At 39.7% G+C, this 143,022-nt stretch overlaps 9 protein-coding genes and 1 long non-coding RNA gene across 28 annotated transcripts in view; 5 read left to right on the top strand and 5 right to left on the bottom strand.

Moving 5' to 3' along the window:
• The window catches only part of LOC127452603 (uncharacterized), a 13,316-nt gene extending 10,214 nt beyond the window's left edge, over positions 1-3,102 (top strand). For 2 of the 4 annotated variants that reach the window (XM_051718201.1, XM_051718199.1), the window contains 6 exons: positions 1,770-1,808; positions 1,902-2,039; positions 2,183-2,256; positions 2,461-2,490; positions 2,730-2,776; positions 2,910-3,102. In XM_051718201.1, coding sequence (XP_051574161.1) covers positions 1,770-1,808; positions 1,902-2,039; positions 2,183-2,256; positions 2,461-2,490; positions 2,730-2,776; positions 2,910-2,931 — 350 coding nt within the window. In that variant the 3' untranslated portion in view covers positions 2,932-3,102. The remainder of the gene's footprint in view (positions 1-1,769; positions 1,809-1,901; positions 2,040-2,182; positions 2,257-2,460; positions 2,491-2,729; positions 2,777-2,909) is intronic. The other 2 variants (XM_051718200.1, XM_051718202.1) reach the window with 2 other exon arrangements.
• Positions 3,103-11,845: 8,743 nt separating this feature from the next.
• LOC127452605 (phosphatidylserine lipase ABHD16A-like) lies at positions 11,846-27,151 on the top strand. Its single transcript, XM_051718203.1, has 20 exons — positions 11,846-11,975; positions 14,016-14,072; positions 14,603-14,669; positions 16,635-16,721; positions 16,849-16,934; positions 17,033-17,106; positions 18,417-18,524; positions 19,407-19,521; positions 20,228-20,329; positions 20,796-20,859; positions 21,381-21,430; positions 21,649-21,772; positions 21,940-22,044; positions 22,142-22,205; positions 23,875-23,931; positions 24,019-24,081; positions 24,166-24,242; positions 24,821-24,919; positions 25,057-25,103; positions 26,619-27,151. The coding sequence occupies exons 1-20, from the start codon at positions 11,886-11,888 to the stop codon at positions 26,700-26,702; spliced, it is 1,620 nt and encodes a 539-aa protein (XP_051574163.1). The 5' UTR covers positions 11,846-11,885; the 3' UTR covers positions 26,703-27,151.
• A 140-nt stretch (positions 27,152-27,291) lies between these two features.
• On the bottom strand, positions 27,292-50,011 carry LOC127452602 (valine--tRNA ligase-like). 2 transcript variants are annotated; one of them, XM_051718197.1, is made up of 31 exons: positions 49,920-50,011; positions 48,589-48,927; positions 48,003-48,146; positions 47,634-47,841; positions 46,350-46,465; positions 46,138-46,213; positions 45,944-46,044; positions 45,707-45,834; positions 44,488-44,652; positions 43,877-43,958; positions 42,017-42,136; positions 41,478-41,586; positions 41,288-41,376; positions 40,306-40,396; positions 39,932-40,056; positions 39,646-39,749; positions 39,340-39,498; positions 39,160-39,250; positions 38,964-39,069; positions 38,602-38,672; positions 38,255-38,380; positions 37,989-38,093; positions 37,249-37,317; positions 35,637-35,715; positions 35,332-35,459; positions 34,999-35,154; positions 34,211-34,429; positions 31,897-32,008; positions 31,251-31,429; positions 30,751-30,918; positions 27,292-28,944 (listed from the first exon to the last, which is right to left on the bottom strand). In XM_051718197.1, the coding sequence occupies exons 2-31, from the start codon at positions 48,925-48,927 to the stop codon at positions 28,876-28,878; spliced, it is 3,834 nt and encodes a 1,277-aa protein (XP_051574157.1). In that variant the 5' UTR covers positions 49,920-50,011; the 3' UTR covers positions 27,292-28,875. The 2 variants fall into 2 exon arrangements, with proteins under 2 accessions (XP_051574157.1, XP_051574158.1); XM_051718198.1 differs by having other exon boundaries at positions 30,751-30,900.
• Positions 50,012-52,706: 2,695 nt separating this feature from the next.
• Positions 52,707-62,596, bottom strand: LOC127452747 (uncharacterized). Of its 8 annotated transcripts, none has more exons than XM_051718424.1 (8): positions 62,474-62,596; positions 61,776-61,868; positions 61,612-61,664; positions 61,449-61,518; positions 61,009-61,122; positions 60,636-60,734; positions 55,830-57,486; positions 52,707-54,344 (listed from the first exon to the last, which is right to left on the bottom strand). In XM_051718424.1, exons 7-8 carry the CDS (start codon positions 56,124-56,126, stop codon positions 53,073-53,075), a joined length of 1,569 nt encoding a protein of 522 aa, XP_051574384.1. In that variant the 5' UTR covers positions 56,127-57,486; positions 60,636-60,734; positions 61,009-61,122; positions 61,449-61,518; positions 61,612-61,664; positions 61,776-61,868; positions 62,474-62,596; the 3' UTR covers positions 52,707-53,072. The 8 variants fall into 8 exon arrangements, with proteins under 8 accessions (XP_051574384.1, XP_051574380.1, XP_051574386.1 ...); XM_051718420.1 differs by having other exon boundaries at positions 62,332-62,591; XM_051718426.1 differs by having other exon boundaries at positions 62,466-62,580.
• LOC127452749 (zinc-binding protein A33-like) lies at positions 62,324-81,269 on the top strand. Of its 3 annotated transcripts, none has more exons than XM_051718434.1 (8): positions 62,324-62,447; positions 64,470-64,623; positions 64,856-64,951; positions 65,923-66,156; positions 66,640-66,662; positions 66,819-66,934; positions 68,373-70,779; positions 81,164-81,269. In XM_051718434.1, exons 2-7 carry the CDS (start codon positions 64,558-64,560, stop codon positions 68,933-68,935), a joined length of 1,098 nt encoding a protein of 365 aa, XP_051574394.1. In that variant the 5' UTR covers positions 62,324-62,447; positions 64,470-64,557; the 3' UTR covers positions 68,936-70,779; positions 81,164-81,269. The 3 variants fall into 3 exon arrangements, with proteins under 3 accessions (XP_051574394.1, XP_051574391.1, XP_051574392.1); XM_051718431.1 differs by lacking the exon at positions 81,164-81,269 and adding an exon at positions 71,763-76,175; XM_051718432.1 differs by lacking the exons at positions 62,324-62,447; positions 81,164-81,269 and adding exons at positions 64,257-64,290; positions 71,763-76,175.
• LOC127452746 (cell surface glycoprotein 1-like) lies at positions 73,933-89,224 on the bottom strand. 2 transcript variants are annotated; one of them, XM_051718417.1, is made up of 9 exons: positions 88,843-89,224; positions 83,322-83,374; positions 82,107-82,127; positions 81,128-81,400; positions 80,055-80,351; positions 78,933-79,223; positions 78,659-78,837; positions 77,513-77,614; positions 73,933-77,411 (listed from the first exon to the last, which is right to left on the bottom strand). In XM_051718417.1, the coding sequence occupies exons 2-9, from the start codon at positions 83,365-83,367 to the stop codon at positions 76,176-76,178; spliced, it is 2,445 nt and encodes an 814-aa protein (XP_051574377.1). In that variant the 5' UTR covers positions 83,368-83,374; positions 88,843-89,224; the 3' UTR covers positions 73,933-76,175. The 2 variants fall into 2 exon arrangements, with proteins under 2 accessions (XP_051574377.1, XP_051574378.1); XM_051718418.1 differs by lacking the exons at positions 82,107-82,127; positions 83,322-83,374.
• A 110-nt stretch (positions 89,225-89,334) lies between these two features.
• LOC127452745 (mediator of DNA damage checkpoint protein 1-like) lies at positions 89,335-103,110 on the bottom strand. Of its 4 annotated transcripts, none has more exons than XM_051718413.1 (10): positions 103,073-103,110; positions 102,473-102,611; positions 100,560-101,168; positions 100,397-100,481; positions 97,094-98,175; positions 92,874-95,494; positions 92,611-92,793; positions 90,698-90,823; positions 90,474-90,584; positions 89,335-89,855 (listed from the first exon to the last, which is right to left on the bottom strand). In XM_051718413.1, the coding sequence occupies exons 2-10, from the start codon at positions 102,597-102,599 to the stop codon at positions 89,646-89,648; spliced, it is 5,154 nt and encodes a 1,717-aa protein (XP_051574373.1). In that variant the 5' UTR covers positions 102,600-102,611; positions 103,073-103,110; the 3' UTR covers positions 89,335-89,645. The 4 variants fall into 4 exon arrangements, with proteins under 4 accessions (XP_051574373.1, XP_051574374.1, XP_051574375.1 ...); XM_051718414.1 differs by lacking the exon at positions 103,073-103,110 and adding an exon at positions 102,804-102,983; XM_051718415.1 differs by lacking the exons at positions 90,474-90,584; positions 90,698-90,823.
• Positions 102,573-109,748, top strand: LOC127452750 (uncharacterized). Its single transcript, XR_007899307.1, has 3 exons — positions 102,573-102,623; positions 107,551-108,234; positions 108,362-109,748. It is a non-coding gene; the product is annotated as an uncharacterized LOC127452750 (long non-coding RNA).
• LOC127452748 (tubulin beta chain) lies at positions 104,029-109,911 on the bottom strand. 2 transcript variants are annotated; one of them, XM_051718429.1, is made up of 4 exons: positions 109,768-109,911; positions 106,713-106,821; positions 106,453-106,563; positions 104,029-106,196 (listed from the first exon to the last, which is right to left on the bottom strand). In XM_051718429.1, exons 1-4 carry the CDS (start codon positions 109,822-109,824, stop codon positions 105,139-105,141), a joined length of 1,335 nt encoding a protein of 444 aa, XP_051574389.1. In that variant the 5' UTR covers positions 109,825-109,911; the 3' UTR covers positions 104,029-105,138. The 2 variants fall into 2 exon arrangements, with proteins under 2 accessions (XP_051574389.1, XP_051574390.1); XM_051718430.1 differs by having other exon boundaries at positions 106,453-106,560.
• Positions 109,912-111,189: 1,278 nt separating this feature from the next.
• Positions 111,190-125,296, top strand: LOC127452988 (flotillin-1-like). Its single transcript, XM_051718936.1, has 13 exons — positions 111,190-111,307; positions 112,069-112,123; positions 113,389-113,464; positions 115,731-115,821; positions 115,918-116,061; positions 117,418-117,537; positions 119,852-119,947; positions 120,029-120,181; positions 121,001-121,182; positions 122,468-122,513; positions 122,651-122,788; positions 122,986-123,150; positions 123,579-125,296. The coding sequence occupies exons 2-13, from the start codon at positions 112,081-112,083 to the stop codon at positions 123,600-123,602; spliced, it is 1,278 nt and encodes a 425-aa protein (XP_051574896.1). The 5' UTR covers positions 111,190-111,307; positions 112,069-112,080; the 3' UTR covers positions 123,603-125,296.
• Positions 125,297-143,022: the final 17,726 nt, after the last annotated feature.

Raw genomic sequence — 143,022 nt, 5'->3', positions numbered from 1 at the left:
AAGCAGGCTCGAATAACCCCATTGCTTAAAAAACCAACACATAACCCCACAGTAGTAGACAACTACAAACTACAAACATTTCTCTCATACCCATCATGTTTAAAACTCTTGAGAGGGTCGTATTCAACCAGTTGTCTGCTTTTCTCTCACAGAACAACCTACTCGACAGACATAGGTCTAGCTTCAAAAAAGGGCACTCAACAGAGACTACCCTCGTGTCAGTAGCTGAAACCCTGCGACTGGCGAGAGCTAACTCCAAATCATTCGTCCTCATCCTCCTTGACTTGTCTGCTACCTTTGACACAGTGAACCACAAGATCCTCCTGTCCACACTCTCTGACCTGGGCATCACAGGAACTGCTCTTGGATGGTTTGAGTCATATCTCACTGGCAGATCGTTCAAGGTCTCCTGGAGAGGAGAGGTGTCCAAGACACACCAGCTGACCACTGGGGTTCCTCAAGGATCCGTGCTTGGACTCCTCCTCTTCTTGATGTACACAACATCACTCGGATCGGTCACTAAGGCACATGGCTTTTCCTATCACTGCTACGCAGATGATATGTAGCTCTACCTGTCATTCCAGCCTGATGATCCTTCTGTCTCTGCTCATATCTCTGCCTGCCTCTCAGACATTTAGGCCTGGATGAAGGAACGACACCTTCAGTTCAACCTTGTCAAGACCGAACACCTCTTGATCCCAGCTAACCCATCTGTTGACCACAATCTCACAAACACCAAGCACAACAGCCCAGTGGTGGTAGATGACTAGCTTAATTTCACTGCACACATCTCATCAACTGCCCAGTCTTGCAGATTCATGCTTTACAACATCAGGAAAACCAGACTTTTCCTGTCTGAATATGCTACACAGCTCCTGGCCCAAGTTCTGGTAATTACAAGACTGGACTACTGCAATGCTCTGTTGACTGGTCTTCCAGCTAACACAATTAAGCCACTGTAGATGCTCCAGAATGCAGCAGCGCATGGTCTTCAATCAGCAAAAAAGGGCTCAAGTCACCCCACTCTTGATTTCACTCCACTAGCTACCTGTAGCTGCCCACATCAAGTTTAAGGCTTTGACTCTGGCTTTCAGGACAGCCAATGGAACCGTACCCTCTTCAATTCACTTCTTCAGGTCTATGCTCCAACTCGCTCTCTGCGGTCTATGAATGAGCGAGGCCTGGTGGTCCCATCACAAAGAGGCTCAAAGTCTATTTCACGATCATTCACTTTTCTGCTCCTCTGTGGTGGAATAAACTTCCAACCTCCACACAATCTGTTCCGCGAGCACTTAACCAACCCACACTAACTGCACTTACTACTGCACTTAACCTGCACTTAATGTAAAAAAAAAAAAAAAATCCTTTTGTCTCTTTCTTCTGTGCTAGCATCTTTACTACTCCAGCCACTGTGAGAACTTGGCAGTCCTATACTGCAGATGTTGTTAAACTTTGTTTGACAAATTGCTTGCTATGTGTCGCTTTGGAATAAAGCGTCTGCTAAAAGACTAAATGTAAATGTAGAATGTAATAAGGACTTGAAAATTTACATTTTTGACTTGGGTCAGAACGTAACCACCCAGGACACCCTAGCAACCACCTAGCAACTACCAAACACCCAAGCAACCACATAGCTACATGCTAAAACTACCCCCAACTCCCTAGCATCATGGTGGCGACTCTTGCATGTTCAAGAACCATTACATCTTCATAAAAACTGTAAATGTTTCTAACAATTACTTCCTATTTATGCCTTCCCTATTGTATAGGAACAACAGTTTCTCCAGGCTCTACACTGCCACCTGCAGGTGAGTTTTGCATTACAGCTCAAAATCACACACTACTTCTCAGTCACTGATGTGTAACCTAACTTAGCTTTTCTTTTTCTGTCTGTCTCACAGTCACACTCCTCCCTGCAGAAGATGTTTCAAAAGCATCCCATGTTTCCACCCTCTCATTCCTCCTATTTCTGATACCCATGATTGCCATAGCTGTTGGGGTGTTGTTATGGAGACAGGGATATTGCATCACTCGTGGAGGTAAGCCCCCCCCCCATTTTACCCCTCAGTCTGTCCATCAAAGATCTGAATGCTGTCTGTTCAGCCTGGAGGATTGTGATGGACAGGGCAAAACAATTGATTCAGTGTGATGTGAAACCGTGTGTCTGTGTTTGTGTATGTAGGTGTGCAGCAATCACTGTCTCACCACTCTGGAGAGGTGGAGAACATCTATGAAAACCCTGACGATCTTAGACAGGTGAATGAAATGCAGAGCACCTCCTTCACATGCAGTTTCTCTTCCTCTCCCTCTGCTGTATTATTAAATAATTGTTTTGCTATCTCTTCTTGCTTTCTCTCACTATCTATCCATGTCTTTCTCTCCCATGTATATACATCTGTGCTCTATTATTACATCTATTTCTTCCTTCCTTTCTCTCTTTCTCTTCCTCTCTCCTCCCAGCAGACACCTCCCCAAGGCTCAGTCTACATGGTGAGTTATTATAGTCCTTCTCAGCCAGAGCAATGAGTAATTGTGTGTGTGTGTGTGTGTGTGTGTGTGTGTGTGTGTGTGTGTGTGTGTGTGTGTGTGCGCGCGCGCGCGCGTGTGTGCGTGCCCTCTCTGTACTGCCATGACTGCATTAGTGATATTAGCAGATGAACCAAATCAAACCTCTGCCAAACTATATATCTGAGACATCTCTGGCCTTCCATGATTCTCTCTCTCTCTAGGATCTAAAGCCAACGAGTGAGATGGATGTATATAAAGAATTAGATAGGTGAGAAATGATTGGCTTCAGGTCAAGCAGGGCACATGGTGCACTCATGTCATTGTTCATATGCTCTCTGTGCATTAACCATCCAGCTAATGTTTTCCTCAACTATGTGTGTGTTTTTTTTTTTTCATTTCAGATACAACAAGTTATGTGGCTAAGTTTATTCAACATATTCAATGGATGCTAAAAATAAACAACGGTGTATGAAATAAAACAACTTTATTGGTCTATACAAAATCTGTGAGATGGTGTTTTTATTTATATATACAAAAATGAAATAATGAAACTCTGTCTCTCTGGTTATTTGAGTCCTGTAAGATACTCTGTATTATCTAATCACAGACAGTTAATGGTGTTTTCAACTTACACATCCAATTAATAAAAAATGTATTAATGTGTTATAGCGTATGAAGACAAATGAAAAAGACTGAATATAAACAGTCTCCCTATTGAAACAGTCTCAGAACAATATTTTTTTTCTGACATTATTGATTCTAATACTAAGAGACCAGAGGTTTACTGTAGTGGGGAAAAGGCACTTTTGATTTTATTTACTCCCTGTAAGGAAGTTCGTAGACAGGGAACAGGAGGACATGGGAAATGTGGGGTTGAAACTCAAGGTAAGACTTTAATTTCAAAAACTCAAAATGGCTCTACAGCTTAACACTTAGGCACAGCACTTTTCAGTCTGTCAGTCTGGAACTCTCTCCCCCCGGTCTCTGGTGTGGTCGCTCTTTATCGTTCTCCCCACTGCTTACTGCAACTAGAAACAGGTGTTAGACATTATCAAACTCAGGTGTGTGCACCCTTACCGCTTTCTCTCTCTCCGGACAGACGCTCGACCATGTCCCCGCTGCCACACTCCCAAAACACGAAATAGTCAAAAACTACCACAGCACTCTCCTGTTTGACACTATGCACTGCAAAATTTTCTTGATCCACGAGATCATCACATGCATTGCCTAAAGGTTGATTTTCAGGTAATTTATCTAACATTTAAGATCTTTGAAAATGTTGCAAATGTATGGAGCTAATGTGAATCCCTGAAATGATCTCATTTATTTGTCAATGACTTATTTGTCATTCTTAGGTGGGGGAAATAGACACTGGCTGATCCAATCATTATAGAGATTCATTTGTTAAAAGAATACTTGAGATGTTATGCAATGCTACATGTGTGAAATTAAAACGAAATGCTGCACCCTTTTCTTTAGTGGTTATTTAAATGTGCATTCAGTAATTTGGAAAAAGCTAATTTAAAAAGTTTTACACATTAACAAATGAACTGTGTTTTTGTGAAGAGTAATCTGAATGGTGAACACACATGAGATGAAGACTGTACTCATATTTTTCTATAAAAAGTGTTTTATTATACATGGTACAGGTCTCCCCCCTCAATGTCTGTCACCATGTTGAAATCACATGACCCGCGGTGTTTCAATAAACGTCGAAGATGAGAATCCTCATTGGCTGCCGCCTATGTAGATATGCTTGGCTATGCTTAGAGCAGTGTTGTTTGGTGATGCAAAGAGCGAAAAGAACTCAAAGAAAAACACACATTTATCATGGTTTAACAGCGGAGACAAGGGAGATCCAGTAGCTGTACTGCTCAGTGGCGTATCCAGGACATGTTTACTGGGGTGGCTAAGACGGGGCACAGACCTAGTGTGGGGTGGCGATACCGGGAGAACCTTTATGAATGGCACATGATCAAAATGTGTAAATATCGCATTGCTTTGCTTCAACATCTACACATGTAGAATAAATGAATTCTTAAACTCATGTTAGCATTCACTGAAATGTTTGTATTCAATATCAGACTGTTGTTTTGACATTTGACAGTTTTCTATTCCTGTTCTATTTCAACCTGTTACAGTTTCTGGGAATCTCTGGTTATTTTAACATAACATCCATTTTTAAATCAGTAATTGTTTAGGAAAAGTCAGTTACACATTTTTAAGAGCTAATTTATGCATTTCTAAGAGCAATTTGCCCTGCCTCTGCATATTTAAAATGTCAAATAAGGTATAAAAACTTTGAAGATTTTATTGATCTGACTGACCAATAATACACATAAAGAGCTAATAAATAACTCATGTAAAGATTTAAAGTACAGTCACAGCACAAACCCTTCCATTTCACACACAGGTTGGCCATATATATATATCACTTTAGCTATTGAACATATACATCTGTAAAACGCTTTACACACCTCCGTCATTAAATCAGAAAACATGGCATTTCATATTTCATGTCAATATAAAGATAACATGCTGAATGTGCTGTAGGGTCTAGCTTACTCTTTAACCTAGCTACTGTAACAATGAAAAAATATTTTCACATTCACATGGAAATTGGGATAAATTAAACGATAGATTAGATGAACATACCTCTCAAATAACAGCTTTCTTTTTGACCACAAATCGACGTCGTCAACTCATTGGAAGTTGGAGGAAGACGCTAGCTCGTGTCAGCTTCGTGCTTCTGACCGACCATTATACTCCAGACCTGGCGCCCGCTGCCGGCGACCTGCGGCACCTGCCTGGCCACCCGCGGCCTGCCCCTCCCCCCGCTGATCAAAAATCAGCTCACACAGCTTCAGTCCCACCACTACTATAATGGTCAGAAATATAAGACTGACCCTGGGTCAGTGTGGCTCTAAATCAACAAATGACCTGAGATGTCATCTTTGATTGACAGGTGTTTCTATTGGTTCTTCGTTCTTGTGTTGATGAACATGATGAACTACCAATCAGTTCTGGGGTGGCCACAGAGTGGCAAATGATATTTCAGGGGTGGCCCAGGCCACCACAGGCCACCCCCTAAAATCGCCACTGGTACTGCTGAAGAAGCAAAAAAGGTCTGAAGCAAGAAGACAGAAAGACCAGCAAAGGCAAAAAACTAGAGTAAACATCTGTATGGCATACACAAGGTGCAAAGATTTGATGATGGAGAAAAACCTTAGTGATACCCACGTTGCTTCTTTTTTGTTGGACAGGTAAGAAATTATTATTAGTTTAGACTACTCTCTAAAATAATATCATTGAAATTTACAGAAAACTCATACAAGTTTCCCTCAAACTTTTTAAAATGACGAGTGTAGTCAACATATGTTAGTAATGGACAGTTTTCAGCTGTGTTTACAAACGCAACCAGAAAGCAACGTACACAGCTATAGTAAGAGGGACCCATCTACCTCCATCTCAATGAAACAGCATACATCTTCATTCGTTTAGTGCAAGTAAACCATGACTTTGGTAGCTTGGAAACATAAAACGTTTGTTAAACACAGTATTCATGGACATGCTAAATTTGATCATCAAAAACAATTCTAATCTTTCCTTTACCATGACATTCTGTATCGCTAGATAATGAGGTTCATTTTATACTAAGCAATTCTCTAATAAAGGTAATAACTGCCTTTAGAAATATGTGAAAAGTCTTCAAAGTTTATTAATATGAGGAACAATAATAATCTGTCCTTAACTGTAGAAGCATGTTCGCTTGATCTCTGGCGTTTGTTTTTAGGCAAAGCAATTATATTATAGTAGTAATAAATAACTTTAGAAATTACCTCAAACTCTGACATTTTCCAGATGCAAATTATATTCCAGAGCTGGCGGGGGCAGCAGAGATGATCATGCTGATCCACGTCGAAAGATGGCAGTACAGCTTCTAACACAGTCACATCAGTACTTAAAGTACACGAAGAAGAGCAATGCTAACGTTAGCTAGAGAACTACTGAATGCCCCTTTAAAAAAAAAAAAAACTTTATCCTAATTTATTACTCAAAAATCATCTTGCTGTCTTCAAAGATATTTGCATAAGTTGACAAATATTGTGCAATAACTACTGCCCCTGCATACACACCAAAACGTAGTTCCCAGATCATACCAGGAACCAAAATTGTTAGCTATTGTAATAATTTGTATAATTGTTTAAAATTGAATTCTTCACATCTATCCGTATTATATACTATGTTCACAACAGGAGGCACAACTTGCTTTCATTGAAAAAAATAAAAATAAATTACTCGGTATGATGAGCTATCAGGTAAGGGAATACATACCACCACCATTAAGATGCTACAAATGCCAAAGAATAGGGCATGTAGCAGCAGTCTTTAGAGGGAATCAAAGATGTGTAAAATGTGGAGATGAGAATGAATACAAACAATGTAAGGCAATGACTAGGAAATGCTGCAATTGCAGTGGAGAACACAGTGCAGCATACAGAGTATGTGAAGTACAAAAACAAGTGCAAGAAATACAAAAATACAAGACTGGAAACAAAACTACATACGCAGAAGCTGTGAAAGCATGTAACAAAATGAAAGAAGGTAGAAGAACCCTCGAGAGAATCATATACAGGTATAGCAAAAGAACATAACATCAAAGAACAGACAAAATGTTCATATAAATGTGTAGTACCTGAAAATACACTGGTAGTCGACAAGGCTAAATTTGTGACATTTATGGATAAAGTTGTTAACATTACTGCTAATCAGAAGAGATGATCAGATAGAGTAAAGACCATAGTTGAAACAGCGGCTGGATTTCTGATTATTAAGGATGTGTCAGAAGAAAGCATTTATAACCTACTGATGCATTCTGCTAATGAGGAAGCATCTCAGATGTCTAATTAGTATAATGGTGCTAAACATCTTACAGTGGACCATTAGAAGTATCTCTGCAAATGGACAAGAACTTAAAAAGCACATTAATTATGTAATTAGTAAATCAAATATAATATTTCTGCAAGAAACATGGTTGCAACCACAATATGATTTCATAATTAATTAATATAGTACTGTCAGAAAGGATAGAAGTCAAGGAAGAGGAGGAGTGATTACATTTATCAGAAATAATTTGACTTATAGAGAAGAAAGAGTATCTAAGGAAATAGAGTGTGTTGCTGTGGAGATGTATAGGGAAGAAGGACATATTATGGTATTCAACCTATATAATCCATGTAAGTCTTTGTCAATGAATTATTTTGAGAAAATCAATAAATCTAAAGGGCTGGAAATATGGTGTTGGGATTTTAATGCACACAACACACTATGGGGTAGTATAAACTGACACAAATGGGGAAGTAGTTGAGGACTTTATGGAACATCGAACATTAGTATGTCTGAATGATGGAACTGGCACAAGAATAAATATAACGACAGGTACGATGTCAAGTCTAGATCTAACACTAGTGTCTGCCTCCCTAGCAAACAGAAGTGAATGGAGTACACTAGTAAATCCCATGGGTAGTGATCACTTACTTGTGTGTTGTACAATAGATGTAAGGGTATTACAATTTAAGCAAATATATGAGGGAAAATTGTGCTTTAATAAAGAGTTATTTAAATCATTATGTATAACAAATAGTAATATAAATGAAAATGAATCTATAGATGAACAGGCTGAAAGTACAGTAGCATGTACACTACCAGTCAAATGTTTTGAAACACTTACTCATTCTTTATTATTATTAATTTTTTTTTACATTTTAGAATAATAATAAAGTCATCAAAACTATGGAATAACATAAATGGAACTATGGGAATTATGTTGTGACTAAACAAAATCCAAAATAAATCAAAACTGTGTTATATTTTAGCATCTTCAAAGTAGTCACCCTTTGCCTAGAATTTGCAGAAATGTAATCTTGACATTTTCTCAACCAACTTCTTGAGGTATCACCCTGGGATGCTTTTTAAACAGTACTGAAGGAATTCCCATCTATGTTGGGCACTTATTGGCTGCTTTTCTATATTATTTGGTCCAAGTCATCAATTTCAAAAATGTTTTTTTTTAATTAATTTGTTTATTACATTTTAGTTTTATAATGAAATAAATTAATATGGTGGCACAATTATATTTTTGTCTACAAAACTAATTTCAAACATTTAAGCATACACCTTCAGATCAAAAGATTTTTAAGATCGTGAGAAACATTTCAGTCAAGTGTTTCAAAACGTTTGACCGGTAGTGTATATATAATGCTGCTGAAAATAGCATCCACAGAAGCACAGGCAAAAGAAAAAGGAAAATAGTACCATGGTGGTCTGAAGAGTGTACTAAGGCAATCCGAGTGAGAAATCATGCATTTAAAACACTAAGGAAAAATCTTAGTTTAGACATTTTATTGGAATATCAGAAATTAAAAGCAAGTTGTCGCAGAACAATTAAAACAAATAAAAGAGAATATTGGAGAAAATTTTGTTCAACCATTGGGAAAGAGACCAGTATAAACAAAGTATGGAACATGCTAAAGAGAATGGGTGGTAAAGGAAAGTACACCTATACCAGTAATGACAGAAAATGGATCTGTATATGCATATGATTAGGACAAAGCTAATTTAATTGGAAAGAAGTTTGCTGAAGTATACACACTGAATAAGGACAGTGAAAATAGTAATAAAAGAGAAGAAATATTAAAAAGCTATCCAGATGTTAATATATCAAGGAAACCATCAGAGGATACATTAGATGTTGATTTTAGTTTGGATGAACTAAACCTGGCAATTAATGGATGCAAAAATACAGCACCATGAGAAGACCATGCTATATCATGTTCAAACATATGCTAACAGAAACACTTAAAAGTATACTAAAGCTATTTAATAGAATATGGAAAAAAGGTAAAATACCAACAAACTGGAAAAGGGCACTTGTGCTTCCATTTGCAAAGCCCCAATAGATACAGACCGATAGCCCTAACATCCAGTTTGTGTAAGTTGATGGAAAAATGACTGTATATAGAATATCATTTTATCTAGAATATAATAGAAAGATTAGACAATATCAGTGTGGCTTTAGGAAAGGAAGGTCAACACTGGATGCACTAACGGAATTTAGTAGTGAAATAGAAAAAGCATTTATCCTAAAGGAAAATGTAGTAACAGTGTATTTTGAAGTTGAAACGGCACATGACACAGTGTGGAAAGAAGGATTATTAATCAAACTACAGAAAATGGGGATACATGGGAGGATGTATAACTGGATACAGCAGTTTTTAACTAATAGATCATTCAGGGTAAAGGTGGGTCACGCAGTGTCAGAAACATATAATATAGAGTGTGGAGTACCACAGGGAAGTGTGATTAGTCCAATAGTATTTAACAGTATGATAAATTACATTTTTTATGAAACAGAATTAGGAATTGGAGCTGTTTTACAGTATATGCTGATGACAGCACTTTATGGAAAAGAGCAATACTAGTGGTGGAAAGGTGGTCAATAACATGAGGATTTACTAAAGTTATCAGTTAGTAAATCATGTTGTATGTACTTTTCAAGGAAATCTATCCCTGAAAATAATAAACTTTATCTGTATGGGCATTCACTAGAGAGAGTGTCAGTTTTTAAGTATCTGAAATTATGGTTTGATAACAATTATATATGGAGAACACATATAAATATGATAGAGAAAAGGTAAGAAAGTTATAAATTTCAGGTTGTGGATCAAAAATCAATGATGAGTATATACAGAGGTATGTTAAGACCCATTATTGATTATGGATGTCCAATATATAGATCAGCGGCAAAATCAAACCTCAGTAAACTGGATAAAATACAGACTAAGGCCTTGAGATTATGTACTGGGGCACTTCGTCATACCCCAAATAATACTTTACTGGAAGCAACAAAAGAACTCCCATTAGACTTAAGAAGAAGCAAACTATCTTTAGCATATTGGAGTAGACTTAAGAGCAGTAAGCAAGAACATCAAACTATGAAAGTACTGGAAGATTATTGGGAATATCAGAGGAATCAGGGAAGAGGTTTTGGGTGGGCAGTCAACAATGAAGTAGTTATATATGACTTATCACGAGTAGAATTAGGACCGTCAGTTATAATATGAGCAATCCCACTGTGGTTATTTCCTATGACAAAGGAAGATGTTAACCTAGGAGAGAATAAAGAAGTGTATGAAAACAACAGTAATATATATATATAGAGAGAGAGAGAGAGAGAAATATATTAAAGTTAATTAATTCTCGTATTTACAGATATACACTGATGGATCAAAAGCACCAGATACTACAAAATCTGATACAGTATATGTATTTTTATTCCAGAATTCAAGTTATACATCTTCAAGAGACTATCGAACAGATTAGCAGTATATACAGTAGAATTAGTTGCACTTTTGTTTGCACTCCAGTGAATTGAAGATGCAAGACCAGATAAAGTAATCATCTGTTCAGATTCCATGTCAGCACTTAATAGTCTAGTATCACATCAATCTACTAGAGAAGATATATTAAATGATATGTATATGATAACTTCACTAGAAAACATGAAAATAGATGTAAAAAGTTTGTTGGGTACCGGCACACACAGGAGTTTACGGAAATGAAATGGCAGATCTGATGGCAAAAAAGGCATTAAGGAGAAACATTATCGACATTGAGGTTCCATTAGACAGAGGAGAAATTAAATCAATAATTAAATCAAGTATTCAAAAAGAGTGGCAGATGAAATGGGATTTATGCAGTACAGGAAGATTTTATTATAGGATACATACATCAGTTAAAGAGGCGATATAGCAAAGAGGAGGTGATTCTATCTAGATTGCAATTTGGACATACAGGGCTTAATACATCATTACATTTAATGGGTAAACACTAAACAAAATACAGGCAGATGTGATTTTTGTGGGGAAATGGAAACAGTAGAACACGTAATATTGAAATGTAGAAAATATTATATAGAAAGAATATGATTGAGAATTTAAAAGGTAATACAAAAGATACAAGTATAATTTATTGCGGTAATTATGACTTTCTTGATAGACACAGGTTTAGACAACCGTATTTGATAGGGAAGATAAGAGGACCTTTATATGTTATTAACGTAAATCTACTTACACACTGATATAGAGGGAACTCACATGGTGAGATTTAGGCATGGGAGCTGAACACGCAGCAGAATGAGCCCACCATTTTTGGAACACAAAACAAACATAAGAAGAAAGGTAGAAAGATCACCAATGTTGGTTGCAAAAAAAAAAAAAAAAAAAAACAGTTGGTGGCGGTATGTGCCTAAGGTGCGGAATACGCCAAAAGAAGAAGAAGAACCTCTCAGGCCGCCGTAGTTCCTGACCGAGGTGAGAATGGCCGTCTGGATGTGGCTCCGGTGCCTTTTCGGGCCCAATCTGCAGCGGATCCACCGCTCACCGGACCAGACCAGAGCGGCACGGAGGGTATGCACTCTTCCTTTTCCTTCACCCAGAGCCTTATCCTTTAAAATGACGGCAAGATCATTCTTGCACGAACGTGCGGAAGTGCATCGTTGTGTTATTGGCGGAGTCTCAAAACTTTGTAAGCTGTCTACCTAGCAGTGGCGTATCCAGGACATGTTTACTGGGGTGGCTAAGATGAGGCACAGACCTAGTGTGGTGTGGCGATACCGGGAGAACCTTTATGAATGGCACATGATCAAAATGTGTAAATATCGCATTGCTTTGCTTCAGCATCTACACGTAGAATAAATGAATTCTTAAACTCATGTTAGCATTCACTGAAATGTTTGTATTCAATATCAGACTGTTGTTTTGACATTTGACAATTTTCTATTCCTGTTCTGTTTCAACCTATTACAGTTTCTGGGAATCTCTGGTTATTTTAACATAACATCCATTTTTAAATTAGTAATTGTTTAGGAAAAGTCAGTTACACATTTTTAAGAGCTATTCTCATTGTAGAGAATTAATCTGCGTATAACATCAGGTATAGTGTATAATCATATAAAGATACAAGTACAGGTGATAACTGATTGAGGCGCAATTCAGCCAATCATTCAATCAATTATTCATTCATTTATTAGCTATAACTGCACTGTCCAGCAGAAATATTGTTAAATTGGGTACAAATCAGTGTGTGAAATTGGCTACGAGGGCTTATAGGTGTCTGTCTGGAAACCCCAAAATTGCAGATTGAACTCTGAATACAGTAAAAAACAAAACTCTATTTACAGTGTCTACTCAGGTTTATTTCCCACATGTTCTGATAGTTTCAATTACTTTGAATATTACCAGATAAAATAGTTAGTCAAATCATTTGCGGCATTTAAGTGCAATTTGCCCTGCCTCTGCATATTTAAAATGTCAAATAAGGTATAAAAACTTTGAAGATTTTATTGGTCTGACTGACCAATAATACACATAAAGAGCTCATAAATAACTCATGTAAAGATTTAAAGTACAGTCACAGCACAAACCCTTCCATTTCACACACAGGTTGGCCATATATATATATATAACTTTAGCTATTGAACATATACATCTGTAAAACGCTTTACACACCTCCGTCATTAAATCAGAAAACATGGCATTTCATATTTCATGTCAATATAAAGATAACATGCTGAATGTGGTGTATGGTCTAGCTTACTCTTTAACCTAGCTACTGTAACAATGAAAAAATATTTTCACATTCACATGGAAATTGGGATAAATTAAACGATAGATTAGATGAACATACCTCTCAAATAACAGCTTTCTTTTTGACCATAAATCGACGTCATCAACTCATTGGATGTTGGAGGTAGACGCTAGCTCGTGTCAGCTTCGTGCTTCTGACCGACCATTATACTCCAGACCTGGCGCCCGCTGCCTGGCCACCCACGGCCTGCCCCTCCCCCCACTGATCAAAGATCAGCTCACACAGCTTCAGTCCCACCACTATTACAATGGTCAGAAATATAAAACTGACCCTGGGTCAGTGTGGCTCTAAATCAACAAATGACCTGAGATGTCATCTTTGATTGAGAGGTGTTTCTATTGGTTCTTCGTTCTTGTGTTGATGAACATGACGAACTACCAATCAGTTCTGGGGTGGCCAATGAGATTTCAGGGGTGGCCCAGGCCACCACAGGCCACCCCCTAAAATCGCCACTGCTACCTAGACAACATTTTTGGGCATCATAGGCTTCGATTAGATTCGGACATTCAGAACGCGCATTTGAAGCCCCAAAACACTGTCATGGTAGACAGACACATCCATTGACAGTGTGCTGCTCGCTGCCTCAGTAATGGTCAAATGACAGGTGAGTTTAACTATCCGTCATTAAAGGCAAGAGAGGAAGTAGCACTGTTCCCAGATTGATGTTTTATTCACGTTTGATTTTGCTTCCGTTGCGATTCTGTTGACAGATATGCAACATTGTTGTGGATCATTCTTGATGTGTTGCAGTAATGATTGAATGACTAATACAATAATTTACATGTCTTACTTTTGTGCAGGGTTGGAATTATCAGCCCAGAGGTTTGGAGAGGCACACAGACAGCATCCTCGGTTGGGTATGTGATCACTGTAATGTTTCATTGACACAGACCTAGTAGCTTATGGATGCTCGCTTCTCTTTTATGGATATGCTTGTCCCTGCAGTTAGTGACCAAGTGATCACACTAAATATGAAAGAGATCGTTCATCCTGTTATCATTTACTCAACCTCGTGTTGTTCCAAACTTGTATGACATTATTCCAGGCAACACAAAAGGAAATGTTTGGCAGAATCATGACAGCATCAGTCATCAGTCACCATTCACTTTTATTGTTGGGAAAGAAGTTGCTATGAAAGTGAATGGTGACTGAGGCTGTCATTATTCCTGACACCTGCTTTGTGTTCCATATAAGAAAGAAAGTCTTATAGAATGGCATGATGGTGAGTAAATGATGACAGGGTGAAATATCCCTCATATTTAGTCAGACATTATTGCCATTTTTGGGTGAACTATCCCTTTAATGCAGACTAGTTTTCACATTATTGACAGGATTGTTTTGTAACGTACAGTCAGTGTAATCGCAGGCCCTTATTGTTGTCCTTCAGGCCTCTGTGCTGTGGTCTCTGTCGTACTACAGTTCCCCACTGCTCCTCGGCTATCTCTACAGAAAAGGTAAAATACACAAACACATGGAGTCATACACTATAGCTATTTTTATGGGAGAAAATGCTGTCAAAGTCCCTTTCAAGGCAAGTCAGTCCACTCGGCGGCCATCTTTGGAAAGCTCTCGTGCAGCTATTTGTAATGTAAACAAGCGGCATACAAGTGCAGCTACTATCTACTTGAATGGGGAAAGACAGAAATCTCCAAAACGGTTGGTCAAGATTACGATCGATGACCATATTTCAAATCGGCAGTAAAATCTGACAACACTGGTTTCATAAAGTGTGCTTCTTTACCTCAGATCACGGCAAAAAAAAAAAAAAAAAACATTCCCGGCTTGTCTAGTTGTGCATGCGCGTTCTTGAGTTGTCTGACAGGCGATGTCTGGATCTAAAAGGTGATTGGCTCTTTTACCTGTAAGGCGGGGCTTCCTTTTCTACATCCGTTGGCCATACCAATTTTTCTCATTCATTTAAATAGATGTGACCCATCTCTGCTGAATAGTCTCTGATGCAGGACACTTCCAGTAAGACATTTTACTTCTGGATAATCAAAATATGAAATTTTGTCAAGATTGTATGTGCACATGTGATCATCAGAGAGAGGTAGGGACTTGTCTTGCCTTGAACAAGCATTAAACTGATTGTATTGCAAATACATTAAAAGGCAAGGGAACTAATACTGCATTTAGTCATACATATTTACACAGCTACATGCAGCTATGAGCATGTGTTGATTGGCTCAGTGTTATTGTTATGGTAAACAGGTGTAATCATATCCAGTGATTCATGGGCTAATGCTCTCACAGCAGTGCTGTGAGTATTTTTAGCCTGGCTCATAAGAAGTATCAGCGATGTTCAGATGGTCTGATGTTCCTGAGGAATACCGATGATCGGGTTCTGAATGAGATGTGCTGTTGAGAAAGTACTCGGTGAGCTCTTTGCTTCTACAGTAGCTCTGTTTTACATGCTGACCGAGGTATGCTCTTGCGTATTTTTTCCTGGATTTTAAGTGCTGAATAAGATATAGGCTAATCTTAGTAACTTTCAGTATTTAAACAGCTGAATCGAGGATATTCTTGTGTGTTATTTTTCAGGTACTCATTGTGGTATATTCCTGTTTGTTAATGGCATTTTAGTTAAGATATTGTGGTTTTACTAAATGGGACATCAAATCTGTTGGCGGGTTATTATAGTTGAATCATTTTGTTAATGGACTATTTTGTGGTCAGCGTGCATTGTCCTGTTCTTGTGTTTGTTGTTTTTTTTTAATAAATTTTTTACCTTGCACAAGGGAGTGTGCGCCATAAAAAATGTTGTTGATGGCATTATACATTTGTAATGATCATGTAATTACATGACCAGCAATAACTAGGCAATACTGTTAAAAATATAATATCATATTATTTTGTATTATAGTATTATATTATAATATTGTTGAACAGCAAGAAGTTCCCGGGGTCGAGTCCTGGCTCAACAGGGCCTTTCTATGTGGAGTTTGCATGTTCTACCCGTGTTTGCGTGGGTTTCCTCCGGGTGCTCCGGTTTCCCCCACAAGTCCAAAAACATGCAGGTTAAGTGAATTGGAGACTCTAAATTGCCCTGGAGGTGTGAGTGAGAGTCCCCCAGCCACTGGGAGTTGCGTCAGGAAGGGCATCCGCTGTAAAACCTGTGCCAAGTCAAATATGCGGATCACGGATGGCCCACTGTGGCGACCCCTAACGGGAGCAGCTGAAAGAAGAAGATATTATAGTATTGTTGAAATTAAATGCTAAAGATGGATTACATAAATTATATTACAGATTATATTTGCAGAGTAGTTCAGTTTGTTATTGACTTTTAATGTATTGCTATAAATTTATGATGTATTCTAAATTGTGTGTGCTTGGGTAAATTTAATATCAGGCATTAATATTGCAGTTGTGGGCTATTGAACTGATCTTATTAATATGAATTAATGTTTTTTTTCCTCTAGGGTACATCTGCACCAGTAAGCTTGTTCCTCTCAGTCAGTATCTTGGTACAGTGCTGATTTGTCTGCTGGGAGTGGCTTGTTTGAGAGGTGACACAATATTACATTTTACTTTCGTTGTAAATTTACTATAAAAACTCATCAGTGTTTGTTTGATTCATGTAAGTGAAAAAGTGTTCACAACGTTTAAACTTTTTTACCATTTTGCTGTTGTTAGGGTGGGGGCGCTGGAGAAACCCAGAGTACCTTCAGTTCATCACCATACTGGAGGAGACCAGGAAGAACCTCACGCCTAGCAACAAGGTGAGACAGTAGAAGTGCCATAGAAACATTCCCATAGAGCCTTGCTTAGAACATGATGGGCCCATTAAATGGATGTTTTCCTGATGTGTCTCCTGCAGAAGAAACTGGCATGCTTTGACTTTGACTTCAAACACTGGCCTGCAGATTTCAGCTGGAAAGAAATTAGTAGTCCGTAAGTAAATCCTGTCTCTCTCTCTTTCTCTCACTCTCCCTGTTTCAGACGAGTTTGCTTTGAAGATCCTGTAAAAGGGCTTGACAAGCGCAGTTTTCTTTCCTGTGTTGATGTATTTCCTATTGAAACAGGAAGTTGGGGCGGGACATATCAAAGGGCTCATCCTGTTTTTTTATTGTTTGTTTTTTTTAATATCCAGTAGGTTTTCATGTACATCACAGTCATGAACCGTGATTTTGCTACTTGATATTCTCATTCTAGAGAAAATTTGATATATACTTCGTTTTTGCGTGTTCCGGATCGGCTCGTGCCCGGTCAACCGTGTTGCCTTTGTGAGCATACTCATCTGACCGCGAGCGAATACGAACTTGTTTGACGCATGCCCACTACAACTTCTTTGTGATACTCTTTTAGTGGAGTCAATGGCCGGTGCATGCGCCAACGATGCGCAGAGACAATGATTGCGTCCACGAGTCGAGAAAATCTGGCCGGCACGCGGTCAAGCCACGCAGACTGGATTATGACGAAATTTACGTCACGCATACTGTGCGCGGAGCGATCAGCAACATGGACACGGCAAGTGTACTTTGGCCTTAATTGACATGCAGAAAGCACGGACCAATCAGCTTTGAGCTCGAGTAGACTTCAGCAAGGGTTAAACAGGGAAAATAACCTTTATTTTCAACAGAAATCCACTGGTATAAACATTTAGTTATTATAGTTATTATTGTAATGCTTTTGCATAAAAATATGGTTTGACACAAAATATTATTTAAATAATTAGACCAGAGACCAGAAACATCAAGAGCTGACTTAAATGTAGCAATCAATAATTATTTAATTGTGTAACAAATTAAATGAATGGCAAAAAGATTCAAACGTGATATTTGGTAAGTAAAATCATATTATTTTAGACGGACAGGATTATAAAGTGGCTGGAGTAGCTCAGCAGTGCGTCAGCAATAGAATGGACATCCGTTTACTGTCGGCGCCACAAGCCGCTACGGATGCTTCCAGTGTAAAAAGCTTTGTCGATTATTATGGGATCTATTTTCTTTTGACGATACATGCTGCTCACGTCAGGTGTAGACTGGGTGTAGGACTCTAAATATTAATGTTTATATCTGCTATATGTTTTTTTGTCAACGTTTAGGAATACACTAGTGTATAGATGGTCTCTAAGCCAATAGACACGGACTAAAGCCACAAAGCTCCCATTTGTTATTTCATGGGGTGTTTAATTGGGTGTCATTGGGTAACTCATAGGTCATTGCATGTGTCTAATGTTTCTGCACCTTTTCTGTCCCCAGTAAGTTGTCTAAAGGTGGTGTGTCCCTGCTAAGGCCAGAGCCGAAACTCAGAGGAGCAGCAGACAATGTACTGAGTTCAGTTCGCACACTCCCATGTCACATCTTAAGGTAACACTCCTAAGATAGCACATTTACAAAGGAAAATGTGCTTTTAAGGTTATACTTACAAACACACTAACCATTCCACAGAACACATTTGCACACACATACAGTACCATGCCACATCTTAAGGTAGCACACACAAAGGTTTAGGTAATAAGGCTATACAACAAGCAGACCTTCCATTGAAATGTATTGGGCTTAAAGCTACTGAAGTTATTTAGCCAAGGAAGGTGAGTGTTTTTCTCTTTTTCTTGTCAATATTGTTGTTTGAATAATATTAATGATAGGCTTATAAGAGCTGCAGCAGGTCTATTAGCTGCATTTACACATCACACAGATCAGATATTTTGAGATTTAGTCCTGTCTCCATCACATAGTATATTAACAGCTCTGCTTACATAAATACTGCGTCATGACGGCGCAGATTTTTGTCCTGTCTGTTTTACACTCTCGTAATACATTAGCGGCTGTGTTTACATTCATATCACATCAAGAGGGGCATTTTGACTAAGAAGCACATTTAAATGTTCATGTGCGCAGCTGCGATCACCACAAGACATGAGCACTCTAAAGAGCATACAAGACTAACATATGCATGTGAGCATTTGAAAGCAGCCAGCTGGAGTCAAACAGGCTCGTGGGTACGGAATTGAGTCAGTGCTCGGTACTGCCGGTACTTTTAACAGTTTAAAACATTAAACTGAGCAGAGATTTTGCGGCACCTCTAGCAAGTTCTGGCAGCACCGCAGCACCCAGTTTGGGAAATACTAATACCCCTATATACATATAAATATACATATAGTCCAGTATTATACCACATATAGGTTCACAAACAAACACATCACTATATCATGTCTTTTAATGGTCTTTCATATATGTTTTGTGTAGTTATCTGATAGCGCACTCGTTCGGCCGGAGAATACTCTACCCGGGCTCGGTCGGTCTGCTGCAGAAGGCCATGAGGCCCATGTTACAGCAAGGCCAAGCCAGACTTGTAGAAGAGGTAACACACACACCTTGTGGAGACTTTCCATTGACTTCTATTGTTTTTAGACTGAGCTAATAATAATTTCAATCACCTAAACCTAAAACTAACTCTCTGACTCCAGCCAGGTCTCCTAAGCAACCAAATTGGCACAGTTGCTAGGGAGGGTAGAGTCACATGGGGTAACCTCCTCATGGTCGCTATGATGTGGTTCGCTCTCGGTGGGGCGTGTGGTGAGTTGTGTGTGGGTACTGCGGAGAATAGTGTGAAGCCTCCACACGCACTATGTCTCCGCGGTAACGCGCTCAACAAGCCACGTGATAAGGTGCGTGGGTTGATGGTCTCAGACGCGGAGGCAACTGAGATTCGTCCTCCGCCACCCGGATTGAGGCAAGTCGCTATGCCACCATGAGGACTTAGAGTGCATTGGGAATTGGGCATTCCAAATTGGGGAGGAAAAAAAAATGCTAACTCTCACACAAACATTTAAGCATTTTTTAATTTTCATTACGACATAATTTAGTTTGTTTATCAAGCCACTTTCCTCGGGGACCGTTTCCTGGTAATTAGTAACTGCTAACTACTTAGATGACTACAGACCCATGCTCCAAGAAAGTTATGCACAAGTGTATAGCCAGGATTCTAAAGTGGAAAACGTACACAGTTTCTCACTTTTGAATTTTACAACACAATGTGTCTGTTTATATTGCGCTGTTATGCTCAGTATGAAGGTCGGCGGAACAAACTGGTGGCTTGTGATGGGAATGAGATCGACACCATGTTTGTGGACCGGAGGAGAGTGGGAGGAACAGCTGGCAAAACTCTGGTAAGATTCAGAAAACTGAGAAGAATGGAGGGGAGAATGGGAGGTTGAGAGAGTGTGCCACTAAAAGAGCAGATGAAATCAGTCACATAAAGTGTGTAATGACAGTAGGAGAGGAAGTTCAGGACAGCACAGCAGTGTAGTGAAAGCTTAAGAGTGCAATTTCTGCACCACCAAACAGAATTGCAGAAATAAACATTATTTTTAAACATGATTATACCCTTCATCTGCCATTGGTCGAACTAACAGACAGTCCCGCCCCAAACTCATGCCATTGGTTGAGTAAATATTGTTGTGTCTGGCTGGATGGGTCTCGTAAATAAAAAAGAGGAATGCTGAGCCGCAATGTTTACACTTTTCGGTGAAATCAGCCAACTTATAAAATGTATATTTACTTGTAAAGTGACATATTTAATCTGGATCTGCACTTTCCAATGCTAATGTAACACTGAATGTTTCTTAATCATAGGTGATCTGCTGTGAGGGAAACGCAGGATTCTATGAGGTCGGCTGCATGAACACACCACTGGAAGGTAAATGCAGAAGCATCATGCACATTCAAAGAGGACTTTGAGTGCTTCCAAAAATAATATAATAATTAATAGTAATAATTTGTTTCTTTGATAATTAACTTGTATTGTAGGTATAAAAAAAAAAAATCACCCCTGTGATTTGGTCAAATTAATAAATTTGCATCTTGCGTGGATAATTTCCTTTGAACTGATAGTTCACACAAAACTCCCCATCGTGGCACTTGGAATTCATGTGACTTCTGTCTCAAAGAACACAAAAGTAGATTGATGTCTAAGCAGCTCTTTTACATTCAGTGAAAGCACATGGTAATCGCAAGCTGTCAACAACAACTATACCACTCGACTAATAGTATGGAAGCATGGAATTCTTAATTTACCACTTGTGTATTCTATCACATCTCTATTAGCTTATGCTAGTTATGTTGCAAAAGAAAAAAAATCTGGGTAAATATGTGTCTCAATGTGTGTTATATTTTATGCAGTCTTGTGATAGATGCATTTGAAACTGTGTCTGCTTACAGGTGGATACTCTGTGTTAGGCTGGAATCACCCAGGGTTTGGCGGCAGTACAGTAAGTTAATATCACACTGTGCTTTCTGTTCTTCGCACTCTGACCTTGTTGTAACACCACACAACTCAGGTTTTGTCTGTCTGTTTAGTTTGGGTGTTTTATCTGAAATGTAAAATTGGTGACACGTATGTGGTGGACAAGATGTTTATGTACTTTGAGGATATCCTGACTCTAGAACTGTAATAATAATAGTGTATTTTTCTTTTCTGCTCTTTCAGGGAGTTCCATTTCCTCAAAACGAGGCCAATGCAATGGACGTTGTCATTCAGTTCGCTGTGCACAAACTGGGTTTCCAGTTTAGTGACATTATTGTGTATGCCTGGTCAATAGGGGGCTTTACAGGTAAACAATCACACACCACACAAATGCAATCAAGCAATCACATCTACAACAAGAAACTTAGAACCAACCACCACAACATACAATGACTCATTTGTTTTCACTGTTCCCATAAGCAGTTGTATCTTTCTGTATGTTCAGTCCCACATTAATATCTCTCTCTGTTTTAGCCAGTTGGGCCGTGATGTCATACCCAGAGATCCGAGCTCTGGTTCTTGATGCCTCATTTGATGACCTTTTACCCCTTGCTCTGAAGGTCATGCCAGAAAGCTGGAGTAAGTGTTGTACTCTTCATCTGCTCTCCAGACTCACTGTTAAGTGTGATGAGACCCAAATTCATGAATGCATGTTCTTCTTTTTCCATTCCTGCAGGACCCTTGGTGACCCACACAGTGAGGCAATACATGAACCTGAACAATGCAGAACAGCTTTGCAAGTTAGTCATCCTCACACAAATAGTACACATATGTACCAGAATTGATACAGATTTGTTTGTCTGATAAACAATACAGAGCTTTTTGACACAATAACTTAATAATTAGACTACAAAAATAAAAAAACGTTTGCATTATGAATATTTTATTAACTAAAATTAGTGATAGACCGAGATATTGGCCAGGGCTGCGTTTCCCAAAAGCATCGCAAGCTTAAGTTGATCGTAGAGACCATTGGCGGCAATGGTTTCTACACTATACTTACGCTTACATTGCTTTTGGGAAACGCAGCCCTGGCCAATATCTCGGTCTATCACTAATTTTAGTATCAGTATCAGCCTTGGCCGATTAATCAGCCAATATTTGGCCATTTTGCGATTTATCATATCAGCTGATAACCGTGTTCGCTTGGCTGATTAACAGAAGTGTTAACTTTCCCTTGTGTCAGTTCTAAAATCTACCAATAGAGCTTAATATACAGAGACAACTATAAGCCATTTGTATGTTAATTTTCATGAAACACTTCGGGTCTCATTCATGAAACATGAGCAGAACGATTTTTTTGGTGTAAATCCTTTGTAAATCTGTTCTAATGTAAATTCCCGGATTCATGAAAGTTTTCATATTTTCAAAATGTTAGTTGGTACAAATAGAATTTACATCTGGTCCCGACAATGTGTAATTCATGTGTAAGACATCCAAACGTTTTGTGTTCTTTCAGGCAAACTGCCATGACTATTTTGATAGAAGTGAAATGAAAAAATGAACTAATAATTTAATTAACTTTATTAGTTTACACGTTTCAATCAAACAACATAGATGTTAAAGGCATTTACTAGCAAGTCTGGTGCCTTCCTTGTATGCCATTTTCATGGGCGTGGATTATGATAATTGTGAATGAACATGCACACGCCCCCTTATATGAATGTTTGAAATTCACTAACATGCACACAAATCTGATATGTACACAGTGTTTGTGAATCTGGAGGGGATTTTTCGGGAAGGCCATTTTACGTATAAATCACTCCCAATTTACTCAATATTTACTGAAGTTTAGTGAATGAGGCCCTGTGTCTCTGTGGTGCTAGGAAAATCCCTCTGTTTGTTTTGAATGACCCATCCATACCCTCACAATAACATGGACTCAACCAATGGCGTGAGTTGGGGGCTGGACGTCAACCGCAGACGGAGGGCGTATTTCGAAACAAATGTTTATTTTTACAAATTCGTTCGGTGGCACTAGTGGTGCAGAAATTACACACTTCAGCTTTAAACAAATAGATTCTGGAGTAATTTATGTTAACAGTATGTCAATAAGCAAGTTACTTTACCTGTGAACACTGTTTGTAATGATGTTTTTGGGCACCATTTGGTAGGTCTCTATCGATAGACCTGATATTAAAGAACAGATAACCAAGTAGAAAAATGTGAATATCTGTACAATATATTGGTCATACTGATACTTGTATTTCTCTAATATATACACTTACAACATCAAACATCATATACATATGTTAATAATGCTTATGTGTGGATGACCAGAGTTAGGCTTTGGTCATTTCCTGATCCCACTCTCACCATTGTCGACTGTCTACTTTCAAAACTGTCAAAAAACATCACCTTGTTAACTTCAGCACCAGCACCACCTAAAGACATTGGCTCTCATTTCAGATACCAGGGACCAGTGTTATTGATCAGAAGAACCAAAGACGAAATCATCACAACCACGTGAGTTATCCAAGATGCAAATAAGCACATTCATGCTTGTGGAATCAAAAACATGAATAGTTTTGATTTCATTGCATTTTGACACAGGGGTCCAGAAGACATCATGTCCAACAGAGGGAATGACCTGTTACTCAAACTACTCCAGTACAGGTCTGACTTGATATCACACAGACTGGCCAATAAGTTTACACGTTCCTCTAGTTGGTTTCATCTCTGTTTGTCTCTGTCTCACAGGTATCCTCAGGTAATGACAGATGATGCTATCAGGACAGTCAGGCAGTGGCTTTCAGCAGGGACACAAATAGAAGAAGGTTAGTTTACACAGTTGATTAATTTCTAAGGATGAATATCAAAATTAGTTTTTTTTTTCTTTTTCTTTTTTCTTCTTAATTATAAGAATTGGACAATATTAGAAGCTGATAATATAAAGGCTTATTTTTATTTTCTAATTTAAACAGTTTACTCTTTTTCTATACTATGTGTCAAGGGTTGTGCTGATACAGTCATATATCGATATATTGCAATTCTTTATCTCACAATATTGTATCAAGATCCTTGTATCAGTATTTTTGTGTGCATATTTTCAACATTAAAAAAAAAATGCAGCAGCATTAAATAAGCGTAAAAGTCATTTAAAAAGTCGGGATATTCAACGCGTTCTCTGAAACCAGTCTTTTTCAGTGCGGCCTATGAGGTGGCGTACCAGACAAAAGTGAAACGAACTGTGTGATTAAAATACAGGCCTCCATACTAGTTGCTGAACCGTGAAACTTAGATGAAAATAATGAAGATGTAAGCTAGTTAATATCCAGTACTTCTATATGGGTTCATCCTATGTAATTTCTGCTACCTCCATATTCAATGGAGTAATGTTTTTCCTCTTTCTCAGAATCTGTGTACACTGGCTATGAGGTGGATGATGATTGGTGCTTGTCTGTGCTGCAGTCCTATCAGACAGACAGAGAGACACCGTTCCCCTGGAGTGTTGGTACGTGCTTCATATAATTAGTCCCTAGTGTTAACATGACCTTGTTCTGTAATATGTCACATTCCAACATATCACTGCTATGGCTGGCCATGCTACAAACATTTCACTGTCAGCTATTTAAACCTGTCTCGTTTCAGGTGAGGACATGACACCCGAGGGTAGAAGGCAGATTGCTCTATTCTTGGTATGTTAAAATTAAGCTAAATATACCTAGTGATTAAAAACAAATGCTACGGTTCTAAATAGTCAACTGTACTTCGTAACTACCAGGGTTTCACAAAGTTCACAATTTCAGAATGAACTCCCTTGCAATTCATGAGCTGGAATTTGAATTGGTCAGGCCCCACAGGAAGTTGAAGTGGAATTTACTGAATTGCAATTTAAAGAAATTCAACACACTATTATTTTATTATGTATGTCTTTTTATTCCCTAATAGGTAGAATTAAATTTTTTAACTTATAGACATAAAACTCTCTATTAACTGTACTTATTACATATTTCACAATTATATATTTAAATTAAGTAACTTTAAGAAGATTTCGTAAACTCTGTCAACTTAGTCCTATGACAATTGCTTCCTTTATTTACATGGTTTTAAACTGTTCAGTATTCTGAGCATCTCATGCACATTTCTATAAACATATACAGTATTTCATGAAGAGCGATATGCTTGTTGTCTTAAACCAAAATAATATCCCGTTTTTACTCATCACATGAGCACTTGTGAGAAAAATACAATATTTAAAAAATTCAAAAGAAATTTAGAGAAAAAAAAAAACAACAGTGTAATAAAACCATGCAAATGGCAAACAATGCCACTATATGCCCCAGTGCATGCTGGGAAGAGGGTAAATGGGACTGAACCACAAACATTTTGTGTAGGCCAATTTGAACTCAAAGGCATTAATTCAACTTGCTGCTGTGCTTGTTGGTTTAACTTACAAAGAATCTAAGTAGCTGTAATATAAAAGCTGCATTGAGGTCAATGTTGTTGTTTTTTATTTTTTTTTATTAATTACATGATCCAAGCATTATTTTTTGCAGTGTAATGTTTCTGGAAATACCCCATTTGTAATGCATATGATAATATGATATTCTGAAAAATCAATTCTATATCCTTTTTGCTACATCAATTCAAATTCAGTCCAAATTCAGGATTTGAATTGAACTGGCATTCTTCATTCAATTCTGAAAGGTGCACAACCCTAACAAGCACTGTAGTTTACTACAGTGCAATAAGCTCATACTGTAAAATACTTCAATTTGACAGGTAATTATGGGAAATTAAAGGAATTGTTCACCCAAAAATGAAAATTCAAGATTATTTACTCACCAAAACTGTAATGACTTCCTTCCGTGAAACACAAAAGGAGATGTTAGGCAGAATGTTAGGGGCTGGGAGTCTTAGTCACCATTCACTTTCATTGCATCTTTTTTTCCATACAGTGAAGGTGAATGGTTACTGTGGATGTCATTCTAACTATTATCTTTCATGCTCCACAGAAGAAAGTTGGATGGTAAATGATGACAGAATTGTTATTTTTGGGTGAACTATCGCTTAATGGGCTTGTAAATATTCACAATGTAGTGTGACAGTAGTCTTTTTACTACATCTCTATCAGAATTATATCTTTGATTCCTTCATGCTGATATTTTTATGTCATTGATCTGACCAGACATTCCTTGTCTGTCTTGCAGGCACGAAAGTACATGCGAAACTTTGAGACGACACACTGCACTCCACTCCCCATTTCTGAGTTCCGGTCTCCTTGGAGACTGTAGAGAGCAACAGTGAGAAAGACAGGAAGAGAGCACTGGTGGTCAAAAATGTTCCAGCGTCTGGTTCCCTAAGTCAGAGTTCTGCGGGAAGGTGTTCAGTTAGCCAAATGTCAAAATGTGACAGGATTACTTGTTTGTATGCATTGTTTGATAGAGATTTTTTTTTAATTATTGGCCACCATTGCATTTGGCTGCCTATTTAACAGTTAATGAAAAAGAAGGTTGGAAATTTGTTGATGCTCAGGGTTGTTGTTTCCTTTGAGAGAATCTCCAGTGATGGGACTCAAAGTTTTCTTGTGTCTTTCTCTGTCCGTTTTTACCCTCTATTATGTGAGCACTGTAATTATTAATGAAAATTGTATCGTAAAATGTCCTGAATGTTATATTACATATGAATATTAAATAAAACTGGGGGATGCTTTTTGTGGCTGGGGTTCCTCAAAGTCTTCAAAGATGTCTTTTTTTTTTTTTGAGACACGCACACACTTTAGGGTTCCAACACTAAACCAATGAAGTTCCATTTCCTTTCCAGTCATTTGTGATTTTCAGATAAGAAATTTTAAAAGAAATTTAGATTAAGATTCGCTAATGAATAAGATCCATTTGTTTCACATATCACTGAAAAGTACATAATGAAAAGAATGATTCACTTACAAATCAAACATCACTATGGCTTGCAAGTTTAACTGAACACAATTAATGTCTATCAATTATGCATTTCAGAGTCTGAAAAAACATTCACTTGAATTCAATTTCAATGACTTAAGTTTTTAGAGAGTTCCAGCACAACTTAAAGGGATAGTTCACCCAAAAATGAAAATTCTCTCATGATTTAAGCACCCTCACGCAGATGTACATGACTTTTTCTTTTGTGGAACAAAGATTTTTAGAAGAATATTTCAGCTCTGTAGGTCCACACAATGCAAGTGAATGGGTGCCAAAATTTTGAAGCTCCAAAAATGTCGTCATTTTTATTTGTATAGCGCTTTTCACAACGCACATCGTTTCAAAGCATTTTTTCAGTAAATCATGCATAAAAAAAAAAATGAAACTGTAATATCTATAATGTCTTACAGTGATCATTGTGTAGTTCGATTAATATGATTGTAAAACATGTATAGAAATTAAATTAAATAATATTTGTATTTAGAACCCCCAGTGAGCAAGCCGAAGGCGACTGCAAGGAACACAAAATGCCATAAGATGTTGGTTAATGGAGAAAAAATAACCTTGGGAAAAACCAGGCTCACTGTTGGAGCCAGTTCCCCTCTGGCTAAACAACATGACTATAATGCCAATATTAGTTATTTGTGTGCAGTGCAAGTCATGGTTTTACATTTGTAAATCAAGTGTTACGGTCCAGTGTTTTAAAAATAAAAAGAAACTTTTTTTTTTTTTTTTATGAAATAAGATTAATGTCTAATGTCTTTGAAGTCCATCCTGGATTAACTGCAGAAGTTTAAAAAGATGCATTGTCCTTATGTGCATTATCCTTCAAAAGTGCATATAAACAAAGCATAGAAGTAATCCATAAGACTCCAGTGGTTAAATCCATATCTTCTGAAGCGATATGATAGGTATAGGTGAGAAACAGTTCAGTATTTAAGTCTATTTAAATCTCCACTTTAACTTTTACTGTTATGTTTTTGGTGATTAGCATTCTTCGTGCATATCGCCACCTACGGGGCGGGGAGGAAAATTTATGGTAAAAACAGACTTAAATATTGATCTGTTTCTCACCTACACCTATCATATCGCTTCCGAAGATATTAATTTAACAAATGGAGTCTTATGGATTACATTTATACCACCTTTATGTGATTTTTGGAGCTTCAAAATTTTGGCACTCATTCACTTGCATTGTATGGACCTACAGAGCTGAAATTTACTTCTAAAAATCTTTGTGTTCTGCTGAATCAATTAAGTCATGAGGGTGAGTAAATGATTAGATCATTTTAATTTTTGGGTGAACTATTCCTTTAAGCTGTCAATATTTTCATCATTATCAATGCATTTTCATATACACAAACGAGACAAGTCACAACAGTGTTACGATTCCCCACACTGTTATTCAGTAGGCAGGACTGACATACATTAAACATATAAAGGAGGAAAAAGGATCCGAATGTAAAAGTTTGTCATTCAAAGGAAAGGAGTCATGATGAAAGGTGAGTTGTTACATCATCTTTCTGAAGTTCTCGATGGCTTCCATCACTTTCTGCAGTTCTGTCTCATTCTGCCTCAACTGGAAAGACAAAAAAAAAAAAAACATTTATATATACGTATATATATATATATATATATATATATATATATATATATATATATATATATCGGTTGTGCTCAAAAGTTTGCATACCCTGGCATAAATTGTGAAATTGTGGCATTGATATTGAAAATATGACTGATCATGCAAAAAAACCTATCTTTTATTTAAAGATGAAGCCATTTATTATCACATAGTTGTTTGGCTCCTTTTTAAATCATAATGATAACAGAAATCACCCATATGGCCCTGATCAAAAGTTTACATACCCTTGAATGTTTGGCCTTCTTACAGACTCACAAGGTGACACACACAGGTTTAAAATGGCAATTAAAGGTTAATTTCCCACACCTGTGGCTATTTAAATTGCAATTAGTGTCTGTGTATAAATAGTCAATGAGTTTGTTAGCTCTCAAGTGGATGCACTGAGCAGGCTAGATACTGAGCCATGGGGATCAGAAAAGAACTGTAAAAAGACCTGCGTAACAAGGTAATGGAACTTTATAAAGATGGAAAAGGATATAAAAAGATATCCAAAGCCTTGCAAATGCCAGTCAGTACTGTTCAATCACTTATTAATATGTGGAAAATTCGGGGATCTCTTGATACCAAGCCAAGTTCAGGTTGACCAAGAAAGATTTCAGCCACAACTGCCAGAAGAATTGTTCAGGATGCAAAGCAAAACCCACAGGTAACCTCAGGAGAAATACAGGCTGCTCTGGAAAAAGACAGTGTGGTTGTTTCAAGGAGCACAATACGACGATACCTGAACAAAAATGAGCTGCATGGTCGAGTTGCCAGAAAGAAGCCTTTACTGTGCCAATGCCACAAAAAAGCTCGATTACAATATGCCCGACAACACCTTGACCTGCCTCACAGCTTCTGGCACACTGTAATTTGGAGTGACGAGACCAAAATAGAGCTTTATGGTCACAACCATAAGCGCTATGCCTATAGTGAAAAGAATACCATCCCCATTGTGAAGCATGGTAGTGGCTCACTGATGTTTTGGGAGTGTGTGAGCTCTAAAGGCACGGGGAATCTTGTGAAAATTTATAGCAAGGTGAATGCAGCATGTTATCAGAAAATACTGGCAGACAATTTGCATTCTTCTGCACGAAAGCTGCGCATGGGACGCTCTTGGACTTTCCAGCACGACAATGACCCTAAGCACAAGGCCAAGTTGACCCTCCAGTGGTTACAGCAGAAAAAGGTGAAGGTTCTGGAGCGACCATCACAGTCTCCTGACCTTAATATCATCAAGCCACTCTGGGGAGATCTCAAATGTGCGGTTCATGCAAGACAACCAAAGACTTTGCATGACCTGGAGGTATTTTGCCAAGACGAATGGGCAGCTATACCACCTGAAAGAATTTGGGGCCTCATAGACAACTATTACAAAAGACTGCACGCTGTCATTGATGCTAAAGGGGGCAATACACAGTATTAAGAACTAAGGGTATGCAGACTTTTGAACAGGGGTCATTTAATTTTTTTCTTTGTTGCCATGTTTTGTTTTATGATTGTGCCATTCTGTTATAACCTACAGTTGAATATGAATCCCATAAGAAATAAAATAAATGTGTTTTGGCTGCTCACTCATGTTTTCTTTAAAAATGGTACATATATTACCAATTCTCCAAGGGTATGCAAACTTTTGAGCACAACTGTATATATATTATCTGCCTCAGAAAGAAAATTCTGCTGCACTTTTCTGGTAAATGACACAGATAAGGACAGGAACCACATACAAATTTAGAACCATATTCTCACCATCCTACTAACCTTTTCAGCATCTGCCTCCTGCACTTTAACAGGAACTTTCTCCTTGTAGTCGTTCTTGGCCATCTTCTCTTTCAGTTTCTCCATCTGTTTCTCCAGCTCTCCTTTTTTCGCTGTTAGTTTGGTGACCTCCTTTTCTAAGTCAATCAAACCCTGATCCAGGGAAACAGACTAAGGGATTTAGAAACTGGCATGTTTACACACACAGAAAGCTCAATAAACTCATTAATATGTGTAGGGGAATACATTTCCTGACACAAAGCCAAACCAAATGATTAGCTGTTGAAAGCATAATGTTATTTTTGGAGAAGCATATTTAAATGTACTTTATCTCCTCATTTGTTGCTGATTAAATTAATGTTATTTATGTATTTGGCAGCTGTGGTGGGGATTATAACAGCCAGAATTTAAAACTAACTTCTTCAGGTGTAATTAATAGGAGTCAGTCACTATTCACACTGTTACAATGCTTGTGATGCTGAAAAGTTCTGTAAGGTTTTCACCTTCAGCATGAGATGAATGGTGCATTTGTCCGAGGCAATGGCTACAGCACATCCCTGTGGGACAGCACTGTCGCCCCCAGTGACTGGGTGAATAGCCTGAGAGTAAGACAGTGTCTGGATCTGTAGACTGTATTTCTGTATCAGAGCAACAGTATCGGAGTCTATGCACTGCAGATAACCTAAGAAAGAGATAAAAGAAAAGAGATGTTTATAGTAAGTTACATTTGTGTTAGTAATAGTACTAATACAATAAGTGTTTAATCAGTAACAATAACACAAAAACACAATTTTTGAGTTACTATAAACGTACATGTTTAGAAAGGGATAGTTCAACCAGAAATTAAAATTGTCATCATTTACTTACCCTCATGATGTTGCAAACCCAAGAGAATTACAGCCTCAGTCACCATTCACTTTCATTGAATGGAAGAAAGATACTATGAAAGTGAATGGTGACTGAGGTGGTGACAATATGCCAATAATCTCCTTTTGTGTTCCACAGAAGAAAGTCAGTCATATGGGTTTTGAAACAGAGGGTAAGTAAAATTATGACAGTTTCCATTTTTTTGCGTGAACTATTCCTTTAAGACAGGGTACGTTTGTTATGGTCAGTGGGTTGTGTGCAGTGTACTGTATTATGTCTTACAGTCAGCACGGGTCTTGGTCAGGTTGTAATCGGCCCTGAGTGAACGAATGGTTCTGACCACAGACATCACAAACTCCATCTGACGGTCGATCTCCTCACTGTGCCAACAGAACTGCAACCAAACAAAACACTATTAATACTGGAAACCACAAGATAATGCATTAATATCTCATTTAAATGGTCATGTTATTAAAATGACAAAGAATGTTTCGTTATTTAAAGTCATCTTCACATTCTCCTCAATGAATGATTAAACTCACAAAATCCATCTTTGAGGGGGCCTGGGTAACTCAGCAAGTAAAGACACTGACTACCACCCCTGGAGTCGCAAGCTTGAATCCAGGGCATGCTGAGTGACTCCAGCCAGGTCTCCTAAGCAACCAAATTGTCCTGGTTGCTAGGGAGGGTAGGGTCACATGGAGTAACCTCCTCGTGGTTGCTATAATGTGGTTCTCGCTCTCAGTGGGGCACGTGGTGAGTTGTGCGTGGATGCCGTGGAGAATAGCGTGAAGCCTCCACATGTGCTATGTCTCCACGGTAATGCGCTCAACAAGCCACACGATAAGATGCGCGGATTGACGGTCTCAGACACGCAACTGTCACTACGCCACCACGAGGACTTAGAGCACATTGGGAATTGGGTATTCCAAATTGGGGAGAAAAAGGGGAGACATTTTTTTTTTTAAATCTGTCATTGTAGGACATGGCAAGATCATAAATAACAGAGAGCTAGAGACCCCACAAACACCACTTTGTTCTCTGAAACATTTTTGATTCTGGTGGTTTTTGCCCATTAGAGAAGGTCATTCTTACTCAATTGCAACTGGATTCAGGCCTTAATCAACAAGAAGATTCTAAAAGTTAAAGATACTAAAAAAAAAATAAAAAAAAACCCTATATCTTTTAGGTTGCCAGCCCTTAAGGCCCCAGTACACTCACGGTGAAGCGCGTCTTTGTTCTTTGCTCAAAGCCAAAAAGAAGTTTGAAACAGCTGAACAATGACATACTGATTCTGAACATTCAGACACCGGCCACACAACATTTAGAGGTACATTTAAATATGAGGATGCTCAAGACTACATAAAACCTTAACTAATGTGACATTAAAATGTGTTAATGACTTTATGCCTCATTCTGTGTGTAAAATTCACACAAGATCAGTAAAAGCTGTTTAACCACTCAATTATGATTTAAAGTAATATATATGCAGTAGATAATGTGTCATTTGTCATATTTACCTTTGTATTCATGGCTATGCACTGCCATAATATGCGCCGATTACACTGATATTGTAATGAATGATTACACTGACACTACTGCAAAGATTGGTGTATAATGGCACACACATACCTTCTCACAGCAAAATTCCGCAGGCGAAGATAGCGTGGGCGGATGTTGAGCGTATGCCAATAGGAAGTTGAACAGCCTTTTTTAATGCTGCACTTTATACTCACTGAGACTTAAGTTAAAAAGAGTGCAGTTAAAAACTCACCATTAAAATCATACCCTTGTCCATTGTGAATATTCAGTGTGGGCGGTGCTTCGTAAACAGATTCACTGAATAATCAAAATGGACAAGGGAAGCACTGCACACACAGAGGTCACAGCCAAAACAAACTACTTCCTATTGGTCAACGTGCGATTTCACCTGTCAAAGTTCACCAAACTTGAAATCGAGGCGAAATCAGCGCAAGGAAATTCTTCTCCACCGGAAGTCTATTGCACAAAATTCACGATCCCATGGATTCCCATTGAAATGACTGTATTTCGCCAGTGGAATTTCGCTGTGCAAAGTATGTGACTGTGCCTTAAAATAGTGTTAATGGGTAGAATACAGAAAAAATAATGATGATAGACATAGCTTACTTTGGGCAGATGTGTGAATGGTTTTTGACTGCAGATGGCACATGAGTGATTACTTTTGTAGACCAAATAAACAAAACAAAATTGCTTGACATGCTCTTGAAAATTGTAAACAATACGCTAATAAGCCTGCATGACGATACGTTCATGCTGACTGATCTTAACTGACTGAAAGGGAATCAGTTGTCAGCCTCAAAATAGGTGGAGCATGACGTGGACCAATGGCAGTAAGAAGGTGTTTAGCAGCCAGTAAGAAGTTTTCCTGAAAGTTCGCCCTGGCGAGCTGTTACGAACCACTGAAAATAACTCAAACACCTTTTTGTCCAGATTTTGTTCTAAAAGACATCACAAAGGTTTGTTCTTCGATTTCACAGGAAGTGTGCAGGAGCCTTTTTGTATCATTTGCATAGAACACTGTAATCCATCACCTATGACCTCTGGTGTTCCTCACCTCTGAAGTGTCTGGATAGGGTGTGACACAGATGCTGGGGGGACTGTCCTGAGGCTGTCTCCTTGGCAACCGCTGGAAGAGCTCCTCTGTAACGAAAGGCATGAAGGGAGACAGGAGGCGGAGTCCCACCTCGAGACAGGTGTAGAGTGTTTGTCTGCAGATGTCTGCCTGCTTCTGTCCCTCTGGGTCTGTCTTACTTAACACCGGCTTCACACTCTCCTACACAATCAGAGAGAAAGAGTCTCAAAATGTACCCAAAACTGCCCTCAAAAAACTTTAAATAGCTTATTAATAAAACTGTGCAGAGATTAAGTGGGAAAACAAAGGCTAACGACGATATATCTAAGATAGGTATACAAATTAAAAGTACTTTCTGTGCATATAGCAGCACTGAACTGAATGCTTTCAAACAGGTGTCCACAAACACTCCCCAGCCTTCAACTGGTTATCCAAAAAGATTGTCCCGCCAAAACTAACATTGGTTAAGCCAATGTTTCAGATTCGGGCTGGTCAGAATGCTAAAAAAAACAGATCAATGTTTTGATAGCGTAACAGAGACCTACTGAGCTAAGATATTTTTCTATTTTTCTTCAAATGTGTTCTGGTGAAGAAAGTCATACACACTTGGGATATCATGAGGGTGAGTAAATAATGAGAGAATTTTAATTTTTGGGTGAACTATCACTTTAAGATGGCATAGGAGAAAGTATTTAAAAATGAAACTTCTCACTTTTAATTAAGGAGAGGCCAAAAGCAAGTCTGTGCATGTGAAGTGCTATGTCCTTTACCAGATAGACATCACAAAGCTCATAGAGCCAGAAACTGTAGATGGTAGTGGTGATTGCCGGGAAATCATATGCCTGGAATCCATTATCACACTGAGCTACTGCAGCACTGAGCCGGGACAGAATCCAGCGATCAGACACACTCTCACTGCCACACAGCTGAAAGAGACCAAGAAAAGTAAAAGGAGGGAGGATTCTACACAATACACAATATGTATCATAGATTCTCAAACTGAAGTATGGGGTGGACACATACACAATCAAACCAAACATTCATTTTCTAGTGTTTTTTTCTAATATCCTGACATATCCTCCATCTATGCATGTCTTTCTCACCTGAGCTTTCTCCCAGGGCACAAAGCCCTCTCCCAGAGTCCTCATTGCAAACCTCACTGCATTCCACAGCTTGTTACAGAAATGCCTGTATCCTAAAATCCTGTTCACATCCATATTAATGTCTCGGCCTGGGTGAAATAAAAAATAGAAAACAAACGATATGATCACACTTTAGGCTGATTTTAAGGGAGCTGCTAGACTAGTATTTATTTGACAGGTAAAGTAGATTTCTTAGTAAACGTAAGATTCACTAATGATATTCTTTAATATGATATAGTAGACAACTTTTCTTTTTTTTTTGGTACCTTGACTGGTGTAAGCACACAGAGCAAACCTAAGAGCATCAGTGCCACATTCTGGAATTCCATTAGGATAGTCAGATTTCTACAAAGCAGACACATACACTTAAGGTATTAGGTAACTTCAGGGGCCTCATGTATAAAACTCTGCTTAGATTTCTTCCTAAATGTGTGTGTACGCACAAAAAATTCAGATTAATAAAACTGTACGTACGCCAGAAACTGCGCATAGTTCCCTTAATAAATCCCTGCTAGTGGAAGATTGTGCGTACATGCACGTGATTCATTCCCCACCCTGTCTCCTCCCCAAAATAACCATATATGGAATGTACAACGCCTGTTTTTACTATGCATATCCTCATCTGCATACAATTACCGTATGCATTTCACCATCCCTGATTACTGCGTTTAACGGTAGAAACTGTATTATAAGAGAAGACTGTAAATGTCACATGTGAGCAAAAGGTTAGATGTTGCACCATGAAGAAACATTATTTATTAAGATATGAACTTGTTTTTAAAGAATATATCTTGAATATCCCTTGGCAAAATGTTTTTATCTTTGCAGACGTAAATCTAACCTAAGCAATTTTGCTTCTCAGAAAACCTTTTAAATCATTTTAAGAGTGTTTTTTTGAGAAGTTAAATATTTAGTGCTGGAAACAAAACGAAAATTATTAAAATTCTTTGTGCAGCATTGTCTGATATAATCAGATTACTAAGATTTTATATTTGACTGGTATTTTACATAAACATTTTTTTTTTAAAAAAACAGCTGAACAGCAAATTTACTTTTCACAATGTTTTTATTAGATTAGATCGGGGTTTCATCGTGATGAGGGTCGGGATGAAGTGGAGCAGGCAGCACATTTGATGCGCATTTTATATGCATTGCTGTATCTGTTTGCAGCTGTACAATACTGTTTCTGATTAGACATCTCTCCAATGATCTGTTCGACTACTGAATGTGGCCAGCAGTGCAGTGTCTTTTAGCTACTGTCCATTTTACTGAGCCATTTAACGTCAGTCAGAGTCAAGTGCGCATTGCATTACAGATAATCTTTATTCAAATGCTTTACTTATCTCAGTACATGATTGCAATAGAACAGAAAATATCTCAAACTAAGAAATCTTCGCTGTCATTTTTAGTTACTGTATGTTCCTTTTCTATGAGGACATGGAAAAGTTCTCCAAACGTAGTGCATCCCAAACCAATATTTCCCTTTTACAGCTTATATTTGAATGCCTTTTCAATTAGTTACATAAAAATAATTTAGCCTACTATTGACTTGATAACGATTACTTCTGTTTCAAGTGCTTAACTACATACTTTTTATTCTAAATGTGAATTAAATGAAAATCAGAGTTTATAATCAGTCTGTTCAGTTCATTATTTGTCCAGCTGGAGTCGTCAGTTCACACAAACACACACCAGTAAAAGAGTGCGTACACACAGTCAAGAGTGCCCGTATGGTGCGCACATATTTACGCCAAGTTTATTTTTTTTAAATCCCGATATGTGCGTGGAAATTGTTTTTGGTGTAATGCAACGTTTATACATCAGGCCCCAGGTGTCTACTCTTATCCTGTATATTAATTCATATAAGATGGGTTATACCTGTCCCTGTTTGGCCTTTTCAATCTCCAAAGGGTCAAGATTACTGTCAGTTAGCTGATCATGAAGACCCTACACACACACAATCCATGAATTAATTAAAGGAATATTCCGGGTTCAATACAAGTTAAGCTCATTTGATAGCATTTGTGGCATAATGATGATTACCACAAAAATTGTCCCTCCTTATTCTATAAAAGAAGCAAAAATCAAGTTTACAGTGAGGCACTTACAATGGAAATGAATGGGCCAATTTTTGGAGGTTTTAATAAATATAAAAGCATTTAATTCATTATTTGAAAGCACTTAATTAATTCTTCTGTTAAAACTTGCAACGTTTTAGGGTATTAGGGTTTATGGGGTTACATTGTCATGGCAACAAAGTTGTAAAACTGGATACAACATTACACAGAAAAGGTTAAAAAAAGTGATTTTATCACACTAAAATTAGGTTAACATGCATTTACATCTTGTGGCTATACTTCTGAGTATTTTAAAGTTTACGGATTGGCCCCATTCACTTCCATTGTAAGTGTGTCACTGTATCCCAGATTCTTGCTTTTTTTTTCTTCTTTTTTTTTTAAGAAATGGAGGGACAAGTCAAGATTAAATTTGTGCTAATCAACATTATGCCACAAATGCTGTTGATTAAGCTTTACTTGCATGAACCCAGATAAACTTAAAAAAATAAAAATCAATAAATACATTAAATAGCTCAATACTCCAGTCGATTGTGTGGTTACCTCCAGTGAGATGCCAGTAATGACATCCAGAGGGTCGATGACGTTACCGAGAGATTTACTCATTTTCCTGCCATGGGCATCTCGCACCACTGCATGCAGGTACACCTGAGAGAACACACCTGGTTTCAAATTATGTATATTAACAATACAAAGTTACACCTGCTTTCAAAACAGAATGCCATGGAAACATCATGGAATATGTAGTAATTCAGTACATAAGAAAGGATGTTTAATGGTTTAACTCCCATAAATTATGCACACCGTACCTCTTTGAAAGGGAGTTTTCCAGTGAGTTTGAGACCCATCATGACCATACGAGCCACCCAAAAGAACAAGATATCATGCCCCGTCTCTAGCAGCGTGCCTGGGTAGAACACCCGCAGGTCCTCTGACTAATGTAAAACACACAATATATGACAAAATTATACTCTAGGATATAATACTGATAATATGACAACACTATGCAATTTTTAATTTGTATATATGTGTCATAAGATCAATTCTCACTGTGGATGTTGGTCAATACCTTAGAGCATATATTACCCAACTTCTCATTGCCTTACATGCCTTTTGCAGAATAAGTGTGTGTGTGTGTTTTATTAATATATCTGACCTCGTTGGGCCAGCCAAAGATGGAGAAGGGGAAGATCCCTGAGGAGAACCATGTGTCCAACACATCCTCATCTAAAACACACAAACAGACAGATCAACAAATTTATGTTCTTTATTGATCCCAAAAGATAAATATAAACATAATCAAAACTATAGAAGGAAAGTCATTTGGTTAACTCATATATGGTACCAAGATAAGATGACCCACCTACTAAAATAGCAAGAATTAAAAGAATGGAAAGGCTCATAGACCTACACCGACTTAAACAAAACAACAACAAATTTTGACCACAAATGGACAGTTTTGACAGTTTGGAGAAGAGCGTATATGAATGCTTACAATAGTTTTGTAATTTTTCCTACCCTGCCGTAGAGAGATTTTGTCTATAGTCACATTGAAGCGTTTGGCTGCTTTTTCTCTGGCTTCTTCCTCTGATCTGCCACTGACCCAATAATGTCCATCCACATCCTAAATAAACACAGCAACATCTTCATTTTGACCTGTTTTTGCATCCAGAGCACTTTTATGGCTTGCTAGCAACAGTGTGTCTCTGCTCACCTCGCCTGGTTTGACCAAAGGATCGTTCACAGTTACAAAGTACGCTGGTATCCTGTGACCCCACCACAACTGTCGTGAGATACACCAGTCCCTGAAACCATAAAAAGACAGTGTAACCACACACACAAAAGAGACAGAATCTCCAGCAGTGAAAAGCTGAGCAGAGTATATAGGGATCACCTGATGTTGTCCATCCAGTTGAACCAGGTTTTGAGGTGGTGGTCAGGGATGATCTTGAGTTCTCCATTTCGGACAACTTCTGCCGCCTGGTTCCCCATTTCTCTGCAGTCCACGTACCACTGGGGCTTCAGCAGAGGCTCCACTATGTCCTTAGAACGGCTGAGAAACACATCCATACTCATCAAATCCTTTGTGCAATATAGAAGTTGTAATGGGATTAAACACTGATTCCAGGATCAGATGGTAGCTCTATAGGAAGTGTGTGAGTTCTGATACGAGGATACTGAGTGGGAGTGTGTGTCAAACCTGCAGACAGGCACCACCATAGGATTGTCTTTGATCTCCTTAAACTGGCCTCTGTCTTTGAGAGCCTGGAGCACAGCTTTCCTTGCCTCAAAACGCTTCATGGCCTAAAATACAAGAGCAACAAAGATTGATCATAAAACAATCAATCGGTCTACCGGACTGCAATCAGATGGTTCACGGTTCAGCAAAGTGTGAAAAACTGTTCAACTTCACAAAAGACTCAAGAGTTAACATATTGATCTGTGATGGGTTTATCAAAGATATCTGAGAGAGTGTGTGTATGTACCAGGAATGGAGGAGGAACGTTGACGAGGAGACCGTTCTCGTCCAGGATGTTTATGAAGGGCAGTTTGTGTCTCTCTCCCACCTCATAATCATTATGATCATGAGCAGGTGTAATCTTTACTGCACCTGTACAACAACACTGTAATTCAACACTCAGAGGCATGCAAGCAATTAACAGGCAAAGAAGTACGCAGGACCGGGTCGTTTGGGCTGTGCAACTGGTGCGACCCCCCGCCTCAACCCATGTCTTGCTAAAAGCACACAGCTGGAGATCACTGAATCTAAAAACTCTTTGCAATTCCCAACCTGGAAGATGTTTGAGTCTTTCATTTATAAGACACATGAGAATGAATTAGCCTGTCGTCCGATTATTACCTGTTCCAAAGTTCATATCCACAAAGTCATCAAACACGATGGGCATCTTTCTGTCACAGAATGGGTGAACGACCATCTTGCCTTTGAGGTGCTGGACAGGAGAAAAAAAGGAGATTTTTCCACTTAATTTAAAGGAATAGAACACCCAAAAATGACAATTCTCTCATCATTTTTCTCACCTTCAGACCATCCCAAATGTGTATGACTTTCTTTTTTTCTGCAGAACACAGTTTAAGATTTTTAGAAGAATATCCCAGCACTGTAGGTCGATACAGTGCAAGTGAATGGTGACCAGAAATTGAAATCTCTAAAAAGCACATAAAAGAGCATAAAAGTAATGCATATGACTCCAGTGGTTAAATCCAATCTTCAGCAGCGATATGATAGGTGTGGGTGAGAAACAGATCAATATTTAACTCCAATATCTAACTTTGACCAACCCCAACCAGTAAGTGACAATATGCACGAAGAATGCGATTCGCCAAAAAACTAAAGAAGTGAAAGTGATTTATAGTAAAAAAGGACTTAAATATTGATCTGTTTCTCACCCACACGTATCACATTGCTTCTGAAGATATGGATTTAACCACTGGAGTCTTAAAGATGACTTTTAAGATAACTTTGTGATTATTGGAGATTAAAAGTTTTGGTCACCCTTCACTTGCATTGTATGGACCTACGGAGCTGAAATAGTATTCTAAAAATCTATTTTTGTGTTCTGCAAAAGAAATAAAGTCATACACATCTGGTATGGCATGAGGGTGAGAAAATAATGACAGAATTTTCATTTTTGGGTGAAAAATCCCTTTAACTGCACACTAAGTGAGGTATGTGTTCCTGTAGCTTAACTGATAGAGCATGGCGCTAGAAACACCAAGGGTAATGGGTTTGATTCCCAGGGAACAAATATGCTACAAAATATATCTCTTGAATGCACTGTAAGTCTAGTTGGAAATCAATGCTGTGCACACTTTTGCATTACCTGATACCTGGTGTCATTAGGATGGACAGCCACAGCTGTGTCTCCAAGCATGGTCTCAATACGTGTGGTGGCCACTACAACCTCCTCATCTGAGAGAGAACATCATTTTACTGTAAAAACCTCAATTTTTAAATGTACTGAAGAATGTATATCTCTTCTGTTAATCTAACCCAATTCCTCCAGCTCTCACCTGATCCTTCAATCTTATATGAGAAGGACACCAGCACTCCAAACTCAATCTTCTCTTTGTAACCCGGCACAGGTAGAAAAGTTCGACCTGTCAGCTCTTTTTTATCCACCTGGAACATAAAACAGTTTACTGAGCTCATCAGGTTACCCCAGAATACAGATCAAATCTCACAACCATACAAACTCGAAGAAGACCGTGTGTGTGAGGATCACCCACCAACACACATGAAACCCCTTAGATTTTTGCTTCATTTAGACATATAGAGTAACATATGTAATATATGACCTTAGAGTAACTTTGTGACTGCCTTGAACTCTGACAAAAGACAATTTTGTATGGGCTTAAACCATTAATGTTACAGCTATACTAAGCATGAACACAGAGCTTTTACTGCCAATGTTATAACATCATTGGTGGGAAAATTTCCAGCACTTCACACTTTAAATTTATGACTAAGGCTGTATAAAGTTGAGATGGTACAAATTGCTCACAGCGAGTTTAGAGCTAGTATGCATGAATGTTTTTAGATATGAATGAACCTCTATGTCAGAGATGGCAGAGTTGAGCGTGCAGGACCAGTTCACCAGTCGCTTGCTCCTGTAAATCACGCCCTCCTCATGCATGCGTATAAATGCCTCCTGGACCGCAAACGACAGTTTCTGCAGGCATACAGTATTACACATAATTAAAGACACTACTCATCATTTAGCAATGGTGCTGTCAAGTAGTTTAGTCATGTGAAAATTGTTCATAATAACTATGGCTGCATTTACACTGTCACACAAAATCTGATTCTATACTCGCATCTGATTTAGATTGGATATTGTTTCACATGTGTAGCCTAAATGGAAAAATAAACGCAAGAGATCATTTTTTCACATCCAATCTGAGCCACTTCCAAATGTGGTTTTAAATCAGATACACATCCGATATCTGCATATCTGACCTACGTCTAAACACTCGTATTACGATTCTCCTTGTATTTCTGAAGTTAAAATCCACTGGAACTGAGTTTTCTTTTAAATCTGTACATGTATTACAATGTTATTCTGGAGGTGTAAGGTGACAAACAATTGTGAAATGTCAATCGTTTATTTTGCAGCGAGGAGACATTACAAAGATGAAAAGAAATTGACATATATCAATACACAAACAGGTGAAAGCCCCCCAAGTCAATCCGAATGTTTTATTATGATACACTCAAGGCGGGGGCCTGGGTAGCTCAGCAAGTATTGACACTGACTACCACCCCTGGAGTCACGAGTTCAAATCCAGGGTGTTACGAGTGACTCCAGCCAGGTCTCCTAAGCAACCAAATTGACCCAGCTGCAAGGGAGGGTAACATGGGGTAACCTCCTCGTGGTCACGATTAAGTGGTTCTAGCTCTCGATGGGGTGCGTGGATCGCAGAGAGTAGCATGAGCCTCCACATGCTGCGAGTCTCTGCGGTGTCATGCACAACGAGCCATGTGATAAGATGCGCAGATTGACTGTCTCAGAAGCGGAGGCAACTGAGACTTGTCCTTCACCACCCGGATTGAGGTGAGTAACCGCACCACCACGAGGACCTACTAAGTAGTGGGAATTGGGCATTCCAAAATTGGGAGAAAAGGGGATAAAACATTTTTTTTTTTTTAAATGTTACACTCAAGGCTGATTGTGTGCACACATATTTTACCACAGTGTAGTGGACATCACTGAACATTATTTAGTTAAATTACATGTGCAGAATAAGCGAAATGCAGTGGAACAAATGGCAAGAGCGAACCTCTCCAGTATTTCCAGAAGAAAACAGCAATAAAAGAATGAGCATGTTTTAGTTTATCCATAACCACGTGTACAGAAATAATCTAAACAGATGCACACTGTATGGAGCATGTAAACTTATTTTTGGAATAAAGGTTTAACCAACATAATTACCTTAATTGGTGATGTTGATATAAATGTGGTTAAAGATACGTGACAGACATCACTTGGTAGCGCTAAGGTAAGGTTAATGAATATATGCATGGGAATTCTTATGTCTGAATTGTGGAGGAAGTTGTCTTTGTTTTCTAGTGATGTTTATCAATATTTCCAAGAACAATTGCAAGTAAAATGCAAGTTTGTTGTACAGTAGATCTAACAATGCTAAATAGTGCTAAGGGTCAGCCTAGTCCGTCTTGGCAGATAATTAATGTAAAAACTGTCGGTTATGTCTTGAATGTAAACAGCTGGGACAAAAAAAAAAAATGGATATGGTCAAAAGATCAGACCTGTGGATTAAGCATTGCAGTGAAAATGCAGCCTAGAACTTCTGGTTGTTTTGTTAATTTAATACTTGAGTGGTATATTTACTGTCTATATACTGAAGTGATTCAGCTCCATGACGTCTGTTTGGATTTTGTGTAATGTACTCACAGTATCCATGGTAAAACAAGCTCTGTCCCAATCTAGAGAGGAGCCCAGCTTCCTCAGCTGATGGTAGATTCGATCTCCCTTTCTGTTCAACACCGAAGGGGAGAGAAAAGTATTATTTTCATTTGAACTACACAAAGATGCTTACATTAAAAAAAAAAACATGGTTTGAAATGGCTACATCACGTATGCAATACATTTAACATTCCATTAAAAAATTTTACCAATGAATTTCCACCTAACTTTTTTATTTTTTTTACTTTTCTGACCAATTTGCTAATTAATCATTCAGCCTGACTTTGAACTGATTCATTGAAAAGAACAGACTCAAAAGTACGATTCACTGACAAAATCAAATATCACTATGGCTTGTGAACAAGAATTATTCTACCTAAGCACAAATTTAACTTGTTAAATATTTATAATACTATTTATTTCCATGACTTTTTCAGGCCTGGAAAACCCCATTTTTAAATACCTGTATATTTCCAGGTTTCCCATTACTGTGGGTACCTTGCACACAAACATTTCCTGGGAAAAACACCACATGATTCAATATGAATGATCTATTTCCTTTCTAGAGAATTCTCCTCATCCTCTTCTCTCACACTCACTCGTTCTTCCACTTCCAGACCTCCTGGATGAAGTTCTCTCTCCCAAAATCATGTCTGGTCATCTTTCTCTCTCTCATCAGTTTCTTCTCGACCACCACCTGAGTGGCGATACCAGCGTGATCACAGCCAGGATTCCACAGTGTGGTCTCTCCTTTCATCCTGTGCCTGCATCATCACACAGAAGCAAATGGATTCCACATGTCTAATGATGCATTACTTCCAATGTATGAGGTCAGGATACAATAAAAATTAAAAATGCACTGTAAATTATAATATGATACCTTTAAAAGTAATAAAATAATTGTTAACATAAGTTAAAGGAATAATTCATCCAAAATGATAATTCTCGTCATTTTCTCACCCTCATGCCATCCCAGATGTGTATGACTTTATTTCTTCTGCTGAACACAAACAAAGATTTTTAGAAGATTATCTCAGCTCTGTAGGTCCATTCAGTGCAAGTGAATGGTGGGCAGAACTTTGAAGGTCCAAAAAGTACATAAATGTAGCATAAAAGTAACCAATAAAACTCCAGTGGTTTAATTCATGTCTTCAGAAACAATTTAATAGCTGTGGGAGAGACAAAGATAAATATTTAAGTCAATATTCAAAATCAATATTTATATTATATATATATATATATATATATATATATATATATATATATATATATATATATATATATATATATATATAAACATTTACTGAGCAGTAGGTGGCGATATGCATGAAGAATGCGAATCACCAAAACCAAAAGAAGAATGTGAAAGTGAAGATTTACAGTAAGAAGGACTTAAATATTGATCTGTTTCTAACCCACACCTATCATATACCTTCTGATGACATAGATTTAACCCCTGGAGTTTTATGGATTACTTTTCTGCTGCATTTATTTGCTTTTTGGAGCTTCAAAGTTTTGTTACCCATTAACTTGCATTGAATGGACAAATGGACATTGTCTGTTTTCTGCAGAATAAATAAAGTCATACATGAGGGTGAGTAAATGATTAGAGAATTTTCATTTTTGGGTGAACTTTCCCTTTAATGAATCAGCCACAAATTATCTTGTCTTGACCGTTTTTGTATGCGTTTGTCTAATTTAATCTAATTCAATGTAATATTGCTAATAAAGCATAACATGTATTACTTCAATAAACCGGCTTATTACTAACATCTATAATTATTACATTAATTATTTATAACAATTATGACTGGATACCATCTGGTCAGGCAGTCCTGAATAGCATTGGTTAAGGCATGGCCAAGGTGCAAGGATCCAGTCACATTTGGTGGAGGGATACACATCATGAACATGCCACGCTGGTTTGGCTCACTTACACTCTTCCTCTAGTTAATCAGTGCAGAGAAATCACACAATTACCATTGAATAAAAAAATACATAAAAATTTATTGTTTTGAGTGAAACAGGAAACTTCAAAAGATTGTCATGTCATACCCCATATTCAGGCTTAAAGTATCCCTGTTTCTCCCACCAGGGGTACCAGGCTGCTTCGACATACTGAGGACTATATGAATCAGGCAGAGGTCTCAGGACATCTGCAACAGATAAAGAGACACATAAAGAGAGTGTGAAATTATTATACGTGCAACACAGAGCAGAAGAACCCAATACAAAAATCAAAAGCACACCTTTCTTCTCTCCAGGTGCAGTGGGGATGTCGTAAGTGATCACACCCAGTTCCTTCTTCTCGGGTTTGGCTTTTTTCTTTTGGAGGGAGTGGAAAAGTATAGATATGTAGTACAGAAAAACAGCACAGCAAATCAGCAAAACAGCAAATCAGCTGTCTGTCTATCATTCAGTCTGTCTCAGCTTCAGTAAAACATTGAGATCATCACTCTACCTCGGTCTGAGGCTGCATCTTCTTTTTCTCCTCCATCTCTTTCTTCTGTTGAAACTTCTCCATCTTTTCACGCTTCTTGGCCTCTTTCTTCAGCTGAGCCTCTGTCTTGGGTGGATCTGAGTGAAACAAGGACAGAACAAACAAACACAAAACATTCAGAGACAATTACCCTGTTTACAACTGGTATTAAGATGTCTTGAGTGATCCGATCACAAGTGGTCAGGCGAGACACATCGCTGTTTACACCTGGTCACTTAAATGCATCTCCTGTGACCACTTCTGTTCGGATTTCGAGAAGAGGGTCTCTGATTTAATGATGACATTCATCAATCACTATGTTACTGTATGATATTAAAGTGCAACAAAGTCGCTAAATTAAAAGAAAGCTAGAAAAATACGGCGCGCTGCTTCTCCCAGATGGAGCTGAAATTTAATCATAGCACAAACAAAACATTACGAGCGAAATACTCTGTTGTTTTAGTGGAGTACTTGTATTAAAGGCATTTCAGATGTGTGTGCTTGTCCTCTGTATCCCTGCATATTGATATCAGCCACACTGAATAAGATCCATGAAGTTCTCGTGCTTGTGTATTTATTCGCTCTTTCAAAATGGACAGTTATTTACTTTTAAAGCCGCTCATAGCAGGCAAAGTAAACTCTTAAACTCTTGTTTTAGCTCAGCAGTTGATTGACAGGTGAGGGGTGGCGCTTTGCTGCTGTCCAGGACACATTCAGGACGGATAAGCATTTACACCTCAAATGCAATGTGACATTTGCATTTTTGACTACCTCTGTATTTGTATTTTGTGATACGATCCCGCACCCGTATATACCTGTATTTAACACTGACCGTGTTGTGACGAGGAGGAGGGCGTGGCCGGGCCGCGAGGATACATGCCCGGCGCGGAGTTGCCTAATCAGCAGGAGGGAGATAAGGGAAGAGCCGGGGACGCCAGAGAGATAGAGAGACACGCGGCCGCTCTGTGTGTGTTTATGTTGCTGTGTTTTCAGTTTGATTAAAGTTTTGTTACTTCGGTTCCCACATCCTCCTTTCCCGAACTGTTACACATGTGTAATCGCATCTTAATAGCAGGTGTAAACAAGGTCAATGATGATGCAATGCATTCATACTGTAATAGATAGACAGCACTGGTGGGGGTATAGAAGGAACCGAAGAAGCTGAAGTTTGTCATTTCAAATAGCATCACAAAGATGAATTGCAAAAATAATGACTGTTTTCAACCAGGTTTCCTGAACACTTCTTTCAAATACAAATTTCCTAACCATTTCCAGGTGCACTGTTGGGTGGTGCAGTGTTGAAAGCAGCAGTTGCCGTGGCGTTGGTGGCAGTGCTGGGTTTGGCTATCACTGGTACCATTTTCTCACACAAAGAGATTTTACCCAACACCTTCAGGAACTGTGGCTGGTTCACACATGTATTAAACCACCTGGTCACATTCACCAATGAATTTCTGTCTGCAGGCTCCAATACCTAAGAGAGAACCAAACATGCTATAATCAGGACTCATACTGTAAGATGCCAATCCTTCTCTCCAACAACTGGCTTACAGCAAACAATATGAAAATGTGCATTTGATAATACAACATTGCACGACTAAAAAGTTAAAGAAGTGGTCACAAATTTGCACTCACATATCTGAATGGCAGCACCGCTGCCATAGCAACAGCCATATCTGCCAGAGTCACACCCTCCCCAACCAGGAATGTCCGTGACTGTAGAGTCTCATCTAGAGCTTTCAGAACACGCAGCAGCTCTGCTCTGGAACTCTGCTGAAGCTGTAATTTAAGGTTGATTATTGTAAGATCATAAATGGACAGTCCAATTTAGTGCATCATTTACTCACCATCATATCATTTTAAGAGACCTGATCTACTATGGAGTAGGATGGCTTAGAAAAACGTAGAATATAGTGCACAAGAGACTACTTTCATGGTGTTTTTATGAAGTTTGGCAGTAAATCAGACCCACTGTCATATACATTCTGCAAAATATCTCCATTTGTGTACCACAGAATAAAAAAGTCTTATGCAATTGGAATGACATGATATATGTAAATAATGCCAGAATTTTCATTTTGGAGTGGTAAAGTAACCCTTTCAATTAAGGCTAGACATATACATATGTGTTTTTGATGAGGATCAACAAATTAAGGACCAGGAGAAAAACAGATCATCCAGTGAAAAATAATTCTGATCAAATTTGGGTACACAGGCTCACCTTTTTGTCAACTCCCATTACACCCAGCAAAGGGAATGCCACAGCACAGGCCACAGGCGTAAGCTCATTCTCAGCATAGCTCAGCCACTGCCACACCTGACTCTCCTGCTTCTTATCGGTGCCTGTCCGTTTAGTCGCTGCTGCCAGGTACCAGCTCACAGCACTTGCACCAGTGAGCACCGTGCCACCTGCCAAGACAAGTGCAGGACGAGAGCCAGAAACCTCAACCGGAGGACCCTCTTGCACTATTCGTGGAGGAGATGCACAGTACTCAGCGGCGATCAACGGCAACAAACTCCTGAAGTCATCAGGGTGGGCAGAGATGTAGAGAGCGTCCATCTGACAGAAAGAGATTAAAAATATATGTCAGGAATTTTCAGGATTGACCCCTAAGTATCAAGTCAGGTCTGCAGTCACTGTCCCGATCCGGATCCTTGTGAGGGGAGAAATGAATGACACAGACACTTAAGTATGCATTAGAGATTTCTGATGCATACTTACTGTCGTACTATATTGTTCAGCACAGCATTATATATCTTTGTAAGAACAGGAAAAGCAGTACACTATCCAATGAAATTAATCATTACCTTATTTGGAAAAGACATACATACAGATTCTGCATTAATTATGTAAATGAAACAAAATGATGTTCAACTTTTGTCCTGAGACACTTAGCTGTGAAATGTCAGCTTGCTTAAATATACATCAACTAAAACTAAAAGGTCAACTTTTCTCACAATTTACTAGATAGATAGATTTTTAAAATTGAAATCAATGGCGAGGAAGAAAAAGCATTTGCTGAAAGGCAAATATTCATTGCAGTTCTCAATCTAAGACATCTTGAATGCAACATGAAAGCAAAAGTCTAGCAGATGAACCAGTTGAGCCACTATTCACAATATCATGTGACAAAACAAAAGATCTGATTATAGAAATCCGAAAACACTGTATAGTATCAAATAAGATAATTATGTAAAAATATAAAAAATAAAAATCATTAATGTCTCGCTTTGAATTACTTTTCCTATACTGAATTCTTCCTCAGTGCTGATCCCTTAACTACTTCGACTATACAAACTCTTAAACAGTGACCTTTGGTATTTTTCCATAATCAGGAATTATGACAATTTAATACTTAAATAGTGACTTGAACCTTCTAAAGTCTAAAGATAGTCCTGCTAACTGACTAAACACATTCTCTGTTCACTTCAGCAGAGCTATATGCCGGCAAAAGTTAAGAAACAACATATACGACATGAGTACTTTTAATATTCCTGATCCGCATAGCTACGGTATGAGATAAGTCTCATTAAAGATCATTCATAACTCACCTGTAAGAAGCAAAGGAAACGTCAATCTTGCAGGGAATCCAGTGCTATAAAGGACAGGAGTTACCGTACAGCCATACAAACTGTCGTAAAACGCATCCGTCTGACGCAATGTGCAACACAAGACTGAAGTCTCCAGCAGAGGCGCGTGTAAGTTACCTGTCATAAAGAGGTGTGATGCAAGTCATGGAAATTAGGACTTGCATGACGCTTTATGGTTTTGAACACATTGTAATCGTGTAAACGGCCATCATTTTATACATTTTAATATTTCCTAAGAGAAGATTTATTTTAAGTCAATCTCTGTAGGCCTTTAGTTGAATTTAGACAGTAAAATAATTATGAAACAAAATGCATAATCATTAAACGACAACAGTGTAAAAGACAATATTCAAAAATACAAAATCATTGTTTAGGCCAACAAATATTGTAATAGTAAATTGTTCACAATTTTAACATCTAAAATACATGTGAATATTTGCACCAACCTAACATTTATGAAAAATACCCTTATAGCTTAACTTCTTGGTTAAAATCTACCATCATAATGCACAGTAGGTGTTTTGTGTGTGTGTGTGTTCACTTGTTTACTGAAAAGCTCTAGTAAAAAAAAATATGATGATATTGGAATTTCTCATTTAAAATATTTTTGAATTAGGAGTTTAAAACCAAGATACAAAACCAAGATTAAAAAAAATTAAAATAAAATAATAATACACACACACACACACACACACACACACACACACTTGTATAATTTGACATTTTACTCAAAATAGATACGTTGTTTTTGACACCATTCTGAGTAAATTCTAGAAACTGTTGTGCTTAAAAATCCCAGGAGATCAGCAGTAACAGAAATACTCAAACAAGCCCGTCTAACAACAAAAAATCATGCCACGGTCGAAATTGCTGAGATTAAATTTTTTCCCCATTCTGATGGCTGATGTGAACTGAAGCTTCTGACCCATATCAGCATGATTTTATGCTCTGCTGCCATACGATTGGCTGATAAGATAATTGCATGAATAAGTGTACAGGCGTTCCTAATAAAATGCTCAGTGCTCTATATTTACCTTGTCTTTGCAATCAAACAAATTACTATTTGGCTGAACTTGATTCAGTCAACAGCCACTGTGAACAGGCTTGACACGTAATGCCAAGGATACGGACATTTAATGCCGAGCTCTCGCAACGGTTATACAGGGACCGAACGGCACGTACCAGCAGCCCCGGTATCCTATACTCCCGCAGCGTCCCCCACAGGACATCCCGGGGGACACAGACTTATGCCTTCTCCAAGTCCACAAAACACATGTAAACTGGATGAGCAAACTTCCACACCCCCTCAAGTACACACGCTAAGGTAAATGGATAAGATCATGGATTCCTGAATAGGATCTCAAGGTGCAGCCGAGGTGTGGAGTGTGTGTCCAGTTTGGGGGCCTCAGGATTACATCCCTTACAGCCCCCTGATGATGTGGTCCTGTTGGCATCATCATGCTGTGACTTCCAGTGCACACTTGGGAGGTTTGCGGCTGAGTGTGAAGCGATTGGGATGAGGGTCAGCATCTCCAAATCTGAGGGCATGGTTCTCTGCCGGAAAAGGGTGGATTGCTCTCTTCAGGTAGGGAGAGAGCAGCTGCCCCAAGTGGAGGAGTTCAAGTATCTCGGGGTCTTGTTCACAAGTGAGGGAATGTTGGAGCATGAGATCGATAGGCGGATCAGTGCAGCATCTGCAGTAATGCTGTCGCTGTACCGGACCGTAGCGGTGAAGAAGGAGCTGAGCCTGAAAGCAAAGCTCTCAATTCACCAGTCGATGTACGTTCCAACACTCACCTGTTGTCATGAGCTTTGGGTAGTGACCGAAAGAATAAGACTGCGAATACAAGCGGCCAAAATGAGCTTTCTTCGTTGGGCGTCAGGGCTCACCCTAAGGGACAGGGTGCGAAGCTCTGATATCCGAGAGGGGCTCGGAGTAGAACCACTGCTCCTCCGCACTGAAAGGAGGCAATTGAGGTGGTTCGGGCATCTGATTAGGATGCCTCCTGGATGCCTTCCTGCGGAGGTGTTTCGGGCATGTCCAACTGGGTGGAGGCCCAGGGGAAGACCCAGAACACACCAGAGGGATTATCTCTCTCAGCTGGCCTGGGAATGCCTTGGGATGCCCCAGGATTAGCTGGAGGATGTGGCCATGGAAAAGGACATATGGGCTACTTTGCTTGGTCTGCTGCCACCACGACTCAGTGCCAGATAAGCGGTCGAAGATGGATTTATTCAATCATGGACAGGGTTCCACATGTTTGAAATGAGTTTCCTTACACTAAAATTACCATGTAATTTCAACTTAAATACTTAAAGTAACCTAACTGAATCAAGTAAACCCCCATGCATAGAGACACAGAAAATTACACTTAATTTTAACATTTAGTCTCCCTGTCAGGTCCCATGCAAAGCATGCTGAGAGCTAAATTTCAGTTTCAGTTAACCAAAAAAAAAAATATATATATATATATATTAATGTTGTCCCAACAGACATGCATTAAGTAAAGCTAACAAGACACATTATTTTTGTTTAATCAATTCAGTTAACTTAAGTTCCCTTAGATACATTATTATTATTTTTTTTTCTTTTTTTTTTTTTGAGTAAAATGAAAATGGATTGAGTAAAACTGATGGGAAATTTGTTTTTGTTTTTTTTGAGTGTGTATTTATTTTTTCTCATTCAGATTCAATGCATATTATCTTGAAGAGGAGTCTTTATGATATTATACATCACACAGCAATGACTCACAGAAAGGATGCTTTATTGCAGCATATAAACCATGACATAGCAAGGCCACTTCGTGTCTGATATAATGACATAAACATTTCACAACAATTACATCTTTTTTAGACTTGACATAAACATTTAAGCACCTTGTAACTTACAAATCTTCTTGCACCTTCTATTTCCAAATCAGACCTAGGGTCAGCTCAGTAAACTGCAGCCCAAAACATAACCTAAGCAAAATGTTAAAGTTTTAAGGCAGAGTGTTAAAACAGTATTTTCATGATGTCATAAGCATGCAATATGGTCAATATCTGTTGTGCTGTCAGCAAGACATTTTTAGTATGCTAATGTGTTAATGCGGTAACACAGGCACATACACATATTTAAATATGCTCACCAGCCACTTCAGATGGCTGCATTTCAGATGATTCCCCAAAACTCCCCCCAAAAGCTTCCTGTACATTTGCTATTGTATTCTCCACCACCCCTCCTACAATGGCTGTAACAATGTAGAACAGGTGGCCCACCCCCTTTCCACTTCTCAAGGTAAGTGTTCCTATCCCACAACCCACTGATGACACCTGCTGGCCCATTTCTGAGCCCAAAGCACACAGGTATTCCACCATCTGATCCCAGACTGACCCAAGCACCATCTTGCCGATCCCCAAACCATTGCAAATGGTGCCTGTCACAATACCCAGGGCATCCCACGCCAGTGTACCTGTGCCTACGAATCCATCCTGGAATGCCTGGAACAGGCTGCTGACTAATGGACTGAGGCAGGAGTAGAGAGTGCACACGCTCAGTTCCCCTGTCTGGTACAGGGTGTTAAACAAACATGAAACCCCAGATGACACTCCTGAGCCCAAGTTATTGACCAAAGTGAAACTGTCACCAGGCACAGAGGCTAGAACAGCCAGATCTTCCTGTAGAACATATGTGAGCTGGGAGGGAAGGTTAGTGGCCGTGTTTACGATGGGAGAGAAAGGGGTGTACAGAAGTGAGATGGTGGAAGACAGAATGTAAAGCAGGGCACTTCCAGACTCTGAGTTCTCAGTCTCATTGGTGCTCTCCTGAAGGTCCATCTCTGACTTCAAGGAAGATGTGTAGCTTTGGGCTTCATCATTGACAGGCTGTGATGTTGTTTCCTCATTTCCTGAGTCTGATGTACCTGCATCCTGACTGTTGTGGTTCTCACTCTGTCCATCAGAACTGTGTGTTTTCATGCCATTTAGTTGCTCCTTAAAGAGCAACATAAGCTCCTTTTCTCTCTGGCCACCTATCTCACCACAGCCTCCTGAAAACAGCCCTGTAATACCTATCAACTCCTCTAAAGCTTTAATGCTCACCACCCTCACCATCCCCTCCTTCAGTAGCCCAATGCTGAAGCTGTCATGCCCATCTGAAGCAGCACAACACACTGCTGACCACAACACTTTCGCCCCACACTCATTAAACCCTCCCACGCCACTCTGCACATAAATTTCCCCACTTGTCTTTGAACATAGCGGTATGGCTGAGCTACGTATTAGTCCTGCTGTCAGAGCATCCCACTTCAGGAGAGGGGAGTCTGAGGTAGTTTCTTCAGTAGTTCCTGTGTAAAGAGCTGGGATGGCCACTGGGGAATCTTCATTGATCTCTTCTTCTGCATCCTGCTGATGTATTTAAAAGAGACAAATAAAACTTTAAGGGATAGTTCAGCCACAAATGAAAATTCTCTCATCATTTATCAACATCATGTTGTTCCAAACCCATGTGACTTCTTCCTTCTACACAAATGGACTTGTTAAAAGTGATGCAAGCGATTTTTCATGGAAAAGTATGCAAAAAATGTTCAAATGTTCGTACTCCCTTAAAGATATGAATTAAATAAATGTCCTGAGATATCACTCAGGTCTCTGTGACAGCTGTAGACTTTGTAAACAGCAAACAAAAATGTGTCCGCAGACATTGACACTTTTCACCAGTCAATAATTTTGCTCCTAATCATTTGAAGTGGATCACTGAGGCTATGATTCATAATGTTTGTCAGTCGAGGGCGCTATTGTGCCACTGTTGAATTTGACAGCCACAGAAACAAACAATGTTACTCTTTTGCTTGGTTTTGGTCTCAAAATAATCTTTGGAGGGTGGGGTTTTGTAATGAGGGGGTGTGGCTAATTCAATGGCTCAGTCGTGAAAGCTTCAGAACGCTTAAATCGCTTACAGCATCTTTAAGCAAAATGTTAGCTTTTTCCAGCATTTATTTTTATTGTATCCTTTTTCCAATGAAAGTCGATAGTGACTGAGGGTGAACATTTTGTCACACTAACATCTTTTTTGTTCCACAGAAGAAGAAAAAAAGTCATACGAGTGTGCAGCAACATAAGGGTGAGTAAATGATGACAATTTTCATTTTTGGATGAACTATCCCTTTAATTCTTCTGACACAGAAGTATATGCATAACGACAGAGACAAAAATGGTCTTTACATTTTTTTATTTTTTTTTTAAGAAATATGAAGATTAGGGCAGTGGTTGACAAAGAAGAATGAGATATTTCTTTTGGGGTGTGACTCAATGAGAGTCTGTTTTACAGTTTCAGTGAGCAACCCCATTAAATACAGCCACACTGTCTTGTAAGAGTTATTTTGCATATTATAGTTTTATTTCCATTCTACAGTGTTCTTTTGCATCTATTGTACTTCTACACAGCTATTATCAATGATCCATGAAATACTTAGAGGTTTTTCTCTTTCGCTTGACTTATCCATTTGCATGTCAGCAGAAGTTCTAAAGGATGTTGTTCAGCAAGAAATGTCTTTCATCCAATTTCAGACATTCATAACCTATGTATATACTCATTAAATCATTACCTGTGATCCATGGGGTTACAAATAACAACATTTAAGGGATAGTTCACTCAAAAATAAAAATATGTCATCAATTACTCGCCCTCATGTAGGTCCAAACACATGAGTTCCTATCCTTCATGGAACACAAAAAGGATGACAGCCTCAGTCATCATTCACTTTCATGATATGGAAGAAAAGATGCAATGAAGGTGAATGGTGAAATGAGGCTGTCATTTTGCCAAACATCTCTTTCTGACTTCCAAAAGAAAGTGACTGAAAAAGAGAATAACAGGAAGACTTGCCTCACCTTACTGTGCTCTCCTCTGCCCCATCCATTAGTCAGGCTGAGTTGAAGGGCTGTATAAACGGCGGACTGGCAGTTTGTGTTATAGAGTGATGCAAAAGGCCGTCCGGTCAGATGTCTGTGACACCTTTGCTCCAAACCCAGTTCAGACAATGACTTTGGGGGTGTGCTTTTGAAAAAGCACTCTTGACACTGGAAGAACCCTGGATCAAGGACTGTGTGTGTACTTGCCCTGGCTAAAAAATCATGAAACAGCACTCCAGACACACACAGAACGAGTCTAGGCAAAGCAAACAGCATGGCCAAAACCCTTGATACAGCAAACAGAGACTGCAGTGCACAAAACAAGACCCTGCTAGATTGTTCCTCTCTCCCTCTCTCTTCAACTATGCAGAATAAGTCTGGGCACAATGCAACCTTCTTTATCCCTCCTCCTTTCACACTCACTCTCTCCTCCACCCATCCCTCCCTTTCTAAATTTCATTCGACTACACCTCGTCTTAGTATTGCGATAATGTTCACAAACCAGTACACACACCTCTCACACGCCTTAACACTACCTGTATGTCAGCATTCCCAAACATATACACATACAAACACATATGACCATTCTTTGAAGGCCCTGTAATTTTTTATACCCAAGAGAACAATCTGACACAGTGTGCATGGCAAATAGAGATGTTCAGTCATAAATGGGGAATTGTAGATGGTAAGACTTACATATAGTGTGTCAAAACAGATGCTGGTGAGCAATAACCAACTGTATGTACAGCCCAACAGTACCTGTAATAACTGAACAAATACAATGCTTGAATAACAACATCACAGAAGAGGGATACATTTAAAATTTTAATATAAATACTTTATAAACAGGTCATTAAAAAAGGTCTTTGAAACAAAAACTATTAAATGTTTTTATTGCAGTCCCATTTGGCACATGTGTGAAGAAAATAGGACAAAAATTACTTTTCTATTTTATTAGAGTTCAAAGCTTTGTGAGGAGTATACAGATTTTTTTTTTTTGTGAAATATTGTAAATATCGTTATGTATTGTATTTTCAGTTTGTGTGAGTGTGTGTGTGTGTGTGTGTGTGTGTGTGCATGTTTCATAATCACATAGCAACATGTCTCAACTGGTATTTATGTGCTGGGGGAAATATGGGTGTGGCTCTTCGTTCTGCTTACCCACTCTCTCTTTCCTCCTGTTTCATTTTCTAAATACTGTCAGGTGAGCTCCACCACTCTAAATTTACTGCACACACTTGCATTTACATATGTACTGCATCTCAGCAGTCTTTAAAGAATGTGACTATCCAGTATCCATGATGAGTCAGGGGTTTTTAGGTAACTCAGTCTGTTACACAACCAAATGTCTCATAAAACACAGATCCAGCAACCTGTGTCTGTGTCATCTATTTTGCAAGATCTCTACATCAGGCAATAACAGATTCAGTCTGATATAAGAGATCATGTAGGAACTATAAAAGCTGATATAGACACCTTCGCCTTCACCCTCACTCATTGGGTATGTCAATGACCAGCTCTGCCTCGTCCCCCTCTCCTCTGTCACTCTCTCCCTCTTCATCAGCTGCATCTTCACTCAGCATCTGCTGTGGGACCTAGCTGAATGGTCCACTCGCACCTCCAGATGCACCACTGCCTGCAGGGTAATAAGAGGTCAGTGGGCCAACCACTTGAATAAGGCAAGAGGGCGAAAAGATAGATTAGATATTAGGGAGACTGCATGTCAAATGTAACTAACAGGCATAAAGAGAAATTCTGAAACTGCAAGACTGATTAAAGGAGTAATTTACCCAAAATTCTGTCATTACTGACTTATGTCATTCCAAACTACTTAGTTATTTGTTACATGGAATAAAAAGCAAAAATTTTAAAGAATCATCATTCAGTACTTTTCCATACAACATCAGATCATAGTGATGCCTGTCAAGCTCCAAAATTACCAAAAACATCCCAACCAATTATATTCAGTAAATAAGAAAATAGCGTATCTGACATGAGGTGTGCTATATTCTGTATCTCTCAAAATTTTCCGTTGTAGCTCTTAAATCCCACATGCATCTGTGTACATTCAAATATGCCACCTTTACAATTGTTTAACGTTTGGCAACATTATGACATGACTAATCGCCACTGACATTAAACTCGATGCAATGCATCTAACGATATCTGAATGGACACATACAGTGCATCCGGAAAGTATTCACAGCACTTCACTTTTTCCACATTTTTATGTTACAGCCTTATTCCAAAATGGATTAAATTCATTATTTTCCTCAACATTCTACAAACAATACCCCATAATGACAACGTGAAAGAAGTTTGTTTGAAATCTTTGCAAATTTATTACAAATAAAAAACGAAAAAAAAAAAAAAAAAATCACATGTACATAAGTATTCACAGCCTTTGCCATGACACTCAAAATTAAGCTCAGGTGCATCCTGTTTCCACTGATCAACCTTGAGATGTTTCTACAACTTGATTGGAGTCCACCTGTGGTAAATTCAGTTGATTGGACATGATTTGGAAAGGCACACACCTGTCTATATAAGGTCCCACAGTTAACAGTGCATGTCAGAGCACAAACCAAGCCATGAAGTCCAAGGAATTGTCTGTAGACCTCCGAGACAGGATTGTATCGAGGCACAGATCTGGGGAAGGGTACAGAAAAATTTCTGCAGCATTGAAGGTCCCAATGAGCACAGTGGCCTCCATCATCCATAAATGGAAGAAGTTTGGAACCACCAGGACTCTTCCAAGAGCTGGCCGCCCGGCCAAACTGAGCGATCAGGGGAGAAGGGCCTTAGTCAGGGAGGTGACCAAGAACCCGCTGGTCACTCTGACAGAGCTCCAGCGTTTCTCTGTGGAGAGAGGAGAACCTTCCAGAAGAACAACCATCTCTGCAGCACTCCACCAATCAGGCCTGTATGGTAGAGTGGCCAGACGGAAGCCACTCCTCAGTAAAAGGCACATGACAGCCCGCCTGGTGGACTCTCAGACTATGAGAAACAAAATTCTCTGGTCTGATGAAACAAAGATTGAACTCTTTGGCCTGAATGGCAAGCGTCATGCCTGGAGGAAACAAGGCACCGCTCATCACCTGGCCAATACCATCTCTACAGTGAAGCATGGTGGTGGCAGCATCATTCTGTGGGGATGTTTTTCAGTGGCAGGAACTGGGAGACTAGTCAGGATCGAGGGAAAGATTAATGCAGCAATGTACAGAGACCTGGACCTCAGACTGGGGTGAAGGTTCATCTTCCAACAGGACAACGACCCTAAGCACCCTAAGCACACAGCCAAGATAACAAATTAGTGGCTACGGGACAACTGTGTGAATGTCCTTGAGTGGCCCAGCCAGAACCCAGACTTGAACCCGATTGAACATCTCTGGAGAGATCTGAAAATGGCTGTGCACCGACGCTCCCTATCCAACCTGATGGCGCTTGAGAGGTCCTGCAAAGAAGAATGGGAGAAACTGCCCAATAATAGGTGTGCCAAGCTTGTAGCATCATACTCAAAAAGACTTGAGGCTGTAATTGGTGCCAAAGGTGCTTCAACAAAGTATTGAGCAAAGGCTGTGAAGACTTATGTACATGTGATTATTTTTTTATTTTTTTTTTTATTTTTTATTTTTAACAAATTTGCAAAGATTTCAAACAAACTTCTTTCACATTGTCATTATGGGGTATTGTTTGTAGAATTTTGAGGAAAATGAATTTAATCAATTTTGGAATAAGGCTGTAACATAACAAAATGTGGAAAAAGTGAAGCGCTGTGAATACTTTCCGGATGCACTGTACACATATGAGATTTGAGAGCTAAAGTCGAGGGCAAGATTTTCAAAATGATTTAAATATAGTGCACATTTAAAAAAGGCTACTTTTGTGTCATTTTTGATCACTATGAGTTGTCGTTGCTAAGAAAAGATCTATGTTAAGAAGAAAATTCTCCTTTTGTGTCCCACTTAAAGGAATAGCTCACATGAAAATAGCTCTATAGGTCCTTATAATGCAAATGAATGGTGACCAAAACTTTGAAGCTCCAGAAAGCACATAAAAGACAGCATACAAGTAATCCATAAGACTCCAGTGGTTTAATCCATGTCTTCTGAAACAATCTAATTAGCTTTGGGTGAGAACAGACCAAATATTACTTCTTTCCACTGTACATCTTGCCATTGCAGTCTCTAGGCAGGATCGTGATTTCAAACTCAAATACACTTCCTAGTGCTTGATGCGCAGAGCGTATAAGCGTTATCAAGCTTGAAGTCATGATCGCCGAGCAGACTGCCGATGCCAAGATTTATAGTGTAAAATGAGTTAGCTTTTTGGTCTGTTCTCACCCAAAACTGATTAGATCACTTTAGAAGACATTGATTAAACCACTGGAGCCTTATGGATTACATTTATGCTGCCTTTATGTGCTTTCTGGAGCTTCAAAATTTTGGTCACCATTCACTTGCATTGTACAGATCTACAGAGCTGAGATATTCTCCTAAACATCTTTGTGTTCTGCACAAGAAAAGGTCATACACATCTGGGATGGCATGAGGGTGAGTAAATGATGAGAGAATTTGTATTTTTGGGTGAACTATCCCTTTAAATAAAAATAGCAGCATACAGTTTTGGAACAAATGAGGGTGAGTAAATAATGACAATGTTTATGTTTGGGAGAACTTTTCCTTTAAATAACATGAAAGAAATCAAAAGTGTAGTGTAGTTATAGTGATAGTGTGAATCTAGGCCATTCTGTTTCCAGTGCCAGCCTCTCTGTCCCTCTCTCACCTTCCCTGAACAGTCTTTCCTGTGTTTTTCCAGTTTTGTTTTTCTCTCTTTCTTCACTCGTTCAGCAGAGGGAGCCAAATACTCAGGAGGGAAGGGTAACTGCTCCACCCACAATCAAACCCACCAAACAATAACAACCAATCCCACACCCAGAGTGCCCCCAGTAATGTGTGTTTGTTGAAGTCCACATAAATCAGGTGAGGTGATAAAAAGACAAAAAAAAAAAAAAGAGAGAGAAAAAAGTTAATAGAATGGCAAATAAACAGGTGACAAGAAAAAACAAGTATGCAAAACAATATGAGAAACTTAAAACCATGAGTGCATGAGAATGTATGAGATGCGTGGATGTATTATGGAGCTGTGTTTTACTCACAGTGTTGAGGTACTGTGCAGGAGCAGATGACTGGAGAGGAATTGCACCAGAGCAAGACAGGACTGAGAGATGAGGAGAAGGAGGAGGGACGAGAGGAACTCCAGGACTCCTCCTCTTAAATGACAGATCAATACACACTTATTGAAAACAAAGTTATAAAGATAAATATATGCAACAGCAGCAGCCGTGTTTGCATGATACTCATTAGCTTAATAGCATTTGAGGAAAGAATGGTGAGCATGTGCAAATCTCACAATGCCAAAATGTGGGAATTACAAACAATTCAAAAGGGAACTTTCCATAAAAAAAATTTTTTTTTTCAACAACATATAAAGGGCAGATTAATCTAAACCTTTAATTAAAGGTAAATTAAATAATTAAACATTACCTGTCCTGTAATTTGTCAAATCCAAGCAAAAACCTACACATTGTAGACTCACTTCTTCCCAGCTTCTCTGTCTCTCTGGCTCTCTCTCCTTTACAGTCTGAGGAAACAGTGGCATCAGAAGTCTGAGGGAAGAAAACATAGAACACTGTCAAACACAGGACAACAGACAATAACACGAAAACAGAGCGATTCTCTCACTTTCATTAGAGACCTACCAGAAGACTCTTCATCCACCCTTTCATACTGCAACAGCCTGTCCAACAGAAAACTGAGACACACATCACAAAAGAGGCATTTAATCAAGTGCAATCTGTGCGTCAATATAAAACAAAGATAAAAAGATAAAGCATTTAATTTACAGCAAGACTACAGTTTGTACCTTTTGTCTCTTGAAACTGTAAGTAGTTTTCTCTGAGCTCTTCTCAGCTCCTGAAGAGAAGCTCGGAGAAGGTTAACAACAAATCTAACAATGCTAATAAAAAAGACAGACACAGAGGAAAAAATAAAAACACTCACATATAGCAGAAACTTAAACTTTCGTTTAAGATTCTTGTATTTTCTCTTATAATGCACCTCTACTTCAGCTTGACCATTCATTTTGAATTCTTACTAGGACAGTAACGATTTCAGACTGTCTGAATACATCCAAACTTAAACAAATGATGCGAAACAAATCTATGAGAGTTAATAATAAGCACGTATCCCACACATTCCAGTCACACTGTTGAATAAGCCGCGACGTGCTAGGTGCATCCCAAACCGCACACTCCTGCACTATTTTACGTCATTTTGAAGTTCAAGTGGTATGAGTAGTATGTTTAAACTGAAACTGCAGCAAAAAGACGTGTACGAATTCCCGGACGATGCACTTTAAAAACCGTCAAAACAGAGTGTGGAATGTAGCACACTTCGCGCACTCAACGCTCGCGGCTTACCGTTAATAGCAGAAGGGGCGGAGTTATAGGCAGCGACGGTGATCTGGAAAAACAATTGTAAATAATGGAGACTATGACAACTAGCGAAACTTCTGTGAAGAAAGCACCTTACAAAAGTGAGTTAAATACTTTACCATCATACCATGCTGTGTGAATATGTATATTATTGAGATATAAGTGTTGAACTGAGGGTGAATATCTCGCTAAAGCTAGCGCCAACACAACGCTTGGGTTTGAAACGTCACTTCCGTCAGCTGTTAAACGGCAAACGCTTCCTTATAGTAAAAAACCGTTAAGTGTTCCATTTGGGCCAATACTACACTTTGAAAATTAATACACTTCCTGGCTGAGTGCATAGTGTATTTTGTAAGTGCATAGTATATAGTGTGTCGTTTGGAACACAGCTTCTGTGTTTACTTCCGCTTTCAACGTTCGATACACCGGAAATTGGGGTTTTAGTTATGATTTTAATTTCACTAAGTTCACCGTATTACGTGAGTATGTGATATGGTTTTCTTTCTGAGCTGTTGGATCTATCTGCGTATTCCCAGTGCTGGAGCCTACATAAAAATGAAAATAATGATATATTCTATAATTAATATATAAAATAATTATATATAATTTATCACATAAAAATGAACGAAATAATGTAACAAAATACACTTTTTATTGTATATAATAATGTTATATATATATATATATATATATATATATATATATATATATATATATATATATATATATATATATCGTATAGAAATATAACATTTTAAAGCATATGTTTTTGTGACTGAAAAATTATTATTAATTATTATTATTAATTATTTTATGGCAAGATATTTTTAAATTGACAAGCAGGCAAAATATGGCCCCTTTACTTTGATTTGTCAAATGCATTTTTTTTTTTTTTTACTCAGTATTAAATAAAAAAGGAATAAGGATTGATATGTTAATTCATTAATAAAAAATATTGTTTAATTTGTAAAAAAAAAAGTTAAACAAAAGTCACAGGTATCAAAAGAAAAAATGCAATTATGTAAAAATAAATCAAAATGTAGTTTGTTTTACAAACATTTTATCTAATAAATAAAAAAAAATCTTCTAATTGGAAAAAAGAAAAAAGAAGAGAAAAGAAAGGTTGACATCATAGTCTATGGGGCCAAAAGTAATATGTTATTTTCTTTGAGGCGGAGACTGAAATTGTCTTCCCCCACCCACACTGTTTTTAAAGAATCCCATAGCTGTGTTGTATGTGATGTGTGTGACTGTGGTTTAAAAAACCTCTTTCCTCTTTTACTGAGTCTGCATTTTGGTCCCAGCAGTTGGACACTCAGGACAGATCCATGAATAAAATATTGCCCTACCCTAACTAAGCCGAGAGAGAGAGAGAGAGAGAGAGAGAGAGAGAGAGAGAGAGAGAGAGAGAGAGAGAGAGAGAGAGAGAGAGAGAGAGAGAGAGAGAGAGAGAGAGAGAGAGAGAGAGAGAGAGAGAGAGAGAGAGAGAGAGAGAGAGAGAGAGGTGACTTTTTCCACAAAGGATTTGTTCTTGTCATATAGCACTGCTCTCACAGAATAAAAATGTGAAAAATCTTTGCCACACAGACGCGCTCTTTATGAAATATAATCCTCCCTCTGTTTGTATATACAACATGGGTCTACACTCTCACTTTCTCTCCTATGCTTTATCATTTGTGCATATACACGTACATTTGTGTCAGACCCCTAACAGTGAAACACAAACCACACACCCCCCTTCTATCTGTCTTTCTCCCTGTAATAGTCTGCCTCTGTTTCCTGGCATTAGCTCTTGTTGCAGACAGAAATAGCATGCTCTTGCCTCATTCCCATAATTCAGTGCTGGGAGACAGCTGTGAACCCCACAATACCCCCCTCTGGTATTCTTCTACTGTGTTGGCATCTTAAAATGTGAAGGCAAATCCTCTTGGTCTCATGCCATTGGTGATACTTATTTTAAAATTATTATTTTTTATTGTAGATTAGCCTTATGTGATGATCACCTCAAGTCTGTGTAATTTTTCACCCTGACCAATCATATATCTTTCACCCTCCTTTGATGTACTCTGCTCATATTGCCTTTGTCCCTCCTCTCTCTCTCTCTCTCTCTCTCTTTCTGACAGACACCGATCACTCAGCTTAATTTAACCCCTCTCTCATGTCTGAGATCCCAGATTTCTGACTCTGTCTGCTTTGACAAGGAAAACTGGAATGCACACAAATCACATGAAGGACACAAAGAACAACTTTAACATCTCTCTTCTCTGTGACCAAAAGGTAAGAATGAAATTTCACCTGGATATATAAGCTACAGTGTGAATTGTACATGGATTGCTTTATTTATAGAAGGACAACAGCTTAAAAATTTAATTTGACTCTTTCAGAAAAAAAAATAAAGCGGAAATCTTTAAAGATGTTCAAGAATTAGAGATTAAGGTTAAGGTTTGGGTTAATGCACAAATATAATCGAATTAATGTACTTAAGCTCGTATCTGTTTTTATGTTTCAGGAGAAGCTCATTCAAGCAATTAAAAAGATTAAACATGAAATTGATGAATGCTATGAAGCTGAAAAAGACACCTTTGTGGAAGCACTGGAGGTTGAGGTACTGGGTTGTTTACTTGTGTAATATGAGTGAGTAAGTGAGTATAAATAGTCTTTCCTTCACAAAACCATTTATTGGCTCACATGAAAAGAAAAGTCACAATTAAATGTACAGTCAGATGGTCATTGTTCAAAATAAAGCCTGACAGGGTGGTCAGATTTGCTTAGCTTATTACATGGCTACTTGGTAGCCTACATAATGATATGAAAATTTGATTTGTGTTTGAATTATTTTAGTTTGCAAGAAGAAATAGCTCGATTTATACAGTTATATAGTTTGCCGTTCATCAGTTATATTTTGCATTATGAAAATTAAGCCTTTTTTGCATTGTGACATTATTTTCAAGACACTTTAAGCACATTTTACTCCCAATTTTCATTATGTAACTCATCCAGACATTTTACTTTTACTATTCCCATTGTTTCCAATGATGATTGTCATTACCGCAACAAACATTTTTTTTTTTACTGTATTCAGCGATGGACAGGCCATCGGGAGCACCGGAACATTTCCTGGTTTGTCATCGAGTAGTGGGCTGGTCAGTTGAGTGGGCTGATGTAACTAAATAGTCAAAAAAAATTTGCCCCACTATTATTTATTAAGCGCTGCCATTTACTGCTGTGCACTGTAAACACCAAATACTCCAAAAGTGTGACGAAAGGGCAACATAAAAGCACACTTTTCATATGGGCAACAAAGGAGTATTTAACAAAATATTGGACCAGGCCATTTTATTTACAGGTTTCGTGAGAATCACCCCATTACAAAAAATATTTGACTGCTGAATGCCGCAATGAACCATTCAGAATCAAGTATTCCAGAAAACATTGTGAGATGGACATTTCAAAATCAAAACTTTAGAATATGTTAAGTGGCCACCTCATGAACAAGTAATTATTTTTGTCACAAGATCTGGTCACAAGGAGGATTACGTCATTAATGTCTCTCTCTTCCTCTGCTATCTCTCACAGAACAGATTTGAAGAGATAGAACGTGAAATCCAAGCAGAGTTCCGGAACCTTCATCGCTTCCTGGATGAGGAGGAGGAGATGGACCTGGAACGATTGAGGAAAGAAAGGGACAAACGAATGAAGATCTTAAAAGAGAGAGAGAAGAAGATTGCCATGCAGGGTAGAGATCTTGAGAGAGCCATCGAGACTTTAAACTGCAAACTGAGGGAAGATGACAGTCCCAAACTTCTGAAGGTGGATTGCCAATTTAAGTTATTTGATGTGACAGCTTAGGTAGTAAAAGTCTTTATCTTTAAGCTTTTATTTGAGTTGGAGAGTTACGGTTGAGCCCTACACATGCCTTAGACCTTATCCTGTATGGATTATTTAATTTATTGAAGGTGAATTTAATTCATCTTTAATTGTAAAGGTTTTAGCTGTTTGCTGTATTCTGCCTAAACTGCCACAGCCTGTGCATTTAAATGTGTTATTATAGCTTGATGACATATACTTTGACCGCATTACATATTTAACATGACAAGGTTACAGTAGTTCACCCACAGAACATGCTAGATGCCACCTGACACTATTCAATGCACTTGCAAAGTGCCGTAACAATCACATGATTGAATGAGCGTCTGAGGAATCTGTGGAGCTGACTGCGGTATCCAGGCAGTAAAACATGACTTTGAATGTGAAGGATCATATTCTAAACACTCTAAATTTTTATCCATCTAGGAAATCAAAGAGCTTCTGAAAAGGCAAGTGTCTACCACTAAATTTTATTCTTCCTCTCATGGTGGTCATTCACTGATAATCAGTACCATTGCTGGCATTTTTTGTTGTTGTCTTGAGATCTGCTTATCACCCATCTATCTGTTTTCATAATATTAATTTGCCTTGTTTCTCTTTATTAGATGTGAGGTAAATTTCATCCGTCCTTCCCCAGTAGAGACTGATATCTGCTCTAGTCAGTTTGTGGGACCCATTCAGTACAGGATCTGGAAACACATGAAAACATCTCTCTACCCAAGTACTGAAATTCTAAATATTTGAATTGCCCCCACTCAAGTACTAAAATACTATTTAAAAATGTCTCTATAATACAAACATTATAGATCTTTCCAATTGTGGATCGTTTGTAATATTAATTTTAAAGTTGCACTCATTAATTTTTGGTTTATGTCGCGCTGGCCAATATTGTCTTGAACTTTAGTCAGGGTGGATGCTGTATTTAAGTTAATGCGAATTGGGGGGCCTGGGTAGCTCAGCGAATAAAGACACTGACTACCACCCCTGGAGTCCTGAGTTTGGATCCAGGGTGTGCTGAGTGACTTCAGCCAGGTCTCCTAAGCAACCATATTGGCCCGGTTGCTAGGGAGGGTAGAGTCACATGGGGTAACCTCCTCATGGTCGCTATAATGTGGGGTGGGGCACGTGGTGAGTTGTGCGTGGATGCCGCGGAGAATAGCGTGAAGCCTCCACATGCGCTATGTCTCTGTGGTAACATGCGTTCAACAAGCCACGTAGTAAGATGCGCGGATTGACGGTCTCAGACGCGGAGGCAAATGAGATTCGTCCTCCACCACCTGGATTGAGACGAGGACTTAGAGTGCATTGGGAATTTGGCATTCCAAATTGGGGAAAAAAGAAATAAAATAAAAGGTGAATGCGAATTAAAATTAATCTGTGTCAGTGAGTCTGTTTAATGGGTTGTACTGTTGTACAGTACAGTGTTGTATAGTGTCAATCATTAAGCCAACAACACAATGAAAATATGTCTTACCAAAAAAAAAATAAATCCAGTGGACAAAAACTTTGTTGAAAAGTTAAACGTGACCCATAACATGTAGTTCTTTTTTTTTTTTTTTAAAAACAGCTTTCCGAAAACTGAAAAATTTACACACCACAGCTTTGAGACTGTAAATGTATCTCTCGCAACCAAGTTTTTATTTGCCTTAAAAATATGTTGTCGAACCTGACTAAGGTCCACAGTGACACCTAGAGGCATGGAAGGAGAAACACACAAAAGCAATAGTTTTCAGTTACCGATGCCATTTGTAGAAATGCGTTATTCGCAGTCAGCCATGATTAATTTAATCTGTGAGAAAAAGTGTCAGATAATAGCGGGGTTACCAAGATAAAATATCTTCGTCTGCTCATGTTGTCAGCACATGCTCCTGCCAGTGACCATACTAAAAGAGTATCACAAAGCAGTTGTTGTGCGCATGGGTCAAATGAGTTAATATTCGCTCACTGTCAAAAGAGTTTACTTTGAAAGGCTGAGTGCTCGACTGTGTGAAATGACCCAGAACATGGCAAAAAGAAGTATACCCAAGCCTTTCAGTGTAAAACTTTTTCTAATAAGGGAAAAAAATGAATGCACCTTTAATTTATTGTACTACATATCACTGATTAAACTGATTTAAATAAATTCTAAAGAAGTTTGGCCTTTACCCCTTTTCAAACAGACATATCTACCTTGACTTTTGACCCTGAAACGGCACATCCCCTGTTGACCCTATCTGCTGATAGGACTACTGTGATTTTTGAGGAGGACAAGGAGGTGCCTGAGGAAAACCCAGCAGAGAGAAACCCAAAGCGCTTCCACTACTACTATTCTGTGATGGGGTCTGAGGGTTTCACTCATGGCTGCCATTACTGGGAGGTGGAAGTGAAAGGCAAAACTGCCTGGCGAGTGGGCGTGGCCAGAGCGGATGTGCACCGTGGGGAGATGGAGGACTCCTCCACGTTAAACGGACTGTGGACGCTGTCCCTCAGAAATGGTGTGATCACAGCCTGCACGAACCCAAAGCCCACACAGGTGCGCTCATCCGTCCATCTCATCCGCATCGGCATCTTCCTGGACTGTGATAAAGAGGAGGTGTCATTCCACAATGCTGTCACCATGACGCCACTCTTCTCCTTCTACATGGGAACTGTTCTAGTGCCACTCTATCCATTCTACAACCCATGTGACACAGATGAAGGAAAGAACTGTGCCCCTCTATCCATCTTTCATCCATCATTCTGAGGGAATGGCATAGTTGATGGATGTTTGGTTTCTCCCCCTACTGATAACACAGTTTATCTTTGTTATGCTGAAGTTATAATCCACATAGTATCACATCAAACCTTGTATGCCCAGAGCATTAAAGCAAGAGAGCAGTTTTTGCTGTCGATCAACTATTTACAGGTACAATAAACTAGGGCTTCAAAACTTTTTTTGACAGCTGAACCCCTATCACCTTAATAATTTACTTGAAGCTGCCCCTTAGATTTTAAGTAATGCCAATCTTTTATTAATTATAGTACATTTTACAACGTCTTTATGTGTAATGTTGTTGTGTGGAAATAATTAAACAACTTATTTTTGATAAGATCAGTTTTATGTTTGTACATTTCTGTTTTAAAAACTAATTATTTATATTCCAATTAATCCGGCTTTTATCCAGATCTAACTGTGAATTCTATTGCTGAAATCAGTCTGTGCTTAACGAAATTCAAACCACTGTTCCCAGTGACCAAAGCTATTAGTGTTGTTGAGTTGAAACGCCCATAGATTTTACATTTTTATCACTTTTATCCAAAGTGACTTACAGTGCTCTTATTACAGGGACAATCCCCCTGGAACAACCTGGAGTTAAGTGCCTTGCTCAAGGACACAATGGTGGTGGCTGTGGGGTTTGAACCAACAACCTTCCACTTACCAGTTCAGTGCTTTAGTCCACCACCACCACAGGGTGGTGCCAAAAGCGAGCTGTAATTTGTATTTATTTTTTAAAATCAGGAATGTATATGTTACCTTACACCCAAACCTCAACCCTATACCTAACCATCAGTGGAGTAAATATGTAATTTTAGTGTCAAAATGCAACCTCAGAATCGTAAATGTGATTACTTCCTGGTCTCAGATTGAACATAATAACTACCTGGTTTCTATGGGACCAGAAACAATGTTTCTGAGATTTCTTTTAGTCTGGCCATGACAAGGTGAACATGTTTGAATTGTTGCAAAAATGTCTGATGGGAGATGGCGCTTGGGAGTAATTCAGCAGAATGGGGCAGATTTCAGGGTACATGAACATTCGGAAGCAGCATGTCGATTTCCTGTGTGATCATATTGCTTCATAACCATCTCACAAACCCCTTGCAGTTCCATTCTATCACGAACCCCTAGGGATTTGCAAAACCTTGTGTGGGAAACTGAGTGTGTGACTTGCTCTAGTCAGTTTGTAGGGCAAAATTCAGTACACAATCTGGAAACAAACATGGTTTCTGTAAAGTTCTTCATGAAACAAATATTTCTCAGCTGTGCTTGCCTGTATTTAATGATTATGAGATATTTTATTTTTATGTAATTTATTAATAAAATATGTGATTCATCAATCATGCAAGCAATGGTTTGCAAGTCATTCCTGTTTATGCATTGTACAGAATTGAAGGTTCTGGCATTGTGAAATGGAAAGTGGGGGAAGAAAGAACATAAAAGGAATGAAATTTGTGTGCCTTGCCTGCTGACATACCTTTGCCTGTCTATAAATACTTCGAACACGACTTCTAACTATGAGCTGTTGGTGGGGCAGCGAGGAAGAACAAAAGAGGGAGGGCAGAGAGAGGGAAGGAGAAAGCTCCCATAGAGAATCTGCCCCCTCCGCACCCTGCCCGCTCTGTGTCCGCCATTTCAACAGCAACAGGCCGGGGAGAAGGGAAGAGTGTAATTGACTACAAGGGCAGAAAGCACTATCCTTCTTCACAAATGTCTTACATGCACAGGAGAGCTGTGTTAGACTGCTGTGCAGAGGGGTTTTATAACGGCTGTATCACAGGTGTGGGGTACACGGCGATTCCCAGCCAGAAGTGCACATACCCGAGGGGGTACGTAGACTGGTAACAGTGGATACTTGGCAGGATTTTGATTTGTTTATTTATAAACCTATTAAACAGAAACATATCACGTGTATGTTTAAGTATTGTCAATTTGTGATGCAAAGCAGAATATATGTGCATACCTATAAAAGAATAGATATTTATCTATTATCAAATCAGTGTATTTCGATTGTATGTGATATTTCATTCTGTAAATGTTGAGCTTTGATGGTAATTAATAGTTTACCCAAAAGGAAAATGCTGTCATAATTCTTTCACCATCATGCGTTCCAAACCAGTACGACTTTCTTCCAAGGAAAATAAAATTCTCAAGAATGTTGATGCTATTCTTTTTATCCATACAATGAAAGTTCATAGGTACTGAGGTGGTCAGGCCCTAAAATTTTGTCTAACATCTTTTATGTTCCACTGAAGAAAGTCATATGGTTTGGAAGACATGAGGTTGAGTAAATGATGACATAATATTCATATTTTAAATTCCACCCTAAAAGAATACAAATGAATTTACTTTTGTTAAATGTCCTATGCATTTTTCATCTATAAATCTATTTGCGACTAGGTCTTTCTCAGAGAAAGATGTGTCTTAAGGTGTCTCATTAAACAGAGAAAATACTGCACCCTGCAGTATTGATTGTTTTTAGTGAATCACTATATAAAAATAAAATAATAATTGTCATTTAAAAAAATTAATGATTATGCTAAACGACATCAAGTATAATAGGAGTTAAAAGGAGCACATTTCTGGTTTTGTGTCAATGAAGAGGTACTTGAACCCTACTGATTGGGTTGTGGGGGGTAAATGAGAAAAAAGAAAAAAAAGATTGGGAAAAAATGAAGTAACAGACCTGAAATACAACAGACTGACTCTGTGAAACATTTTAAAATCTCTTACTTTTATTGTAATTTCTAGGCATGAAATAAAGGGTCACTTTTCCTTACAAAATGTTTACGTGTTGTGTTTGTGCAAAAAGGAAGAATAGGGACTGATGAACTGAAGAGCATTACTCATAGAAGGTGGAAAACCGAGAGGAAAAGAGAGGCAGCAAGCTACAGAAAACTCTCATGCACCTGTGGGACACAACCAGACTTTGAGCACGCACAACACCACAGGACGCTTAGAATGAATTGTTCACCCAAAATAAAAATGATGTCATCATTTACTCACCCTCATGTTCTTCAGAAGTCTATATCTTTCTTTCATGGAACACAACAGTCGATGATAGGCGGAATGACAGCCTCAATCACCATTCACTTTCACTGCATTTTTTTTTTCATACATTGAAAGTGAATGGTGACTGAAGTTAACATTCTGCCTAAAATCTCCTTTTGTGTTCCACATAGAATTAAAATCATACAGGTTTTTAACCACATGAGGGTAATTAAATAATGACAAAATTTAAATTTTTTGACAAACCATCCATTCTCACCACTCATTTTCCTCACTCTTTAGGGTTAATTCCATAGCACACGCACACAATTCTACGTACTGACCTAATGCCCTTTAGAATGTCAGTGACCAATTAGGTCTATCCAATTCATGATTGGACAGATACAGGGTGAGGGTGACACATTCTACACACTACTTCCTAAATTTGCATGACCACACTAGCACAGATAGATACTATGGGAGTGCAAATCTATAGCATGCAATGACAGACTACAATGACGATGCATTGTTGGCATAGTCTTCAGTGGATTAAATAAAAATCATCATCTTGGTCACCTGCTTGTTATGCTGCTGTGTTAAGGCAAAATGCAGTCAATACACATTTTGTCAAAATTTAGTTATGACAGAAATTGTTTCTCTTACACTGGCTCAACTATGCTTAAATGTATGTACATATATGATCAGTGCATTACCTACATCCTACAACACAACATTTGGCTGAACAATCCAAAAATTTGTCACTTTTCTCTGTTTCACTGATAGCATTAATGCATTTTGCCTTGTTTGCCAATATCCCACTAGACTGCATATGGTCCCTTCTGATGTAAATTTCAGCAGGAGGCAAAGCACTATAAACTCTTCTACACTGCATCTGTGTTAAGTACCACTTAAACAGAAATGGCAATTACCAGCAGGCTGGAGAGAAAGGACACTGGTAGTTGCACAAAATTGACATCTATCCAATGGAGATTGTTGTTGTACTACCACACTGTAACTGACATACACACAAACATACTCACAAGCACATGTACAAACATACAGTATATAGGCCTTTTGTTGCCAATGGTGAAAAACATCTATAATCTCTCAAAGGTAAATACCATAATGCACCCGCACAAACACACAAGCGGAACTGTCTAGGGCACAATGTGTCACACACAAAATACAAAAACAGACAGTAAATCATGTTATGATACAAGAGTGATATATCAGTGGCAGTGTCCTGAAGATTCATGTGAGTTCATGCAATTATTAAAGAAATAGATTACCCAAAAATAAAAACTCTGTCATCATTTACTCAACCTCATGTTGTTAAAAAACCCATTTGATCACCATTCACTTTCATTGAAAAGTTGCATCATACTGCCTAATATCTCCTTCATACGGGATTGAAACAACATGATGGTGGGTAAATGAAGACAGAATTTTCATTTAAGGGTAAACTATCCCTGTAAGCATGATTTTATAGTGTGATGCACTATGAGTGACCAGATGAATACTGATTTTGCCTGGAAACCTGTGTGATGTGCATTATTAGGATACACTTAACCGTGGCATCATTTTGCAGGACGGGAGATTGACAATTAGTATATGTGAAATCAAGCTCACTTACACCTAACAGCCAATGGGATGGGTCAGTAGGGGATTATGGTCACAAGGGAGCGTGTGGGCTATGCTACACTATGTTTATAGGTTTTCTATTGTATGAAAGTAGGCAAGACCCCTGGCATGGCTACCTTCAGCTGTGAAAGGAAGTGAGTAATTAAATAATCTGGAACTTGAAAACCACTCCACTGAACTTCACAGTATATGTGTGAAGACAATGTTATTTTCTAATTAAGCATGTGTACACATACTGAAGGTGTGTATCTGCACGTTTTTGTATTGCTTTGATTTTCTCACTTTAATACCTGTTGTCTCTAAACAGAATGGAGTTTTCAACATTAAAATCACAAAACATGATTCATACTGTATGTGCTCATAAGCCATTATAAATTATCATTTATTGACTACATATGCATTTTTGGTCACAAATTCTGTTATGTCAAGTGGTATGTAATAATTATTACCATTGAAAGTTTCAGTGCACCTTATATATAACATCTAGTGTTTGTGATATTTACATTTTTTGTATATATTTAGCTAAGAATGTATGACTTTTAAGTCTCATTTCCTTGCATGGGTATTAAAAAGGTGTAAAAGGTTTGGAAAGAACAAGGCAATTTTCAGAGATGTGTGGGGGAAGGCATTGCCAGATTGTAAAATACGTGATTTAGTATTTTAAACCTTAAATCGTAAATTTTTTAAACTTTGTGCTTTGCCAAAAAGCCTTCATCTACATGTCAGTATACCATACAATGTTGCTTGGGTTACGTTAGGCTATAATGTGAGGTAGATATCATGTTCTGCAGTTAGAAAATCTACTCACAATCCTCTGCTCGATCAGATTTGCCCACGCTCTAGATCTTGATAGACATATTGAATTAGCTACCATCTACAAGATTACAACAAAGCTCCCATAGATAGTGTGTTAAGAGCAGATTCCTGGAAGTGTATAACATGAACTATCAGGCAGTGGTGTTCAGGTTCCTCTGGAGGCACCTTGAATATTTGTAAACTGATATGTGAGACTGAAGTCTTTCAACTTTAAATTCAAAATTACTTGTGGAATTGTAGATTAAAGGCATACTTCTCCCAAAAATTTTAAATCTGTATGTTTTGAAAAAATGGGCCATGATATTTATTAAAACATTTCGCTTTGTGTTCTGCCTAAGAAAGAAAGATATGGGGTTGGAACAACGTGAGTAAAGTATGTCAGAATTTTCATTTTTGGGTGAACTATCCCTTTAACCAGACACGACGCAACAATCTAAATACAAAGCTTGTTCACTTCAACTCCAAGCAACAAGAATCTGCAAACATCCTTCTGAATAGATCAGAAACAGATCATTTTGATGGAATGACAGAAACTATGCAAACAGCCTTACCATTGACAGCTATCAATCCGAACATATCTCATTCATAAGATCAAAGATCTTGCTTATAGATACTGTTGTCGCTGAGTGTTTTCAAGAGTGAAATTTGTAACAGATCTTGCTAATGGAAATATTACTTAGGAGATTACAACAAAAAAAATGTTGTTATTGAATGAACAGGAAATGTGAAGTGTCTTAGGTTGGATAAAATGAAGAAGATTCTCAAAAATGTCCTCCAGGCACAGAGTCACAGATTTGTCTTTGGAATTTGGTTGTGATTTTCAAAGTTTGGCTAAATAGATGTCCTTCATCATAAGATCTTCGTTTGGCTTCTCACTTTACTGTTTCCCTTTTCTTCAAAGATGCAACACTGAGACATGTCCTTTGTCATAATGACTTGATGACTTGCATGTGCTGCAGTATGACAAAGTTTTTCAGTCCTCAAAAACCAGAAAGTTGTGCCTTCTGTGTACTTCAAGTTTAACTGCAGTAATCTTGAATTATAAAAAAAAGATAATACAATATATTTTCTCAATATCTTCATGCAGTGATGCTGTATTATTTCGGTGAAGGAAGATTTGCCTTTGTGCACTTTCCTTAAATCCCCCAGACAGCCTCCTTCATTCTGTATTAAAGAAATAATTCACCCGAAACTGAAAATACTTTAATAATTTACTCAACTTCATGTCGTTCATGTCTTTTTTATGTGGAACACAAATGGAGATGTTTTAATGAATATCTCGTTCTGCCTTCTCAATACAATGGCAGTGGACAGTACATGGTTGCATAAACTACTTTTATGATAATTTTGGGCCCTTTTTTAAAGTTTTAAAGTGAGGCACTATCAACTGCCATTGTATTAAAAAGACGGATCGGGATATTTTCTATTCCGCATAAGAAAGAAAATCATACGGGTTTGCAACATTACGAGTAAATAATGAATGAATTTTCATTTTTTGGGGGGTTAAATTAGCCAATTATGTATGGTCTGCAGTGCTTTATATCTGTACTTCATGTATGTTACACTACTGTTACGGAGTAATTACATATTAGTAAACCGAGTGAATTTACAGTGGATTGTATTATTGATGCATGTTAATCGTATTAAAAGTGAGACTCAAAAGACTGAAGAACCCCACCCCCTTAGGAAGTCACTTTGCTCTACTTTGTTGTTAAGTCAAGTGTCTCGATTGGTGGTTAATACACGAGGAGGTGACAGGAAAGAAGCTACGGTTGTAATCTCAGTTGGTTGCAGCTACATCAGTGCTTGAGGGTGGTGCACTGTCACTGGGAGAAGTCGAGTCTAGTTTTCCTTCCAGAGCAGGGATGAGCTCAGGAGTTTTGACTGAGCGTTTCCCAGTATTAGGGGTTTTGGGAGGAGTAGTAGCAGATGCCTCCATGCCCTTCACATCCAGCCCAGGAGAGATGGACCCACTGTCAGCCTTGGACTCTGGAGTACCATTAGTGGTTGGTTTGGGGTCGAGAACTGGCGAGACAGGTGGTTTAGACTGTGGAGTGGGTGAAGTTGGTTTAAGCTCAGGGACTGGAGAGACTGTAGCTGGTTTAGGATCCGGAGTCAGAGCAGGTATGGGATCAGGAGCTGCAGTGACTGATTGTTTGGGATCTGGTGTTGGGCTCACTGCAGGTTTGTGCTCAGGGGTGCCAACTTTAGATGGATCAGGGGTTGGTGAGACTGCTGGTTTGGCATCCGGGGAACTGGCTGGTTTTGCATCAGGTGTTGGTGTTACTGCTTTGGGAGGTTCCAGGGTTGGACTTGGCATTGGCTTAACATCAGTGGTTGCAGGTGTTGGACTCATAATTGGTTTTGAATCAGGTGTCAGAGCTGACTTTGGTTCTGGAGACAGGCTTAAGGTTGGTTTTGCATCAGGTGTTGGTGTTACTGCTTTGGGAGGTTCCAGGGTTGGACTTGGCATTGGCTTAACATCAGTGGTTGCAGATGTTGGACTCATAATTGGTTTTGAATCAGGTGTCAGAACTGGCTTTGGTTCTGGAGACAGACTTAAGGTTGGTTTTGCTTCAGGTGATGGTGGAATGGTCAATTTTAGTTCAGGTGTAACAACAGGTTTGCTTTCGGGTTCTGCTTTTGGGGAAACAGCAGGTTTGGCTTCAGCTGTTGGTGTGACAGCAGGCTTGGGTTCAGGTGTTACTAGAGGTTTGGGTTCAGGAGAAGGTGGTGGAGGAGCCATTGACTTGGTAGCAGGTGCTAGCTTCATGTCAGAAGTTGGGGCTGGTTTTGGAGGTGATGGAGCAGTGTTCTGCTCTGGAATTTGGTTGGGAATGGCTTTGATATCAGGAGCAGCAGAAGAACTTAATACATCAGAATCTGCTATGGGTGCTGTTGGTGCATCAGTGTCACTGTCAAGTGGAAGGCCAGTGGTATTAAAGCCTACTCCAGAGTCACTGGTTTCCAGGTTCCTTTCTTGGAGGCTTGGCTCTTTAGTAGATACCTCCAAACCCTAAGCACAACATACACTGAATTTAGCGTTCTTATAGAGCATTCAAATGAAAACATAAAAACATAAGTCAAAAAAGTAAAACAAACAAAAATTGACCTCACCTTAATGCTGACCTCTGTACTCTGTGATTTCTCAGTGATATCCTCTTTTTGTGACAGGGGTGGAGCTTCATCGTTCTGCTGGGCACAGGCCTCTTTCACAACCTGCAGTAATATGGGCAAAGACTTCCAATTGTGCATCCATTACACAAAAGTGGAAAAACTCACACTCCTTCTCTTTCCTTTAATTTTTTTAAGAGACACAGTAGAGACACAGTATGCACTTCATGCACTGCAAATCATACACTGAAAACAATTTGCTTTGTGTGTGTAATCTAATTTAACTGGTTTTATTCAAGTCAGAAAAATTATTTAACATCACTTGAATATAAATCAACCAGAATATATTAGGTGACACCAACAAAACAAATTTTAAGGGTAAGCTCAGATAGAAATAGCTCCTTAAGGTTAAGATTGCAAGTTACCACTTTTTACAGTATGACAAAGCACTTATTAATTTAATTAATTAATTTAATACATTTGCTTGTAAATTATTTACAAATGTCTTTATTTTACTTACATTTGGGTCCAAAAGTCCAAGAGACCACAAGTGAAAATGCGTCTATTTTTCATTTTTCTAATTTAAAGGTGCACTCAGTACAATTTTCAGTAAAAAATGTTACTCCTAAAGAAATAAATTGTAATTTTGAAACGTATGTATAAATCATAAGCATTCACATGAGATGAGGACTCTATTCATATCAGTAACCTTAGAAAAGATGTCTTATTCTACATGGGGTGGGGGCTCCTTCATGGGGGTTCCCATTTTAGAATCACATGACCAGCTGAATACTACTCGCTTAATCTGAGTAACCATCTTGTTATTGGACACTTTCACTCTTGGATTAAATTAATCATGGATGATTGCCAATAGTGAATTTCTACAATGGCATCTGTAACTGAAAACTATTGATTTTGAATGATGCTGCATCCACACCACTAGGTGTCAAGTCCAAGATGACACAAACCAAAAAAAAAAGTTACTGAGTGCACCTTTAATCTTTTCAAATGTTCCAAGAATGTTCCAAAGAGCATCTTGTGTGCTTCAATGGAATATATTTTCAATGTATTCTCAGAGTTTTACACATTTTAGGAGCTTGGTATATGTTTGATTGTTGGTATTGAGTTCCTATGATAGGTAGTAGGTACCTGTCTGAAGGCATCTCTCTCAACTTTGCCTGCATTCTGGGCTTTCTCCTCAATGGCTTTGGCTTTTGCTGCACGTTTGCGTATCTTTACCAAACATGATACCAGACACACCAACAGCAGCACCACCACTAATGCTACCAGAGCAATGATGGCAACGTAAAGTTTAGGAAGCTTATATGCTGAGAGAGAAAGAGAGATACAGCGCTACATCAAAAACATGTCAATTAAATCAACTGTTCATTTCGTTATCCCTTATTATCTACCATCTCCTCACCTTCCACCTCCAGGTAGACATCAGACACAAGGAATCCTTGAAGGTCAGTCACACTGAAAACTCCAGCATCACTTTCCTTCAAACCCGTCAGAACACACAAAGAATCCTCCAAAAAGAGACGATCATTGAGATTCAGGAGGTTAGGGAGCAGCTTGAGCTCTCCTTTCTCCATAATCAAATACCTATGTTTATCAGAGCTTGGGGTGTAGAACAGGCGAGCCAAGGAGCTATTCAAGTGCAGATTTATTTTCAGAGTGCCACCAAATGAAAGGGTAACAAAGATCTGATGCTCTGTAAAAAAGAAGAAAGCAAGAAAGAAAAGATGGAAGAAAAAGAGAAGAAGGAAAGAAAGAAAGAATGAAAGAAAGCAAGAAAAAGAGAAGAAGGAAAGAAAGAACGGTTACTAAACACCAAGATGCTAAATGAGCTCCAGAGCGTTTTTTTCAAGATGATGTCATAGAGAGTGAAAAAAGAAGAAACAGTCGGGAGTCGGGAGGGAGGAAAAGCACACATTTTTTAGAGATAAATGCTGCAGGCAGAGAATGACATACTCAAGAATCTGCATGGTCTCTCCCTCTTTCTACTCTCACTTTTATCCTTACTTTTCTTTGCGTTATAAAGTACCTGACAGCATTCTTGTTTAACTATATGCAATAACTTCCGTTTTTTTTTTTATTTATATTTTTACATTTCACTCCTCCTTCAAAAGGTTGGTACACAATAGGTACTCATCTACTCATCTTTTTGTATTTTTCACAATCACCCTATATCTTGTTGTATAAGCTTTGGTCAGAAGGTTGCTTCTCAAGCTAGAAAGTGAGTCTTAGGAGCCCGTTTTTTTTTTTTTTTTTTTTATCTGTCTGAGCTGTTTTTTAAGGTGATTTTTTGTTTTTATGTGTCTCAAGACACTTTCTGCATTGTTTCATTTGTTGCTCTGCGTCTAGCTTTTTTAATGCAAGAACGTGTTCGGTCTGAATGGCCCTTTAGTTGTTAATACAGATCATTTCTATAATACATAATTTGTAATATAGTTTGAACATTAAATAGTTTGAACATATTTTAAGCATTTAAGTAAGTCAGTGATGGACCCAAGTGTTTCCCCCCACTTCTTCCCACTCTCACCTTTCACATTTAGGCAGATCTTCTTCTTGACTTTCCCATTGGAATCACTGAAGGTGTAACTGCCTTCATCAGCCTCTGTGACAGCATGGAGAGTGAACCTTTGAGCAGTGACACTGATGCGGTCCTGGTAATTGTTCCAGGGTGTTCCATCATCATTCAGCACTACCAGGGCTGGCAGGGACGTCTGATTGGCCTCCACTGTGCTGTGGCGAAAGTCCACTTGCACTGGCTCAGAGATATCATTCAGCGAAACATGAAAATCTGAGCCATACTTGACAATATGCTCACTAGAGCAATCTGGAAAAGTGAGAGAGAAAGAAAGGAGAAAGATAAACTGACTTGTTTTTTTTGTTTTTTGTTTACATTTTACAGTCATCACCACAGTGTTCTGGGTTGTTGCCAGGGCATTGCTCTGTAGTTGCTAAGGTGATTTGAATGTTTTTAGCATGTTGCTAGGTGGTTGCTTGGGTGCTGTGGTTGGTTGCTTACTGGCCCAAGTGAAAAAAGCCCACCCCTAAGTCTTTATGGTATTCTGGTTTCTAGATTGTGTCCCTGCATTACTGTCTAATCTTTTGGATGTTTTTGCCCATTTTATTGTGCACCAAAAGAAGTCTGATTGCTTAGAAAAGTAATGACACACCTCTCCTCAATAAGTCACATAATTTGAGGTATCAATTATGTTTGGCACACAAATAGTGTGGAAAGTTAAGCACCAAACTTTTGGGTGAAATAAAAATAAGTATGAGCAATAACAATGGTGATGCTTGCCTTAGCAAACGGGAGAAAGAGATAAAGAAGGGTCATTAGGCAGAGGAGAATGGAAGGCAAGCAGTGTGGCTTGACAGAGCTACAATTATTGCGATGGGTCATTAATCCTCCCTTACTGTTCAACACATGACTTCCTATAATAATAGAAGTCACTTAGGGCTATTCTTGTGTTCTTATGTGCTGCACAGATCCAATTCAGTGTACATGCTGCTTGTAGGATGTATTAGAGCACACGCGTCTATAGTAATAAAAGTGTAATTTTTTTCTGTTATGTGATGAATATGATGAACCTCAGTATGCAGTACCTCTAACATAGAGTTTGATGCTTGTAACATCCTCAGGGTTTTGGTTGGATGTGACAGTATAGACTCCTTCATCACTCTCTCCTACATTCTCCAAGATCAGGTGGCTCAAACCAGCATTGAGTTTGGCACGAGGATCCACCACCTTCCCTGAACTCATCAGCAGCTTCTCATGTCCAGTAACAACGGAAGGCCTGAACGACACATCAGCCCCACCAGCAGGCATGGTGATGTGAAAGTCTTCCCCATAAAAAAGAGTCAAGGAATCTTCATGGGCTTAAAGAAAGACAGAGAGAGAGGGATATTTTGTTTTAAAGGAATAGTTGACATTGAGATTAAGATTCTGTATTTATGTATTTCATACCCATATGAATTTCTTCCTTCTGTGAAACAAAAGTTAGATATTTTGAGTTCATAGCAATCATGCCATCAGATCATTGAGTCAGTGAGTTCAACTTGAGAATGGGATTGGTCTGATTCGTGAATTAATCGTTCAGACTGATTTGTGAAATGGATCAACAGGGTCACTGGAAATAACCAGCTGAAAAGAATGATTTGTTTACGAATCAGGCTGATTCTCATTGGATGGGAAGATTATCACTGAATAATGACTTAAATTTTGTTCTGTTCCTATTATAGCTATTGGAAACTTGGAATATAGTGCATGGGCTGTTGTACTGTGCATTTGTGTTTTTAAAATATTTTTTTGGAGCTTAACAACCATGGTCACAATGAACTGTACAATATACTGTCAAAAAGACCTGTGTAAAGATTCTTCAAAATTCTATACCAAAATAACAGTATTCAGTTTTGGAACAGCATGAGGTTGAGTAACTGATGACAGAAATTTCATTTTAGGGTGAACTATTCCTTTAAAGCAGGTTATACTGGTTCTTTTTATTCATAAATCTTGAAAATAGTAAAAAAAAAAATAAAAAATAAAAAAAAAGTGACGTGCGTCAAAATGTGTTTTATGTTTTACCTTTCAGAGTTGCAGAGAAAGCTAAAAATCCAAAAACAGAAGCACCAATGTTTAGATTAACAAAGACATTCATTATCGACATAACATGACATCATGCAGAAATTGACAGTTGACTAAAACTCTGTGTAGTATTTGGATCATGTTCATTTGCATTTACATTTATTCATCTGTATTTTTTTTTCTCCCCTTTACTCCCCAATTTGGAATGCCCAATTCCCAATGCGCTCTAAGTCCTCCTGGTGGCATAGTGACTTGCCTCAATCCAGGTGAGACTGTCAATCCATGCATTTTATCACTTGGCTTGTTGAGCGTGTTACCGTGGAGACATAGTGCACGTGGAGGCTTCACGCTATTCTCCGCGGCATCCACGCACAACTCACCATGTGCCCCACCGAGAGCGAGAACCACATTATAGCGACCACGAGGAGGTTGCCCCATGTGACTCTACCCTCCCTAGCAACCGGGCCAATTTGGTTGCTCAGGAGACCTGGCTGGAGTCACTCAGCACGCCCTGGATTCGAACTCGTGACTCCAGGGGTGGTAGTCAGCTTCAATACTCACTGAGCTACCCAGGCCCCCCTATTCATCTGTATTTAAACAATGGGGTCAAATTACAGTTTTCAGTGAACAAATTCATCCAGATGCCATTGTTTCGAGTCAAGTGCAAATTATGCTATTCTTCAGGGCATTCTAACCACATAAAATTATTCCTTGGTATTTTTGTTTACTAAAACATAACCACAGCTCTTTTAGCCGTGCCTGCGAGTAATAGATTTATGTTCACTAATTAAGTCAGTATGTACTGAATGATTTTGTATGACTGCATCCAACTTTGTTATTGAAAATCTAGAAATGGCTAACACACTTTGTGACATATTATGCCTTGGTTCAATTTACTATGTTTTGTCAATTACTCATGGTATGTTTAAAACTGATAGTCAACCTGTCACAACTCTGTGGGGACATATTCATAATACTGTACATCTAAAAGCTATATATGTACTGAACACTATAAACAGTATATGGTCCCTGGAAGCACAGTTCTAAAACTCCCCTGCTTAGAAAAGATGCATTGTAATCTGAGCTGTAATTAAAGAACTACAACTATTAGCATATCAAAGTTGTCATTAACATTTCAGCACAAAAAACAACACTTATGTAGTGGTAATGACAGACAGATAAACCTCTGAAAGGAATCCATAAAGACTATCTTACCTGAGCACAACAGCATGCTTAAGATGAGAAGTCTCAGGTTCTGCATATTGGCTCTGAAAACATTGACACACACATGGGGAGATATAATCCTCATTGCCCTTCTACAAATCAACCTTAAAACCATCAATCATACTGGTCTGGAACAACATGAGGCCGTTGAGTAAATTATGACAAAATAAAGTTTTTGGATGAACTATCCCTTTAAAACAAATTTAAGTCATCTAAATTCTGTGAAAGTCTAAATACTGACATTGTGGTTGCATAAGTATTATGGTACATCATTTAATTGCTCTCACATTCCAGCTGGTGAATGAGACAACAATGATAAAAATAACACCATCATTGACAAGTGGACACAAATCAACTGAGTGCTTTAATGTCAAGCTGCAAATAAACTTGTGCTAATGTAATACCAAAAGTGTATGACAATTCAGCTTTAAGCAAATGACCCTTCAAAGCTCTCGCTTTGATGGGAGATGTGTGTCACGGAAATCCTAGATCTGACCCAGATACCTCATAATTCGGACTCGAACCGGGAGATTACAACTCGGACTCTAACCGAGAGGTTGGTGGTGTCCCACCAAAGATGCACTCTATCCAGTGGATTTCTTGTACATCCTACTTGAGCACCAATACTAACTCAATAATCTAATCTGAGAGTCTTATATTTTGCTCTTAGCATCGATACTCATTCTTATGTTCTTATATGAGGTTCTCATGCATCATGCTCTAATGCTGTGCAGCGATAACTCCGAGAGAGTCTCCAGTTTCCCAATTTTCTTTGTTTATTTGTTAATGGCCAGAGAGATCTCTTAGAACACAGTAGTGACTCTACCAAACAAAATAATTCATAAGCTTTTATACATTATTGCACACATAACTCCCATAACACTTGTTTACTTCATTCTGATTGGTTTAAATCATATTGCTATGCAAAAAGTCCCTCTTTTAAGCATATAACGTAATGGGATAGTCTCTGTCTGAATTCGTCACAAACATTAAAGGGATAGTTCACCCAAAAATGAAAATTCTCTCATCATTTACTCAACCTTATGCAATCCTAGATGTGTATGACTTACTTTCTTCAGTTGAACACAAATGAAGATTTTTAGAAGAATGTTTTAGATCACCCTCAGATCATCACCGATCCTCCACCTGGTCGTCTAATGGTTAGACGGAGAGGCCTTCAAGCCAGTGTCTCGCACCCACTGTGAAATTTGGTGTAGGATCGGTGATGATCTGGGGGTGCTTCTGCAAGGCTGGAATCGGGCAGATTCGTCTTTGTGAAGGACGCATGAATCAAGCCACGTACTTGCTTCCTTCTGCTCTGACAATGTTCTCCAACTCTGAGGATTGTTTTTTCCAGCAGGACAATGCTCCATGCCACAAAGCCAGGTCAATCAAGGTGTGGATGGAGGACCACCGGATCAAGATCCTGTCATGGCCAGCTCAATCTCCAGACCTGAACCCCATTGAAAACCTCTGGAATGTGATCAAGAGGAAGATGGATGGCCACAAGCCATCAAGCAAAGCAGAGCTGCTTGAATTTTTGCGCTAGGAGTGGCATGAAGTCACCCAACAACAATGTGAAAGACTGGTAGAGAGCATGCCAAGATGCATGAAAGCTGTGATTGAAAATCAGGGTTATTCCACCAAATATTGATTTCTGAACTCTTCCTAAGTTAAAACATTAATATTATGTTGTTTAAAAATGAATATGAACTTCTTTTCTTTGCATTATTTGAGGTCTGAAAGCTGCATCTACTTTGTTATTTTGACCAGTTGTCATTTTCTGCAAATAAATGCTCTAAATGACAATATTTTTATTTGGAATTTGGGAGAAATGTTGTCAGTACTTTATAGAATAAATCAAAAATGTTCATTTTACTCAACACATACCTATAAATAGTAAATCCAGAGAAACTGATAATTTTGCAGTGGTCTCTTAATTTTTTTCAGAGCTGTATGTATGTATATATATATATATATATATATATATATATATATATATATATATATATATATATATATACACTACCGGTCAAAAGTTTTGAAACACTTGACTGAAATGTTTCTCATGATCTTAAAAATCTTTTGATCTGAAGGCATATGCTTAATGTTTGAAATTAGTTTTGTAGACAAAAAATTGTGCCACCATATTAATTTATTTCATTATAAAACTAAAATTTAATTAAAAAAAAAAAATGTTTTTGAAATTGATGACTTGGACCAAATAATATAGAAAAGCAGCCAATAAGTGCCCAACATAGATGGGAACTCCTTCAATACTGTTTAAAAAGCATCCCATGGTGATACCTCAAGAAGTTGGTTGAGAAAATGTCAAGAGTACATTTCTGCAAATTCTAAGCAAAGGGTGACTACTCTGAAGATGCTAAAATATAACACAGTTTTGATTTATTTTGGATTTTGTTTAGTCACAACATAATTCCCATAGTTCCATTTATGTTATTCCATAGTTTTAATGACTTTAGAATGAATTCTAAAATGTGATAAAAAATTATAATAAAGAATGAGTAAGTGTTTCAAAACTTTTGACCAGTAGTGTATGTGTATATGTATATATATATATATATATATATATATATATATATATATAATACAGTTGAAGTCAGAAGTTTACATACTCCTTAGCCAAATGCATTTAAACTCAGTTTTTCACAACTCCTGACATTTAATCGTAGAAAATATTCCCTTTCTTAGGTCAGTTAGGATCACTACTTTATTTTAAGAATGTGAAATGTCAGAATAATAGTAGAGAGAATTATTTATTTCATCTTTTATTTCTTTCATCATATTCCCAGTGGGTCAGAAGTTTACATACACTTTTTTAGTATTTGGTAGCATTGCCTTTAAATTGTTTAACTTGGGTCAAACATTTTGGGTAGCCTTCCACAAGCTTCTCACAATAAGTTGCTGGAATTTTGGCCCATTCCTCCAGACAGAACTGGTGTAACTGAGTCAGGTTTGTAGGCCTCCTTGCTCACACACGCATTTTCAGTTCTGTCCACAAATTTTCTATCAGATTGAAGTCAGGGCTTTGTGATGGCTACTCCAATACCTTGACTTTGTTGTCCTTAAGCCATTTGCCACAACCTTGGAGGCATGCTTGGGGTCATTGTCCATTTGGAAGACCCATTTTTGACCAAGCTTTAACTTCCTGGCTGATGTCTCGAGATGTTGCTTCAATATATGCACATAATTTTCCTTCCTCGTGATACCATCTATTTTGTGAAGTGCACCAGTCCCTCCTGCAGCAAAGCACCCCCACAACATGATGCTGCCAACCCCATGCTTCATAGTTGGGATGGTGTTCTTCGGCATTGCAAGTCTCACCCTTTTTTCTCCAAGCAGATGGTCATTATGGCCAAACAGTTCAATTTTTGTTTCATTAGACCAGAGGATATTTCTCCAAAAAGTAAGATCTTTGTCCCTATGTGCACTTGCAAACTGTAGTCTGGCTTTTTTATGGCAGTTTTGGAGCAGTGGCTTCTTCCTTGCTGAGCAGGAATTTTCCAAGCTGCTTAAAGGCACAGTTAACTTAGCGTATGTAAACTTCTGACCCACTGGAATTGTGGTGTCAATTAAAAGTGAAACAATCTGTCTGTAAACAATTGTTGGAAAAATTACTTGTGTCATGCACAAAGTAGATGTCCTAAATGACTTGCCAAACTATAGTTTGCAAAAAATTAGTTTTAATGACTTCAGCCTAAGTGTATGTAAACTTCTGACTTCAACTGTATCTTTGCCAGGGCAAACATTAGGCAGAAAGGCTGGTATAAAGAACAGCAGACATTCATTTAGGCCATTGTCTCTCACCTCATCAGTGAGTTGTAACAGGATTCTGCCCTGACTCTCAACAATTGCTGATGATCATTTTAAGTAAGTTGCAAAGATGGGGGGGGAAAAAACATCCCTCTACACATACATGCACACCATTTCTCTACCTCTGGACAATGGGACATATGTGCTGATGTGTTTGCGTCAGCGCTTTTTTAGCTTTATATGGACAACGTGCCATCTGGTCCACTTATACATGCTTTCTGTCTCTCTCTCTCACCTCTTAGCAACCTCACAGTTCTTCTCCTATAAGACACAGCATTCATAAAACATAAGCCAGCAAGGAGGCAGAAACACAGACTGGGTAACAAGGTGCTCACATAACACATAAGATTCTTTCCTCCTGAATGCAATACATAAGATGATTAGGAGCTCTGGAAAATCAGCTTCAGCCTACTGCAGGTATATTAACTGGAAGCAATTTCCTGTTTGATCATTTATGTCATAAGCAAGCCATTCCCAGTAAACCAGCCAAATAGAAGAAGATGAATAGAAGCTCAGGGAAATCAACCTCAAAAGGTGCTGCATCCTTAATAACTGGTAACAAAATCATATGACTATACTGGGCTGTTTCTTGTTTTCTTCTTCTTCGCATTTACTGTCTAATCATAATCTATTTTAAAGGCTTGAAAAAGACGGCCAGTACAAAAAGGGGATATTGTTGTTAAAAGGGTCAATCGACCGGTCTGTTATCTGACATGAAAGGCGATGAGATCATGACTGTTTCTCAAAACCTATTGAACTGCCTACCTAGACTATTTTTGGGCATAGCCTAATTGGCTCAAAACTCAGCTGGTTCGGAAAGCGCTGTTTTTCCACGGACGTCTTTGACGTTTTTAGACGTCATGTCAAATTAAAAACGCGACTTGAGACACCTGCGTTCTGTATACTCGTGGCACTGCGTCTAGCCTTTTTAGCGCAAAGATGCGTTCGGTGTGAACGAACCCTATGATGCACAAAAATGCTGTCTGCTGAATAGGTATCTCACACGGCCCATTTGTGATATAAGCGGCGGCATCTCTGACCTACCAGGAGCACTCGTAATCTTTCTCTAATTTCTGACAGAACTCCTCTGATAAGGTTTCTTTCCCCTCCCAATCGTGAAACTATTTGCCCGTCAAACACATTTTCTCTCTGTCACACGATGACAACGATCGCCTACACATGTTCGGGTTATTTCAGTGCATGGCCGTCGAAATCAAAGAGGCTGTGGCCGCAGTACTCTATTTATTATAGGATTATAATAACAAATCTAATCTTTACAAAACTGTCGTTTATCGTGTTCTCATATTTCAGCGTGATAAACAGTCTAATGAACTTGTTCGCTTATCTCTTCTCAATTTTCATTTTTAATATAAAATATTATGACGTTAATGCAGAATGTTAACCGGTGTCGCGCGCAAACGCGGTATTTTGCGTGATGCTTTGCGTTCCGATCGCACAACCTCTTCTTCAATAAACCTAAATGCTGCACAATCTTCTAAAACCTAAATATACACCTTATACATTATTTTATTTTCAATCCATCAATAAGCAACATCAACCAGCCGGAAAAGTACCAGACGAGCCCGAAACTGCAGAATTTAACCCTTCAATAACAACAACCCATAACCAGCAGCCCATTTATAACAGCTTTGCCGCAAAATGTACAATCTCCACTTACCGTGCTTACAGTTCACTTCCAGTATCCTCCAAACTGATGGTCTGTAAACCCGGCTAATAAGACGAAATTCCGTTATTTAGCTTCGCCAAGCGCTTCTTTCTCCCCTTTCTACTTCTTTTCCACCTCAACTCTGGACCAAGATGCAACTAAGGAATCCGTCCGGTACTTCGCAACGTCTCGAGTGCAGTCGGTAAAGCCCGTTGCTTCAGCCTCTAAGGGGCGTGTCAGCTTATCCGAACACTCCAACCTTTGCAGAAGCGAACGTGAAGGTCTTTTAATGTTCTTCAGATTGATCCATCACTTAGACCAACGCCCTTTATGAATAAAAATGTACACTAGATCATTTTGTACGTGCAACTAAATTGAACATGGGCAATTTGTTTCAATTTTCTCCTCCAATTGTCTAGTCTTTATGTCACATATAGGCCTACTATTTGGAAAAGAAAAACGCATTTAGTACTTTTAAATTGAAAGGTTAAAGATGCACAGCTCTTTATTCTGGCTCGGAAAGAGTTTATTGAAGTAATTTGATAAACCCAGGGGAGCTCATTCTCCCATTCCAAATACACTCTTAATTCATTGGCAGCCACCTCTCACATTCTCTTGAGCTCTCACATTCACAGGAATCAGTGGGTGTGTGGTTACAACTGTAGCAAGCATTTCACATCTAATCTAATTAATTACTTAGTTTATAAAACTGGAATGTAATTAATTCTCTTATTCATCTTCTTAAGCAGTCTTTAATCAGATACAAGACTGGCACAAATATAACACATGGAAAGTCCTGTCCAATGTCAATGTCATTACTTCCTACGGCTCCTGGCTGGAGCTTTGGGGGCTGCAGGCTGATTGGACGTGCTGAGAGAGGAAGTGAGAGAATAGGCCTGCAGGTCAACTCTCTGCTGCAGAATGCCAGTCAATAGAAACTCTGTGCTGACCACGGGCAATGACACACTCGCTGCCTTCTCACAAAGTGCTCTATCCTGCTCACATGACACCACCACAGTGTGTTCCTGAACAGACAGAGGGAAACAGAGAGCGAAGGAGGTTAATCAGTATTAAAGGTTGATAGGAAGATACAATATATGGCCAAAAGTGTGTGGCCACTCAACTGAGCATTTAATTTCAAACACATGGGTATTAAAAGGGAGTTGGTCCTCCCTAACAGCCGATATTCTTTCGGTAAGGCTTTCTGCTACATGTTGGAACAGAGCTGTGGGGATCTGCCCTCATTCAGGCACAAGAGCATCAGTGAGGTCAGACTCTGGTGCTGGGCGATGGGGTCTGGCTTGGAGTCGGCATTGCAATTCATCCTAAATGTGTTTACTGGGGTTCAGATATGGGTTTTGTGCAGGCCAGTCAAGTTGTTCACACCAGACTTAGCAAACCATCTCTTTCTGGACCCCGCTTTGTGCACACGGACACTGTCATGCTGGAACAGGGTCCTATCCATACTGTTGCCACAAAGTTTGAAGCACACAATTTCTATAGAATGTCATTGTATGTCATTTAGATTTGTCTTAAGGGCCAGTTCGGTTAATTACAAGGGATGTCCACATACTTTTGGCAATCAGGTAATGAAAATATATGCATTAAAATGTAGCAGAAAGAATGCATATGTTTTTGGATACCTTATGACCAGAGGGCATTTTGGCAAGGAAACGTGCTCCACAACAGATGATGATTTCTTTCATTTGAGATGGTTCTGGCATGACAGATGGCGTCACATGAATCTCATAACCCTATAAAAGCAAGGTTAGAGGAGAATATATGTGATTTGAAGGGTAGACTCATTTGAAGGCTCAAGAAGCAATGTATGAGAGAGTATGAGGGAGCATTGCACAAGCAGCCATACCTTTAAGAGAGGCTGGCTTTGAGCTGTTTGCAGTGCCTTTTGTAGGCTGAAACTAAACTTCTTCTCCTGCTCGACATCCTTCAATAAATATTCATCAGCAGAGAGGAAATGGCTGGATTTGCCACACTAAGGAATAAAGAGAGGGACTCTCTTTAATGTACCAGTTAGAGTTTTATAATTACTCAGTTATCAATTATATCTACTATGTTAGATCTCCCAAATTGGCTTCTAAAATTGATGTGTCATACTTCAATTCAAGTTACTTTAAAGTATGATCTAGTCATGGTTTCTATAGCTCAATTGGAAGAGTAATGCCAAAGTCACAGGTTTGATTCCCAGGGATCATACATATTTATTTATTTTTTCTCCCCAATTTGGAATGCCCAATTCCCAATGTGCTCTTAGTCCTCGTGGTGGCGTAGTGACTCGCCTCAATCCAGGTGGCGGAGGACAAATCTCAGTTGCCTCCACGTCTGAGACATTCAATCCGTGCATCTTATCACATGGCTTGTTGAGCGCATTACCGCAGAGACATAGCACGTGTGGAGGCTTCACGCTATTCTCCGCGGCATCCATGCACAAATCACCACGTGCCCCACCGAGAGGGACAACCACATTATAGCGACCACGAGGTGGTTACCCCATGTGACTCTACCCTCCCTAGCAACCGAGCCAATTTGGTTGCTTAGGAGACCTGGCTGGAGTCACTCAGCACGCCCTAGATTCGACCTCGCAACTCCAGGGGTGGTAGTAAGTGTCTTTACTCGCTGAGCTACCCAGGCCCCCCAGGGATCATACATATTGATAAATATACACCTTGAATGCACTAAGTTACTTTGGAAAAATGAGCATTTGCCAAACAGCTAAATGTAAATGGTGGTAAAAACCCCTACTGGGCAGTCCATGGCTATAGAGCACAACAGTGACTGGTCATTTTTCCCATTCATTTTTTCCATTGGGATTTCATAAAATCCTTCATAAAAGAGTTCTATGCCAAGAACCAAATCAACCAGCTCCAAGGTGAATTACATTACAAACTTTGATTTTAAGCATAGAAGAACTTGAAAATAGGACAAAAGGCGAATATGTGTATGACTTTCTTTCTTCACCAGAACACATTTGAAGAAAAATAGAAAAATATCTTAGCTCAGTAGGTCCTTAAATTGCAAGTGAATGGAGATTTCAGCCAGCATAAACGTCAACCATACAACACCAGCTATTCAATTACTGTCCTCTAAATTGACACAATTGCTTTTAGTGCGAAAAAGATTAATATTGAAGTACTTTTTTTAACTCTAAATCATGCTTACGGTGAGCAGCGGTACACGTGTGACGTAATCGAATTGGCATTTGAAACACATTAGCTTGGTTGGTTTTGGTTTAGATCTGTATTTATCTGTTTCTTTACTCACAATAGTGCGTTTGTGTGCTCATCCTGGATGTCTCAAACGAGTGGAGAATGTGAGATTACATCTGCATCCATGGCAATGCAAATACCTCACATGACAAATCTTATAAAAATAAATCTCCACCTTTGACCAGCCCCAACCAATAGGTGGCTGAATGTGAAAGTGTAGATTTACAGTTAAAAAAGGATTTACTGTAAATATTGATCTGTTTCTCACATGCACCTATCATCTCGGTTCAGAAGATATGGATTTAACCACTGGAGTCTTATGGATTATCTTTCCTCAGGATCATGGGTAGTGTTTTAAAAAATAAAGGTGAAATGATGTGAACAGGTGGCTTCAACAGAATCATATACCTCAGAGGTCACGGTAGGTCTGTCTTTAAAGGTTTACAAACGTAATAATCAGTTTCCCTATGGAAAATATTAATGGGATTTTTACTTCCAGATCCAGACAGTTGCACTCTATAACACCAATCATGGCCATTAATAAGCACTCACTCACCTTCTTTAGCCAGTCAGGAGTCACAATAGGCACTCCTCTGGCAACAGCACACAGAAACTTAACAGTGCGTCTAGCCTTATCAGTCACCAGATGAGTCATATCGTTCACCCCCCTCGCCAGACTCCCACCCAACCGGGCAACTACTTTTTCCCCTTCCTCATCAGTCAGCCCAGTAAATAACACCTAAAAGGAGAACGAAAGTGATTGGTGTATTCCACACTGATAAACCAGGCTATTGAATGTTTATGTGAATGTTGTGTGACCTTGTGCATCTGACTGGCTACAGAGCATCGTGGTGTCTTCGGTGTGGGTGGAGGCATCTCATCTGTGGATGTGCTAGTGTTGGCTGCTCTCTTACGACATCTGCTGTTGCTTTGGGCTATAGCAGGCTCTTCCTCTACTGCCTCTGCATCTTGTTCATGCTCATTGCTCATTCCAGCATTGATATTCTCTGCACCAGAACGCCTACCTCCTTTCCCCCTGCCTCTTCCTGAAGTTTTGGCTTGGGTAATTTCCTCTACTTGTTCTGGTAATTTCACACTTTGCCTCCCTCTTCCTCTTCCCCTTGTCCCTTGGTTCTGAGTTCCCAAGCTGTTAGGGGATCTTTCAGAACTGGAGCGAGATCGAGACTGGGGTACGCAACTGGAGTCCTGCTCTGTTTCCTCAACTTCACTAGCAGGACCTGGAATGTTTTTTCTCCTGCCAGACTGTCTGACACTGACTGGTTCCTCGTTAACTGTCTGTCTCCCTCGGCCTCGCCCCCTGCCCCTCCCTCGGCCCTTCTGGCTAGATTGCTCCTGTTGTGAGGATACAGACTGCTCCGAGTTCATTGAGGAGCTTGATTGGCGACGTGTCATTCTGCCTGGAGCTTCGTCACTGGGTACCTTTAGATCTGTCTTTTCCTCCTCCAATTTTTCATTCTCTGAATGGTTCTTCTCTGTCTCTTTTTGTTTTCTTTTCTGCCGTTTTTCAGTTTTCATCTCAAGCTTCTTATTTTCTTGTCTCACCGCCTCTAATCTTTGTAAAAACTCCTCATTTTCCATCTTGTCTTTTTGTTCCATCTCCCTCCTCTCTCTCTGAAATGTTTCCTCCTCTTCCTTTTTAAGCTTTTGTCTTTCTACATCTTCTCTTTCTCTCCTCTCCAACTTCTCCATCTTTTCTCTTTCCTTCAACTCTCGGTCTAAACAATCTTTTTCCTCTTGTTCCCTCTTTAACCTCTCTATTCTCTCATTTTCCTCTTTTTCTTTTTGGATTTTTTCCTCTTCTTCTCTTTTTCTCCTTTCCTGCTCTTCTCTTTCCTTCAACTCTCTTTCCAACCGATTGTTTTCCTCCTTTTCCCTCTTTAACCTCTCTGTTCTCTCCTTTTCTTCTTTCTCCATCCTGATTCTTTCATCCTCTTCTCTTTCTCTCACCCTCTCCAATTGTTCCGTCAGCTCTCTTTCTAACAGTTTGTTTTCCTCTTTTTCCCTCTCTTTTCTCTTGTTTTCCTCCTCTTCTTCCCTTTTCAATCGTTCTGGCTCTTCTACCTCCTTTTGTTTTATTTCTTTTTCTCGCTCTTTATGTTCTTCTTTTTCCTTTCCCTTGCACTCCAGTCTCTCCTTTTCTTCTCTTTCTAACCTTGTTTTCTCCTGTTCTTGCAGCTCTTTCTCTTTATGTGCATTCTGCTCTACGTTCTCCTCAAATCTTTCCTCTTCTCTACATTTCTTTCTCAAACCAGTCCTTCTTGTTCCCCTCCTCGTTGTTATTTTTTCCTCCTCACTCTCTTCCTCTTCCTCAGACAATGCTTTTCCCCTCTTCCTTTTTCCTTTCTGACCTTTTCTACATTTTCCTCTGCCTTTACTAGATGCTGCTGTCTCACCAGCCTCCTCTGCCTTCTCTTTCCTCTGACTTCGGCCACTAGTTTGTCTTCTTTTAAGTGAGCTGTCTGTGCTTGCTTGTTCTTCTTGGGCATTCTCCTCACACATGGGCTGTGTTTCAGCAACGTTGTGATCAGAGTTTGGTCCGACAGACTGTGCAGGTTCACCTTCATTTTTTTGCATACCCCTGCGGGATCTCTTGGATTTAATTCCACTGTTGAGATCTTCATCCCTTTCTTTTTCTTCCTCACAAACAGGCTCTGTTTCTGTTATATGATGAGGGATGTCCTCCTCTGTTTTCAGTCTTCCTCTGCATGATCTTCTAGACAGCATCTTGTCACTGAGCTCTTTCTCCTGTCCCTCGCCTTCCTCATGCATTGGCTGTGTTTCCACCATGAAGACATGAGAGATGGAGGGTTTTTGGAATTGTTTGGATTTATCTTCATCTATTTGCCCGCTGCTAACCCCACTGTTCAGATCTTCATCTGGTGCCTCTTCTTCCTCATACATAGGCTGCATTTCTGCAATGAAAATCTGGGAGTTGGGCTTGTTTTTATCTTTCTGGATTTTGTCTCCACTATGGGTTCTCCTTCTACCCCATTCCGTGTTCCCCTCCTCCTCCTCACCCTCTTGTGCACACTGCATTTCATTGGTAGTATCGGACTCCACAAGCTGGGTGGGCTCACTCTGATCTGCCTCTTTCTCCTCTCCAGCCCAGATGAGTTGTGTGGGGGCATTGAAAAGTGCGAAAGTCTGTGACTGCTCTTCTTGTTTAGGGGTGCTGGAGATGATCAGAGTATCTGCTGTGGAGAGGTGAGAGTCATCAAGCATCATTTCATCATCATCTTCCTCAGCCTTTGCAGTAGGGATGAGCTGGGTTTCAGCAGTGGAGAGGTTGGAGTAGGTTTGGGTATGACCCAGAGAATCCTCCACCTCTTCATCCTCTCTGTCTATCTCTGTTCCGTATGCCTGTGTAGCCTCAAGGTCAAGTTGTTTTGGCCTGAGCCCAGCACTGGCTCCAGTAACTCCTGGAAATGACATTAAAAGACATAAAACACAACACTTCCCTTAAATTTTAGTTTAAAAAATGACAGTCTCCAAGATATTAAGCCAACACACACAGTAGAGGCACCTTTAGATGGTTTCAAAGGTAATATTAACTTTATAAGATATTAGGCATGTATCAAAAGGGATTGCAAAAAAAAAAAAAAAAAACTTTAGAATTTACTTAACACAGTACTGTGCAAAAGTCTTCAGCGCATTAGATGTTTCACAAAAACATTTGTCTTAAGACGGTTATTTTATATCTTCAAATTAGTGTCAGTAGGAAATATCACTTTTAGATGTCCAAACATTCCATTTGCAAACAGAATAGAAGTAGAACAAGGAGCCTTTCAACAGATGGTATGGCCCCACAGAGCCCGGATCTCAACATCATTGAGTCAGTCTGGGATTACATGAAGAGACAGAAGCAATTGAGAAAGTCTAAATCCATAGAAGAACTGTGGCAAGTTCTCCAAGATGCTTGGAACATCCTATCTGCAACAACCAAGAAAAACTGTGTCCAGGTATACCTAGGAGAATTGGTGCTGTTTTAAAGGCAAAGGTTGGTCACACCAAATATTGATTTAGCTTTTTTTTTATGTTTACTGCACTTTGTATTGGGTAATTGATAAATAAAACATATTCATTAGGGATGCACTGATAATACTAGCTAGTACTCATTTTAGGACGATACTGGAGGGTTAACACTCATACTTGGAATTCGTATCATCCTTTCATGTTTCTGAGTACAAGTATATTGACATAATCAGAGAGTGCTTTCACCAGACTTGCGCTTGTCAGTCATCCATGATTTTTTTATGGATAATTTCAAATGTCCTCCGTCATTTTGTCAGATAAAACAAGAAAGAAAACCAGCTCAAGCTAGCACATCAGATGTAATTTTATTTATCTTCATGTGATATACAAATGCATCTACTTTCTCTATTTCTCTCTCTCTGTGTGTACACTTGTGTGTTGAAAGAAAGAGAGAGCGATGGAGCTCTTTCATCAGACTCGCACCGGACGGTCATTCTAGTCCTAAACACAGCGTCTTCGAAAATTATATCCATTATGTATAAAGACAAGGTCAAGGTGGACAAGGTGATTGCAGTTTGCAGTTTCACTTTTACTGCCCACCAACATAGGACAAAGCAATCAAACATCAAACACTATCGGGCACAACAAACTCAGAACACTCAATCAACACTAATGGTGAATTGTCCACTCCGCGATTAGACACAACAATATGCGTAAAGTAACGGCGATAAAGCATGAACATCGTTATTCAAAACATCTGTGTGAGCTGGGTTACTTTTAAAGATAAGCTACACCCTGGTCATTATATCCATGAACTGTCATTTGTAATTAGTGAAACACTGTATCAAATGTACAGTCACTTGGTACTGGCCAATACTCTAAGACTAGGTACTAGGTACTTGTATCGGTCTTCAAAAATGGTATTGGTGCACTTGTACTATTCACTGCATTTTCACAAGTGCCTAAAATTTTGCACAGTACTGTGTATGAATTCTATAATAAAAAATGAATGAGATTATTAGGCAGGAAGTGAATAGGATGGTTACCGTATGCCTGTGTGGGCTGCAGGTCCCAGTCTTCTTCTGAGTGCTCATAAGCTTGGGTGGGTTCCTCATATCTAATCTGTGCTTGGTAAGGATGGTTTTGTTTTTTGAAGGTGCTCTCTTCTGATTGCTCGGCTTTGCTGCTCATGGAAGCATTCTGACTCACTGCAACATCCAGTGCTCTGACGAGTAAAGGTTTAAGAGGATCCTCATCATCTATTTCACTATTTGGCAGAAGGTCTCTGGCCTCCGTCTTTTCCTTGTCTTCAGCTTCTTCATCTACATCAGTGTCACTGTCAATGTGGAACTTTGTCCCTGGAGCTGATATAGGTCTGATGTCACTTTCCTCTCTGACTGGATGTGAAACCCCTGTCACCATGGAAACCTCCATGGGATCGTTATCCTCAACATCAGTGTCACTGTTCAAGTAGAATTCTGTGTGAGCGGGGGCTGGTGAAAGTCTTTCTGCTAAAACTCTGGGAGGTTCTTTGTTCTTTTTGTGGACATTTTCAGGAATGGGAGGCTTGTCGTCCTCAACATAAGTATCACCGTCCATATAAAGATCAGCTGTGGGTTCCACCTTTGGAGCTACTTCCATCTGAACATCTGGTTCAGCCTTACCTTTCTCTTCCTCCTCTACCTCAACATCAGTATCACTGTCCATATGAAGATCAGCTGAAGTTACTGATTCCCTCTTGGAAGCTACGTCAATCTGAGCTTCAGGTTCAGTCATGCTTTTCTCTGTCTCTTCTTCCTCAGCATCAGTATCACTGTCCATATGAAGATCAGTTGACGATACTGGTTCCAGCTTTATCTTGCTTTTCTCTGTCTCCTCTTCCTCTACATCAGTATCACTGTCCATATGAAGACCAGCTGAAGATACTGGTTCCACTTTTGGAACAACTTCAATCTGAGCCTCTGATTCAGTTTTGCTTTTCTCTGTCTCCTCAACATCAGAATTACTGTCCAAGTTTAGGGCTATTTTACCAGTCATAGATGAGCTTGAACAGGGCTCACTTGATCTTTCTGTCAGTCTGAATCTGTCCATTGCATCTGAAGACAGAGTGATGGAGCTCTCATCTTCACTGAGAAAAACAAAAGAACAGCAAAACTTATTTTAAGTAGAGTAGAGATGACAGATGAGTATTTGTAGAATATACTGGTAAGGGAATGGGATGATGGTTTATAACACAGATTTACACTTAAAGGAAAATAAAATTCTCTCATCATTTACTCACCCTCATGCCATCCCAGATGTGTATGACTTTCTTTCATTTGCTGAACTTAAATGAAGATTTTTAGAAGAATTTCTCAGCTCTTTTGGTCCATACAATGCAACTGAATGGGTGTCAAAATTTGGAAGCTCCAAAAGTCACATAAGTCAGCATAAAAGTAATCCATATGAATTTGGAAGTATTTCTAGCAAAAAAGGACCTAAATATTGATCTGTTTCTCATCCACACCGATCATATCGCTTCTGAAGATATGGATTAAAACAATGGAGTCGTATGGATTACTTTTATGATGCCTTTATGTACTTTTTGGAGCTTACATCTTTTTCAAAATTGCATTGTATAGATCTACAGAGCTGAAATATTCTTCTAAAAATCTTAATTTGTGTTCTGCAGAAGAAAGAAAGTGATACACATCTGGGATGGCATGAGGGTGAGTACATTTTCATTTTTGGGCGAACTATCCCTGTAAAGCATTAGTCTTTATACAGTTATATCACTTACCCTATGTGGTAACACATTAAAAGTATAGTTCACCCAAAAAATAAACTTCTGTCATAATTTACTCACCCATGTAGTTCCAAACCTGTATGACTTTCTCCTGCAGAGTGACAAAGAGACACGTTCCCATTAATTTTCAATGAGAGCAGAGCGACACAAGCGACAGACTGTTGGCGACAAAATGTCGGTGTGGAGAATGACACAACAAAATTAAAAAAGTTTAACTTTATGCAAATGATGAGTGACATTCAAAAGCAGCTACCAATGAGAGTGAAGGCAGTGGAGCTCATGTCACCCATCTGCTGTGAGTGAGAGTTACTTTAGACAATTTTTGTTTTAAATGTTTCTGTGAGTGATTTCAATGTTCTATATCATTTGTCTGTAACCACATACATGGATATGGGCTAATAAAAACGACATGTGGAAAACCGTGTCGTCATTCTGAGAGAGTTTGATTCATACATTGATATAACGTTTGTCTTGCAGGTTATATAAAACACTCTCCCCAGCAGAATGTTAATTTTTAGGGGCTAAAGAACTGATTCCATGTCAATTTAGAAAGATATTTTACTTTTACCAGCAGTATCACCTGTAATCAGCATTTCAAAAGCTACTATGGCCAGATGTCCAGTCCACCAATTACGTTAGAGCATCATCAGTAGGAATGCCCACTAGCGACTTCACAGTACAGAGACTAGCGACACCAAGAGACAGTGTTGTTGGTGATGTGAATGGGGCTTGAAGGAGATCATTACAGTACTGTCTTTTCAATACAGTGGCAGTTCATATTGACTCACTTCACAGCTTAAAAAAGGACCCAAATGTTTAATAAAAGTAATCCATGTGACTTGTGTGTCATGTTCCAAGTCTTCTGAAGGCATGCGATAGGTTTTGGTGAGGAAAAAAAAAAAACAGAACTGATTTAATTTTCAGTGAAAATCTTGACATTCGTTACACGTTCATGAGCGCTATGAGAAAAGCTTGTTCACAGTGGCTTGCATGTTCACAGGACAACTTGAGTTGTTCAGTGCTAAAACCAACCCAATTTTTCACGTGCCACCATGAAGAAGCTTCTCTCATGCACTCATGAATGTGCAACAGACATCAAGATTTTCAATTAAAGATGCCTTCAAAAAACTTGGAATATGATGCAGGAGTCGCTGGACTACTTTTACGATACCTCTGGGCCTTTTTTGAGCTTTAAAGTGAGTCACTATTAACTGCCATTGTATTGAAAAGATAGAGGACTAGCTTCATTAACACATCTTTTGAAGAAAAGATAAAGTCATAAGGGGTTAAAACAACATGAGGGAGAGTAAATTACAACAACATTTCAATTTGTGGGTGAACAAATGTACAAATCTTTCCTTTTTTTATTTTTAGAAAAGTTAAGAGAAGTGTATGTTTAAAAAATAATTCTCATGTCACCATCATGTTGTTCCAAACATGTATGTTTGTCTCGTCTCGTCCGCAGACGAAAGAAAGTCACACGGTTTGGAAAAATTTTATGGTTTGTAAATGATGGCAATTTTCATTTTTGGGTGAACTTTCCCTTTAGTAAAACCCTCCATACCTCTCTGGAATTACATTTTTTGCAGGTGTCAGGAATGTTGAATTTGTGGGACTACACAGATGAGAGGAGGATGCAGAATCTGAAACTACAAAAAGAAAGAAAAAAGCATGAATATAGAGTTTTATATCTTACGGTAATGTGTTTTATGCCTCACTTTACCTACCCAAATCCTTCCTCCCATCTGAATCACTTTCTCCATCTGACCCAGAGTCAGATTCAGGCACCAGGGTGATCTCAGGCTGTTTTTGAGTTGGTTGTGGTGAATGCAGACTGGCTGCACTCTTGGGTTGTTCATCATCAGAACTCCATAAAGGCACTGGAGGCAAGACATTCCTCCCTTTCTCATTCAATCCATTCTGCACTCCTTTCCTCATCTTTGACTCAGAGTCACAGTTGGGCAGTGATGGACTTCCCATTTTTTCTTGCTTGGACGTTCCTACACTCTCTAGAACTATATGCGCATCTCTTTTTGAGGTGTTTAGGCTGATATATTGGCATGGCACGTCAGCAAGTACCACACTGTCTCCCTCGGCCAAAGCATATCGTACATGAGGCGTCAGCTTGAATCTGCCTTTTCTGGTTCCATTCAAACTGCCCATGTCCCATAACAGTGCTTCCACGGCATCACTGTCATCCGAACGGCTGTTACTAGAGCGTAATACAGAGATGGAGATGACAGCATGGTGACTGGACACAGATCGGGCCGGAAGCAGAACAGAACAGGCAGCAGGATCACGACCCAAGACATTCTCTCCGAGGTGGAGAGGGAATTCTAGTAAGAAAAGGAGAAAGGAAAATAATGTCATAATTTCACCTGTGTTTAGATGATATTAGTTTTACAACATCTTTATATTAAAAGGAATAGTTCACAAGTAACTATTTTAGTAAACATTTTCACGTCCATTAAGAATTAATGAATACATAAGGGGTGCATGTGAACAAGGTTCTGTCACAGTGCTCATAAACGCACAACTGACATCAAGATTTTTACTAAAAAATGACTTACATTTTAGCTTGTTTCTTAACAAAACCTATCATATGCTTTCAGAAGACTTGGAATAAGACGCATGAGTCACATGGACTACTTATTTGATACTTTTAGGTCCTTTTTTAAGCTTTAAGTCAGCATAGAATCAAAACTGACCCTATTTATTTTCTTAATGCATGTTATTGGTCATATTTTGGACGATTCAACCATGCATTTTTACCTTAAACCATTGTATTAAAATGTCATAACTTGCTTTTCCGCTGATATGACTGACTCTTCTCTGCTGACATATGTGAGACTGCAGCCAATAGGCAACATTTCTTAGTCATTTCTTAGTCAGTTTTAACCCCGCCCCTTCAAGTGCCTGTCCTGTACACAAAGCTGGCATAGATATGGTGAAGAGGTGCATTTCCCTCCCAAAACCCTGTTCAATTCTCCAGACTTCCTTGGTTATGGGCCCACTGGATTGAATTTTTGCATTTCAAAGGAGAAGGAATAACAGCGAATTCACTGTTGTGTTTGAGGCATTTCACACCTGATTACTTTCAATGAAAGCATCAGTTGGATGCAGAGAAAAAGGCTAGAGTTTATTTGCAGGCATTTTTCTAACATATCTTGCGATGTACAGCATGAGTAAGTGTTCTTTATATTTAGTGTATTGTGATTCAAAACGCTGAAATATTGTGATCTTTCACTCGCTCGTTTCTCATTCATCTACATTGGTCTTTCTTTTTGAGGGCACATTTTTTTCTAATCCTATACAAATACACTGTGGTATCCTTTTGTGTCAAACACTTCACTGTAAACAATTCGCTATCATAAATTCTCAATCTAAATAATAATATTTTATATGTATACTTAGGCCGAGAATATAATTTATTTGTGACAAATGCTGACATTTAGCAGTTGTTGTTACAAATAAAACAGATGATTTTGTTACAAATAAAACAGGATGTTTATTACAGGATATTTAACAGCTGTTGTTACATATAAAACAAATTATTTTATTATGGGGCATTTTTGCCTCCAGCCCCCTTTAATTTCTGACCCTGGTATAGGAAGTAACACATTGAGGGTTTTGGTCTCACCTGTCTCTGGGATGTGTTCATTTGTAAAAACCTTCAATATTGCCACTTGTTCTCTTTCTGTTCTTCCTCCTTTCTCCTCCTCTTCTTCTGCAGAGTAGGAATCCTCAATCTGCTGAGTCGCATCCATCTTCCCCTCCAGCTAAAAGTTCAGGTGAGATGATCGTTACCACGGACATATATGTCATAGATACCGTTTCCAAGGTAAATAAGAATATCTACGCTATGTTTTATGCAACTCTTCAAGTGTGTAGCATACAGTATACACATAACCAACATCAATAGTATTGTCATTGATCTGATTACTAAAGATGCATATGAGTGACAAACGCACCTTGTTTGATATAAGGACACAGGACGCTGAACTTCTCTAATATATATATATATATATATATATATATGTATCGATTAAGACATACAACAATGCTTAATGAGGAAGAGAGGTGAATGCATTGCAATGCAAGTTATCAGAAACATTTAGAAATAAGTAATGCTTCCCTTTATCACGCAAGGACGTGCAAAAATATAAGTTTTTGAGCAGGGTTTACATTTGTTTAGGTATACTGTGCGTGATCATTGCATTTAATGAAAACATGCGCTTACCGTACCACGCAGAACACTTGGAAACAATTTCCTGAAAATTTAACCCCGCCCTTGGATACTACGTATTCGCAAGTCAAGCTGTCTGTCAGAGATTAAACTCACATTGATTGGCTAAAAATTCGTCAAAGCGGCCTGATTGGTCATCAGTAAAACAGCAGTCTTTTTTTGGTCCGAAGTTTTCCCCGCTCTCTGCTGAGGGTGACTATGGTGCTTTGCACGTTGTTTTGCTTTTGGCAAGACTATTAACTGTGTCCTCCGTTAGAAATATATGAGACGCATTAATATAGATAATTAATACATTTATGACGTTCTTTTAGGTTTAAGCCTGGTGAATCTTTTTTTTTTTTTTATCCTTGATATATTACATAGTGAGGTTCAAAAGTCCACTTGAGAAAATGTTTCAAGTCTATGTAGCATTTCACTTTTTTCTATTTTCTATTATTTTTTTATTTATTAAAAATGATATATTATCAGCATGACAATTTGAGAAAATTTCTTAGTATTTATTATAACAGCATGCACTCAAGCTGGCATGGACTCCACAAGTTTGAGCACAATTATTTATTTGATTAGTTTGCTAGAAATATTGCAGCAGATTAAATATGTCTAATTCATTTTACATCATAAATTACTATCATTATTATTATTATTATTATTATTCTGTAGATTTTCAAAATGTAAAAGCTTTGTTTATTTCTTGGTTTAAATTAGACTTTTGAACCCCACTGAATATTTTATGTGTATTTACACAACAGCCTATATATTTAATTTAACCTTTCTTTCCTGTGATGGTTCACTATGCATGTATATTTTGCTGGTTTACTAATACATATTGTGCTGCATTATATTTTACTATAAATCATGGATATACACTAGGGCAAATCCCTCAAAAACGCAAACTTTCTTTAAAATCCAGTTTCACCTACTTAAACACACCAAAAACCACAGTAAAAGTCTTGATTTTAACAAAATGTTCATTTTGTTTATTTTGGTTTTCTCCAGAGGCTCAGTTTTTACCTACAGGAAAGCAAACAATATGCAAGGGATATTAAAAACATTTAAATATATCTTAAAATAATGCAGTAACACTTCAGAGTATGAGCTCAAATATGGGACATCATTTATGACATAATAATGAGTCCATGAATTTAATATTTGCACAATCATTTCAACATGCTAAATTCAACAATTCCTTGTCCTTCTATCTTCATAATAAAGCACTTTACTGTTTTGCCCTTTTCATTCAATTTATTTCCTCCTATAGACGTTGGCTGGCGTCCAAGTAAGGTTAAGATTCAATAACACTGTTATTCTGAACCTTGTCTTTCTTTTAGACCTTTTCTTTTTCTATCCTTCATCTTTCACAAAACATACATTTCTCTTTAAATCTTTTTGTCAAAATACTGCAATCAGACACGAAGAGGTTGTCGAAGTGCCGTTATTTCACAGAGTTGCCCTGTTCTAGTGCAATAGTAACAAACAAAAAATCGTAAACACTATAATAATCATTTTCACTTGAGTTCTTTGTAGACAAAAAGAAGCAAATAGTAAAATGAAAGAAAAATTTGATGTAGTCTTCCTCTCTGACCACACCACCTATCTGGTTTACATCAATGGTTCTCACTCAAATACAGCTTCCCTCCAACCTTTGTGTCCTTAGGCATTATCTATATTCTGCCTGACCCATTCAAATACAAAACTACAAATATCACTCTGCCTTTGAGTAATTTGATGTTTTGACGCTTTATTCTTGCCTATTGTGTACAGAGAGGAACTGAGGACGTCAGACTGGTAAAAAAAAAAAAAAAAAAAACTCCAATAAAAAAGTGAGTGAATTTTAATCATAAACACTCACATGTTATTCACCCATTCAATGTTAAAGAACATTCTTTCTGCATACCTCTGGTTCTTTTGGCCCCATTTGTCTAGTGCTAATTTCTACTTCATCTGATTGAGACACTAAATGATGCTTCCAAATGTTTTGCTACATTTATCCAGACTTGAACACACTACTTCTTCCCAAAACACCACCATGTTCCCATCTCTCCACCCCCTTCGTTTCTTTCTTAAGCATCGTCTTCTGCCTCTTCCTCAAACTCCCCCTCTTCCTCAGCGGTGGCATCCTGGTACTGCTGGTACTCGGACACCAGGTCATTCATGTTGCTCTCTGCCTCAGTGAACTCCATCTCATCCATACCCTCTCCTGTGTACCAGTGCAAGAAAGCCTTACGCCTGAACATAGCTGTGAACTGCTCAGAGATACGCTTGAACAGCTCCTGGATGGCCGTGCTGTTCCCAATGAAGGTGACGGCCATTTTGAGACCCCTAGGGGGAATGTCGCAGACAGCAGTTTTGACGTTGTTGGGGATCCATTCCACAAAGTAGCTGCTGTTCTTGTTCTGGACGTTCAGCATCTGCTCGTCTACCTCCTTCATGGACATGCGGCCACGGAACACAGCGGCAACGGTCAGGTAGCGACCGTGTCTTGGATCGCAGGCAGCCATCATGTTCTTTGCATCGAAAACTTGCTGTGTGAGCTCAGGCACGGTGAGGGCACGGTACTGCTGGCTGCCTCTGCTGGTTAGAGGGGCAAAGCCGGGCATGAAGAAGTGCAGACGGGGGAAGGGCACCATGTTAACAGCTAATTTGCGCAGGTCAGCATTTAGCTGGCCGGGGAAACGCAAGCAGGTGGTAACACCACTCATGGTGGCAGAGACCAGATGGTTGAGGTCGCCATATGTGGGTGTGGTAAGTTTGAGGGTGCGGAAGCAGATATCATATAAGGCTTCATTGTCTATGCAGTAGGTCTCATCTGTGTTCTCAACCAGCTGATGGACCGACAGTGTGGCATTGTAAGGCTCCACAACGGTGTCAGATACTTTTGGGGAAGGCACCACGCTGAAGGTGTTCATGATGCGGTCTGGGTACTCTTCACGGATTTTGCTGATGAGGAGTGTGCCCATACCTGACCCGGTGCCCCCGCCCAGGGAGTGAGTGAGCTGGAAGCCCTGTAGGCAGTCACAGCTCTCAGACTCCTTACGAACCACATCCAGAACTGAATCCACAAGTTCCGCTCCCTCTGTGTAGTGGCCCTTGGCCCAGTTATTACCAGCCCCACTCTGTCCTGTGGGGTGACAGGAAGGAAGCACAGACATTAAACTGTATAGTGGAAGATGAGGGATTTCACATTTGTTATCTACAGTATATGCATTTGCTTTGTTTTTGTTTTTTACGATTTGTTTTAATTTGCTATTTTCATAAAGAGATACCCATATGACTTTCTTCTTTCTGTGGAACACAAAAAGAGATGTACTAATCTCAAACTTATTATCTGACTCCATCATATTCCAACTCTAAATTTCCTTTTACAAGCCACTCACCAAACACAAAGTTGTCTGGTCTGAAGATCTGCCCAAAAGGTCCTGACCGCACAGAGTCCATAGTGCCGGGCTCCAGATCCACAAGAATAGCTCTTGGCACATATTTACCTCCTCCATGAGAGTGAGAGAGAGAGACAGGGAGAAAGAAAGACACAAACCAGCTCAATACACATACAGTACAAATTAGATGTACAAGGCAAAATACAAGTGAACATCTTCACTAGGCACATGCAGGTTAAGGGCTTTGAAAAATCAAGTACCTGTAGCTTCATTGTAGTAGACACTGATTCTGTCCAGCTGCAGGTCACTGTCTCCATGATACGTTCCTGTTGGGTCTATCCCATGCTCATCACTAATCACCTCCCAGAACTGAAAACAACACAAAGCAATGAAGACATTTTCCCCTTAGCTATTACATGCTGATATAACACTTAAATTCTATTCAGTCTTATTCAATAAATTATTTTTATACAGCATTTTGAGAAAAAGTGTAAACTAATCTACCACTAGTGTGTTTTTCTGGATGAATAGCATGAGTTTAGACTGAGTTTTAGCTCAGAGGGAGGCTTTAATCTTAAGCAAAAAGCTTCCCCTTATATGGGCGTTTAAATCATTAATTCTGTGTTACTGTCCAAGTGACCTTAATCTGAGAGAGCCAGAGAGAGGGGGGATGAGATGGACATAACAAGGGAGTAAGCAAAGGAAATGGACAATGAAAATATATTGTTCTTGGGAATTAAGCTATTGAAAATAATTGTTTTGAAAGAACGAGGCCAGTAAAGGTGCTGACTAACAAAGCCCTTTTACTGTGACCCTGTTCTGAAACTCAGGGCAACCTACAATTCTGCGGTGTCATCACGTAAATTAAGCATAAAATACCATGTTGACATAATTATTTGGTTTCACCCTTTTGACCTTTTTAACAATAAGCTGATGTGACAAGGAGGAGGGTGTGGCCAGGCCTTGAGGGTGCACAGCCGGTGCTGAATCAGATGATCAGCAGGAGACCGAGATAAAGGGGGGACGGAGACACCAGTTTGGGAGAGAGATAGTTTGTTTTATGTTGAGTTTACATTAAAAGTTACTTTGACTTTTCAGCAGGTTCCCGCCTCCTCCTTGCCCGACCTTTATCTGTTACTGTGGTGCCGAATCCCGGGAGGGAGGAGGAATGTGTTGTCGCGGAGTCCTCACTGCTGCTATCCGCCTGGGGAGCAGCCACGGCCATCTGCCTGGGAACGGAGGGGTTGCTGCTGGCCGGCGAGAGCCTGAGGAACCGCTGCCGTCCGCAGAGATGGGGAGGAGCAGTTCCGTCCGCCAGGGGTCGGAGGGCTCGTTGCATCTGCCAGGGGAGGAGCGAGCTGTCGTCCGCCAGAGGTGGGAAGAGTGGTTGAGGACCGGGCGACAGCGTGTCCAGGGACAGGCGAGTGAGACCCTTTCCCTCTCCTCATGCCTCCCCTCGTCACTCCCCCAGGTTCCCAGGAGGCGGGGAGGACCACAGACTGACAGAACGGCCGGAAGTGCAGCGTCTCCCCTCCAGAGAAGTCAGTCCGGTGGCACCCCAGCCTGAATCGGGCAGGGGAGGAGTGTGACGAGGAGGAGGGCGTGGCCGGGCTGTGAGGGTGCAAGGCCGGCGCTGAATCAGATGATCAGCAGGAGAGCGAGATAAAGGGGGGCCGGAGATGCCAGTTTGGGAGAGAGAGAGAGTTATGTTGAGTTTTACCATTAAACTTTACGTTGACTGTTCAGCCGGTTCCCACCTCCTCCTTGCCCAGCCTTTAATTGGTACATATGATTATCCCATGATCACTTCTGAATGAGTTTAATTTTATCAATTATTCAATCCACTGTATCAGTTTAATATAATGAATATGTAATTCACTCCTATTTCATTTATATTTATACCATGCAGGCGATGGACAGCAGCTGTTAGATCCATTAAGTCCACACACACCATTAACTCCCTGACCTCAGCTGAGAAGCAGACACTGAAGAACTAGAATTTGAAAGGCATGTCAGAGTCTTATAAAGGAAGATTTAACCCAGTTACTGATGGAACAGAAGACATGCGACATCTCATGGGCAATCTTTAAAAAAATTTGCATCTTTAATGGGGTCATTGGATGTGAACTACAGTATGTTCTTTTTGTCGGCTTTAATCCCTTTGTTGATGTGGTACTGTGTCAGATTTAATTAATTAAGGGAATATTTAAATGTAATAAAACGGGCAAAACTGTATCTTTTGTTTGAATAATTGCATACAGTAAAAAGGGGCCAATTTGAAAGCAAATTAAACAGTGACTTAATACATAGGAACACTAACACAAGGTGATTTAACTGATTAAAAGACTTAACGACACAATAATAGGCTACTTTAATGATTTAAACGATTTTTCTTTGTCGTTCTCCGTCGCCCCACCCTTCCAGTCCTCCGCTTGATTAGTCCATCACAGCGCTCCATATATGCACATCGTCAAAAGAGTTTAATACAATAATAAATGCAGAAAATACTTGAAAAATAATAATAAACAAATAATTCTACACGATAATATCGCTATTACTGTATGTGATATTCAAATCAGTGCCACGTGTCATAGCTCGCGCGCTGGTCACTGATGGTCCTGACAGCTGTTTAAAGGGCTCGTGACAGTGATAACTGGTGGGCACGGTAATAATTATTGTGCGCGCGGCTGCTCAGATCAAACCCGCCACACCCGGTGCATCGCAAAGAATGGGAGAAAGAAAGACGACAAACCCCCCTCTACTCCGTCAATCACTTCACCCATCGTACTCTGATTTATAGACAACGAGATTTCTGAGAATGCGGAATTTGAGCGTCATTCATTCAAAGACAGAGCAATTGTTCTATTTAGTAAATAGAACAGGAGATTTCCCGAATTTAGGTCGTGAAAAAAGGAGCTCAGATGAGGCATGCAAAATGAGAACAAGGTTACAGTAGACTAATTAAAAAGATTTCAATAAATATAGAATAAATGGCTATAAAAATGTTATTAAACTGTCCAACATGTTGCTATCATGTAATAAATTATTAATTGTGCAGGTCTAAATACATCTTAAAGAGTGTGCTGTGTAATATTATTAATACTAATTTGTCGAGAAATTCTGCACAAAATTAAGACTAAATCATTATATTTTAGATTTTGTAAAAGTAAAAGCCTATCTTAAGTATTGTCAAAGCACTGGCATCCTCTATATATAGGGGCTTCATTGTTGCATTGTGAGACCCTTCTATAGTTCTTTTATACTTATGCCAAATCCAAATCACTCGCTTTATACTCGGAAAAAAACTCTTCTTACCTTGGCACCAATTTGGTTTCCGCACTGACCGGCCTGGATATGAACAATCTCCCTCATTGTTAGAAATTGTGCGAGAAGTTCTCAAATAAATGTGCAAACTAACGGCGTGGCTCAGCAATAATTTGGAAAAGCCGGACAAAGGCTTTATATTCCTGGACTGTCTCCAGAACGAGGCTGGAATAGTAATGGGCGGGGTTTGCACGCACTGCTGGATGTTGAGAAACCTGATTGGTGCTAGACACATTCACTGGTGCGGATCGGAAGTACATAGGGAGTGCCAACATGGATTGTATGTGCAAAAAAAGAAAGAGAGAGAGAGAAGGAGAAGTCTGCTGAATATATCAAGTTGTGATTTTCCTATCAAAAATGCAAAACGAAATGTTTAATCACGTCATTCCACAAAATTAAAGTTTTCACCTCACCATAGCTCTGTCACAAATGCATTCATAGACAGACTGCACAATATAACATCTATTTAACAGTAAATTAATATTTTAGTCACGCTTTTTAACAAATAGCTTGACTCTCTTAAAGAAACATTCCAGGTTCAATACAAGTCAATCTCAATCGATATAATATTGATTACCACAAACTTGTAGCTCTTTTTCTTAAAAAATGCAGAAATCAGGATTATTTGAGGCACTTACAATGGAAGTGAATGGAGCCAATTTTTTGTTCAAACTTTTTGTTCAAAGTTGTTTAATCATTATCTTCTAGTTTATGGTGTTAAATTGGCTATAACTTCACACAGAAAAGGTTAGTAAGCGATTTTATCACACTTAAATCATGTTAACACACATATTGTTTATGTCTTGGGGTTATACTTTTCAAACAGTGAGTATTTGAATGTTTACGGATTGGCCCCCATTCACTTCCATTGTAAGTGCTTCATTGTAACCCAGATTTTTGCTTTTTTTAAGAAAAGGAGGGACCACTCGATATTATTTATTTATTTATTTTTTTGTGGTAATCAACATTATGCCACAAATACTGTCGATTGAGCTTAACTTTTATTTAACCCGGAGTATTCCTTTAACATAATTTTACAGACCTAAATATGTACAACTTGGTCAAAATGTGTACTTTGAACCATTTGCTCTTCAGCATATGATTCATTATAGTTATGTTAGTAGCTAATAGTTGTGCTATGGCATGAAAATGTATGGTACAAGTCCATTATTGTGCTGTTTAATATTCTGAAGGCAGGGGAGTAGTTTGCCTTTCTCCTTTTGTAAACGAATAGAAGTGTTTTGATCCTATGTCCACAGCAGAGAGCAGTCTATCACTTACTCAACTAGGTCTGTGTCTAAAAGCCTAGTGAGCTGCTAACCTAGGCAGCATTTTTAGAAATCTTAGACGCTTTTGAAACTGTTCTCAATGTAGGCAGCTGACTAGGTTTTAACACGACGCCAGTGTTTTGAATGGGCGTGGCCGAGACGACGTGATTACGACAGACGAGCTCTTCCTGCCATTGACACGGCCGAGAGTGAGACAATCAAATCCACACATTGACCTCAGTTTTATAAACCATAAGCAATCGGTAAGAACATTTGAGTTTTATGCAAATATTGCGGAGTATCTGAACTTGTGATTCTCAACACCGAAGTCAACTGAATCATGTCTTAACTGCGGCTAATAGCCGAGGATTTCCTGTTTGGTTGCAAAATGCATTAGTTTGTTCTTCTAAACAAGTGCAAGTTGTTCAAGTTTTATATTATATAGTCACATGTGTTAAGGTTTTGTTATGAGCTGAAAAAGTTTATTTAGCTGAATTATCGTCGAAGTTTAGGCTTCAGTTAGTCCAAGTGCTCCTTAGGGCACGAGATTGTTGATTTGCGTAGTTTAGCATTTTACCTGCGTGGATTATTAATTTCTAGATGCAGATCTTTATAGGTGTATGTGAAGAACTGTATAGTAAGGTTTAATTTTGTTTTCTGTACAGTGGTTTAACAGTCGGATGTTTTTTGAAGGAACTCTCAGTTTTAATGTAAATCATATTTGGGCAGTAAACTAACCTATTGCATACTAGCATTGCTATGCAGATCTCCAAGACTGTATTGTGCTGTTTTGCTTCACCTTTATGATTATGAAAACCACCTGGTGTTTTGTACCAGTTCTTTATCCAGATTGAAAAGACCAGGCTCACTCAAATCAGATTAACTAACACATTAGATTTAGCTGAGTCCACTGAACTCTAAGATTAAGGTGCTGTCTGTCTGTACTCAGATGCCATATACTAAATATGCTCAACATGTGTTGATCTAGTGACTGATGACTTTTACTGCTGCTTTCTTTTCCCAGATCTAATTCAAGATGTTCTACACTTGTGGTCCCAATGAGGCGATGGTGGTCTCAGGTATGCAGCAGCTGTTTGGCTTTATTACATAGTTATGCCACTCATGAATAAACTTATTATAGATAATGATCATCATTGAAGTTTAAAAATAATGAAAAATAAGAATATGATAAGAATAGAAAATGATCCCATTACAGATCATTTGATTTTTGACCATCTACTCTACTGTATTTTCAAACCCCCTACAGTACACTGTAGGAATGGAGCTTTTTATTGAACCACATACCTGTATGATTTGGGATTGACACCCATCAGACCAGTTGCAAGAAACAAGTGATCCATAATGATTGTACAGATCACAGATAATGTGTATTCTGCAGTCTTTCGCTCTTAAGCGATACCCCTGCTTATTTGTTTAGTTGCTGCTTTTAAATATGCAGCAGTAGTAAAGAGCAGAACAGATTTGAGCTATTCATGTGACTCCCTTTCACAGGTCAAAACAGTCGGACACAAAGTTCACGGTAATGGCTGTGATGTTTTATGCTCTTAAATGTTAGTGGTTACACGTTAAGATAACTTTAATGCTCAGGGAAAAACCCCAACAGGCTCTTATTTACTACAAGGTTAAAGCAGACAAATCAATGTAGAGGAGGAGAAAAGAAAGTCACCAGGTCCATGATGTCTCTACCACATTGCAGTGTGGGTTTTGCTCTGTAAACAGTTTACATAGGCTGTTGGAGACATGCAATGGCAGGAAATGTGGTTATGTGTGTTTTTGCATCTGTTGAAAATCAAACCGTTTGGGATTGATGTTGTTTTTTAATGTGAGAGACCTGTTGCATCACTTTTTTGATTTGTGTTCAGAACATTAGATGGTTTAGGATGTGATGTTATGATGACAAATTTGTACAGAGGTTGGCTTTTAATTTATTTGTATGAGCAAGTATTGTTTTAATATGTAATTTAATATGTTACAAATGGAGTATGTTAAAAATATTCAAGAGAATGCAATTTATTTTCTTTTTATTTGAATACAATGATTTACATTAAGTACATTTATTGTGTTAAAATCAACACTATTACAAGTACATAATGCTTTGCATAGTTAGCAGATTTTAGTTTTTTTTATTATTTATTTCTTGTTGATTATTGTCAAAATGAGTTAGTTAGCACAGTGTTTCCTACATAAATTGTAATGTGCAAGAACAGTAAAGAGCTTTCAAATCATGCCTTTTTGTCTGAATCAATCTTGGAAGATAGATGAACTCATAGGTGCTTTTTTAGGACCGCATTGCCAATTTAATCTCTTAATGTGTCTCTTTCAGGTTGTGGTCGATCTCCTCCACTATTGATTGCAGGAGGAAGAGTGTTTGTTCTTCCCTGCATTCAGCAAATCCAGCGGTATGTATTGAATTACAACGGAAGATGGATTTTTAGAACGTATTCGTGCTAGAACATACATGCAAAGGGAACATTTTGTTTACCCAGGTGCAGCAATGTGACTTTTTAGTGTAATTCCATAATTGACTGGGAGTCACAGGCCATAGGCGTGAATGATGCGAATAAGAACAGAGATGGCTCTGTCTGGCAGTAGAGACTCCAGTTTTGTTTACATTCCTCTCCTTATATGCATGGCAAAGATTAATGAATCACTCTGTCCTCGAAGAATACCTTAGTTCCATTTGAAGATCATTGTAGAGGCACAGATTAATTTACACGTGATTGATTGACAAAATCTGTCTGTAATGAGCAACAGCTGTGACATTCCCTCTGTACTGCACTACACTCACAATCTGATTACAGTATTTCAACATGCACATCTGTGAGGTCAAGACCTGTTCATTAAAATGCTGTACACATCAGGTTCTGGACCTGTGTAGCAAGTGTTAGTTATGTGTATTGGTTGTTAATGCTCTCAGGTACTGAAACAAGTGTAACACAATGAAGTGTTTAGCAATAAAAACTATTTTTTTGTTTTTTTCAGTAGTGTCATGTTTGGTAGCCCCACCCACAGTGACATCTCATTTGTCCAGGATCCCATTACATTATATATACAGCTGTATGTTAAGTGATATGTGTGATAAATTTTTTTCCCAATGTTAAATAGGGCTGCACAATTAATCGGAAAACTAATCGCGATTACGATTACGGCTGCCACAATTATGTAATCGTGAAAGCTGACGGTTACAGGGTTTAATTTAAGTCTGCTCTAGTTGCGTCAATGGTATCTATTGACGTGTTTTTGCAGCGGTTGGGTACTCTAACCAATAACTAAAATGTCCGTTGAGCAATGAAATAGCAGTGGCCAATCAGAGCTGCTTAATTAGTCCTTCGTCCTATCAGTAATGACAACTGATCCTAATGCGCAAGTTTAAACCATCTGAATGCCCAGGTGCTTGCTTTCTGTTCTACTTCTGTTTGCGGTGGCACACGAAAATTAATATTGAAGAAACATCACCTGACACTCGAAAAGAAGTTGTAGAACAAGAGCGAAAAGCACTTTGGAATTATTATGGATTCATTGCATATTGCACCACTCGCTTTGAATGTAGATGTTAAATACACTGCAAATGAGCAACACGACAAAACTAAAACGCTCCTGTTCTAATCAAGGCATAGATGCGGTGTAAATAATTGATTTATTATGCTGATTAGACAGCTTTGTTTTTAATGAGAGCATTCGTGAGAGTACAGAACTTTGTGCGGAGCGTCACTGAGCTTGTGTTGAAATGCAGGTCTCAAACAGTGTAAACCTGCAGTGAATGACAGCAGTCATTGTAATGGGAGAGTTTGTCATGTTGCTCTTTCTGTGGACAATAATAATTAAAAAAAAAACCGTAATAATAGTTTTGTTTTGTCATGTTAATAAGTAGGCCAATGTGAATTTGATTTGTACAAAATAGCAATAAAGTAATTCAGATTAACTGTTCTAAGTGTGTTTTGGAGGTGTAGCCAACATAAATAATATGGCATGAATAGCATATTTCAGGAATCCCTGTCATTGTTATCGCGTCTGCTCTAGTAAGACCCATTTGCCATGCAGCTGGTATTAATAGATTTAACATTTTCACGAATCGCAAAAACTCAGATCGAAAATGACTGTTTTTAATTTCCAAAGTGCACTGCTGAGGGCAAAAATTATCTAACTATGATCTTACATGACCAAGATTACCACTGAAGATCTAACGGGATGAATGGTACCCTGTCTCGCCACCAAAGGGCTTACTGAACGCAGTAAGTAACTCGGTCAATTTAAATTGGCTGTTAATAAGTTTGAATATTGAATATGTCTTATTATTTACTGTACGTGGACTAATAATTTAAGCAGTAATTTTGCAATAATTTAATTGGTTCTATACCATAGATATCCATTTAAATAATTTTTATTTGATCTAACATTAACAAACATTAATACAATATTTAATGCTTAAAAGATGCTTAAAAGAAACTGGAGCGCAGCTCATATTCACCTGAAGAACTGCACAGTTGCTTACTTTGTGATGTCATGGTAATTTAATATTTTAATCAACATTAATAATCACGATTACAATATCAAGGGCAATAATCAACAATTATGATTTTTGCTATAATCGTGCAGCCCTACTGTTATAGCTGAAGTGTGTCATATCTACATCACATGCAATTTTTCCCCATTCTTTTCTTCTAGGATATCTCTCAATACTCTGACACTGAATGTGAAGAGTGATAAGGTGTACACCAGACATGGAGTCCCTGTTTCTGTGACAGGCATTGCCCAGGTTAGAGATGCAGACACACTCACACTTTACAGTCATCTGTTGCACACAGATCAGTTGTAGAGTCTAGGGGCCGTTGTCTGTGTGTTCTCACTGCAGGTGAAGATCCAGGGGCAGAATAAAGAAATGCTGGCCACAGCCTGTCAGATGTTTATGGGAAAGTCTGAGACTGAGATCGCTGAGATTGCCTTGGAGACACTCGAGGGACACCAGAGAGCCATTATTGCTCACCTGACTGTGGAGGTACTGAGAAATACACTTTCAGTTAGACTTTTAGAGAGCGATTTGTTTTCTATCAACCACACATATAGTAAATACAAACAGAGGAAAAAAGCTCTTTATAAGATTTCAAAAGAGGGCGGGGATGTTTTAGTGCTGAAAATGAGCAAGCAACCGTTACTGACAGAGACGCAGGCTTGGAGAGTGACGGATTAATTGTAAATGCATTAGGGAATCAGGATACAAAATTAGGTAACCGTAATCCATTACAGTTACATAAAACCCATCGTAATCAGATTACAGTTACATTTTGAAATAATTGGGATTACTGTCAGGATTACAAGTGAATTTTCCTGACATAAAGTGATACAGACAGCTGTTTGTTTAGAGTGAGAGATGGTTTAGATGTGCATTCTCTTCGGGTTCTCTCTCATGACTCTGTTGAGTCAGGAGCACCTCCTACTGTCGTATGTGCAAATAACACCTGTCTCACATCAGCACTCTGATCTTGAGGCAAACAGCTGCTTCATCGCGATGGCCACGGAAGAACATGCATTATTTTCTTGGAAATTTCTACATTATTCGCTCTTTAAAAGAGAAAAGCGAAACAACATTAAATTTCAGTGGAATTTATGCCTTCCAGCTGTGAAGATGCTCTCATTATCCAACGACCTGAGGTAATAAGAGCCACACAGAAATCACATTAGCTAGGTTAGCTAACACTAGTTAATATTAAAATGTGTTAAAACGAGTTAGCCTTAGTGCTCAAAGAAATCTGTGGCACTCACCATTTGATGGGAACAGGAATAACTGCCAATAATTACACATCTTGCACATCATTGCTGGTACAGCATAGAAATCCCCTGGTTTGCATGGTTGCAAATGCGAACTGTACTATATTAGCCAGGACGTCCTGTATGTTGTTCTGTGTACTGAAGATGAAAAAATGACCCCCTCCCCCAGGAGAACGGTACTTAAACATTCATCATTTAAGAAAAAAAGTTTTGAAAACAATAATACAAAAATCAACTGAAAAAATGCCCATTAAATACCCAATAAACATGTTCTGTTTGCATTCAAGTCATAATTTAAAGTTTTAGAGAGCTTATTGATTTTATCTTGACTTTATTTAGATATGTGACATTGTGGTAATCCAAAAGTAATGCAAAGTAATCTGATTACAGTACTTTTGTATTTCTGTAATTGGATTACCTTACCGATTACATTGATTGTTAAATAGTCAGTAATCTGTAACGGATTACATTAAAAAAGTAACCCTCCCAACCCTGTTGAGACTTGATGTCCAACTAACTGCGCTATACCTGTTTTCTGATTACGGTTATTAATTATTTATTGTATAATCTCTCTGTTTTACTGTAGGAGATCTATCAGGACCGTAAAAAGTTTTCAGAGCAAGTATTTAAGGTAGCCTCCTCTGACCTGGTCAATATGGGGATTGGTGTTGTCAGCTATACACTCAAAGATGTTCATGACGATCAGGTGACTAATCTCTTGCGCACACACTCACATATACTGTACACACACACACACCCTAGCATACATAGGGGCGCTGACGTCCACATTGAAAATATGGGAATCAGAATCTTATTTAAACCTAGAAATAAAAGGAAAGTTTTAGGATTTTGAAAAATATAAAACAAAGAAACATAAATTGAATAAGAAATATGTAAGATTCTCCATTATTCTATGTCAGTAATCAGATTAGCAAATTTGTGATATTGACCATGTTAACTCCTACCCAATACTAAGAAATTCTGAAATTCATGTAACATTTTCAGTTTAACTTTTCACTCAAACTACTAATCATATAATTTGTAATTATAAAAATGTATGAAACTACAAAAATGCAATATACAGTTGAAGTCAGAAGTTTACATACTCCTTAGCCAAATACATTTAAACTCAGTTTTTCACAACTCCTGACATTTTATCATAGAAAACATTCCCTTTCTTAGGTCAGTTAGGATCACTACTTTATTTTAAGAAGGTGAAATGTAATAATTATATAATTTATTTATCACACATTTGCACATATACAGTGAAATTCTTTTTTTTCACATATCCCAGCTAAGCTGGGGTCAGAGTGCAGGGTCAGCCATGATACAGTGCCCCTGGAGCAGATAGGGTCAAGGGCCTTGCTCAAGGGCCCAACAGTGGCATCTTGGCAGTGCTGGGGCTTGAACCCCCGACCTTCTGATCAGTAACCCAGAGCCTTAACCGCTGAGCCACCACTGCCCAAATGTCAGAATAATAGTAGAGAGAATGATTTATTTCAGCTTTTATTTCTTTCATCACATTCCCGGTGGGTCAGAAGTTGAAATACACTTTGTTAATATTTGGTAGCATTGCATTTAAATTGTTTAACTTGGGTCAAACATTTTGGGTAGCCTTTCACAAGCTTCTCACAATAAGTTGCTGGAATTTTGGTCCATTCCGGAACTGAGTCAGGTTTGTAGGCCTCCTTGCCTGCACAAGCTTTTTCAGTTCTGCCCACAAATTTTCTATCGGACTGAGGTCAGGGCTTTGTGATGACCACTCCAATACCTTGACTTTGTTGTCCTTAAGCCATTTTGCCACAACTTTGGTGGTATGCTTGGGGTCATTGTCCATTTGGAAGACCCATTTGTGACCAAGCTTTAACTCCTGGCTGATGTCTTGAGATGTTGCTTCAATATATCCACATAATATTCCTTCCTCATGACGCCATCTATTTTGTGAAGTGCACCATGCACCATGATGCTGCCACCCTCATGCTTCATGGTTGGGATGGTGTTCTTTGGCTTGCAAGCCTCAACCTTTTTCCTCCAAACATAACAATGGCCATTATGGCCAAACAGTTCAATTTTTGTTTCATTAGATCAGAGGACATTTCTCCAAAAAGTAAGATCTTTGTCCCCATGTGCACTTGCAAACTGTAGTCTGGCTTTTTTATGGTGGTTTTGGAGCAGTGGCATCTTCCTTGCTGAGCAGCCTTTCATGTTATGTCGAAATAGGACTTGTTTTACTGTGGATATAGATACTTGTCTACCTGTTTCCTCCAGCATCTTCACATGGTCCTTTGCTGTTGTTCTGAGATTGATTTGCACTTTTCGCACCAAACTACATTCATCTCTAGGAGACAGAATGCATCTCCTTCCTGAGAGTGGTATGATGGCTGCGTGGTACCATGGTGTAAATACTTGCGTACTATTGTTTGTACAGATGAACGTGGTACCTTCAGGCATTTTGAAATTGCTCCCAAGGATGAACCAGACTTATGGAGGTCCACAATTTTTTTCTGAAGTCTTGGCTGATTTCTTTTGATTTTCCCATGATGTCAAGCAAAGAGGCACTGAGTTTGAAGGTAGGCCTTAAAATACATCCACACGTACACCTCCAATTCAGTACACCTCCTATCAGAAGCTAATTGGCTAATTGTCTGAAGGCTTGACATCATTTTCTGGCATTTTCCAAGCTGCTTTAAGGCACAGTTATCTTAGTGTATGTAAACTTCTGTCCCACTGTAAACTTGTGATATAGTCAATTAAAAGTGAAACAATCTGTCTGTAAACAATTGTTGGAAAAATTGCTCATGTCATGCAGAAAGTAGATGTCCTAAACAACTTGCCAAAACTATTAAATCTGTGGAGTGGTTAAAAAATGAGTTTTAATGACTTCAACCTAAGTATATGAAAACTTCTGACTTCAACTGTAGCATTGTCACAAATGGACTCAGACTTTTGAACCCCAATGTGTATTCCTAATAATACATACAGAATATCATTATATGAAACTCACGTGGAGTCTCTCACAGGATTATCTAACCTCACTGGGTAAAGCTCGTACTGCTCAAGTGCAAAGAGATGCTCGTATCGGTGAAGCTCAGTTCAAGAGAGATGCTGTCATCAAGGTCAGATTTCAAAGATACCTTTACTTCTCCTGCTGTCATTAAATGGTGCTGGAAAAACTAAATGTGTGTGTTTGTGTGTAGGAGGCTCATGCCATGCAGGAGAAGGTCTCTGCTCAATATAAAAATGAGATTGAGATGGCTAAAGCCCAGAGAGATTATGAGCTGAAGAAAGCTGCCTATGACATTGAGGTCAACACTAAGAAGGCGGAGTCTGAAATGGCCTATCAGCTTCAGGTATAACAGATACAATTTAATTATTATATGTTTTTCCCAGTTATTACATAGATGGTCATTTGAAGTCCAGCAAATCTTTGGCCACCTCATGCTATGTTAATTTTTTGCAAATCATTTTGCCAGTTAGTTTTTTGGGAATTCCAAGAAATCATCTAAAACAAGTGGAGCATAGCACAAGCTGAAACAGTACATATATCATTTCTGATCTGTGACCAAACATCATGTTTCTGCACCAGGGTTATTACAGTTTAGAAGATTTCACTGTTTTGTTTTCATTTCATTATGTATTTTGATTGTCAGTTTCAGTTAATTTTAGTTTGTTTTAATTTTTCATTTATTTTTCATTTGTATCTTTGGAAAATGGTTAGTTTTAGTTTAGTTTAGTTTTTATTTCATTTGAGTAAATTTGTTTTTCTCATCCCTTATAACACAATACCACAAAATGTTCTATCTGCCAACATCTATGTATCAGAAAATACATATGAACTGAAATTGGTTGTTTTACAATCACAGCAGTTTATTGTCTAATTGGATGTATTTGTTTAACATAATACACAGATCTAAAGTCTCACGCACAGTACGCATGGCGCAAAAATCATTATCAGCACTGTACTTTTCGTACACAGTGTGTGCACAGTTTTTCTAGGCATGCATATAATCCACATCTGTGCGCGCCATCTGCACATTCAACTCCCATCGAGAAATGGAACGTCATGCAGCAAAACAAATGATGCCCTTGCCTTTAGGCTGCTAAAAGAAAAGTTACATGCAAGTCGTACCTATTCTACTTTGACCTTTATCCTGTGTCAATGGCATTAGGTGGCAAAGACAAAGCAGCGTATTGAGGAGGAGAAGATGCAGGTTCAGGTTGTGGAGCGCACGCAGCAGATCACACTACAAGAGCAGGAAATCACTCGCAGGGAGAAGGAGCTGGAGGCTAAAGTCAGGAAACCAGCTGACGCTGAGAGATACCGTATTGAGAAGATCGCAGAAGCAGAACGGTGAGAGCTCATTTACATGGACACCTGAAAGCCGTTAATTGAGAGAAAGCTGCTTAAGAAACGAAAGCATTGTATGCGTTTACAGTACTGTGCAAAATTCTTAGGCACATAAGGTGTTTCACAATAGCATTTGTCTTAAGATGGTTATTATATCTTCAACTTTAGTGTGTCAATAGGAAATATAAATGTTAGACTCCCAGAACATTACTTTTGCAAATAGAAAAGATTAGAATAGAAGAACAGGGAGCCCTGCAACAGATGTCATGGCTCCCACAAAGCCCCCCACTGAACATCGTGTCTGTCTGAAATTACATATAGAGACAGAAGCAATTGAGACTGCCTAAATAGAAGAACTGTGGTGAATTCTCCAAGAAGCTTGGAACATCCTATCTGCCAACAACCAAGAAAAACTGTGTCCAGGTGTACCTAGGAGAATTGGTGCTGTTTTAAAGGCAAAGGTGGCCACACTGAATATTGATTTAGTTTTTTTTATGTTTACTGGATTTTGTATGACATTAAGTGATGAAAACTATTTATTTCATTATTTTTGAAGACATCCTAACTATGCAACATTTTCCACAAGTGCTTAAAACTTTTGCACAGTACTGTATATGGTCAGTAAGCCAGTTTTTCCACCGCAAATGGGATACAACGTAATTTCCCCGCAATGCTGAAGCAAATAACAACTTGACATCAAAGAAAGACTTTGCTGTTCCACATTTGCTTTGCTTTATTTCCAAATGTTCCACAGTAGTTGATGTGCTTGTTTCCTTCACTTTCCATTGCGCCTGCAGCCTCATTATGCTGAAATAATGCAGTTTCCCTCTTTCGTCATACTCCGGGATTCCCCAAGCGCACTTGAGCGCATATATGGATGTAACGGATAGTAGTCAATATTCTAAATTGTCTTCTAGTTGATTGTGTATGTATACGTGTGTGCGATTTTCTCTTTCATTCTGTACTCCCCAGAAATGTTGAATTTTCACCAAATATCCACACATGCACAAACCGATAAGACCCTTACTCACCTACAGCTTATGCATTCACATGGCCACATAGCTTCATTCACCCAGAGAACCCATGGTGTTTTAAATCGCTGAAAACGGTGTTCGTGTTTACATAATGTTTCAGAATGCCACTTTCTGCAAAAACTCTGGAATAAACCCTTTTCTTATGTGCATGTAAACGAGGTCAGTGAAACATATGCAAACAGTGGGACAATGCTTGCAGAACTCACAGTTTGGTGTTTTGGTCTCATGTCCCATAAAAATCTCTCATCTAACAGACTTCAGTTGATCATGGAGGCAGAGGCTGAGGCAGAGTCCATCAGAGTGAGTTTATGAATCTCTCCACATATGTGACACTGAGCATTACTGTTTAAATAAACCACACCCCACATACACCATTCACCTTTAGTCCCTCCTAGACTTTAACACATGTCTCCTTTCATTCTTTATATCTCTTTCAGATGAGGGGTGAGGCTGAGGCCTTTGCAATGGAGGCAAAGGGTCGTGCTGAGGCTGAGCAGATGTCCAAAAAGGCTGAAGCTTTTAAACAATACAAAGAGGGAGCCATGGTGGACATGCTGCTTGAGAAACTCCCACTGGTTAGTCCATCCATCAATCCATCCATCTGATAAATAGATACAAGCAGTGAAACGTTCCAGTGCTGTTATACGAAATATTTTCACTCTTTAAATGCTGCTTGTCCATTCAGTTTAGAACACTGGAACTAACTGTTGTATAATTAATAATACAATCAGTGATTCAGTGATGAGATGGTCTTTGTTCTCTTCTCCTGTAGATGGCAGAAGAGATCAGCAAGCCACTCTGCGCTGTCCAGAAGGTTACCATGGTGTCCAGTGGAGGATCAGAGGTTGGTGTTGCTAAACTGACAGGAGAAGTTCTGGAAATCATGACTCGCCTGCCGGCCACAGTGGAGAAACTGACTGGAATCAACATCTCACAGGTGATCACACTCACATTTACATAATGGGCCATTCAATTGGGGTCACTTTGTCACTGCAAATCATATACACTGTATACACATTTATAACACACTTATAGTTCACCCAAAAATGAAAAATCTGTCATCATTTACTCACCTTCATGTTGTCCCAAACCTGTATGGCTTTCTTCTGTGGAACTCAAAAGGAGATGTTCAGAATGTTAGCCTCAGTCACCATTCACTTTCATTGCATCTTTTTTTCCATACACTGAAAGTGAAATGTGGCTGGCTAACATTCTGCCTAATATCTCCTTTGGTGCCATATGGGTTTGTAACAACATGAGGTTGAGGAAATGACAGAATATTTTGTTGTTGGGTGAACTATCATTTATAGGCTCATTCACACCTGTTTTCCACACTAAACCTGGTGACAATCTCTTTTTGCCCAGGTTTCCTCAACCCGCATGGGCTAATGGAGTTCATGGAGAAGGAATCAGGCCTAATACACTCTGATGTTGGATCTCAGCTCTTCCTGTCTGTGTGTGCATGGATGCATGCCTGTGTTTGTACTAAATCTGAAACATTGAGGTCAATGTAGTTTTTATTTTTATTTTTGTAATCCACCATGTTATAACATTAGATTTTTTTATATTCTGTTTTGTGAATTACAGTTTATTACATCATCATATAATATTTGTTTTAAGTTAATTGAAGTAATTTGTATGCTTTAGAGCTTCTATCAGTGAATATTCAGGGAAGCAGGGGTATAGATTATCTCACAACAATCTCAGTCTTTCATTTTTGAATAGTTTCTATATTTCTCTCTGTTTGGTTAGAGCCGCACCTGCTGATTCTGGTTCAGTTTCTTCCAAAAAAAAACAAGGTGCATTTATGACCAATGCATGTAAATAAGTGCATTACTGAAACCTTAGTCTGCATGCATGCTGCCTTAAATATCCAGATAAGCCAAAACCGAACACTGTAATGTAACTCATTATTCTTGCCATTTTTAACCTCTCTGTGACTCTTTAATGTAGCTGCTTTGAAATTCTCTCTCAGAATATGTTGTGAGAGAATATATAATTTGAAATTCGTGAATACTCTACCTTTTTCTTTTTATATTGGTAAATTGTATGGAATATATTAAGTTTCAGATACTCTTCAGACAGGTCTCTCTGTGCTGAGTTCTGTCTGTTCTGTGGTCTGTGAAGGGATTTTACAGGAGGTTGAAAAGTGAGAGGGGGTAGGAAGCAAGTGAATAAAAGAAAGCCATTGTTTTTGAAGTTTGATGAACAAACAGAAAAAATAAGAATAAAAAGAGGTTTGGTTTTTAATATCTCTGTGCCCACAAAAACTCCAGTGAAGGCTGATGAAGGTTTCATTTCTCATGTATTATTTTTTTCAGTGGGTGCAGAAAAAGGGAACATGTTTGTTTTTTTTGTTTTTTTAACCATTCTGCTCTGTAGTTTACTGTAAGGTATAATTGTTACCAAAGGTAATCCTATGCATCTCCAGTTTAAAGGGATTGTTCACCCAAAAATTTGAATTGTTGACATTTACTCACCCACATGTTGTTTCAAACCTATGTAACGTATTTTCTTACATGGAAGACAAAAGGAGATGTTAATCAGAATGCTAACCAGTCACATTTCACTTTCATTGTATGGAGAAAAGATGCAATGAAAGTGATTGGTGAGTGAGGTTAACATTCTGCCTAGCATCTTTTGTGTTCCCCAGATAAAAGAAAGCCATTTGGAACAACATAAGGGTGAGTAAATGATGACAATTTTCATTTTTAGGTGAATTATCCCTTTAAGCCTTTATTCCTCACAAAGTGCCTGAAAACTACTGTTTACATCCTCACTGAATCAAACTGTCATCTGTCTGCTAAGTTCTCTCTATCTGTCTGGTGTTTCACAAGACTGGTGTGTCATCTGATACTTCCTGTGGCCTCAATGACTCTTTTTCAGAATATCCAATCGTTTGCCATTAGTTTTTTGTCACTGGGTTAATTTGGTCTAATTGTTCTGTTTTATGTACGTATGTCAAAGTAACCCTGCATTTACCTTACTGTATGCTTAATCTATATATCCAGGCTGACATTCATACATGATTATACAAGTATGTATTATTTAATATAACAATAAACCATTGGTGTGCACTGTTATTCACAGTTTGTCAATCTATGACTGTGTAATTGTGTGTATGTGTGTTTAGGAAGTATCGATATACATGTTACAGTGTTAAGTTCTCTTCCCTAGTCTAATTACTAGAGTGTCTTGTGGTGTTTGGAACATACTAGATTGATCCTGAATGTACCAAACTTGCCATATTTGTATGTCACACTCTTATACTCAGAAGTCTGATTCACAATTCTGTTCATGCTAAGAGTGATTTGAACAGCTCAAGAAAAGTCTCTATTCTGATTTATTCTGGATAGTGTGTTGTCTGTCTAAAGCAAGGAACAGTCTCCTTTGTATGTCAGTTTGTGTTTGTTTTAATTAATTAATATAGAGCATAATGATCACCCAACTCTACTGTGTCAAGTACCAGTGGAGTGAAAGACACTCATGTGTTCTGCAGTTCTGGTGAAAATGTCATTCTGCCCTGTAATTATGCCCATTCTGACTGCACCACAACTACATGGAACTATAATAGAAATAGAAATTCAGAGACATTTGAACTGTTTGCTAAAGGGATGAAGAAGCATGTCTATAAGGACTATTAATGTGATTCAGTCAGGGCAAACTGAGGGTGTAAGAGCTGCACTCCACTGTTTCACTCTCACAGAAATTAACTTAAAGGAATATTCCAGGTTCAACACAAATTAAGTTCAATAGACATCATTTGTGGCATAATGTTGATTACCATAAAAATTTATAACAAAAATAAATAAAAAAGCAACAAATCTGTGTTCCAGTGAGGCACTTACAATGGAAGTGAATGGGGGGCAATTTTTTAACATTAAAATACGCACTTTTTAAAAAATATAGACATAAGACATAAACAAAATGTGTGTAAACATGATTTTAGTTTGATAAAAATCTCTTACTAACCTTTTCTGTGTAAAGTTATAGCCAATTTTATTAAAACTTTAAAGCTCAAATAATACACAAGTTTTAACAGAAGAATTAATGTAAGTGCTTTTATAAAATTAAAAGCTTAAAATTTCTGCCTTAGAACCATCCAAAAACTGGCCCCATTCACTTCCATTGTTAGTGCCTCACCGTAACCTCGATTTTTGCTTTTTTTTTTTTTACTTTTTTTTTTTTTTTTTTAAAGAAAAGGAGGGATGAGAGGAAATACATTTTTGTGGCACTCAACAAATTATGCCACAAATACTGTCAATTGAGCTTAACTTGTATTGAACCCGGGACATTCCTTGAAGGCAGAAATGGCTTAAATGCCAAATGTTTAACATGTTTGGCTGCAAGTTTTCAGTGAAATGTCATGCTGGGGGCGCCAAGGCAAGTAAAATTGTGTTGTCTTCAGATGCGGTTTTAAGGTGAATTTTAGATTAAAAAAAATTCAAATAAGAAATAAAAAAAACCTCCCTAACCTAACACTTTTGCCTGAACCTAACCAAGAGTGTTTTAAAATATGAGATGTTTAAAAAAGACATTCTTACAAAATCAATGCCTAAACGTAACCATTAGTGTTCAAAAATAAATATGATAAGTTAAAAAGACATCCTTACCTTATCAATGCCTAAATTTAACCAACAGTGTTTTAAAATGCAGAAGCAAAATGAAAATCTCATTTTCTGAAGGAACCACCCCATTTCATGCTGCTTCTATGATTGAAATGTCGCGTGTCAGCTTGAGTTCATCGCTAGACTTGAACCACATACTTCATGAGTGGCTATGCTCAGACTGCCACTAAAAATCAGATTTTTTGCATATCCAGACTGTATCTAGATGAGTTTTGATAGCCTGGACAGCAAAAAACCACATGAAATCTGATTTTTCCGGAGCATGTCTGTAATGTGTTGTTCTTCAAAAGACATGTTTGAGTAAAAGTGTGTCGATATCATAAAATAGCAGGGTCTGACTAATAGAGAGAAAAATAAGTATTTATAGTCATTATCAGCCATTTAAGTCATGATTTAAACATTCTGTCAATGTAATGAAATCTTTGACACTTTGAAAAGGCTTACATAATGCCTTCGCAGGGCTTTTCGATGGAAGAATAATAATGGCAGTCAAGCTGTTGGATCATTCCAAACAGAATTTTCCCAAAAATTACTAAATGACCACTATTTTTGAGCCCCACATCTTTTAGCCCTTCAAAGCTCTCACAGTAGAGGGTAAAGTCTTTGAAGGAAATAGGGTATAGGGATGATCACTTCTGAATGGAACACACCCCATCATTCAGATTAAGTAAAAAAAATATAGCAGCGTGAGCCAGAACTGCCTGAACTCTTTGCCAAATTTAACTAAACCCTTACATAGATACTGTAGGAGCCCACTGTATTTGTTAAATTCATAAATATTTAAAGTGTTTAATGAAGTTAAAATATTTCATAATTTATAATGGCCCCTGTAAATATATGCATTTTGTATGCATAATTTGTAGTATTTACGTTGAGTTTACATTATGTATAACAAAGGATGGGAGGGTTACTTTTGAAATGTATTCCACTACAGATTACAGAATACATGCTGTAAAATGTAATTTGTAACATATTCCACTAGATTACTCAAGGTCAGTAACGTATTCTAAATACTTTGGATTACTTCTTCAGCACTGGTAGATTTTTTCACTTGTTTTGACTATAAAAACTCTGCCAGTACAGTAAGACAAAATACACATGTTAAAAATACATTCTCTGAAAAACCTAAATATCGTATGCAGTGTTGTTTCTAAAACAAGATAAATCAAATTGATCTTGTTTTAAGGATTTTTAGATATTTTACAGGAAAACAATGAAAAAAATATTATCAAGAATATGATTTTTGTCCTAATATCAAAGGTCTTACTAGAAAAAAGAAATTATGATCCTGCAGCCTGGACCAAACACACCCACTGAATCACTGCATCCAGACCAACACCCACTGAACATTCATTGCAGCCTGTTCCAAACACACCCATTGAACCTTCAATGCAGCCTGTACCAAACACACCCACTGAACCCTCACTGCAGCCTGGACCAAACACACCCACAGAACATTCACTGCTGCCTGGACCAAACACACCAAACACCCACTGAACCTCCTCTGCAGCCAGGACCAAACACACCCACTGAACCTTTACTGCAGCCTGGACCAAACACACCCACTGAACCTTCACTGCAGCCTGGACCACCTGCCCATCAACAGAACAGGTCTAACCTAAACATGCCACCTCAACGTCCCAACACTGTCATCGTAATTGATTAAAATGGCAAGTATCTCAACCAAAGAAGATTACTCCCAACTAACAATGTTATAATGTTCTAGTGCCCAACCACAGACTCAGTTCCTTTTTTTTTTTTTTTTTTTTTTTTTAATTTGGAATGCCCAATTCCCAATGTGCCTCTTTAAGTCCTTGTGGTTGTGTAGTGATTCTCCTCAATCCGGGTGGCGGCGGATGAATCCCAGCTGCCTCCGCGTCTGAGACTGTCAACCCGCACATCTTATCACGTGGCTTGTTGAGCACGTTGCCACAGAGACATAGAGCGTGTGGAGGCTTTGTGCCATCCACTGCGGCATCCACACTCAACTCACCATGCACCCCGCTGAGAACGAACCACATTATAGCAACCAGGAGGAGGTTACCCCATGTGAATCTACCCTCCCTAGCAACCAGGCCAATTTGGTTGCTTAGGAGACCTGGCTCCTGTCACTTAGCACGCCCTGGGATTCGAACTAGCGAACTCCAGGGGTGGTAGCCAGCGTCTTTACCACTGAGCTACCCAGGCCCCCCACAGACTCAGTTCTTAAGCTCCTCCTGCTCCTCCTACTTCAAAGCCTACTCTGACCTTCCCAATATAACCAATCACTCATCACACCACTCTGACAGAGCAGCACCTGTACGACCACATACACCTGAACCAGGAAGGGATGAGAATCTTCACAAAAAATCTGAAAGATGTAATGCTTGGAAAAGATCCATCAATCCACAGGCCAAATAAAGGCTCACCACACCATCAACCAAGACAACTCAACTGCTCCCACAGTCTCAGCCATCATCCACTGGAAAGTACCAAATGACTACCAGATAGAGCCCCGCCCTACAAAGCAGATTTTTCTGCATTGTAGAATAGGAGAAGTTCGCCAACTACTCCAGCTTATTTGCAAGATATTAGGCTAAATAGTAATCTAAAATGCAATACAATATGCTCTTCTTTTTTCTTTTTCTGAAAAAAACCTTTGTTATTCTATATTGCTATACTGTATTACTTTAAACTGCTATGCTGTATTGTCTTATCTTTGTATCTAACTTTTAACTCACAAAATTACACTTCATTATATCTCTCTGTATCCAAGGCCTTTTTTCTTCCATCTTTGGCCCTAAAAGCTCAAATTCAGAGTTACTTCAAAACATTTCTGATCAAGATATTGTAATCTTGTTAGAAACATATGGTGTCGGCAAGATGTAAAAAACCTTCTGTTCTTCAGGTTATAAAGAAATAATCCTGCCCTCCTACAAACACAAAAATATGAGTCGTGGCAGAGAGAAATCCTCTCCATCCTCCACACAGAGATCAGTGACTTTCAGGCACAGGGAAACATACTGCTGTGTGGGGATTTCAATGCCAGGACAGGGCATGAATGTGACATCATAGACACTCATGGAAATAACCACATTTTTAAGAATTCACTGCAGCTGAACCCCACAGAAACTGTTCGAAATAACCTTGACCACATAGTTAACAGAAATGGAAAGGAGTTAGTACAGCTCTGTCGAGGCCTCAGCCTGTACATGCTAAACAGCCGAATCTAAGGAGACTCGTTGGGCCACTTCACATACAGCTCAGCTCTTGGGTCGAGTGTTGTTGATTACGCTATCACAGACATGTACCCCTCCTATTTAAGTTCTTTCACAGTCAGACCACAGACTATAACGCTTGCAACAAGGAGTTGAGAGAAAGAGGATCTAAATGCAGGCTTATTTAATAAAAACTCAAGAAATTAAAACATGAAAACCGAACAAAGCATTACATCCATGAAGGGTAACAACTGACAAAGAGCACAGGAAAACCAAGGGATTAAATACACAATGGGCAAACGAGGAAACAAGGAACACCTGGGAATAATAATCACAGGAATCAATGAAACAAAGACAATGACAAGAACTACAAAACAAATAATCAAAACACAAGACAGGCAGGGAACAATAAACATACATGGCGACCCCTAGTGGTCACCAGGGTGATCGTGACAGAGCCCCCCATCTAAGGAGCAGCTCCTGAAGCTCCTTCATACAAACACAAAAAAAAAAAAAAAACAAACAAAAAAAAAGTTCATGGGAGGAGCAGGAGGCGGAACCATAGGAGTCTCAGGGAATGGAGTTCCAGGAGGCAGAGGCTCAGGAGATGGAGCTATGGAAGGCAAGGGCTCAGAGGTTATGGCAGCTGTGGACCCAGAGGGTTCAGAGGTCAGAGCAGCTGGGTACTCGGAGAGCAAGACACTAGGGAACACGGGGAGCAAGGCACTAGGGAGCAAGGCACTAGGGAGCAAGGCAGCAGGTAAGTCAGAGGGCACAGAAGCCATGGTAGCTGAGGATTTGAGGGGCGGAGCCATGGAAGACTCGAGGGTCACCAGGGGCTGGACAGGATTGTCAATGGACACAGGGAACTGGACTGGCTCATCGATAGTGTCAAGAAACTGGACAGTCTCGTCGACAGCCTCTGTGGGCAGGAGCGCTGGCAGTGACTGGGAAACGGCCTCCATGGCTGTGAGCACAGGCAGTGACAGGGGAACGACCTCTGTGGCCGTGGACACTGGCAGTGACAGAGGAATGGCCTCTGTAGCCGTAGGCACTGGCAGTGACGGGAACAGCCTCTGTGGCCATGGGCACTGGGAGTGACGGAACGGCCTCCATGGCCGTGGGCACTGGCAGTGATGGGAATGACCTCTGTGGGCATAGGCAGTGACAGTGGAACGACCTCTGTGGCCGTGGGCACAGGCAGTGACAGTGGAACGACCTCCGTGGCCGTGGGCGCAGGCAGTGTCAGGGATACGATCTCCGTGGACTTGGGCACAGGCGGTGACAGGGGAGTAGAAGACCTTCTCCTCCTCCTCTTCCTGACAGCCAGGAGCACTGCTATGGGATCGGCCTCCATGGCTGAGAACGCTGGCAGTGACAGAGAAATGAGGCTTCAGGTGCTGGCTTTCAGACGGTTGAGGCTTCAGGCGCTGACTCTCGGACGGTCGAGGCTTCAGGCGCTGGCTCTCAGACGGTTGAGGCTTCAGGCACTGACTCTTGGATGGTCGAGGCTTCAGGCGCTGGCTCTCAGACGGTCGAGGCTTCATGCGCTGGCCCTCAGACGGTCGAGGCTTCAGGTGCTGGGACGGTCGAGGCTTCAGGCGCTAGCTCTGGGATGAATGAGGCTTCAGGAACTGGCTCGTTGACCATGGCAGGCATGGGCACTGGCTCGTGGACCGTGGCATGCGTGGGTACTGACAGCGGCATGGAATTACTGTCATAACCCACAGTGTAAGGAGAGAATGTGAGCCTCAAGGCAGACAGAATTTCACAGGTTCGTTGAGTCCAAAACGATAACAGTCTTTTAACGCAATATCTCCCCAACTGAAAATCTGGGCGAGACTGCAGAAATGCTCAATATACTGCTCGATGGTATCGTCACCTTGTTTGAGAGACAGTAATTGTAAAGCCGCTAGATCCATAGTGGTGGTCTGTTGTTCTGTAACATTTGCAGGAGGAAGTCGAGAGAAAGAGGATCTAAATGCAGGTTTATTTAATAAAAACTCAGGAAAATAAACAAAGGAAACTAAAACATGAAAACCGAACACTAAACACTCTGATTGATAAGCATGTTCACAAAACACAGAAATCTAACATTTTTGCATGTTTTGTTGATTTAAAAAAGGACTATACTATAAAATTTTCCAAACTGGTGTTGGTGGTAAAGTGTATGATATCATTCAATCAATTTATTTGATGTGTGCTATAAAACTTGGCAACAAAAGAACTTAATACTTCACTCAGGGCCATGGGATGAGACAGGGCTGCAGTTTAAGTCCCACTCTTTTTAACATTTATATAAATGAACTGGCAACAACACTGGAATGATCTGCAGCTCCTGGCCTCACCCTAAACAACACAGAAGTGAAATTTCTCCTGTATGCAGATGATCTAATGCTGCTGTCACCCACAGCTGAAGGTCTACAGCAGCACCTAGACCTGCTCCAGCAGTACTGCCACAACTGGGCCCTGGCAGTCAATCCTATTAAATCCAAAATAATGATTTTTCAAAAGAAAGCCAAACTCCAATACAACAAATATATTTTCACTCTTGGCAACACCACCCTAGAACACACACTAAATTATGACAAATCTTGGACTAAAAATGAGCGCGTCAGGTGGTTTTTGTCTGGCTGTTAACACACTGAAGGAGAAAGCAAGGAGAGCATTCTATGCCATTAAAAGAACATTTCATAACAGAAATCCCAATCAAACCCTGGAACAAAATATTTGACAGTGTCATTTTACCCGTTGCCCTTTATGGAAGTGAGATCTGGGGACCCCTCTGTACTCATGACTTCAATAAATGGGATAATCACCCTGTTGAGACCCTCCATACAGAATTCTGTAGGAACATTTTAAGTCCAAAAGAAAACGGCAAATAATGCATGCCGAGCCAAAATAGGCAGATACCCATTAATTTTACACATTTGAAAGAGATCTATTAAATTTTGGAAACACTTTAAATCAAGCCCCCATCAAACACTCCACCATGAAGCATTTTTAGACCAAGAGCTTAACCCCAAAAGCAGTCCTCTCAGCCAGCTGGTCCTGAAACTCACCAGCTCAAACCAGTTACAGACCAGTACTGCTGAAATAAAACATATCAAAATTGGCCAAATCATAAAGCACAATAAAAATACTTATTTGGAGTATGAAACTAAATCACAATATAAATTAGAATGCTATAGAAGTCTAAAAAGAAAATATGAATTGCCAGTTTATCTGTCCACCATCAAAGATGTAAAACAGAGGCACATCCTGACCCAATACAGGTGTGTGTGATCATAACCTCACCACAGAAAGATGGAGACTTAAAAGTCTTGGCTCCCCAGAGAAAACGTCCTGGTTACTTTGGTAACCTCCGTTCCCAGATGGAGGGAACAAGACGTTGTGTCGATGTAGTGACACTAGGGGTCACTCTTGGGAGCCCCAAACACCTCTGCTTTTTTTTTAAAAAGGCCAATGAGAATTGGCGAGTGGAATTTGCATGCCACTCCTCCGGACATATGGGTATAAAAGGAGCTGGTATGCAACCACTCATTCAGGTTTTGTGCTGAGGAGCTGAGACCAGGTCCTGGCCATTTCAGTGGGTAGTTCTGCATTGTGGCAAGAGGGACACAACGTCTCGTTCCCTCCATCAGGGAACGGAGGTTAAGAAAGTAACCAGGACGTTCCCTATCTGTCACTCACTCGACGGTGTGTCGATGTAGTGATACTAGGGGTCCCTATACAAAACGCCACAACTAGCTGAACTGTGTTACGTGAACTGGCAGTGTGTGATGGGCAGACTTCTGTGTGCCTCGTAGCTAGCGCACCAGGCCGTCACGTAACCTCCCCCAATGCTCTTATGGGCATCGAACAGTCGAACAAGTTGACTGCCCAACTACAGGGACAGGCTAGCCCAGCCAAGGCATCTTTTCCCTCTCTTTTCTCCCCAAAAAGAGTGGAATTTGTTAACTGACTGGGAGCCATAAGTGACTGTGTCAGGGGTGTTCCTCCCAAGGGGAAGACACCGCGGAGACAACCCAGAGATTGTAGAACCTCGCAAAGGTGTTGGGTGTTGCCCAGCCCACTGCTCTGCAGATGTCTGCTAAAGAGGCACCACTGGCCAGGGCCCAGGAGGCCGCCACACTCCTGGTGGAGTGGGCTCGTAACCCCGCAGGGGGTGGCACGTCCTGAGCCTGATATGCCATCGTGATGGTGTCGATGACCCAGTGGGCGATCCTTTGTTTGGAGACAGCGCTTCCTTTCCGCTGTCCACCAAAGCAAACAAAGAGCTGCTCGGAGCTTCTAAGGCTCTGCGTGTGATCCAAATAGATGCGTAAAGCTCGCACCGGACACAGCAACGCCAAGGCTGGGTCTGCCTCATCCTGGAGTAGCGCTTGCAGGTTCACCACCTGATCCCTAAAAGGAGTCGTGGGAACCTTGGGCACATAGCCCGGTCAGGGTCTCAGGATCATGTGAGAGTTACCCGGACTGAACTCTAGGCACGATTCGCTGACAGAGAATGACTGCAGGTCCCCTACCCTTTTGATGGAAGTGAGCGCAGTCAGGAGGGCAGTCTTCAAAGAGAGTGCCTTAAGCTCAGCTGACTCCAAGGGCACAAAGGGAGCTCCCTGTAGACCCCAAAGGACTACAGAGAGGTCCCATGAGGGGACGAGGCATGGTCTGGAGGGATTCAACCTCCTAGCACCTTTCAGGAACCTGATGATCAAGTCGTGCTTCCCCAAATTCTTACCATCTACTGCATCGTGATGAGCCCAAATAGCGGCTACATACACCTTCAGGGTGGAGGGGGACAGCCGCCCCTCCAGCCTCTCCTGCAGGAAAGAAAGCACTGATCCGACTGCGCATCTCTGGGGGTCTTCACGTCGGGAAGAACGCCACTTAGCGAAAGATGCCACTTCAAGGCATACAGGCGCCTCATAGAGGGAGCCCTAGCCTGAGTGATCGTGTCTACCACCGTGAGTGGTAGGCCACTTAGGTCTTCCACGTCCCGTCCAGGGGCCAGACGTGGAGATTCCAGAGGTCTGGTCATGGGTGCCAGATGGTGCCCTGTCCCTGAGAAAGAAGGTCCTTCCTCAGGGGAATTCACCGGGGGGGGGGGCTGTCCGAGAACCACGTCTGGGTGGGGCAGTAGGGTACTACTAGGATGACCTTGCACAGGGTCTGTGCAAATAGGCTTGCTGGGGGAAATGCGTATTTGCGTAGTCCAGGGGGCTAGCTGTGTGCCAGCGCATCTATACCGAGGGGTGCCTCGGCCAGGGCGTACCAAAGCAGGCAGTGGAAGAATTCCTGGGAAGCAAACAGGTCCACCTGTGCTCGACCGTATCAACTCCAAATCAGCTGGACCACTTGAGGGTGGAGTCTCCACTCTCCCCTGAGGGTAACCTGATGTGACAGCATGTCCGCTGCGGTGTTGAGGTCACCCGGGATGTGAGTGGCTCGTAGTGACTTGAGGTGCTGCTGACTCCAGAGGAGGAGCCGGCAGGCGAGTTGTGACATGCAATGGGAGCGTAGACCGCCTTGACGCACGCTACCGATGCTGTGTTGTCCGTCCTGACCAACATGTGCTTGCCCTGGATCAATGGCCGAAACATTCGCAGGGCAAGCAGTACTGCCAAAAACTCTAGGCAGTTGATGTGCCAACGCAGCTGCGGGCCAGTCCAGGAGCTGGCGGCTGTGTACCCGTTGCATACAGCACCCCAGCCTGTCTTTTATGCGTCTGTTGTAACCACGACACGCCTGGAGACCTGCCCAAGGGGAACCCCTGCCTGTAGAAATGCAAGGTCGGTCCAAGGGCTGAAGAGGCGGCGACAGATCGATGTGATGGCCACGCGATGTGTCCCATGGTGCCATGCCCATCTCGGGACTCGAGTCTGAAGCCAGTGCTGAAGCGGTCTCATATGCATCAACCCGAGCAGTGTGGCCACTGCTGAGGATGCCATATGCCACAGGAGCCTCTGAAAAAGTTTCAGTGGATCCGCTGTTCTCTGTCTGAATGCCTTCAGACAGTTCAGCACCAACTGTGCGCGCTTGTTCGTGAGGCGCGCTGTCATCGAGACTGAGTCCAACTCCAAACCGAGAAAAGAGATGCTCTGAACCGGGGAGAGCTTGCTCTTTTCCCAGTTGACCCAAAGCCCCAGTCGGCTGAGGTGCCGGAGTACGAGGTCCCTGTGTGTGCACAGAAACTCACGAGAGTGAGCTAGGATTAGCCAGTCATCGAGATAGTTGAGGATGTGGACGCCCACTTCACTTAGTGGGGCAAGGGCAGCCTCTGCAACCTTCGTGAAGACACAAGGGGACAGGGACAGGCCGAAGGGGAGGACCTTGTACTGGTACACCTGGCCTTCGAAAGGGTCTGTGTCGAGGTAAGACCGAGACATGAATGTACGCGTCCTTCAGGTCTACCAGCGTGAACCAATCTTGATACCGGACACTCGCTAGAATGCATTTTTGCATCAGCATCATGAACGGGAGTCTGTGCAAAGCCCAGTTCAGTACTCGCAAGTCCAGGATTGGTCACAACCCACTGCCTTTCTTCGGTACGATGAAGTAAGTGCTGTAGAACCCTTTCTTCATCTCGGCCGAAGGGACAGGCTCTATCGTGCCCTTGCGCAGAAGGGTAGCGATCTCCACACGCAAGGTAGCGGCATTCTCGCCCTTCACCGAGGTGAAGTGGATACCGCTGAACCTGGGCGGGTGCCTGGTGAACTGAATCACATAGCCGAGTCGGATGGTCTGGTCAGCCATCGCGACGGGTTGGAAAGCGCGAGCCATGTGCCCAAACTCCAGGCGAGTGGAATCAAGGGAACGATCACGTCGGACGTACTGGTGGGTGAGGTCTTGTGGTGGGGCGGAGCTCGAGGTGCCACGTCGAGGGGACTCGAGCCCCGTGGCCGTGCTGAGTCCAGGGACATCGAAGCACTTACCTGGCTCCTGCCGCCCACCATAAGATTGGCCGAGGAGGGGGGAGGAGGAATCTCATCCCCGTAGTCCACTGGAAGCAATCCCATGTAGGCGTGTTTGTCTGCCAAAATGGGATGGTGGACGGTGGTCGTGATGACGGCCGTGCACACCAGATATTTGACCCAGGAGATGAGGGAACCATTCTTTTGTCAGGCTTTTGGGTGCCGCAGCCTCCTGGGCATGCGGCGACAAAAGATTCTCCTCCCGGCCCTCCACCGGGGGATGGAGTGGTCTGTCGACCAGCCCCAGAGAAATGGGTCTCCTCGCCCCTGGGTCACCCATCTCGGGGGCGCTTCAAAGCCTTCCTTGGATTCTTAGCGGCCGGCCGCGAGACGGGTGGTGTCTGCTTCCTGCGGAGGGCTCCACGCCGGAGCCGGGCCATGGGGGCGGGCTGCGGTGGAGCCAGTGATGTTGCTGCAGGAGGACGCCCTTGGCGATGAGCAGACAGGGTGTGGGGTCTTAAGCCGCACCGGGGCAGGATATATTGTGAGACCTCCATCTGCTTCTGCACCGCTGAGAACTGCTGGGCAAAGTCCTTGACGGCGTTGCCGGACAGGCCAACCTGGGAAATGGGGATGTCAAGTTGAGCCAAAGGTGGCGCTCCTGGACCACCAGGGTGGACATCGCCTGCCTGAGAGACCGCGCCGTGACCCTCATCACCCAGAGAACTACTACTTTCTTGCAGTTCTTTTAGCGCCTTGGCTTGGTGTACTTGCAGGAGAGCCATGGTGTGCAGGGCAGAGGCAGCTTGTCCAGCGGCACCGCAGGCCACAGTCGTCAGGGATGACGTAAACCTACAGGCCCTGGATAGGAGCTTTGGGCGCCCGCTCCAGGTGGTGGCGCTCTGCGGACACAAGTGCACCACGAGCACCTTATCCACCTTGGGGATCACCAAATACCCCTGGCCGCTCCACCATCGAGGGTAGTGAGAGCGGGGGAGCTGAAAGACCGGGACCGGGCAGTAAAAGGTGCCTCCCACGATCTTGTCAGCTCCTTATGCACTTCCGGGAAGAAAGGAATGGGGGGCGGGGTGTGGCTGTGGGCGGCACCCCGTGCCCAGGAACCGATTGTCGAGCCACGAGGGTTCAGGGGAGAGTGGAGGGTTCCTCTCTAGCCCGACGCTCGTGGCCGCCCGGGAAAGCATGTCCGTTATTTCCGTGTTGGCGTGAGACTGGGCGACCGTTCCTGAAGGAGGAAGCCCAGCCGAAGCCTCTGCGTCATACTGGACGAGTCCACTCTCCAATGCTGCGCTCGATAACTCATTGTCTTCCAGAGCTCCGAACGAGAAGTCAAACTCGCGCTGAGACGAGCCGGCGGTCTCGTGTGAGAGCCCGATCGGGGCAAGTGAGTGTGCTGGGGAATGGGAGGTCCGTGGGGGGATACCCAGTGGAAGTGGTCCCATTGATGTCCCGAAATCGCCCCCCAGTGCTAACCGACGCAGCCTCAAACCCGTAGGTAGAAGGACCGGTGTGGGGAGCCGCTGGGGTGGAAAGCAAGCCACGACCACAATGTTGCCATGGTCATGTTCTTGCAATGAGGACATGACTCATCCATGAACGATGTCTCCACGTGGGCAGTGCCCAGACACGTAAGACAGCGATCGTGGCCATCAGAAGTGGAGAGATATCGACCGCTACCAGGAATAACACACAAACGGAAAGGCATCTTTAAAAAGACGTTCCGTGTGTGCCGCTCTTTTAGAAAGAAAATATACTTTTTTTAGAATATACTCTTTTAGTTGTTTCTGCCGAAGCGCCCAGGGGCGTTCTCTGCATTCCACGGGTGCAGAGGGGGAGAAGCCGCTGAAATGCGCCGTAGAATCCAGCAGATGAGGTGAATGAACTTTGCGGATGAAATCAGCTTCAGTGAATAGAACCGCTCAGCTCCGAAGAGAAAATCTGAATGAGTGGTTGCATACCAGCTCCTTTTATACCCATATGTCCGGGGGAATGGCATGCAAATTCCACTCGCCAATTCTCACTGGCCTTTTTTAAAAAAAGCAGAGGTGTTTGGAGCTCCCAAGAGTGACCCCTAGTGTCACTACATCGACACAACGTCGAGTGAGTGACAGATAGGGAACAGGACATGTATTCACTGCCAGGATGGAGAGGTTGAAACAGAGATGCACTTTCTCCTCCACTGTGGAAAATATCAATTAATTAGAAACACATTCTTCACAAAATGCAGTGAATCTATACCTGAAATATGTGAACTGCCTGAAACTGAACAAATTCAAATCATATTAGGAGAGAAAGAACACATAGCTCATACAGCTGCTAAATATGTCACACTCTGCCATAACCTGAGAGAAAGAACTCTGAGCCACTAAATCAAACTTTTTCACTTAAATTTATACATTAGTACATATATTATTTCATTATATATACTATATATTACTGTGTATCAGTTACATGTGATTTAAATTATGTACATTCAATGCATTTGTTTATTTGTTTGTTAATTACTGATTATATCCACCATTTAAATCTGTTGATTAATGTTATACACATGTTTCTGCTTGATTTGATTATAACTTGTGCTTTGGCAACATTGTAACAAACAGTCATGTAGAAGTAGATCTGGCGCTACTTTACCCACTCACAAGGTGCATGGATAGAAACAACAGGAAGGGCATTAAGGAATCCAGCAACACTTACAGTGAAAACCTTTATTATGCTTAAAATGAATAACATTAACCAATGCGTTTCAGCACGCTATTTCAGTCGTTATTTTAAATAATGTTGCGAAAGCTGATTTCCATATGATAGTGCCTCTCTTTATAGCTTAAAAACACCCAAATGTGTCATAAAAGTAGTCCAAGTCACTCATGCGTGAATAGACTGCAGTTTAAGTTGTTATTGACTCTCAAATCATTGAACAACTAGGCGTAACTAGACCCTATTTAGGGCTGAAACCCCCCTAAAAATCTGTGACTTTGCAATCAGCATGTAAGAGTTTTAAACAGCTGCAGCTGCAACGATGCATTTGTTTGAAGCACAAGGTGCTTTGGTGGCTTTTCTTACCTGTAAAGACTGACTAAAGCATGAGCCAATAGAATTGTAGTGTTTGATGTGAAAGAGCATATCATTGGTTTGACACACTGAACAAATACGCCCCATTTACTTTTTCAATTCATGAACGAGTGAGGATCAGCGTCTTTTGACTGATAGAAGGAGAGGAGGCATGTTGCTGGTTTAGTTCGGTAATCTCATTTAACAAGGAGAGAAAGGTGCTGAATTAATTAAAAGTGACTAATGACATTACAATGACATCAGTACATAATTAAAACCTGTAATTACTTAGGGGCTTTGTTGTCCTTTTTGTATATCTCATGGTCATGTACAGCAGTTCACAAAATGATTCTTTGTTGTCATTTACGGGGAAAACGCTTATGATATTTAAACACTGCTGAAGTCTCTTAGTAGACACACTGATTTAAAAGAAAATGACAATATTGTGAATGTACATTAGTTGGCTTGAATGTGAACACAGTCAAACAAAGCAAAGCAAAACAAAATCTATGCTAAGAGAGAGGGATGTACACATCTAACAGTGTCACTGGGGACTGAGCCCCCCTAAAATCGAAATCCTAAAACAGAACACAAATCAAATATGGTGACATGTCAATAACATCAAACCTCATTGGTTCTTGACTGAAATTTAGAATAAATCACACTCTTTGGGAACCATTAATCCATTCACGCTCATGTGGTGGTGTACATTGAACAAGTATTTAAGTATTTTTGCATTTTAGCTGTGGCTCATATTGTCGAGATTGCCATACATTTTTCTTTCTCATAATTATATCTTGTCAAATAATTTTCATGTTGAATTTGTTAAAAACAATTAAATCTGTTTTGTGAAATAACCATAATACACAATACGTAATTTTCCTAATTAAAGCATTTGTTATTTGTTCATTTAAAAGTGTGATCAAACATAAGTACTGTTATTTCAGAAGGTCATTTATTATTAAAATGGACTGTAACACACTCAATGGAAAGGAGGAGGTGAGAACCAGCTTGATAATATAAATAAAAGGTTTAATGATAAACTGAACCAAAAAGACAAACACACACGTAGGTTTTGGACAGCTGTCCGCAACTCTCTCTCTGTCGCACTGCCGTCTCCGGTCGGCCTTATCCCTCTCAGGCTTAATCAGCCTAATTAGGGGCCGGGTGTGCGGAATCACGACCCAGCCCCGCCCTCCTCCCTGCCACATTCCTCCCTCGTTCTTTCAGGCTGGGGAGCTCCCGTCTGCCGGCAGGTCATACCCACCTTCCTTGATCTGGGAGGGAACAAGGAGAGGGAAACAACAACAACAACAAAAAAATGCAGTATTTGTACGCTGTAACAGCGATGGTAGCAAATTAACACTAATATTTAAAAGGAGAGGGAAAGGCCAACGTGGAGCGGCAGCGGGAGAGAGAAAAAAAAAAAAAAACGTACTCGCCGGTTCTCCGATTCGCCATAGCCTGGTCCTCGGCCACTCCTCCACCCTCTAGTGGACGACAGCCGTGCCTCCCCGGGTGGATCGGAGGCAGTCATCCGGCCCCTGGGGGAAGGAATGACCCGCCGCGTTTTCGGTGGATGGTAGGGGTCTCCCCCGCCCCTGGCAGCGGTCCTCCCACTCCAGGCGGTCGGCCAGGAGCCCCTCCCCCCTCGCGGTCGGTGGTCTCAGATCCCGCCGCGTTTCAGCGGCTGGTAGGGGTCTCCTCTGCCCTTGGCAGCGGCCCTGACCGCTCCAGGCAGTTGGTTAGGAGCCCCTCTCTCCTCGCGGTCGGCGGCCGATCCTCCGCTCTCAGGTGGCCGGGCTCCTCCGTCCCCTGGCAGATGGCCGCGGCTGCTCCATTGGGGTGGATGGTAGTGGCGTGGACTCTACTATGGTGCATCCTTCCTTCCCGGGTTTCGGCACCAGTGTAACACACTCAATGGAAAGGAGGAGGCGAGAACAGGCTTGATAATATAAATAAAGGTTTAATGATAAACTGAACCAAAAAGATAAACACACACATAGGTGTCGAACAGCTGTCCGTAACTCTCTCTCTGTCGCACTGCTGTCTCCAGTCGGCCTTATCCCTCTCAGGCTTAATCAGCCTAATTAGGGGCCGGGTGTGCGGAATCACGACCTGGCCCCGCCCTTCGCCCTGCCACATGGACATAAACATTTCTTGCAGTAACATGTTTCCAAAGTTTCCAAAATTAGCATTTTGAAGCATTCAGGATTAATGAATCAAAGTGGCAAAGAACAAACCATATATATGGGACTCTCATTCTTTCTATTTTTGCCCTTGCCCCACTATTATACAGAAACTCCTGCACTGGCTATAGTGGCGATAACAGAACCTGGCAAAGGATAAAGTTTTTACAGCTTTTTAACATTTGCTCTGAGATCTCCTTGCTGCTAACTAATTTGTTATTGCTAAAAGTACTTATAAAATGAGACCATTTTTGAGTGTATCTATTCATATTTGAATGAAATGATATTAATAAATACATTGTTCAAAACATTTGTAACTATTTGTGCGTGCAAGATATGCTTATAACAAAGCTATTTCTCACAGCATCCCATCAAACCCATCAATGACTTGGCTTGGTTGTTTCAGTCTTTGGTTTTGTTATTTGATTATCATGGATTGTTGCATGTTAAGGTTTTATATTATATGTCTTTATTAACTGAGTTATAAAAATAGACATTACCTAATTTTCCAACATATTTCTGTAAATGTATGCAATGAATACATGTAGCTGTGGTGAGCAGGGCGTGGCTGAGCGAAGACAGTGCAAGACCGGGATGGACACCTGGGGAGAATTATCTCTCGCTGCTGTTGGCGATTACAGTGTTAGCAGGTGAGAGATTAAGCTGCTGCCAGAGCCGAAGTGGAGAGAGACACACGGAGAGCGAGAGAGAGACACAAGCAACCGAGTTGATGTGTGCATTCCACGTTGGGTTGAAAAGCAAACAGTGACACACGGAGCGGTGTGTGTGGGTCGAGGATATTGCATGCTGAA

Source organism: Myxocyprinus asiaticus, chromosome 15 (assembly GCF_019703515.2).
Source record: "Myxocyprinus asiaticus isolate MX2 ecotype Aquarium Trade chromosome 15, UBuf_Myxa_2, whole genome shotgun sequence".
In the NCBI taxonomy this organism is placed as follows: Eukaryota; Metazoa; Chordata; class Actinopteri; order Cypriniformes; family Catostomidae; genus Myxocyprinus; species Myxocyprinus asiaticus.
This window is presented reverse-complemented; position numbering and strand designations above follow the sequence as displayed.

Coding starts and splice junctions, on each gene's coding strand:
- LOC127452605 (XM_051718203.1), top strand. CDS start 11,886: ATGGCCGTCTGGATGTGGCTCCGGTGCCTTTTCGGGCCCAATCTGCAG. Junction 22,045..22,141: donor GGTCATGCCAGAAAGCTGGA/GTAAGTGTTGTA, acceptor CCATTCCTGCAG/GACCCTTGGTGACCCACACA. Junction 25,104..26,618: donor GGCAGATTGCTCTATTCTTG/GTATGTTAAAAT, acceptor TCTGTCTTGCAG/GCACGAAAGTACATGCGAAA.
- LOC127452602 (XM_051718197.1), bottom strand. CDS start 48,927: ATGGACGCTCTCTACATCTCTGCCCACCCTGATGACTTCAGGAGTTTG. Junction 35,716..37,248: donor AAAAGGCCAAACAGGGACAG/GTATAACCCATC, acceptor TCTGCTTTGTAG/AAATCTGACTATCCTAATGG. Junction 35,155..35,331: donor TGCCCTGGGAGAAAGCTCAG/GTGAGAAAGACA, acceptor GGTCTCTTTCAG/CTGTGTGGCAGTGAGAGTGT.
- LOC127452747 (XM_051718424.1), bottom strand. CDS start 56,126: ATGCTGTTTGCTTTGCCTAGACTCGTTCTGTGTGTGTCTGGAGTGCTG. Junction 54,345..55,829: donor GCAGAGGAGAGCACAGTAAG/GTGAGGCAAGTC, acceptor TAAATACATCAG/CAGGATGCAGAAGAAGAGAT.
- LOC127452749 (XM_051718434.1), top strand. CDS start 64,558: ATGCACACAAATCACATGAAGGACACAAAGAACAACTTTAACATCTCT. Junction 66,663..66,818: donor ATCAAAGAGCTTCTGAAAAG/GCAAGTGTCTAC, acceptor TCTCTTTATTAG/ATGTGAGGTAAATTTCATCC. Junction 66,935..68,372: donor GAAAACATCTCTCTACCCAA/GTACTGAAATTC, acceptor CTTTTCAAACAG/ACATATCTACCTTGACTTTT.
- LOC127452746 (XM_051718417.1), bottom strand. CDS start 83,367: ATGCAGAACCTGAGACTTCTCATCTTAAGCATGCTGTTGTGCTCAG. Junction 82,128..83,321: donor AAGCATGCTGTTGTGCTCAG/GTAAGATAGTCT, acceptor TTGGATTTTTAG/CTTTCTCTGCAACTCTGAAA. Junction 80,352..81,127: donor CATCAAACTCTATGTTAGAG/GTACTGCATACT, acceptor TCACTTTTCCAG/ATTGCTCTAGTGAGCATATT.
- LOC127452745 (XM_051718413.1), bottom strand. CDS start 102,599: ATGGATGCGACTCAGCAGATTGAGGATTCCTACTCTGCAGAAGAAGAG. Junction 101,169..102,472: donor TGAACACATCCCAGAGACAG/GTGAGACCAAAA, acceptor TTTTCTTACTAG/AATTCCCTCTCCACCTCGGA. Junction 90,585..90,697: donor AAAGCCAGCCTCTCTTAAAG/GTATGGCTGCTT, acceptor TTGCTTTTATAG/GGTTATGAGATTCATGTGAC.
- LOC127452748 (XM_051718429.1), bottom strand. CDS start 109,824: ATGAGGGAGATTGTTCATATCCAGGCCGGTCAGTGCGGAAACCAAATT. Junction 106,822..109,767: donor GAAACCAAATTGGTGCCAAG/GTAAGAAGAGTT, acceptor TGTTGTTTTCAG/TTCTGGGAGGTGATTAGTGA. Junction 106,197..106,452: donor ACCAGACAACTTTGTGTTTG/GTGAGTGGCTTG, acceptor GTCACCCCACAG/GACAGAGTGGGGCTGGTAAT.
- LOC127452988 (XM_051718936.1), top strand. CDS start 112,081: ATGTTCTACACTTGTGGTCCCAATGAGGCGATGGTGGTCTCAG. Junction 112,124..113,388: donor TGAGGCGATGGTGGTCTCAG/GTATGCAGCAGC, acceptor TGTCTCTTTCAG/GTTGTGGTCGATCTCCTCCA. Junction 113,465..115,730: donor TGCATTCAGCAAATCCAGCG/GTATGTATTGAA, acceptor CTTTTCTTCTAG/GATATCTCTCAATACTCTGA.